Below are 144,179 nucleotides of genomic sequence, written 5' to 3' on the forward strand. Positions count from 1 at the left end.
ACACCATGCGGAATGAAGACAATTAAATAATTAATCCAACACAATCGGAAGAAAACTTAAATAATTTTAAAAATGACACCGAATACACTTGGGAACAAACTACGAGTGTTAAAATTAAGCCCTCATTACAAATTATAATGATCAGAAAACTGCAAAATGTCTTCCAAAAAACAAAGACATTATTGAATGCTTGATTACTCCTTGGATTGGTTTAGACACGTGTAATTATTTAGTTATATGGTATCAATCGTCAAATACGAACCAGTTTAGGAACGCAGTTTTCATTGGTTTAAACAATAAGACAAACGACTGTTTATTAACGCTTATGTAATGATTTCATACGCGTATATTTACACAAATAACGCGTATATTAACGCGTATATGATAAATATATTGGATTAAAGTATAAACGTGTTTATTTAACAGTATCCGCGTATTAAACCACAATATACGCGTATATGACAGCCATAGTATAGTGTTCAAAAGCACAATATATAGCTTTGTCTATATGCCTTTTGGTGTTACTTCGAAAACTTGTTTTTTGTTGCTTGTCTTTCATTTTTGCTAAGCGCTTTGTTTTTATCCCTTTTTATGTTTCTTTGTTACATATATGACGTGGGTCTGTACTTATACATCCCGTCATTGTGTTATTGTACTATGGTAAATTTGTGTAATTATGTCTTTAATTTTTGATAATATGCTTGATCTATATGCTATTTCGTGCATCTTTGTTACATATTTGTATGTTGTTTTTTATGATAAAGATTATAACACAATGTTGACTGGTGTAATTTTTACATCTTTACCTATTATGTCTGTTTATTCACGCATTGTTGGCAATTTAATATAATTTGATGCGACTGTCATACAAGTGAGAGGTTTAGCTAGCTATAAAACCAGGTTCAATGAACCATTTTCTACATAAGAAACTGTAATAACATGATGCAGAATTGCTAAAGTACATTTGACTAAATTTCAATTGCCATTTATAAATTGTTCCATGATTGGGTCTTCTCCAATAACTAAAATAAAGTAATAAGAGTCTGACTGTTCACCTATAACAACATACTTAACCTAAACTATTAGTATTCGAAATCGCTAGTGGCCTTGAATGTGCATAATTTCAAATAGTTTTCATTGAGGAATGAGGATGAACCTATATTAGAATCATATAAAACATTTATAAGAATCTCGTATACATGTATCTATACATGTCATCTTCGCTAGCCAAATGACGATCCCGTAATCCTTGACTAGCGAAGACGGTATACACGGTCTGATTTCGTCCAATTTTATTACATACGTTTATTAACTATCAAGGTCAAAACAAAGATAAAAGTTTAATAATACAAGTTTAATACGAGTCTATTAATACACTCAGGCACACATTGTGTGCAACAAGAGCAACATAATGACAGTAACTGCTGTGCGACTCCATTGTCGCAATTTGCGATTTTTTAATTCATCTGGCGACAAAATACGGCTGCTGACGATATTTCTGGCGCCAACATTTTCTTATGTAAAAATTTTCATTTCTTGACAATATCGATCTTCATTTTAATTTGTAAAAGTTAAAAAAAAAATGTACACAATTTTACCTGGTTTAAGACCCCAAGCTAATTAACAGTTACGACAGATGTCATAATCTGTTGTTACAGGTAATCCATTTATCGGATGGGTCATTTATGATCATCCACATTAATTGATTCAAATGGAAATGGTCAGTCGCATTTTGTCTATTTCATTTGTTTAAATTGTTTTTTAATGACAAATACTATATCCCTGAAAAATAAAAAGTAAACCTTTTGCAGTATAAATTTTACCTTTTGAAATCGTGTAGTATACAATATAATAAATTGGTCAATAAATATTACAAACTAAAAAATAACGCAACCCTTTTATCACTACGGGTAAAAAAGAGGTTTTCAGTATTGATAGTGACTTGACTTAATCATGACAAGTACTAGCGTAGAATCAAATTTTCAAGATAATTTATTAATATAGTTTGTGCACTTCTCATTGATTTTATATTGGTCAGGCCAGAGACATATCTCTGGTCAGGCTTTACGAATCAGATTCGTCAGAATTATTTCTGTTCCGCTTCAGAATTTTCCATAGTTTTGGTATCGGACGATTCCATGGGTTAATGAATAGACTGTTATCATATAGACGATCTGCTTCTGGGTGTTTCTGTTCCGCGTTTCTTTGTTATCCGTATGTTTTGGTTCTCTGTCATCACTTGGTTCGTATAATTTTCCTTCTATGAAAAGTTTATCTCTTAACAGTACAGCTTTCTTTCGGTCTTTCTTTGCCTGCTTTAACACAGGATATAGTTTTTTCCTCTTCTTTTAAATTTTTACCGAAAATTGTGCATGCTCTGACAGAAATATTTGTCCCTTTTAATTTGTGACAGTTCCTCTTAACTAACTGTTTATCTTCAAAGATACAAATTAAGTCATAATTCTTTGAATATTTTGTCTTTGCTTTCCAAAACGATGTACAGAAACGAAACTGATATATTTACCGATTCCAAGATTTTTGTGGATAAAATCCCTTGCAGTGTTCTCCGTATCCTCATTTGGCTCTTGTTTTATTCCGGATATAATGATATATTGCTAGTCATTGATCTCCATTGTAACTTTTCGACATCGCTCTCAATATTTGCCAATCGCTCATTGACGCATTTAGTATTGAATATGTTTTCTTTATCATTTTTTGCTTCTTCTAACAATGAGATTTTAGACATATTTTCTCTGCAGCAATCTATAATTTTATGCACAACCGTACCCATTTGTTCACCGTTTTCTTCGATCATTTTATTTCGGTTAAAAACAATTTCGCACAATATGTTCTACGTTTTCAATTCCTGTAACCACTGAATCTAATTTCCCCTCAAGTTGCAATATCCTAACAACTTTGCGCTCAAGCTTTCCGCATTGCCACGACAGCAAGTACAGAGTTCAATATAGATATAGTTTTGGTATCGAATTCTTTGTAGTCCGACATTAATGATTATCATTCAAAATACATGTAATAAAATTATAGTTTTTGCCACTGAACACTGAAAGAACAATATACTCCTTTTTGTAGGCTGCACAGTTTTCTTAAAAAGTACCGATTTACAACAAAGTCTAACAAGTGGTGTCACATGTGCTGCATGATTTGCCATGATCTACATACCGTTATACGTACCCTGCCGGGGAACCTAATATAAGATCACCCCCGTGTTGCTCGATCAGGCTTTATAGAATGATGTTGTGTTTTGTGTACTCATGATTGTTTAATTGTCTGTTGGACCTTTTCAAGTTTTTAACAATGTTTAAAGCAATTGCGTTTTCAGTTTTTCTCGACAATATATATATATATGAGTTTAAAGCAGTTATAACTATACAAATCCTTGCTTATATTAAAAAATTAAATTTCAAATATTAAGAAAATCATTTTCAAAAAAATTTAAAAAATCATTTTCAAATATTAAAAAAAATAATTTTCAAATATGAAAAATCATTTTCTTATAGAAAAAAAACAGAACTTTCAGTTACAAATTTTAATCTCCACCACTTAAGAGTTTTGACAAATCACTCGTTTGTTTTCTTTTCTTATATAACTGAAAAAAATCATTTTCTAATATTGATCCTACTGTATACTGGTAGTGATTTAGAAATCAATTTTTAATATTAATTAAGAAATCAATTTTTAATATTAAGAAATGATTTTGGTATATTGATAACTGATTTTGTAATAATAAGAATTCATTTTCTAATATTAAAAATAGCCTTTTCCATCATCATAGATTGGTACGTTTGGGTACAGGGGCACTTTTATTTTGTAAGCATGCGTCACCGGAAGTGAACTGTTTTGTTTACCGAAAGTACTTTGAACCGTTGTTTCAATGTGTTTATAACCAGCTTTAACGTTAATCTGATAAAGACAGTTATAACTAGTGGCACACAGATATAAAATATGGAAAGTTTAACGCCAACACAGCTGAAAAAGTTGAAAGAGCACAAGTATAGTGCCACTGGAACGTCCTTAGTGGAACCGTACATGCAGATCTTCTGGCGATGGCTCGTAGAACGAATTCCAACAACCTGGGCACCAAACACGTTGACAGTTGTTGGATTGATACTAAATATTGCCACATCTACGCTGTTGTTCATGTACAGTCCAGATGGGAAATCGGAGGTAAGTAAAATCGAAGTAATTGCCGAAATTAAAAAGGGGCGGTTTCAAAATACTCAAACAGATGTATTCATAAAATCATATGAGTAGCGCAATAGAAATTAAAAATATTTGTTTGTGTCAACTGTTATTCCTTGGCTTTTCGATTTCACATTCATAATATGTCATATAACAGGAGTTGTAAATATTGCTATAACATTGATTGTCCATCTTTAAGAAGCCTTTGAGAACTGCCCCAAGTCATGTTGTCATCTGATATATGACTTCCGGTTTCACTTTCCTTTAGCAATATTTGTTGATATCTTAATTATTAATATTTGTAACATTAGTAAATGACTTATTATTATTTTTCATAAAAACACAAAACATGAATCTAGATCTAGTTTAAAGTTAGTCTAAATAATTATGATGTCTTGAAAGGCTATTAAATTTCTTTTTTTTGAAGTGTTACATGGATTGGAGGTCTTACATGTACATGATTGATGGTCGCATTCCTGTCAAAGCAAAAGATTAAAACAGCCTTTCAAGAAGTCATAATTATTTGGACTAGTTTATGATATACCCAAATCTCTGATTTTTTTTTTATGAATGAGTTGATTATACCGACTGACCCAAGGTCAATAGACGCATTTACAATTGTATTCAAATTTGTCAGCCATTACTTTAAAACTCACAGGTTCCTGATATCACAATTCAAAACATTTGACGTCACTATTAAGAATTGATTGTTGCTTGACATCAGAAGGTTATTCAGAGGTGATCTAAAGTTGATCAGAGGCAAAACACTGGCGGATCTAGAAATTTTCATAAGTGGGGGCCCAGTGATTCCCTATATAAGCAACCAAATTTTTTCCCAAAAGTGGCAAATATTCCATCCACATTCAGGATGAGCAATCTGTTCTTACTGTTCCCTTCAAAAACAAGCTTGTGAAATTTTGTTCGTGACATAGGAAATTAATGGGAAAGTGATCTTATGCAAAAAACAAATGTTGTGTATATATACAACTTCACATGAAAAGGTCCATTACTGACTCAAAGATATACATGTATATATATTTCCCATTTTCCTGGTTTGAATGATCAACCCATTGGACATACACCTTATCACTTTTTTTGCACCATTGTTGGACATCACACATGTTCCCGTTAAATTTTGACATCACAAGAGAAAATGTTTTGGCACCAGTAGGAAAAACGATTGTTGTCTGACGTGAATAGTTTAAGCGTTGCAAATTTGTTCAGTTGCATGCACTAGTGTCACAGATTCCAAAATTGTGATATACATGTAAGGTTTATTTGGGAAAAACTTGTGACATGCAGAGATTTCGAATTTCCAACTAAATGCAATAGGAAGATTTTGTATTGACTTTTTTGTACAGATCATAATTGATAATTCATTAACTGCCAAAATAATGAAAAATTAACAGCCATGACAGAATCTCAACTAAAGGAGCAACCTCTTCCAATCCTTTTGGAGTACCTGGTGACAGGTCTTTTTATCATGACATTGTAAGTCTGTTTTTGATTGATGAGGTTGAATATCACTTTTGTAAATCAGACATGCATGTACAGTTGTACATGTATCTTGTGCCTCTCTTTTTTCAAGGTGTCAAAATATATATACATTGTACTACAAAAAAAAAAATTTATAGTGGAAGGGTGTACAATTTCCTTTGTCATATTGTCGTTGACAGCAACAACAAAAGAATAAAAAAAGATGTTGTATGATTGCCAATTGACAACTCTCCACAAACAAAGCCAATCAAAAGCTCGTGAAAGATTTCAAAGGCAAGACATATTACAGTGAGTATTGACAGATTTCAACTGAAAAGTCTTGTGTTTACATGTAGTTCAACAAAATATTTTACACAATCTTTTGTTTTTTTACAGGCTCCAAGGTTTGTTTACTTGCTTTGTGCAATAGGTTTATTTTTATACCAGTCCTTAGATGCTATCGATGGAAAGCAAGCAAGGAGAACTAACACAAGCTCACCTCTGGGTGAACTCTTTGATCATGGTTGTGACTCAGTTTCTACAGGTAAAATATTATGACAATAGACCACTCTGAATTATTTTCTTCACTTGGAAAGTTCATCAATTTATAAATTATGAAGGACTTTGTGATATCATTTATCAGATAGCAAAAATTGTCTATATTCCTGCACTTAGTATTTAAGTTGAAATCAAGCCTTTTTGTGATTGTCATTTTGCAGAATAAACTAGCAATTCTCTAATGATAGTAGTTCTGATTATCAATTATAAGAATTTAATTTGCCTAATACTTCTTGCAAAGTTTACATACTAGCTTAGAAATATAAAATATAAAATTTGTTAAGCTCTCAGTTTTCACGAATTCCAGAAAAACTAGAACTCCATTATGTCCATGAATAATAGTGAATCCTCAGCATACATGTATATTATGTTTATACAATAATAACAAAAGAAATGCTCTAGTCATATTTCTGTCTCCGCAATTACGATTAAATCCTCATAGATACCAGGATTGACATTTTGTATGCCAGATGCTTATTTCATCTACAAACATGACAAAAGACTCATTAGTGATGCTTGAATCTAAAAAGTCTTAAATGTAAAACAAAAAATGAAGTTGAAAATATTCCTAAAAGTTTTGCAAAATACAGCTAAGGTAATCTTCTTCTGTTGTAAAAAAATTAAGGTAATTAATCTATATATTCCTGTGGTAAGAAAATTCTTAGTATTTCAAAAATTCAAAGTTTTGTAAACAGAAGTGCTGACTTCCAGACAAATTATTTCGTACTGTTCTCTCTGATGCCATAAGTGTTGTTCCTAACAATGATAGCTCCAAGGAAGAAGAAAAAGAAGACAAAAATCAGCTTTTTTAAAGGTCAATGCTCAAATGATATTTACAAGTCCATTTTATGTAAACAAATCAATATAAATATGATAGCTGTGTAACAGATGCTGACCTTAAATTGAAATTTGTACAAAATTGCTGAGTGATGTTATCAGGTCTGAAAAGTCATTTACATCATGATTGTCATCAGTAACTACATAAACTAATGGATAAAACTTGAAAGGCCACAGGAAGGGAAGGGATATGTTCTTAGGTAACTGGTTCAACATTTGGAAATCTTCATAAACATGATAAAAGGGTGTATGTTCCTCTGTGGGTCCCAGTGCAAAATTCTTGTTTACTTGTTATTTTCAATGTTAATATACTGAAAATTTCAAGTAAGATTTAAAAAAAGATTTTATTGTTCTAATGAAAAAAGATCAAATAAAGTGCAAAAGTTGATTTATTAAAATGATTACTATGAAAAGAACGGAAATTATATCATGTATATTATGTAATTTGATAACTTAAAATGCAGATAAGTAGATAATCAACTTTATTGCATATACCTGTATATAAAAATATTTGTTAAGACCAGACAAATTACTTATATTAAAAGAATGATGGCTTTTGATTTTGAAACTGACTTCGTCAGCTTGAATATATACCTGTATATAAAAATATTTGTTAAAACCAGACAAATTACTTATAAAAAGAATGATGGCTTTTGTTTTTGAAACTGACTTTGTTAGCTTGAATGCCTGCTTGCCTTTGTGGAATTGCTATACATGTATTCTTGCTGATATCAGATAAGTCAGTATCAAAAACAACTATGCATTTATCTTATATATATTCCCTGCCCTACCCAGGGTAATGTGTTGTTATTCCACATGAATATGATGCTCTCTGAAATGATTTGGTTATAGATTCATTGCATGTATATTAGATGTGATACTATAACTACTAGAAATGAGATGGTATCTTAAAATTTCCTGTTTACTAGCTATATAGGATGCCATATACCATATATAAAAGGCTTTACATTTTTTAATCTGATGATAAAGAATGTAGTGTTTTAACAACATCAATTAAAGCTAAATCTAGTTTTAAATTTAAATAAGACTCAATTACTTAAATGATAAACAAATTCAACAAATTTAATTGACCCTTAAAATCAAAAAGTGGATTTAACACTTAAATTAATGTATATATATGCAATCTGATACACCTGTTGAACCCTTCAATACATGTATAATATATATAGTAAAAAGGGCCAGATTTAAGTTTATTGCTTGTAATAATATATGTTAGGTTAAGAAGTACATATTAAATGTAATTTTTTTGTCCTTTGGTGTACATAGTTTCAAGTGGACACGAGGATGTACGTAAGACAGGAAGGGACTTAATTATTATCTATGTGTAATTGTCATAAGACTTAATGTTTACAAAATAAATATGTAAGAGCCTTAGGCTATGATAAAAATATTCCTGGTTTCACTTCCAAAATTTGTACAGATGTTTTGGGATGTCAATGTTCTATGTAATCTATAAAATGATCTTGAAATGAGCTATTTTCAGTTCTTCTCTAAATTACAAATATTAGAATTAAACATGGAGAGCTTTGGTGTGTTGATTATTAACTCAAACACATATTAAGAATAAAAAAGTGTTTGTTAGTTCTTAGTTGCTATGTTCATGATATTGATATTACTGTGTATTGCATGTTTTGACAATTTGATTTTTAACCGGATTTTTGTGACAAAAATGTCGGTTATTGATTTGGGGATGTACAGCGGGCGGGCGGTCGGTCGGGCGGTCGGGCGGGCGGTCGGTCGGGCGGGCGGGCGGGCGTTAATCAAATGTTGTCCGTGCATTAACTCATGAACCGTTCAACCAAAGCTTTTAAAATTTTAATATGTTGTTACTGACAACTAAATGAAGGTCAAGTTCAATAATGGCGATTTTGACTTTTACCGTTCAGGAGTTATGGTTCTTGAAAGATTGAAAAATGGAGTTTCCAGTCGTGTCCCTGCATTTACGCATGAACTGTTCTACCTAAGCTTTCCAAATTTTAATATGTTGTTACTGATGACAAAATGGAGATCAAGTCCAATAATGGCGATTTTGACTTTTACCGTTCAGGAGTTATGGTTCTTGAAAGATTGAAAAATGGAGTTTCCAGTCGTGTCCGTGCATTTACGCATGAACTGTTCTACCTAAGCTTCCCAAATTTTAATATGTTGTTACTGATGACAAAATGGAGGTCAAGTTCAATAATGACGATTTTGACTTTTACCGTTCAGGAGTTATGGTTCTTGAAAGATTGAAAAATGGTGTTTCCAGTCGTGTCCGTGCATTTTCTCATGAACCATTCAACCAAAGCTTTTGAAATTTTTATATGTTGTTACTGATGGCAAATTAGAGGTCAAGTTCAATAATGACGATTTTGACTTTTACCGTTCAGGAGTTATGGTTCTTGAAAGATTGTGAAATGGCGTTTCCATTCACGTTGCATTTACTCATGAACCATTCAATCTAAGCTTTTCAAATTTTAAGATGTTGATACTGATGACAAAATGGAGGTCAAATTTGATATTGACGATTTTCACTTTCACCATTCATCAGTAATGGTTCTTGTGATATTGCCAGGACACAAATAAATATTAATAAATCCGGTTTGCTGTCGTTGTGACAGCCTCTTGTCTAAACATCAGATAATATGTTTTTTAAAAATCTCCCCCCTTTTTTCCAGACTACTATTAAAGATTTATTTTGCACAGGCTGCGTGAAGCTTAGCAAAAAGTAAAAAAGCAATCAATATAATTAAAATTAAATCATTTAATTGCTCCTGTTCTGTGTCCTTTTGTCACCTAACAACTGTAAATAAGAAGATGTAATAACATTTAAGAATTGAATGCTCTTTTTTGTAAATTTATTTGGGTGTAAAAGCGTTGACCTAAGTACATGTTGTTTCCGCGCTTCATACTAAAAATGTGCGCACGGTCAACGCTTTTACAACCCTATAAAGTTACAAAAAAAAGCATTCAATACTTATAACTACATTTTTAACTATAGGATCATGAAAACACGCCTTTTATGAAGTTTTTATTTCATTTACCTGTGCACTTTATTGTGGGACCTCGTGTCATCATGAATGAAAAGTTTCATTGTGTAATGCAATTGATTAAGGAATATCACGAGATTGCTAGTTAGCCAATCAGAATAACGTATTATAATGAAACAAACATCTAATGTAATTATTACAACATAAAAAGACACTCTATAAAATATGAATTGAAAAAGATCAAAGATCAAATAGACATTTAATGAAAAACAAGTAAACACACACTGAACGAATAAGTTTGATCTATGACACAATATTAACATTGATAAATACAATATTAATAAAAAAAGATGTTGGAAATAAACTCATCATAGATACCAGGACTAAATTTAGTATACGCCAGACGCGCATTTCGTCTACAAAAGACTCATCAGTGACGCTCGAATCCAAAAAAGTTTCAAAGGCCAAATAAAGTACGAAGTTGAAGAGCATTGAGGACCAAAATTCCTAAAAGTTTTGCCAAATACAGCTAAGGTAATCTATGTCTGAGGTAGAAAAGCCTTAGTATTTCAAAAAATTCCAAAATAACAGTGTCAATAAGCATGATAACACAACTCACACCTGCAAGTCTGTAACCATGAAATAATATATATATTTTGTAATCTGCATGAAGCTACAAATCATGATTGTAATGGTGTCACTGGTTTTCTTACTGTAGTTTTTTTTTGTCTTTTTCAGTCTTTGTAGGCTTGGCAACTGTAGTGGCATTAAACATGGGAAAAGATTTAGACTGGATGATGTATGAATTATTTGCAGCTATATTTTTATTTTATATGGCCCACTGGCAGACATATGTAACAGGAACACTAAGATTTGGACAGTAAGTATGGGTATTCTGTTCTGTTATAATCCCAGGTAAAAAGTATTTTACAAATATAAAGTTTCAAATGCTCAACCATCTAAAGGGGGGGGGGGGGGGGGGGGGGGGGGGGGATATGACCTTTATTTGGACTCCGGGATTTAGTGTTTTTAAGCTCAGGATTTCGGGATTGACTCTTTCAGGATCCTGGGATTTTTTTTCTTCGAATTTCTGATGTCGATATTTAAGTTATTTAAATTCAGGACCTCAGGATTTCGTGTTTTTAAGCCCGGGATTTCGGGATCAGGACCCCTCCTATCCCCCCTCATCAAACAATAAGATAAACATGGCATTTTAAGATAAAGGTGATAGATACCAAAGGAACTTTCAAACTCATAAGTTGAAAATAAAATAACAACGCCATGGCAAAAAACAAAAAAGACTTGAAGACGACAAACATATACAAAACACAATATGGAAAACTGAAGACTGTTATACAAACAAATTGGTTTACCTGGGTTTATTTGAGGAAATTCATTTCCATTGTCAACAACATTACCAGATTTTATATCTGAGTTGGTATGTTTTAAACAGATATATCATGTTAAGGAGGGATATTTGCGAAAAATACCAGTCGAGAGAATGCTCAATTTTGTGAGCCGTAAGGTTTAATTACACCGAATTTTAACTTTCAAAAATGCATTGATGATTGTGACGTTACAAGCGTCCAGTGGATAGAGTATTTTTTGACAAATACAATGACAGAGAGGGTAAAAAAGGCATATCCTTTTTGCATATACCCCGGCAGCTTTAAAAAATGAACGATATTCATTTGATAACAGTAAATTGGTGAAAAATACACTTACTATCAACCAATCAAAACCCAGGATTCTTTCATAAGGTGTAATTATTAAAAAAATCCTTTTTTTCTAAATTTTCTTACAACTTTGAACTTCAGCATTTTTGGTTTAATTAATGATCTTTTTTCTTTGAGTGAAAATTCTAAAATAGTTGAGTTAAGCAAGATTTCAATTCAACAGATTTTATCTCATTGCAAATACATGGAACAAAGCAGATTTTAAAAATACTTATAGACTTAAACATGTTTTTGAAAGCTTGAGGTTTGACTGTTTATATTACATAGAGTTAGAACCCTGCTTATAGCAAGGTGTTTGGACTTTGAGATTTTTATAAGCAAATATTGCTTAGGTCTCCTGCTGAAGGTTGGTGGTTCTAACCAGGAAATGTTAAGTGTGAATATTTCTTGATGATGCTTTTATAGGATAATAACCGTCACTTGTTGCTGTCTTCTAGAACCTTAAATTCTATTTTGTGGAAAGTTGTTTTTATATCAGATCCTTTCTATCCAGTCTGCACCAAGTGTTTTCCAACTAATCGCACAAACACTAATATTTTAACATTTTTTTATGTGTTGTTACAAAGTTTGGCAAATATTGTCTAGTCGGAATAAAATTTCACTATAGCTAGTTTGTAGCATAGGACTAATGGCTAACTATGCCTACGGTGTAGACTGCTAAAAAAAAATTTGTTTAGCATGTTTAACTCATTTTTAGCTCACCTGGCCCGAAGGGCCAAGTGAGCTTTTCTCATCACTTGGCGTCCGTCGTCCGTCGTCCGTCGTCGTCGTCGTCCGTCGTTAACTTTTACAAAAATCTTCTCCTCTGAAACTACTGGGCTAATTTCAACCAAACTTGGTTACAATCATCATTGGGGTATCTAGTTTAAAAATTGTGTTCGGTGACCCCGCCAACCAACCAAGATGGCCGCCATGGCTAAAAATAGAACATGGGGGTAAAATGCAGTTTTTGGCTTATAACTCAAAAACCAAAGCATTTAGAGCAAATCTGACAGGGGTAAAATTGTTTATCAGGTCAAGATCTAACTGCCCTGAAATTTTCAGATGAATCGGACAACCCGTTGTTAGGTTGCTGCCCCTGAATTGGTAATTTTAAGAAAATTTTTGCTGTTTTTGGTTATTATCTTGAATATTATTATAGATAGAGATAAACTGTAAATAGAAAAAATGTTAAACAAAGTAAGATCTACAAATAAGTCAACAGGTCCAAAATGGTCAGTTGACCCCTTTAGGAGTTATTGCCCTTTATAGTCAATTTTTAACCATTTTTCGTAAATCTTAGTTATCTTTTACAAAAATCTTCTCCTCTGAAACTACTGGGCCAAATTTAACCAAATATGGCCAAAATCATAATTAGGGTATTTAGTTTAAAAATTGTGTCCGGTGACCCGCACAATAAACCAAGATGGCCGCCATGGCTAAAAATAGAACATAGGGGTAAAATGCAGTTTTTGGCTTATAACTCAAAAACAAAGCAATTAGAGCAAATCTGACAGGATGAAAGTTGTTTATTAGGTCAAGATCTAACTGTCCTGAAATTTTCAGATGAATCGGACAACCCTTTGTTAGGTTGCTGCCCCTGAATTGGTAATTTTAAGGAAATTTTTGCTATTTTTGGTTATTTTCTTGAATATTATTATAGATAGAGATAAACTTTAAATAGAAAAAATGTTTAGCAAAGTAAGATTTACAAATAAGTCAACATATCCAAAATGGTCAGTTGACCCCTTTAGGAGTTATTGTCCTTTATAGTCAATTTTTAACCATTTTTTTCGTAAATCTTAGTTATATTTTACAAAAATCTTCTCCTCTGAAACTACTGGGCCAAATAAAAGCAAACTTGGCCACAATCATCATTGGGGTATTTAGTTTAAAAAGTGTGTCCAGTGACCCAGCCAACCAACAAAGATGGCCGCCATGGCTAAAAATAGAACATAGGGGTAAAATGCAGTTTTGGGCTTATAACTTAAAAACCAAAGCATTTAGAGCAAATCTGACAGTGGAAAAAATTGTTTATCAAGTCCAGATCTATCTGCTCTAAAATTTTCAGATGAATTGGACAACTGGTTGTTAGGTTGCTGCCCCTGAATTGGTAATTTTAAGGAAATTTTGCGGTTTTAATTTTTGTTATTATCTTGAATACTATTATAGATAGAGATAATCTGTAAACAGCAATTATGTTCAGAAAAGTAAGATTTACAAATAAGTCAACGTGACTGAAATGGTCAATTGACCCCCTAAGGAGTTATTGTCCTTTATAGTCAATTTTTTAAAATTTTCATAAAATTTGTAAATTTTTACTAACATTTTCCACTGAAACTACTTGGCCAAGTTCATTATAGATAAAGATAATTGTAAGCAGCAAGAATGTTCAGTAAAGTAAGATGTACAAACACTTCACCATCACAATTTTTCATGAATCTATCTGCGTCCTTTGTTTAATATTCACATATACCAAGGTGAGCGACACAGGCTCTTTAGAGCCTCTAGTTATTGGAAAGTTTCATTCATTTTCAGTATTAAATTTATGAAATGTTTTTTTTTTCTTATTTTCAGATTTGATGTTACTGAATCCCAGTTAATGATAATAGCTGTTTATTTAATAAATTTTATATTTGGGTCGACATTGTGGGATCTAACGGTAAGGTTGCAAATATATAGGTTAATGATAGTTGTTGTAAACAGCAAGTAATTTGTAATGTATTTGTGAATAATTGTCAGTGTGTTTACATCAGTAGAAAACAAAAGCAATGGAAAAAAAAAAATAAAAAAATATCAAATACACAAATAAGATTTTTAAACATAATGTAAAAAATCCTAATGTAAATGTTTTCAAAATATTTGTTTTTTCAAATTTGTTAATTTGTTTTTATTTGATGTATATAAAAAATAGGTGACATTACTTGTGTTAATTTACTGTTGCTGTAATAACATTTTGACAACAAAATGTAGCCGAAATATACACAAATTATAAGGGAAACCAAAATAGACATAGATCTGCAAGTTCATCTTCAAAAGTGAAGCAGAAGACACTCAATGGAAATTCAAACTCTCAGTGGCGGATCCAGAACTTTTCATAAGGGGGGGTCCGCTGACTGACCTGAGAGGGGCCCACTCCAGTCATGATTCAGTGATTCCCTATCTAATCAACCAAATTTTTCCCACGAAAGGGGGGGGGGGCCTGGACCCCCAGGGCCCCCCTGGATCCACCTATGTCTTTAGTCAGAGATAGACTGACAAACACAGGAGAAAAAAACCAAAGGCAAACAATAGTCTTTAAAACATAACCATATAACATAGAAAATTCAAAACTTAGAAAAACAAACCCAACAAAAAATCCCAGGTGATCCTGCTCCACATTTGGTACCCTTTGTGTTGTTCCTGTAAGTTTATGTTCATTTGTAAGTCTAAATCAGGAATCTGATAATCAACAAAATGTGGATTAGACATTTGACACATTTCTTTTATCATCTGTGAACAGGCTTTATTATTATTTTTTTGGCTGATGTTTGCTTAAACAAATTCTACTTGCACCAGATAATGAAAACTGTCAGGTTAAATGCTATTTCCATGTTTTTCAGATTCCCATTATAGGAATGACATTAAGAAAAGCGGTAATTTTATTTAGTATATTGCCACAGATTGTACAGTTCGGATCAAATTTTTCCGTCATTATGCAGGGAGGAAGTGGTAAAAATAAATCTACAATAGCTGTAAGTCAAAGTTTAAATCTTTTCCATGGTAACACTTGTTGCACACCGGAAAGGTGCTCTGAAAATGATGAAACCACCTACTATGGATTTATGACTATTCATGGGATACCAATTTTTGTGGTTTTCATTGGTACAGGTGAACCACAAATTTAAATGTCAACGAATCACGAAATCAAATATCCACAGAAATGCAAGATTTCCTCAATCCAGGAAAATTGATATCAACCAAAAATAAATGAATCCACAGTATATAATAAGTTTGAGAATTTCACTTACAATTTTTTTATACCAACAAATATTTTTAAAACACCCTGTATTCCATGTATGTTTTAAGAGTTATTTATTGACATTTATATATTTTTTAGCTCACCTGGCCCGAAGGGCCAAGTGAGCTTTTCTCATCACTTGATGTCCGTCGTCGTCCGTCGTCGTCGTTAACTTTTTACATTTTGAACTTCTTCTAGAGAACCACTAAATGGAATGAAACCAAACATGGCATGAATGTTCCTTATGAGGTGCTGACCAAGTGTTGTTACTTTGTAGCTGATCCATCATCTAAGATGGCCGCCAGCGGGGGACTTAGTTTAACATAGGACCCTATGGGAAATGCATACAAATGACTTCTTTTAGAGAACCACTGAATGGAATGAAACCAAACATGGCATGAATGTTCCTTATGAGGTGCTGACCAAGTGTTGTTACTTTGTAGCTGATCCATCATCCAAGATGGCCGCCAGCGGGGGACTTAGTTTAACATAGGATCCTATGGGAAATGTATACAAATGACTTCTTTTAGAGAACCACTGAATGGAATAAAACCAAACATGGCATGAATGTTCCTTATGAGGTGCTGACCAAGTGTTGTTACTTTGTAGTCGATCCATTATCCAAGATGGCCGCCAGCAGGGGACTTAGTTTAACATAGGACCCTATGGGAAATGCATGCAAATGACTTCTTTTAGAGAACCACTGAATGGAATGAAACCAAACATGGCATGAATGTTCCTTATGAGGTGTTGACCAAGTGTTGTTACTTTGTAGCCGATCCATCATCCAAGATGGCCGCCAGCAGGGGACTTAGTTTCACATAGGACCCTATGGGAAATGCATACAAATGACTTCTTTTAGAGAACCACTGAATGGAATGAAACCAAACATGGCATGAATGTTCCTTATGAGGTGCTGACCAAGTGTTGTTACTTTGTAGCCGATCCATCATCCAAGATGGCCGTCAGCGGGGGACTTAGTTTAACATAGGACCCTATGGGAAATATATACAAATGTCTTCTTTTAGAGAACCACTGAATGGAATGAAACCAAACATGGCATGAATGTTCCTTATGAGGTGCTGACCAAGTGTTGTTACTTTGTAGGCGATCCAACATCCAAGATGGCTGCCAGCAGGGGGACTTAGTTTAACATAGGACCCTATGGGAAATGCATACAAATGAATTCTTTTAGAGAACCACTGAATGGAATAAAACAAAACTTAGCATGAATGTTCCCTTTGAGGTGCTGACCAAATGTTGTTACTTTGTAGCTGATCCATCATCCAAGATAGCCGCCAGCGGGGGACTTAGTTTAACATAGGACCCTACAGGAAATACATACAAATGTCTTCTTTTAGTGAACCACTGAATGGAATGAAACCAAACATAGCATGAATGTTCCTAATGAGATACTGACTAAGTGTTGTTACTTTGTCGCCATTCCAACGTCCAAGATGGCCGCCAGTGGGGGACTTAGTTTAACATAGGACCCTATGGGAAATACATACAAGTTTCTTCTTATAGAGAACCATTGGATGGAATGAAACCAAACAAAGCATACATGTTCCTTATGAGATGCTGACCAAGTGTTGTTACTTTGTAGCCGATCCATCATCCAAGATGGCCACCAATGGGGGACTTAGTTTAACATAGGACCCTATGGGAAATACATACAAATGTCTTCTTTTAGTGAACCACTGAATGGAATGAAACCAAACATAGCATGAATGTTCCTTATGAGATGCTGACCAAGTGTTGTTACTTTGTTGTCATTGCAACATCCAAAATGGCAGCCAGTGGAGGGACTCGGTTTAACATAGAACCCTATGGGAAATGCATACAAAAGTCTTCTTCTAAAGAACCATTGATTTGAATGAAATCAAACATAGCATTAATGTTCCTTTCCTTATGAGGTGCTGGCCAAGTGTTGTTACTTTTAGCCAAATTTTATATTTTTTTATATGATTTCAAAAACCCAAGTAGAATCAGGTGAGCGATACAGGCTCTTGAGAGCCTCTAGTTTAGAAAACATTATGAATCAAAGAAGATGTGGAGTCTACATCAATGAAACTGCAATCCAATGACTTAAAATACAAAATACAATTTAATATAAAAAAAGGAGATGTGGTATGGTTGCCAATGATACAAGATACCAAATGACACAGAAATTAAAAACTGTATGTCATCAAAGGTCTTCATCAATGAGCAAAGCCCATATCGCATAGTCAACACCATTTCAAGCCTACATGTTACAATCAGATGATTTGCTATAATGTCATGATTTACTGAACATTTGTATGATTCCTTCTTAATTATAGTCTTTGCAAATTTTCACGGATAACATTCCATTTATTAAAAAATAATTATACAAATCATTTTACTTTTCAGGGTACAAGCACTATATTTCCAGTACTACCTATTGTGTTAGTTCTAGCACTAGGTGTAATAATATCACAAAAGTCAGAAACACAAATATATGAAAATCATCCATGTTTCTTTCTTCTTTGTTTTGGATTAGTGGCTGCTAAAATAACAAACAAGTTAGTGGTAGGTATACACATTTATCACTATTTTATGAAATATTTCTTTGATCTTACTGTCAGACTAATATTTCCTTTTTCAGCACAGTAGAGGGATATGAAAAATTATCGCTAGAAACTATTAAAGGGAGCATGTGCCATTGTCAATAAAATAAACATCTAAGTTAAGCTAAAATAGCGATAAGCAGATTAACATTGGTTATCTCAACTCGATTGCTTTTTCTCTTTGAGAGTTTGTCATACTTTTTTTTGGTTGTCTTGGGTCAGTTGATCTGTAATTTTTCTAATCACATTTTTGAAACTTGCAAAATAGGATGTTTTTAAAGATTGTTATACAGTATAAAAATAACAAAATTTAAAAAGGCAGAAAAAATGAAAGATTTCTGTCATTAATTTTGAGAATAAAAAATAGTAAAATCACAAAAATACTGAACTCAGAGGAAAATTCAAAATGGAAAGTCCCTAATCAAATGGCAAAATCAAAAGATAAAACTCATCAAACAAATGGACAACAACTGTCATATTCCTGACTTGATACAACCAAGATGGCCACCATGGCCAAAAATAGAACATAGGGGTAAAATGCAGTTTTTGGCTTATAACTCAAAAACCAAAGCATTTAGAGCAAATCTGACAAGGAGTAAAATTGTTTATCAGGTCAAGAGTTTATCAGGTCAAGATCTATCTGCCCTGAATTTTTCAGATGAATCGGACAACCAGTTGTTGGATTGCTGCCCCTAAATTGGTAATTTAAAGGAAATTTTACTGTTTTTGGTTATTATCTTGAATATTATTATAGATAGAGATAAACTGTAAACAGCAATAATGTTCAGCAAAGTAAGATTTACAAATAAGTCAACATGACCGAAATGGTCAGTTGACCCCTTTAGGAGTTATTGCCCTTTATGGTCAATTTTTAACCATTTTTCGTAAATCTTAGTGATCTTTTACAAAAATCTTCTCCTCTGAAACTACTGGGACAAATTAATCCAAACTTGGCCACAATCATCTTTGGGGTATCTAGTTTAAAAAATGTGTCCGGTGACCCGGCCATCCAACCAAGATGGCCGCCATGGCTAAAAATAGAACATAGGGGTAAAATGCAGTTTTTGGCTTATAACTCAAAAACTGAAGCATTTAGAGCAAATCTGACAGGGTTAAATTGTTTATCAGGTCAAGATCTATCTGACCTGAAATTTTCAGATGAATGGGACAACCCGTTGTTGGGTTGCTGCCCCAAAATTGGTAATTTAAAGGAAATTTTACTGTTTTTGGTTATTATCTTGAATTTTATTATAGATAGAGATAAACTGTAAACAGCAATAATGTTCAGCAAAGTAAGATTTACAAATAAGTCAAACCGACCGAAATGGTCAGTTGACCCCTTTAGGAGTTATTGCTCTTTATAGTCAATTTTTAACCATTTTTCGTAAATCTTAGTAATCTTTTACAAAAATCCTCTCCTCTGAAACTACTGAGCCAAATTAATCCAAACTTGGCCACAATCATCTTTGGGGTATCTAGTTTAAAAAATGTGTCCGGTGACCCGGCCATCCAACCAAGATGGCCACCATGGCTAAAAATAGAACATAGGGGTAAAATGCAGTTTTTGGTTTATAACTCAAAAACCAAAGCATTAAGAGCAAATCTGACAGGGTAATATTGTTTATCAGGTCAAGATCTATCTGCCCTGAAATTTTCAGATGAATCGGACAACCCATTGTTGGGTTGCTGCCCCTAAATTGGTAATTTTAAGGAAACTTTACTGTTTTGGGTTATAATCTTGAATATTATTATAGATAGAGATAAACTGTAAACAGCAATAATGTACAGCAAAGTAAGATTTACAAATAAGTCAACTAGACTGAAATGGTCAACTGACCCCCTAAGGAGTTATTGTCCTTTATAGTCAATTTTTAACAATTTTCATAAAATTTGTAAATTTTTACTAACATTTTCCACTGAAACTACTGGGCCAAGTTCATTATAGATAGAGATAATTGTAAGCAGCAAGAATGTTCAGTAAAGTAAGATGTACACACACATCACCATCACCAAAACACAATTTTGTCATGAATCCATCTGCTTCCTTTGTTTAATATTCACATAGACCAAGGTGAGCGACACAGGCTCTTTAGAGCCTCTAGTTTTAAATTCGGCGGGAAATTATTCTTTTGAGATTTTTCATAAATTTTTAGCATTGGCACCTTTTTCTTTCAAATACTATGAAAAGTATCAGCACTTATCAGGCTTTCTTTTGAAAGTATCTCTAAGCTTAAAAAATGTCAATTTTAAGGTGGGGGGGAATGCATTTTAAAAATATGTAAAACATATTATCATGTTTTATGTCTAATTTTATTGTAAAAAACCTGCCACTTTACTCTACACTATGCAATTGTGTTATTGAAGTACAAAATAATTTTTAGACTTGAAGACTAAGTAATTTTTGAACTTATTTTGTAGGTAGCACAGATGACAAAAAGTGAAATGAATTTATTTGACACAGCATTATTAGGCCCAGGAATGTTGTTTCTTAATCAATATTTCAACTGCATATTAAATGAATATTTGGTTTTATGGCTTATGTTTGTGAGTATTTTTATTTTGCTATGTGAATATAAATAAGAAGATGTTGAATGAGTGCCAATGAGACAACTCCCCATCCAAGTTAAATGTATTAAAAGTTAACACTTATTGGTCAAAGTGTTTCTTTCAACACAAAGCATGGGCTCAAACAGAACAGCAAGCTATAAAAGACCCCAAAATGACTAGTGTAAAAACAATTCAAACAAGAAAAACAACATTCTGATCTCTATGAAAAAAAGAGAAAAGAGAAACACCTATGAACCCCACTGGTTCAAGCATTTTATTTTATAAAAAATGTTTATTCAAGATTTAAATCAAACTTTTTATTTCAAATACATATTACATTAAACGAAATTGATTGTTTTGAATGTAATTTTACAATTTATCAAACAAATGACATAATCTCACAAAACTTTCAGAGCAAGGGCGTTATATATATATATATAACTAGAACTTTTCTGCCCCTTCAATGGGTATTATGTTTTTCAGTCTGTGCATCCATTTGTTCATTCATTTGTTTGTGCTTTCTTCTGTTCCTCCGTCTGTCCACTTAAGTTTAAAGTTTTTGGTCAAGGTAGTATTTGATGTTGAATCAACTTTAAACTTAGTACACATGTTCCATTTCATATAATCTTCCTAATTTTTATGCCCCATTTATGGCCATTATGTTTTCTGGTCTGTGCGTCCGTCTGATTGTTGGTTCATTTGTCCTTCCGTCTGTTTGTCGGTCAAGCTTCAGGTTAAAGTTTTTGGTCGAGGTAGTTTTTGATGAAGTTGAAGTCCAATCAACTTGAACCTTAGTACACATGTTCCGTGTGATATGATCTTTCTAATTTTAATGCCAAATTTTCCCCCATTTTTACGGTCCACTGAACATAGAAAATGATAGTGCAGATGGGGCATGTGTGTACTGGGGACACATTCTTGTTATGCCAAATCAGAATTTTAACCCCAAATTCACAGTCCACTGAACATAGAAAATGATAGTGCAATTGGGGCATACATGTACTATTGACACATTCTTGTTTTTTTTCTGTTATTATTTAGATATTATATAGATAATAATACATGTGAAATGAAAACATCAATACTCTTTAACCAAAAAAAAATCTTTTTTTTTTATTTAAACTATAAACAAGATTAGGCACAAACACATCTGTAGCCTCATGTATGCACGAAGAGGATTAAAACAAAAAAAAACATCTGTAAAAATAAAATGTGGTGTTAGAATAAGAAGAATGATACTAATCATAATTATTTTCTGTTTTCAGATATATGTAACACAAGATTTAATAAGATACTCCTCTTCAGTGTGCCAACAGATATGTCAATTCTTGGGAATTTATTGTTTTGATATCACATCATCACCAAAGAATGGAAAAGCATCATGAATTGCACCCGCTGCTTATTGCTCAACATTTTGTCTATCATATATTATTTATTTTAAAAGATGTTTTATGGTATGAATGCTTAATCCACATTGTTTAGGAAATCAGCAATATTTTACATTCTTTCAAATTTTATTTTTTTAGTGTTATTTGGTTAAACCAGTACATTAATTAAACAGTCCACAAAAATTAATAACTTTTTGTGAAATTTGACAAAGCATATAATTGTTGTCTCTCCAGCAACAAAAAGTTGTAGAATGTGAGATATAGGAATGCTAGTTCAGCTGCAATGGTATTGATAGTTTATATGTCAGTTGAAAGTCATATAATCTATATTAAATTCAATGCATATAGATCTATGCTTAAAGTTAAGTTTGCTATAGGTATTTTTTCTGAAAGAACCACTGTATATTGGTAACAGGTCTTATTGTCAGTCTGACATGGATCATCTAACCTTTACCTCTTTTTCGTGGTTCATAAGTCATTTATTTTGTAATACGGTCTTTTTCTTAGATACTATGAGTACAAGGTCAACCATATTTGGTGTATAAAATGATTGTAAGATGTTATTTTGTCAGACAGTGTTCATCTTACCTTGACATTGTTCAGATACTATTATGGTAATAGGTCAATAATACTAGTTGTATGACATGATTGTAAGGTGTACATGTCAATCAGACTGTTCATCTTTCCTTGACCTCATTTTCATGGATCATTGGTCAATTTTAAGTTTTCGAGATGAGGTCTGGTTTTAGAGCACTATAAGGAATCGGTAAAATTTACTGTGTATGTTTGTAAGATGTACATGTATGTTTGACATGGTTGACCTTGACCTCAAGTTCATGGTTGATTGGTCTGAGTTAGTTTTCTAGATAATAGAAGTTATAGGTCAACTATATTTGTTGTATATAATGATTGTAAGATGAACATTTCTTTTGGATAGGGTTTCTATGATATTGACCTATTTTTCATGGATCCTTGATAATGTTTATAGGATTTTTGAACACCTGTAGTAAACCTTGAAGACTTTCCGCATAAAATGTAATTATTAAAGCAGGTGACAGTCTGTTACAGCTGCATACCCTTATTTTTAGAATGAAGATAAGGAGATGTTGTATGATTGCCAATGAGACAACTATCTTTCAGAAATGAAAAACACTAAAAGTCGGTTTTACATCAATTTTTGCAAGCGCTTGCAAAACAATATTTAAGAGTCCTACTCAAACACAAACAATCATATCCTTTCACCATGTGTTTGTGCTGAGCATATCTGTAGAAATATTTAAACACATGGGTAAAAGTCTATGTGATCATGACATTATTCATAAATAAAAAGCTGTGTTTTTTTAAGGAATTCATTGCCCAAAACATGTAATAATTACATCAGAGCAATTTAGTTGCAGAGATATTTTTATAAATATTTAATATAAACCAGATATTGCTTCTCTACATATGAAAAATTGTAAATTATGCTAATTTTTGTTTCTTTCCTGGATATAAATATGAATTCATATGAAAATCCACTTTGCTTCATTATTTTGTAGATTGTTTTAATATCAAAGACCTAGGCTATTTTACTTATCGTTACAAAAGTTTCTGAAATATTTTCATGTAATTAAGTCTATTTTAAGTTTTCTCTTTATGTAAACAACAGGTTTTACTATTTTATGGTTATTGTTTTAAAGCAAAGGTATTTTAATCCAAATTTGTAAACTTACTGTCAGTTAAAAATTTAGATCTTGCAAAAACCATGATGGTCACAGTATAAAATAGTTCTTTAAAATTTTCATGTGTTCTAAATTGCAGGATATTAGCTTTTAGACTTGTTTATGTTACAAGATGAAGTAAAATTTTATGTGAAAATTAGTAGATATTTAACAACAACATAATTTTGAAACAACAATTTCACAGATATCTTTCTTTTTGACACAATCAAAAGATGTTACTCAGCAAACATTAATTTTGTTTTCATTTTAAAATTTGCTAAGCTTGAGCCAGGCTTGTTTTGCTTTAATATATTGATACACATTTTGATTAGTCTGCCATAAACTTATGCTTTTACTTTTTCATTCCAAATTGCTTAGCTTCAGCCACGTTTTTTTATGCTTTAATTTATTGCTACATGCTCTAATTAGTTTGCATTTTTTTTTCATGCTAAAGTGCTTTACAGTTGTATATTATAATCATTTGCCATTTTTTATGCAGTCTATAATATTTTAGAATAATAATGTGCCATAATTTTGATGTTTGTGTGGTTACGTTACAATTTTTTAAATTGGTATTGTGTTATTGTTTTAAATTTCAATTCATTCAACCAATGTAAGACACTATCTGGAATTTTTATATTTAACTCTTTGACACTTAAAGCCTACCATCATAAAACTTCATCAGTACTCCCAAGTGCTTGGAACACCAAATCCAGTATTTTGATTGGTTGGAATCTGTAGAATTAGGTAGAATAATCGTACCAACACATTTTATAACCCAATGCCTGGTCATAACAACCAGTAAAACTGACTTGTTAAAGTGTAAACATAGTTTATTGAACTATCATTTTCACAAACAAAAATATATTTGACTCATTAACATGTGACCTGTTAATTTTATCAGGAATAATAGCAGATTTTCTGTTAGTTGATTTCCATGATGATCACGACCCATTCAGGAAATTTATATTGATTTAAAAGCTTATTATGTTTTGAGAAAATTGATCCCTCCCAATACATGCAATACAAAACCGAAAAACCCAACTTTTGGCCATCATACTTACTAAATAAAATTTTGATTTGAAGCAACAAGGGATAATTTTCAGTAGTGTTGAGCAAACAGTAAGAACAGAAATATTGCTTAAAGACTAGATTAAGGGTTAGGTGAGGAATAAGTTTATATACCAGTAATAGATGTAAGCGGATACAATTTACTTTAAAGTGTGTGAAAAAGTGTATGAAGTTATAAAATTTTAAAAGATTTTGTCAGATATGTATTTGAGATGCATCATTAAAAATATATTGGGAGATGCGAATGTTGCTGGGCAATTTTTATAAATGATTACATAGAGAATGGGTAGAGGGTATAGTCTTGTGATTTGAATATTTTACATGCATCTGTGTGTTTTCTATAATATATGGAGCATAAGCATTGTACACATGCAGCAAAGGATTGCACATAAACCATTGCTAGGGCTTGTGTTGACTTTTGGTAAGGTGTTAGCTTTTGTTCTGTGTTGAACGTCATGCTGTGACTAGGAAAAACAATACATGCATGTAGTTTGTGTTATGAATAATAAACAATATTTCGTCTTTTCTGTGACATTTTTCTTTGCAAATATTATGTTAAAGAACTGTAAAAGGGGGAGGGTGCATTCAAAACAATGACATCAAATTGGTAAAATCACAAATTTTATTTTTGGGGAAAATTTTAGATTTTACAGTACGCTGTACTTTGATTTGGTACATGGTCTCTTAAAAAATATTGATTAAGTTAAAATCAAAATTTGAATATGTCTCATTAAAAATGTATGCATATATATATATTGACAGCATTTTATTGTTTTTATCTAAGAGTATATATTTTGTTACCAGTCATCGTTGTTAATTTTGATGTTTTCTGTTTTTCTGTTAAATTTTGTTTCTTTTGTGATATATTCTACGATATGTAATTGAAAATTTTGTAAAACTGATGATACATGTATTTTATATCTTGATAACATCAAAATAAACTTATCCATCATGTATTCCTATTGAAAAAGAACATATAACAGGCTATTATTTGAAATTGGAATTATTTTTAATTATGGAATTTGCATAATTTCTTGTGTTTAAAATTTTGATAAATTTTATGTTTATTTGGTATCATAATGTTTTGAGCAGTTCATAACACTTTCCCTTCAATGTATTTTGGTTAGATAGTGTTGTGCGCGGCACAGTACATTCTATTGAAAATGTACTATCTTCTTTGCAATAGAAAGTGTTGTGTGCAGCACAGAACATTAAAGTACAGAACAAACATGGAATTTATTAAAAATTTCAAGCACAAGAAATTATGCAAATTCCATAATTAAAAATAATTCCAAGTTCAAATAATAGCCTGTCATATATTTAATCAGGATTTCAGTTATTCTTGCTCATCGCTATTTTCTCAAATTTTCTTTCTGTATGATAATTTTCCATGAAAGCAAGTGATATGGGGTTTTCTTACATCAATTTTCAGCATTCTAATTTACCATGTGTGGAATATAGTTATCTTTTTGTATAAAAATAAGCTCAGGTTTATACAAGCTGATCAATGCAACACATTAGGTTTTTTTCATATAATCATCATGAGTTTTAAATAATATTTGATGATATTGTCAAATGCACAATTGTGGCTTTGTCTAAAAGCTTCATTCATAATGTCTTAAGTTTTTATTTGTCACCTGGATATTTAATTATATTAGGATTACTTTGTGTCAAAGATGAAAATGCCATGCAGTGTTAAAAACAAAAAATATATAAACATATATTTGCATTTTATCCACTGATTGAAAACAAATCATTTAATTTTGGATGAAACACATCTTCTGATTGGCTGAAAGCTTATTGTCTATCAGCTCATAGATATTTTTGTCATGTGACTGTAACGTCATTAATGGGTTTTTCACAATTTACTCCTTAAAAAATTATAAATAAATGGAATTCAAAGTTAAAACTATCATTTTTTTGCAACTGTGAAATTTAATATCCTGTTTGTTCATTTTGTTATGGTAAATGGGCATCATTATGAAATGTGACAAAAAACTATACCTCACATCTCTTTTCATGTTTGTATGATAAGACTTTGGCTTTTTTTAATTGGATGGCCAGTTTGTTACACTAGGTGTTTGTTTCAAAGCTACTTAATACTCCATTTTCTTTATGACACAGTTTCCTATTTAAATATAATTGAGGAAACTATGTGAATTGTTTTTATTTGCATTAACTTAGTAAAATATTCATTGCTTAAATATGTCATTGAGTGAGATGGTGTAAATTCATTGGGAAGCAGGTCCTTTTCCTCAATTCATCTTACCTCGTATTGATCATTGACAGGAAAGTTTCAGCTAAAAATCTACTTCAGGTTTGTTTTAACAAGATATATCTTTTTGGTATATAATGTTTTCAGGTACGAAAACGAGACCAAGGAAGATCTTCTCACTAAGCTTCATACAAATACTTATTGATCTTCTTAGAAGGAAGCTGTTTCAGTGAAAAGAATGATCTCATTTTGAATATCGTTCATGAAGTTCAAATAGCAAATTCATTGTCCATTGTTTTAACAAAAATCTGACCAAAATTGTCCTTTTTTTCCCATTTAATTTGAAGTTGGAATGGAAATTGATATTTTGTTGTTAATTTTTTCCCAGTATTTTGTGATGTGTTCAGAGTTGTTTGAAATTTGACCAAAAATCACCATTCAAATTCATCCAATTATACGTTTGGAATGAAATATATTGTTATTCTCATATTTTGAGAAGTTTATAGTAATATGATAATATAACATTGTTGCTAGGGTTTAGATTCTAAATTACACACAATGATAGGATATTCTCTTCAAAACATGGCTCCAAAATGGTTGAATTGTCCAAAACAATTCTTGGAAATTATAGTCTCAACCAGTTTTACCTTCCCTCAACCTGATATCAAACAAAATTTGCTATTTTAAAATACTTTATGAAAAAGAATAAATTTTTACATGACAAAAAGAGAATAATGCAAGATTTTTCTCCTTCTGTTAGAACAGGATTTTTGTTTAAGGAAAACATACTTTACACAAATATGATATTTAAAAAGCTGCATCAGTCCATGTCTGTTTTCTTAATTGCGTTAGTTTATTTCAATGTTTGTGATTGTCATAAGTTTTCTGCAAAGATGCAAATACATACCTGCCAACTTTTCAAAATGCCCATGTGGTTTTTACTTGCAAGATGGCTCCTTCCTAGTCCTAAAAAACCTTCAAGGGGGCCTTCAAATGCTCCTTAATGTTGTATTTTAGCTTGTTCATACCATTTAAAGCCTATAGCCATTGTAAAATTAACTGTTTTGTTTAAAATTGTGGACAAAATTGCTCTTCCAAAGTTCCATTTAAGAGCTTTCATGGGGGAAATCCCCCCACACAAATAATGAGTTGGCAGGTATGCAAATAATGTTTCTTCTCATTAAGATTATAACAAGCATCTGATACCATACAATATAGGTGATGCAGTATGGAGTCTAAAACTTAGAAGAAATATGTAACTCTAAGTAAAGAAGTAGTCTAAAACTTAGAAGAAATATGTAACTCTAAGTAAAGAAGTAGTCTAAAACTTAGAAGAAATATGTGACTTAAAGTTGTTTAGAATGAATTCTAATATTTTTTCCCGATACATGTAAGTTTATTGTCAATGGCCTTTGTGAAAAATTGCATTGATTTATATGTTTAATCTGTAGTTCATATGGTATACTTACAGTATTAATCTTGTTAGACCCAGCTAGGGTGTTATAGTGTTTAGACAGATGATGTGTATATCTTATGCTAGGCAGGGTACTAATATTTGCTTTCATTTCTGTGCTTTTTTTTTCGTCTAGTGGATAATTGGTGTAATATTGTTTTATTTATTGTGATATTCCTTTTAAATTATGTCTTGATTTTAAAATGAAGAAGTCATGAAATATAAATGAATGATTATGTGTAACTGTGATTTAATATAAAAGTCATATTTATTGGTAGTTGATTTTATAATTTTTGCCATTTATATAGAAATAAGGAGATGTGGTATGATCGCCAATGAGGCAATAATCCTCAGTGTTCAAATGATGTAGATATAGGCAATTATAGTTCACCACACAGCCTTCCAAAATGAGAAAAACCATGGGTATAAAACAATTGTTGACCACCTTTACACATGATTCCGATTCTTTTTATTTTGTTAATTTTGCATAGCTATTAGTTCCAAAGACCTTTTTTTTATATAGACAATGTACTAGTTTAGGATGAATTATAAAAAAAAGAAGATGTGGTTTGGTTGCCAATGAGACAACTCTCCACAAGAGACCAAAATGACACAGAAATTAACAAGTATAGGTCACTGTACAGCCTTCAACAATGAGCAAAGCCCATACCTCATTGTCAGCTATAAAAGGCCCTGAAATGACAATGTAAAACAATTCATACATTATTTAGAAAAATTCGTAAGGGTTCCGTGGAACCCAGTGTCTCGCCTACTTTTGCTGTAAATCGCAGGCTCAACAAAAATGAGGAAAAAAATCAATAAAAATTTCCTCTTGATAATTTCTTTTTATTGTAAGAAGCTTCTGTCCAAGTTTGGTAAAAATCCAGGATAGTTTATTAATCTAATAAATGTTTTTAAAACTTTTAACTGCAGACTGTATGTAATGTTAACTGGAAGAAAAACTAAGTTCATTTATAAGTAAAATATATACAGATACACAGGTACAAAATATTAACAAAATTTCTTTCTGGATACTATCTAATGACCATTTTAAACAAGCTTCTGTCCAAGTTTGGTACAATTAAAAATAGTATAAGAAAGTTATTAAAATTTTAACCACAGAGTGACAGTGTTGTTTCCTGGCAGAAAATCTAAGTCCATTTAAAAGTAAAATACGGAAAAAATGGATTTGTTTTTTTACAAAATTTACTTCTGGATACTATCTTATGATCATAAACAAGCTTCTGTCCAAATTTGGTACAAACCCAGGATAGTTTAAGAAAGTTATTAAAATTTAAAAAACTTTAACCACAGAGTGAATGTAATGTTTCCCGGCAGAAAAACTAAGTCCATTTATAAGTAAAATACAGAAAAAATGGAATTTTATTTTTGCAAACTTTACTTCTAGATACTATCTTATGATCATAAACAAGCTTCTGTCCAAGTTTGGTAGAAATCCAGTATATTTTAAGAAAGTTATTTAAATTTTGAAAAACTTTAACCAAAGAGTGAATGTGTTGTTTCCCCGCAGAAAAACTAAGTCCATTTATAAATAAAATAAAGAAGAAACAGAATTTTATTTTACAAAATTTACTTCTGGATACTATCTTATGATCATAAACAAGCTTCTGTCCAGTTTGGTAGAAATCCAGTATAGTTTAAGAAAGTTATTAAAATTTCAAAAACTTTAACCACAGAGTGAATATTTGTGGACGTGTCGCCGCTGCCGACACCGACGACAGAATGTATGATCACTTAGTCTCGCTTTTTTCGACTAAAGTCGAAGGCTCGACAAAAACTGCTCTGGACATATTTCTTACATGAGACCTAAAATATTTTCCTCAAAAATTCTAAACTCAGAGGTAAAGCCTCTAATCAAATGTCAAATCAAAAGCTCAAACACATTATACTAATGGACAACAACTGCCATATACCTGACTTGGTACAGGCATTTTCTTGTGTAGAAAATGGTGGATTAAAAACCTGGTTTATAGCTAGCTAAACCTCTCACTTGTATGACAGTTTCACAAAATTCCATTATATTGACAACGATGTGTGAATAAATCAAACCAACATAATAGGTATAAATGTCCAAAAAAGGGGTATGGCTGATAACATTGTGTTCACTATAAAAACAAAAAAATATCTAATAAAGAAGCACAAAAAGGCATCATACATGTCAAGTGACATGATATTCGTGTGTAATACACACTTTTTCAACGGTTTACACGTGAGGATTTTGTCACATGGCGTGTACACGCTTTTCACCACTTTACCGCAATTACACGCTTTTTCGTTCTTTTCATTTTTTTATTCGTTAGTGATATCGCTATTCTCGGGTTTTTTCCTTATTCGGCAATAAATACCAAAAAGCATGTAGACAAAACTAAAAAATTAAATATCAATGAAAACATTTGTCCTGTTATCCACGGAAATTGGTACTAAGAAAATAAATGACGTAACACCAGAAACACTACTAGTGTAGAAATATTTTATTTTTTTCAAAAATTATATAAATATCATATTTGTTCATAAGGACATTTGTGTTGAAAACCCAACCATTGCTGTTTATATAAATAAAATAAAATCTAGCACTTTGCTGTATTGTACAGTCAATAAAATTGTCAAAAAGTATGGCACTGCATAAATACAATTATAGTAACTGTTCTGTTTAGCTGAAACAGGTCACCACAAAGTTCATGACAATTTTGCTAACTCTTTGATATATGCTCCCAACACTTTTGCCTACAAAAGAAAAGATTTTTTTTAAACATTTGATTGAAGATGTACTGCTTTGCCATGTATTTTAATTGTGTTATAAAGTTGTGCAGTCTTTGAATGCACTTGTTATAAACCAATCAGAATGTTAGTTGAAATGAAAACTTTTTCAAATTTGTCCAAAGGGGGCTGACACTAGTTTTTGTCATAAATCTTCCTTTCTTGTTTAATAACTACAAATATTTCATTTTGGGTGTTTAATTTAAATAAAATTTTAACAAAATTTTTACTTTGTCCTTTTAAGAAAAATATGAAAATTTCAAAAAAAAATGAATCTCACACTTTATCAGAAATATTTATTGGATAAATATCAGATTGATGAACACTAATTTTGATTAATATTTCTTTAACAATAAAGCTTTATTAAAATGTTCAGCTGATCTTTACAGAGTTATCTCCCTGTTGTGTTATGCCTCACCTTAAACATACATTTCTATGAAATTATTGAAATCAAATTCTTCCTTTAGGCATTATTTAAAACAATGCTAAAGACAAAATTTGAGAGCTTTCAAATTTCAACCCTTTTCTTACTTACCCCATTTATATAATTCTTTCTGTCAATTTTCTCGTTTTGTGAATGAGCACCATCGTCTGAGGCACCAATAGGTAACAACATCACATTTTTGCCAGTTGCTTCTTGGAAGGTCAAGGTCACAGGTATGCTTCCTCCTTCTCTTGTTAAATCAGGTTCAACTCCAAAAACTGAAACACATTCAGATATCATAAAAGTCATACGATACTTTAAATTTAAAAAAAAAGTTGAATATGTTTTATTTACTTGAATGATAAGTTTAAAAATAAAACAAGTTAACACAGATTTTTTGTAAAAGAAAATACTTCATCTCATCAAAATCTTCAAAAATGTATTGCTTTTGAAAATTAAAATTGAGAATGGAAATGGGGAATGTGTCAAAGAGACAACAATCTGACAATAGAAAAGACAACAGCCGAAAGGCCACCAATGGGTCTTCAACTCCAACACTCCTTCAGCTAGCCCCTAAACAAATATGTTACTAGTTCAGTGATAATGGACGTCATACTAAACTCCAAATTATATTTGTCTTCCTGTACTCTGTAATCCATGTATATATTTCCGTTTGCCATAGCATGTATATATATGCTTCTTGCAAATAATGTATTTAGTCATTCATTCATTCATTGAATCCACCATTCTTTTTCTGTATGCAGGGACCTTAACTACAAGAACTCTTGTTTAAATTGGAAAATGATTATGCTTAAATTAAGGCCTTCTTACATGATTTTTATAACTGAACAAAAACCCCAAAAATATATTTTAAAAACTTCAATAAGAAAAATGATTTTTTTTAGAAATCAACTTTTTATTGATTTTACTCTTCATTCTAGTGCAAACAAGCTTCCCTCTTAGTTTCATTGGGTTGTTGGTATCATTACCATTTTCTCAACATATCCACATTTTCATAATAAAAAAATTACGTAACATATGGTTTACCTGTTTTCATTGCATTTCTACCAGCTACATAGTTAGGATCATTAAAGTCACTAACCCATGGTTTTCCTCCATGGCCCATAGACAGACTGAAAAGAAAATGGTCATCTGATTATCATACAAGAAAGGATATTGGTGAAATTTTAATAAGATTAATATCCAATGAGGACTCTAAAATAAAAAAAATATAATCTGAACTATTGCTGTCTCATTGATGTATAGCAAGCATTTTGTAAATATACATGTATATGTGAAGACTATTTTCACCATTTAATTCCAATTAAATGATATCCCATGAAATAAATCACTTCTCTAATTTTTGTGCTATTTTAACATTTCCTGAATAGTGTGAGCAGTGTCAGAAAAATATTTCTCATCACTAGCAAAATATCTGTTCTCAACAAATGAAATTTAATTATGACATTTAGTTTTCTTGATTTCTTCTGAATTTCTTATTGTGACCTCATGAAAAAAGGTGACCATGCCTGATGAGGTCACATATAAAGAACGCAACTTTCTGCCAATGTTTGAAAAGGAAGGATAGAAATCATAACAGAAACAGATTCCACCACTATCATCATGTATTACAATATTTCTCCACTCTCAGTAGTGAAATTTTCAATTATTTAAAATGTTTAGCAAGCCTCACGCTTTAACCCATTAACCCCTAATGACGCCTGTAGGCGTCATGGCAACAACCATTCTTTGATGGCCCGTATGACCCTCCATACATTTTTTGAACTGCCCCACCTGAACTGTCATGATAGCTGGGACTTCAACCAAGCAGTTCATGGTCCATAAACTCCTCTCAGACGTCTGTTTATGAAAATATGGCACGTTGAAAGCCGTTTAAGAGTTCAAAATCGGAAAAACATGAAAAGTAGCCAAAATGAGGTGGGGTTGGGCATCTTTTGATGGCCACTACTTAACTGGTAGTCATTGTAGGTATAAACTATTATCGTAAATGCATGCATAGGTGGTATAGGAACACAAAGAGGTATAATATGGCCAATAGGAATCTAGTCTGTAAAATCTAGGTCACCGTTTTGTCAAAAATCTGTAAAAACGGACATTTAGGCAGACCTGAATTGACGATAATAATTCGCCAGCAAGACACTTAAAGGGAAATTCCACGATTTTTTACTTATCATCTAATTATGTTCATCTTAACATAAACCAGATGCTCCGCAGGGCGTAGCTTTATACGACCGCAGAGGTTGAACCCTGAACGGTTGGGGCAAGTATGGACACAACATTCAAGCTGGATTCAGCTCTAAATTTGGATTGTGATTAAATAGTTGACACAGCATAGGTTTCTGACACAGAATGAATGTGTTCTAATGAACTTAAAATTTTTGTTTTCTCTTAGAGCAATTCACTATGCTGTTGAATATTAATCCTCTCAAAACAAGAATGTGTCCTCAGTACACGAATGCCCCACTCGCACTATCATTTTCCATGTTCAGTGGACCGTAAAATTGGGGTAAAAACTCTAATTTGGCATTAAAATTAGAAAGATCATATCATAGGGGACATGTGTACTAAGTTTGAAGTCGATTGGACTTAAACTTCATCAAAAACTACCTTGACCAAAAACTTTAACCTGAAGCGGGACAGACGGACGGACGAACGGACGGACGAACGAACGGACAGACGGACGGACGGATGCACAGACCAGAAAACCTAATGCCCCTCTACTATCGTAGGTGGGGCATAAAAATGTTTGAAGAAATTTTCTTTTTTATTTATGAAATTTCAAATGAGAAAAATTGAACCCAATTTTTTTAATCACATCCCCCTTTCCCTTATTCCAAAACTAATCTCAATTAAAATTTCTAATGGAGTTTGCAACAATAACTACTCATTTAAATACATCATAAAATATTAAGATGTAAAAAAAACTGCTTGTTATCACTGAATGTTATTTATTATAATTTATCAGTTGGTAGTAAAAAGTGAATATACATTGTATATTGTATATAACAAAGATTTAAGTTGATTCTGGACAAAGAAAGATAACTCCAATTAAAAAAAAATCTTGCTATTGCACAATATTTTGCAATTAGATATTTCTTGCTTACTATTCTGGACAAAGAAAGATAACTCTAATTAAAAAAAAATTTGCTATTTCACAATATTGTGCAATTAGATATTTCTTGCCATTGCGCAATACTGTGCAATTGAAAAGACTTGCTATTGCACAACACTTAATATAATAATTTTAGATCCTGATTTGGACCAACTTGAAAACTGGGCCCATAATAAAAAATCTAAGTACATTTTTGGATTCAGCATATCAAAGAACCCCAAGATTTCAATTTTTGTTGAAATCAGACTAAGTTTAATTTTGGACCCTTTGGACTTTAGTGTAGACCAATTTGAAAACAGGACCAAAAATGAAGAATCTACATACACAGTTAGATTTGGTATATCAAAGAACCCCATTTATTCAATTTTTGATGAAATCAAACAAAGTTTAATTTTGGACCCCGATTTGGACCAACTTGAAAACTGGGCCAATAATCAAGAATCTAAGTACATTTTTAGATTCAGCATATCAAAGAACCTAACTGATTCATTTTTTGTCAAAATCAAACTAAGTTTAATTTTGGACCCTTTGGACCTTAATGTAGACCAATTTGAAAACGGGACCAAAAGTTAAGAATCTACATACACAGTCATGACAGTTAGATTCGACATATCAAAAAACCCCAATTATTCAATTTTGATGAAATCAAACAAAGTTTAATTTTGGACCCTTTGGGCCCCTTATTCTGTTGGGACCAAAACTCCCAAAATCAATACCAACCTTCCTTTTATGGTCATAAACCTTGTGTTTAAATTTCATAGATTTCTATTTACTTATACTAACGTTATGGTGCGAAAACCTAGAAAAATGCTTATTTGGGTCCCTTTTTGGCCCCTAATTCCTAAACTGTTGGGACCTAAACTCCCAAAATCAATACCAACCTTCCTTTTGTAGTCATTAACATTGTGTTTAAATTTCATTGATTTCTATTTACTTAAACTAAAGTTATTGTGCGAAAACCAAGAATAATGCTTATTTGGGCCCTTTTTTGGCTCCTAATTCCTAAACTGTTGAAACCTAAACTCCCAAAATCAATCCCAACCGTTCTTTTGTGGTCATAAACCTTGTGTCAAAATTTCATAGATTTCTATTAACTTAAACTAAAGTTATAGTGCGAAAACCAAGAAAATGCTTATTTGGGCCCTTTTTGGCCCCTAATTCCTAAAATGTTGGGACCAAAACTCCCAAAATCAATACCAACCTTCCTTTTGTGGTCATAAACCTTGTGTTAAAATTTCATAGATTTCCATTCACTTTTACTAAAGTTAGAGTGCGAAAACTAAAAGTATTCGGACGCCGGACGACGACGACGACGCAGACGCCAACGTGATAGCAATATACGACGAAAATTTTTTCAAATTTTGCGGTCGTATAAAAACACATTTGCAAAGTTTTAAATTTATATTCCTTCTAATAACGGAGAAAATCAAGTATTTGTAACTTTTTTGGTTGAATTCTCGAGTGGGTCGTGACGTATAAGCCCGATTTATTGAATTCTGGGAAAAAATAAAATCTGTTTAACTCTTATAGCTTATCGACAATATACGTAATTAAAAGCGCACAGCTGACGAATGGTCGAAGTTATGAACCACAATATAAGAATGAACGAAAATGAATATGCATATACCGTTTTTTATTTATTGAATTAAACTCCTATAAAATTATCTCTAGTAAATGTTTTTGAATAAATTTAATTAATTATTGTTGAGATTTTTTTCATAAAATATTTATTGAACATTTTTACTGATATTGAACTGAAAATATTTCAGTTCTATTTACCGTTATTGTTTTGATAATCATTTCAATGCAACTAATGTGTGAGCAGAGTGTGTATATTATTTTGTAAAGGTCACTGTATATTTCTCGGCTTGAGGTCAATTCGTTTACCTTGTAGCTATTTAGCCGCAGGTGTGAGTTCAAGCGTACACAGGTATAAATGTTGTTATTTGGAAAGGATAAACAGAAAGGATTAGAAAGAGTATGCTGTCACGATGTTAATACACTAAGATTTAATACACGATGAGAATAAAGATACAATAATTAAATTGTGTAAATTAATTGAAAATAAAATTCAGATTCGTAATTCCGAAAGTGTATAAAAATAAAAGGAAACAATTTTTGATTACTTTCTTAGCGGCAATTGGCGTAAAGATTCAAATATGAAGCAAAAAATAGTAGTTTTAATCTTTTATAAAAACTAAATGCAATATTACCCAATTTGATATACCATTGTACATCTGTTTGATATCATTGACTTTACCGGAATTTCTTAACTTGTATTCAAATCTGGCTGTGTTTAAATGCTAATAAAACTATTGCAATTTTAAAGTTTTTAATTGACAAAAAAATACAACATACAACATGCATGATTTTTTTTTAGTTTCTTTTTAACATTTTATTCTTACATAATTAAATTCATTTGACAATCATTTACACGAACATTTTGTGAAAAGAATATCAATTATCTAAGCTAAGGCATTATTTCTTTTGAGGATTTTTGAGGATTTTTTAAAAAAATTCTATGATAATATTTGTGCAATGTTGAACATGATAGCCGTCATTAATCCAAATAAGTAATACAGTAGTTGTAATAAAAGTTATATTTTAGTCATGCATAACTGATATTGACGAATTTATAATAGTTCGTCCATACATCGTTGTTCTTGAAACAATCATTATTAGTATACATGTAAGTTTCCTGACGTATAAGAGCCATTGAGGATGAGCTCCAGAGAAATCAGACTAGTGGCGTTTCGTTCGTTTGTTTGTTGGGAAAGGAGAGGAAATGCAACCGCTTGTACAGATAAACGACAGAATTACCATACAAGCATTTATAGTCAACACAATCAGAAAGAGTTCCCATCGTTAGACGGAGAATATGAAGGCTTCCAAGAATGAACAAGTGACATGTCTAACTCTGAACAGTTAGAAAACAGACTATCGACATCGACCGCTTGTTCTTAATATTTGAAACTGTATGCATATATATACGTATACGTTTATGATATATATAGTGATGAGTTCTTGCGTCTGACAAAAACTAAATTCCTTCATGGTTATATCTTGCCATACGTTTATATTGGTTTGTAAGGTGATTACTCACAATCGTTATTTGAAAATCCTGTTTGTGAGATGTAGATTCATTTCAATACAGAAATTTCGTCTATATATTTCACAAGTGTATAACACGGAGAAGCTCTGAAGGTCCATTACTCCCATTTTGTTTGGGTGTGAACCATCGATGTTTACAGCAATATCACAGAATAAGATGATGATGGTAGAAAGAACTATGGGCGTCATGTGGCAAATATTACATGCATATCGGACAATGAGTTGTCAATCTGTATGAAAAGATTTCCAATACAACCATATTATTGAGAAGGAATGTTTACATGCTATACTCTCGTACTAGTATTACAGGGTTCTTGTGGCGTTCACCTTAGACACACATATTTTTTAAACGATGTTTAAAAAAAAGACAGAACCAATTTAATGTCATATTTCCCTATTTTTTAAATATAACTAAAAGTCTTTTATCTGACAAGAATACCCCTATTTAGCGAACAAGTAATTTATTCTTTTTTCTGTTATAGAATACCAAGAAAGAAAATAAATCCCGAAATTAATTTGAAACTTTGATACTCAAAAGTTTCCGAGCAAAATATTCACATTCCCTGGGGATAATTATAGTGTTCGTCCAGTGGCATATATAACAATTGTGATGACGAATTACTTCCTTTGTTCGAGAACAATCTTATTGAAATATAAATCTGTGATTTTACTAGGTCCACAGCTTCAATGAACCAATGCAAAAGTTATACATCGACCTGTATTTAAATCAAATTGGTTCTCTTCTTCTTCTGGTATACAATAGTCTATCGACATTCGATGATTACATACTGTTGGCATACGTGGACTAGTCTATTTACAACACTTTTACCCCTATTTATTCAAAATATATGTTTTTTTCTTATGTTCAATGTATACATGTATATATTTTAAATTGCGCTATAGTTCCGTAACTTTCTATCCAGTCGTATAAACGAATCGTCGGCAAGTGCGTACATTTTTTTAAATCAATATTTCTGGTCTGTTCCAATCTGTCCTTCACTATTGACAATGACTATATATTACATTTTCCCAAATTCACCCTTGGAAAAAATATTTAAATAGATTTTAATTTCATCAAATCTTATTTTTTGGGTATTATTTATATGTTTATGAATTATATTCTTTACACCAGAAATGTTATTTATAAACAAGCGTATGAGTTTAGTAATGACAAGTAAGACAGAGTTGTATATTATTCATCTGATAGTTCAAAATGGAAAGTTATAAGTTATAAGTTATCAGCCATGTACACTGATCAATACCTGCAGAAGTGAAACGATGCATGAACTTGCAAGCCCGACAGGAAATCGCTTGAATACCTGGACGTGTCACCTCACACCCCTCACAATACCTTTGGAAGTAATACCTTTAGCCATGCTGGTGATCAGATGAGGGAAGATCAAAATATATTTGTTTATTACTTTAAAGAATTATGAACAAATTAGATTTTCGAAAACAATTTTCACGGAACACTTATTTATGATTTCAACTCTGACTTTTCACCTAATTCCAATATCAACAGTTTAAAAACAACAGACCATGGTAATTTAAAAAAAGTAAGAATATTTTTCGTATCAAGTTAGTTAGTCGGATAAAACAACCGTACGATTGACAAGATATTGACACGCAATTATGACTACATCGGTTACTGTAGTTTTGTTTCTTTGTGGTTTATAGACATATCGTTTTTATTAATCGGGAAAGAAGACAAAATGGCGGATCGCAGAGAATTGATACTCTAAATTTAAAATCGATGGTGATCGCTTATCTAGCGGAATAAAACTTTAATATCTATGAATTTGAGCATTTTTATACAGACTGAACATAATATCAATTTTTGATTTTTTTGCGAAGTTTCCCTTTAAGTCCCATATACTCCCAGTTAGCATGCATGGACTGCTGTAACTATAGGGTAATACTTGAATGACAAAGAAACACAGTCTGGTTAATGTTCACCTCTAAAAAGGTCGTTTTAAAATCGGAAAATAGACGGAAAATGACCATTTTTCAGTGGGGGTGGGTTCAAACCCACGAGAAAATCTTCCACCTCCCACCCCACCCCCCACCCATGCCATCTGCCCCCAAATTTCAATACATAGTTTAATAGATGAGCAGCAGTTACAGCATCAAGAGTCTGCTAATTTGCATATAATTTGCATATGATTGCAAATTTTCGAAAATGCCTAATTTTTCAGAAATCTCTTAGGGGCGAATGAGTTAAATGTTAAAAAAAAATCAATTGTCTCACGTGGAAAAATATTGTAACACACTTGTTGCAGTTATGAAATCTATATGTATATTTTCAACAAACCTGACTTTGTTGGGACTTCCTTGTTTTTTGACAACATTATCAATATGTGCTTTAACTTTCTTCTCTACTTCCTCTGGTAACTGATCTGGTACTAGTCTAATAGAGAACTTTCCGATTACTTTACGTGGGATCACAGTCTTAGCTCCTGCTCCAGAAAAAGCTCCCTCAACACCTAGAATTATAATGGATATTTGTAAACTGATAAAAATTATTTGAAAATAGGGTAAAGGAGCATTGCTGGTTTTTACAGTTTTATTTATTTTTCTCTTATTTCAATTATTCTATTTTAGCATGCACATTCATTAATTTTCACAATTTTTCCTTTTGTAAGTAATTTGCAATAAAAAAAATGTCACACGTGTAAGGGATTTGCAGCAATACATATTCAGTCAAAAATGAATACAATAATAAATGCATACCGTATATTAATTTGGAAATACTATATCAATACATACAAAGGCATTGTCAACATTTGTTTATTTCTCCCTCTCTTGGTTTTTTAAGTCTTTTTTTCTGAACCCGACTTTTGAGCACAGGCACTTGTTTCTATCCATTGGAAGACCCACTATCAAAGTATATTTACGAGAAGGTACCCAACTACTTTTTTCACCTCTCCGCTTAAAACCCTTATTTCTCTGTCAATTCAGTCTCAAATTTTTTTGTTTCATACACCATTCAATTCATGAAAAGTTTATCTTTCAGATGAAATGCATTGTATTTACCCTTAGAGTACCCCTTACCCCAGTACACAAGATTTGTCAATGAATTTTCATGTGATCGTGCTTTTGAGCCCAGTTCCCCACTGTGTATACTGTGGATTCTTGTATTTACATTTGGGGCTTATTTTTCGAGACCTAGGAAAATTGTACTTTGTTATAATTTTTTATAATTTTGATTTTTTTTTTTTCCAAAGTTTGAATATTAGCCTATAGAAAACTTGTACTTAACTGAGCAATGAAATTTGTAATTCATTGAGGGTGGTAAAGGGGGTTACTGAACACGGAAACACGTGAAATAAAAATCGCAAAAACGTAGCACGAAAAATAAAAATCGGGAAAAACGAAGCACGATAAATAAGATCGTAATTATGAAGGAAACAAGTACCAGAAGTTATATCCAGTCGTTCTTGTAGATCATGCAGCCATTAGTAATGAACATTGAAGACCTTGCGGTCACCTTTTAGCGTCCGCTACTTGCATCTTACTTGATAAAAAATTGAATTCATATAGTTGATAATGGACAAATGAATAATGCGGCGGTGGAACAAAACATTTGTGAGCTCTCATTGTACTTCAAACTGCTGGATTGAGACAGACACATTAGAACTGTGGTGGTCTTAAACAAAGTTTCTGAGGTCCAAACTGTAAAACTCGATTGGACGTAGAGGCTTTACTATCAATCTACAATGCAATGACTGTAAAAGTTTTTAGGTGATTCAGTGAAATTACCAAAAGTAGAATGGTAACAATATATACATCAATTTCTATAAGTTTACACAAGACGTGAAGTTTCAGAAGGTATTATAACCTGAGACTACTATAACATATGTGTTATAGTAGTCTCAGTTATAACACACTGACTTTTTAATCAAATTCGGGACCTGCACGAGAAATTAAGAGCACTGACACGAAACACGGAAAATAAATAAGGGGAAACACGAAGCACGCAAATCGAGCCAAACACGAGAACACGAGAAATAACACGTTAAAACACGAAAATACGTGAAATAAAAAGGCTGAAAACGTTGCACGAAAATAACCCTTTACCACCCTCTTCATTTATACCTACAAAATTATATAAAACTGGCATCCAATAAATAATAATGAATGGCCAGTGATTAATCTAAATTTACTGCATACCGTGAATAGACAATGAAGGGAATCTCCATCTGTGCATCAATGCGTCTGGTTTGTTGTCATGGATTAATTTAGTCACACCAACATCTTTTCTGTATTCTTCCTAAAGACAAAAGTAAATCCATTAGGTATGATAAAGAGATCAATAAGTAAACAGAGTTATATATATATATTGAATATTTGTTTTAGTTTGTTAGTCCTTGTGTCTATGGTTATTTTGGTTTAAGAAACCATTTTTCACTTTCATAAAAAAAAACAAAAAAATCAAAAACTTAAAAGTAAATAAAGGGAATACCTTTAATTAGGTAAATTCTAGAATAGTCAAAGTAAACTAGTTTGAATTGTTTTACATTAGTCATTTCATGGTCTTTTATAGCTGACTATGCAGTATGGGCTTTGCTCATTGTTGACGACCATACTGTGGCTTATAGTTTTTTTTTTATTTCTGTGTCAATTGGTCTCTTGTGGAGAGTTGTCTTATTGGCAATCATACCACATCTTCTTTTTTTTATATAGACCTTTATTTCATGATCAATGATAAATATTGTGTTCAATCTTTTATTTTAAAATAATATCTAATTTTAAAGATTAGTAAAGTGAGCTTGATCAATAAATGTCAAAAGTATTTCAAATCAAACTTGACCTTTAATTCATGATTAATGACATTGGGTTCAAATTTCAACAAATTGGGTCAAGTAGTACTAGACATATCATCTAGAAACTGAACTTGTGACAATAAAGGGATGGCAGAATGAAGGTGCATAATAATATATTGCCCTTCTCCGATACAGGGTTGAAAATTTACTGTAATTACAAGATACTTACCAAATCAAAATCTATTGGACCATATGACTTTCGTTCATCGTCTGTGACAGGTGCTACTGTATCATAGATACCTGGAATCAGTATTTTCCCATTTACATCCACTAATGATCCTAATATTGCTGTTAAATCTGTCATTGCCTCATGTCTATTTATAGAAAAAATATACAATTTGTTTCTTTTTCCTTTGGTTATCTTTTCAAATAATCAGCAATGCACACATGTGCATATGCATTTAATAAATGAATCAAAATTCTGTTAAATTAATACAGCAAAAAATTTCACCATATTAACCATATTCTGCTGTTTCTTTTTTTTGGAAAGAACAACACTGCCAGGAAAATATGAGCACACAATTCTTATTGTCATGCAAAATAAACATATTTTCTTTCATTTTTTTTTTATATAAATAAGGCCGTTAGTTTTCTCATTTGAATTGTTTTACATTGTCATTTCGAGGCCTTTTATAGCTGACTATGCAGTATGGGCTTTGCTCATTGTTGAAGGCCTTACGGTGACCTATAGTTATTAATTTCTGTGTCATTTTGGTCTCTTATGGAGAGTTTTCTCATTGGCAATCATACCACATCTTCTTTGTTATATATAGCTATTAATTTTTTTCTATATAGCTGTTAATTTTTTTCTATATAGCTGTTAATTTTTTTCTGGAAAAAATCATCAGCTCAATGCAAGTATCTTATTGTCCTGTAAAAAATCTTGTGGTGACATCAACACTTACAGTGTGAAATATGACTATTTAATTGATCTCTGTATAAAAATAAAAAATAAAACTTACACTGTTCCTCCAAATACACCGGAATGTAAATCCTTCGTAGAACACTCCACTTCCAGAAAAAAGTAACAAATTCCTCTGAAATCCAATAAGAAAACAATATTATTCTATATACCAAGGAAGCACAGAGTAAACAGTATTAAATCGCCAAATTTAAAATTTCAATGTTAAATTCTGATGACATACTGGTATGCAACAGATTAGAAGTTTTTGTTTAATGACAGACATGGATCTAGTATATGAGGTTAATGGAGCGGAACTCTTACCAATTATGGAGAGTGTAGTTGGGTAAATGTTATACAATTTTTTTTTTATCTCAATTTGAACTATTGTACCCTGCCTGAAACCATCCCTGTAAAATACATTTAATTTAGTTTTTAAATAAACGTTCTTGATAGGGCAAGTTGAAAACGGACATGTGCAAATTAAACAACTATCTACCGAAGGACAATGATATAAACAACTATAGTTGAATTCTACCTCGCCCTGCTTGTCCTAATTTAAAGTATTTTATCTCTAAATTTAATAGGCCATAAACAAAACAAACACAAAAATAGGATAAGTTGCTTGCAGTTACATATTATTTTCTCTAGTGATGCAATATTTTTTTTCACTTTCTTGTACAGATTTCTTAGATTCAAACAACATATAAATACATGTTATAAACATAGCAGCAACTGTATATATACTAATGTGACAAACTTTGATTCAACGTAACTGCAAGTTCCTTTCGATACTACATGTAATACATTTAAAAAAATGCTGAACTTTGTATAGTACCATAAAACCCCTACCGTAGAAACAGCAAAACTTTTCTCATGCTTTATACACCTAACATCAAACTTTATAAATAGTACCTACTGTTGCAGAACTAACATCAGAACTAGTTATAAATACTAGTTTCCATCTATCGTCTATATATAAATGCTACAAATAGCAATTGGAAAAACTCAATTTTATACGAAATGAAATATATGTCACTGTAGCTCTTTGAATAGAAATATTACAACAAAAGTTTTCTACCGAAATAAAGCTAGAGGTTGCACTTTTCACAAGCCATGCCTCTTTAAGGGAGATATATAATATTCATAGATATTTTAATTTGTGTACATAATGGTTCCCAGATTTGATTTCTATGTTTCATCTAATTATGATCATTTTGCTAATAGAGAAATAGCTTGGGAATGTTACCAGTATAAAAACACAAGGTACCGGTGAAAAATGAATACTGAGGCAGACCAAAATTAAATGTAGGTGTAGTACAGAACTTTTGTATTATAAGTTTAAACTGCTAGAACTTTGGGGCATATAAATGTTGAAAATATGCCACACAGCCCTATGTTTTATCCTTTGAATTAAAAAGTAGTGCATATCATCTTTCTGTTCTAGGAAATATTTTTTTTACCAAACTTCCAAAAAAATGTTGCACAGCTTTAGCCGCAAAGGGAGTTCCTATTGGAAATTGCATTGTCTATAAATACAGAAGTGCAACACAGGAGAACTTACCTCAATCCATATGTAATACAAGGTTTTGTCTTCCCAAGCCAGTAATTATCAGAGATACAGACATAATCCACATCCTAAAATGTTTATAACAAAAAGATCAAATTTGGTTTTAGATTAAGATCTCCTTAATTACTGAAACATTTCCAATGTCATACGTTGCAATGAAATTACCGTAACATTCATAAATTTGTGTATCTAACAAATAACACTAATTCTGACATTTAGGATTTATTTTACAGGTGTTAGTAAAATTATTATGGCATTAAATTTATCAAGATGAAATCTTCAGCAAAATAAAAACAAATCCAATATACTTAAAAACATTTACAAATTTAAAATTTATAAAAAAGTTAATTAGACAATTTACCTTAACTTTTACAATATTATAACATAAGTAGATACATAAACATTTGATCACATATACACAAAACAAATTGTTGATGTCTTAGCCAGAAACAGCAAATGTACAGAAATATAGTGTTGGCCCCTTAATCTAAGTACATGTGTATATATATATATATCTATTCTTATTGATCCATATATGCTAAGATCAAATTAAGAAATAATTCTATCCTGCCATGCTCTATGCTCATTTTAACATGGGTAGGCATTATATTTGTTAATATCTAAATACCAAGCGTTAGCGAGGTATTAAATGTTTACAAATATAATGCCTACCCATGTTAAAATGAGCATAGAGCATGGCAGGATAGAATTATTTCGATTCTAATAGGAATACTTGAACTTTTTCACTTCGAAGCGGACCAATAGTAGACGCTCGGAATGTCGCCATTTTGATTTCATGAACCAAAAACGTTATAGAAAATCAGCAGTTTATCAATAAACAAGAATGTGTCCTCAGTACACGAATGCCCCACTCGCACTATTATTTTCTATGTTCAGTGGACCGTGAAATTGGGGTAAAATCTCTAATTTGGCATTAAAATTAGAAAGATCATATCATAGGGAACATGTGTACCAAGTTTGAAGTTGATTGGACTTCAACTTCATCAAAAACTACCTCGACCAAAAACTTTAACCTGAAGCGGGACAGACGGACGGACGGACGGACGAACGAACTGACGCACAGACCAGAAAACATAATGCCCCTCTACTATCGTAGGTGGGGCATAAAAAAGAACAGAAACATTTTAACTTACTTTTAGAATGTTTTTATTTAATTTCCTAGCGAGCAGCACCAACAAAAATGTCAATTTTGATCTCTGGCATTGTTCAAAATTCACCTGACGTTGCAATTTCAATTGTGACATCAATCACGTGCAGCCCATGTTCTATTTGAATTAGAACATGGCTTTGTATCCAAAGCTTAAAAAGAACGTCATATTAGAATGAACAATGATGAATAAAAAATCAAATATAATTTATGTAGAAAAAGAAGCTTCTGTAATATATGTTACAGTAAATTATTTCCTTGGTCAGTTCAATATAATATATATTTACCTTTAAGAATGTTTCTTTCTTGGAAAAGACTAAATCATCTAGACCTTCTGATCCTGATTCTTCCATACCTTCTAGCATAAACTAAAATAAACCATCATTAAATTATAAATTTGAATAAAGTATTGGTGAAAGAATCCCAGATAATCATGTTAAAACTAGATTGATTTTTGTTTTTTGGTGTTTTAATGCTACTTTTAAGCATCACATCTAGGCTATTTCATGGCAGCCATTTTTAGTTGGTTGAGGAAGCCAGAGTGCCTGGAGAAAACCACTGACCTTTGATAGGAAAACTGACAATCCTAGTCAAATAAGATTTGAGTTGAGTGCACCCACACGAGTGGGGTTTGAACTCACAAACTCAGTGTTGACTGGCAAGTGATTACAGTAGTAACTTCTTAGATCACTCAGCCACCGAGGCCTCTGTTAAACTAGAAATTTGATGTATTGAGATTAGGATACCATAAAGTTAAAGTATCTTAAAAGCACAAGTTTAATTTTCCATAGTTTTAAGGACACATATCGTAGAAAGGCTTGTATAGTTCGCACTGGTACATAGTCCGCACCCATTCTCACCACGAAATTTTAGGTAAAAAAACTTTTTGTAACTGTTAGAAAAGGTCTAATGAAACTCCGGTAATTTCAAATCCTGTGTGATCGTTTGCCGTATTTTCTTGGGAAAACCTGTTTTCCATCATCAAACAGAAGCTGTAACTGCTTGTAAATGATTCTAGAACGCTTCATGATTGTTAAAATAAGTTTAATTCACTTAAAAAACAATTTAGAAACTTGTGTATGTTTAAACAGGAAGTTTAAAAAGCATGTGTAAGAGAAGAAATTAACCGGTGAGAGTCGAAATCCGTACCCGACAGATATCACTATAATATGACTTTGAAAGTAAAACAGTTCCATCCTTTTGTAAAACAGTCTTTAATATACCTATCACATTAATGTTTGAAGGAAACCATATTAGTCAGTATGAAACAACAAAACGGAATGAACATTAATCAATTACGTTTTGTAGTTTACAAATTCTAAGCTGGTTTACGGTTGTCTTTTTTACTATGTTTGTATCGTTTCAATTAATCAGATACCAGTTTATTTCAACCAATGCATTGAAAAGAAACGAGAAATTTGTAATGAAAGATTTAGTTTTTATATTTATCAGTATTAATTTGATATTGAATAGAAATAACATTAATATGGATGAGTTAAAATTATAAGTTTGAAAAATGATGAGAGCGCCCTCTACAATATCAATAACAAGGATGGCGGAACGTAAACAAACTACCTCGGCCGCAAAATTGAACTTGTTCTCTTATTTCTTGCTTATTGTACTCTATAGTCCGCACCCCTTCTAAAAGGTCCAATTTTGGAGAGAAAAAACTGCGAACTATACAAGCCTTTCTACGGTAATTTATTTTAAAATGTTGTTAAAAACTAAAATAATTTTTATTTGAATGTCAGCAGTAAACATCCTTTAATACTACCTTGATGTTGATAGGAATGTCCTGCTTAAGTTCTTGCATAGCTTCCAGTGTGTTTATCCAGTCTAATACAGGACCCTGAAAAAAGTATCAGATTCAAAATATACTATAACCCTGCCACATTCTCTATGTATGTGCCTGTCCCAAGTCAGGAGCCTGTTATTCAGTGGTTGTCGTTTGTTTATGTGTTACATAATTATTTTTTCCTTCATCTTTTGTACATAAATTAGGCCGTTAGTTTTCTTTTATGAATTGATTTACATTGTCAGTTCAGGTCTTTTATAGCTGACTATGCGGTATGGGCTTTGCTCATTGTTGAAGGCCATACGGTGACCTATAATTGTTAATTTCTGTGTCATTTTGGTCTCTTGTGGAGAGTATCATTTAATTCTGATAATCTTGTCTTGCAAGGAAATGAATAAAAGGAGATTAGATCAGTTTAATACAGATATATGTTAACCTGAATTTTTATACAATATTTGTAATTTAAACAGAAAAATTCGTAAGGGTTCCACGGAACCCGGTGTCTCGCCTACTTTTTCTGTTAATCGCAGACTCAACAAAAATGAGGAAAAACATCAATAAAAATTTCCCTCACAATACTGTCTTTTGATTGAAAGAAGCTTCCAAGTTTGGTAAAAAAATCCAGGACAGGTTATGAATCTAATAAATGTTTTATAAACTTTAACTGCAGACTGTATGTAATGTTAACTGGAAGAAAAACTAAGTCCATTTATAAGTAAAATACGGAAAAAGTGAATTTTTTTTTACAAAATTTACTTCTGAATAATATCTTATGATCAGAAATAAGCTTTTGTCGAAGTTTGGTAGAAATCCAGGATACGTTTAAGAACATTATAAAAATTTTAAAAACTTAAACCACAGAGTGAATGTTTTGTTTCTGGCAAAAAAACTAAGTCCATTTATAAGTAAAATACGGAAAAGTGGAAATTTATTTTTACAAAATTTTCTTCTTGATACTCTCTTATGATCATAAACAAGCTTCTGTCCAAGTTTGGTACAAATCAAGGATAGTTTATGAAAGTTATTAAATTTTAAAAACTTTAACCACAGAGTGAATGTAATGTTTCCTCGCAGAAAAACTAAGTCCATTTATAAGTAAAATACGGAAAAAATGGAATTTTATTTTTACAAAATTTACTTCTGGATACTTTCTTATGATCATAAACAAGCTTCTGTCCAAGTTTGGTAGAAATTCAGTATAGTTTAAGAAAGTTATTAAAATTTCAAAAGCTTTAACCACAGAGTGAATATTTGTGGACGCCGCCGCCGCCGCCGACGGAATGTAGGATCGCTTAGTCTCGCTATTTCGACTAAAGTCGAAGGCTCGACAAAAATAGGGAGGTCTTTTTTTTTGTTGAGTATTTAAACTTGTGGTTACTTGCTGAAAACAATGAAAAAATGGAAATTGATATTCCATGGATGAAAATAAATTCATAGACCGAGCCATATGCCTTGAAGTTTTTCCAAAACCAGTGACATAAGCAGTCTTCATCATGTTTGAATCTACAGGCCCAAGGCTGATTTTTACGAAATTTCAGTTATCTATTGGCCTGTACAGCTGATGTTTACAGACCTGACAGCATATTTACAATCAATGGCTGGTGTGCCTGTGGTTTAGCACATAGACTGCATAAGTTTTTCTTGATTTTTTTAGTCAGGTCATACATGGAGACACAATTAAAACATTTATCCTCAGTATACCTTATCATCTGTGGAACCACGGCCATATAATTTCCCATCTACTTCTGTCAGTACAAATGGTTCTGTATCCCAGCCATCATCCTGAAAATTTAATAAAACTTATATAGTCATGACACTGTAAAAAAAAGTCATTCCAATTGATATTTTATGGTGTGTCTTTCTATGTTGTGATGTTATACTATTGCTTCAGAAAAGGGAGAAGGCTTGGTACCAATAAAACATTTAATCCTGCCCTTTATAGCTTGCTGTTTGGTGTGAGCCAAAGCTAGGTGGTGAAGGCTGTACCTTGACCTATAATGGTTTACTTTTATAAATTGTTACTTGGATGGAGAGTTGTCTCATTGGCACTCATACCACATCTTCCTATATCTATATATTATACAAGTTTATATTTCCGTAAAATTGTTTTTATATAAATTTCCATGGGCGTTAGTTTTCTCAATTGAATCCTTTTATATTTTTCCTGTTGTATCCTTTTATAACAGACTATATGGTACGGGTTTTCTCATGGTTGAAGGCTGTACGGTTGCCTACTATAATTGCTTACATCCACTTCATTTGAACTTTGGTGGCCTTCAGCTGTTGTCTGTTCTATGGTTGGGTTGTTGTCTCTATGACACATTTCCCATTTCCTGTCTCAATTTTACTATACAATATAAGCCTTCGCTCATTGTTGAAGGCTGTACAGTTACCTATAGTTGCTAACATCCATGTCTGTGAGTCGTTGTAGCATTGGCAGTCATATATCACATTCCCTTACTTTTATCATGTTTATATCAAGTATAAAAATACAGCTTTTAAATCTATATGAAAATCATTTTTTATCCATGTAACAATGAATATATTTATCACAAACTAGAAGCCTGTTGTTAATGTAAACAATGTTGTTCAATGTTTTTTTCGTTTGTTTGGGTGGTTCATAAGTGCTTCTTGTTTCCTGGTTTTTGTATAGATTAGACTGTTGGTTTTCCTGTTAGAATTGTTTTACACTAGTCATTTTTGGGGCACTTATAGCTTGCTGTTCTGTGTGAGCAAAGACTCTGTATGGTAGGCCCTACTTTGACCTATAAGTGGTCTACTTATTTATCATGTGTATATTTAAAATAACTACAAGCTGTCATTTAAAATTGCAATAGAACAGTGTTGCCACATGAAAGAAAACATGGTCAATTACATCTTACTGATTTAACCAATAAACAAGCTACAGGTTGTGACAAAATGACACATTTTTATGGATTATACAGGGAAAAAAGTATTATGTGATTCAAAGCTAAACTAAATGATAGAATTGTAAAATAAAATACAAAAAGATAGCTTTTTTGAAAATGCTTTTAAAATATCAAAAGAAAGGATAGGGTCTACATGTATTTTTTCTGGCTAATATACAGAATAGGAAAATTCCATGTAGAATCCTTCAGAAAATGCACTGGTTCACAGTTACCTCCCCTTATTAAAATGCCAATTTATAAACATTAAAAACCAAGCAAAAATAATGTACACTTGTTAAACATATTAAAATTTATAATTTATAATCTTATAAATTTGTTCTTTTAAATAAAAATTCACATTAGTTAACTTATTTGTCTTCCTGCATCAAATTTTGCTAACTGGATTGAAAATCTGGAACTAAGGTTCTCTGTTTTTTTTAAATCCAAGATGGCAAAAGACACCCATACCACCTTAAGTACTTTGAGGGCTAAAAAGCCAGTCAAGGTCGTTAAACACTTCCATCATCACCACCTTAAGTACACCAGTGGTTTTAATGTATTTCTAAATTTCAAAAAGTAAAATGTCCCACTGGCTTTATCATGTTTATAAATCTTTCTTCAAAACCCTGCAAGATGTTTTTCTAAACTATAGATACATGAAAAATAAATGTAGACCTTGTGTGCTGGTTGCACATCTAAATGTCCATACACCAATAATGTCTTCTTTTTTGGATCTGTACCAAGTGTGGCAAGTAATACAGGAGGCAAGGGTAACTTTGATCCATCAGGCATGACCTGGTCGCCTAATTCTTCTAACTGGGTGGTGGCTCCTAATGTTTCTAATTCCTGCAAGAAGAGAAATTGAAAACTACAAAGAATTATAATTATCACAGATTGTTTCATGTTTTCTGCCTGCAAAATTTTTATCAAAAATGTATGGGTAGGGATTTGCGCAAATCCCTACACATACTTTTTTTTGTAAGAAAAGCATAACCCACCCACCAATATATTTCCCAGCTTGATATACAATCTTTATGATACCTTAGTTATTATTAACCAGACAAGATCATTCATATTAATTATTATAAATAAAGAATTCAGTTTACAGTTTTAACAGTAGATGAACATATATGACCTAAAACAAATCATTTTCTACCCATTGTTACAAAATCTCTGTGAAATTACACTCAATCATATTTGACATTTGATTGTATGGTATTGGTACATTTTACAATGGGGAAAAATTAAACATAAAATTGAGAATGGAAATGGGGAATGTGTCAAAGAGACAACCACCCGCCCAAATAAAAAACAACAGCAGAGGGTCACCAACAGGTCTTCAATGTAGCGAGAAATTCCCGCACCCGGAGGCGTCCTTCAGCTGGCCCCTAAACAAATATATACTAGTCCAGTGATAATGAACGCCATACTAATTTCCAAATTGTACACAAGAAACTAAAATTAAAATAATACAAGACTAACAAAGGCCAGAGGCTCCTGACTTGGGACAGGCGCAAAAATGCGGCGGGGTTAAACATGTTTGTGAGATCTCAACCCTTTTCAAATTCTCGCATATGAATTCTTTCAGCAGACTATTTTAGTTAAGATTGCAACATCTTCTGTAGCAGGTAGCTGTACACTAGCTTCGAAGTTCTAGAAAACATAAACTCTTAAATTATACTTATAGATAAAAGATAAATCTGTTAAAACAGTGATGTCAGATATGAGGGGCCTGATGGGGGGGGGGGGGGGGGGTCTCATCACAATTTACGAGTTGATTTTTTTGTCAATCACAATTCACAGAAAATAAATTTCCATGATCACAGATCAGGAAAATATCAAAAAAACAAAAAAACTGTAGAAAAACGGATCACGATAGCGAAAATGCGCGATCACGAAGAACGAAAATAACCCCTCAGATATCTTCAAAAATAAATTTTACCTTTTGAGTCCACTTGACCATTTTTACAATTTCAGGTCTTGTTTCTGGCCATGCTGATACACTTTTGATAGCAACTGTGTCTGCCAGTCTTTTGATATACTTTTCTTGTTTTGCATCTATTTGCCTGTGTACGAAAAAATTCCTTTGATTACATTATGTACATTCAAAGTTCTTTCCATAATTATAATTAACCCTTAATGTTAAAATAAGAGTTTATACATGTTATAGGTAATTGTTGTTTATTATATAATTATGATATACTGTAAATTCAGAAATTAGGCCACACTTGTCACTTAAAAATATTTTGGTTTGCCCTTACCCTACCAAACATCAAGACAGTGGATAGGTGGGTCGGCAATTTCTTTTTTTGGGGGGAGAAAGAGAAATTTAAGTATCAGATGTTTATTAGTCTTCATGCCTATCGGAATAAAAAAAATATTTTCATATCAGGACAATAAAAGATTTGAGTAGGCAGCTATTTTCTGGTTAGGTAGGGTTAGGGCAAACCAACCTATTCTTTTGTATGGCCTTATTGTGCGCATTTATTATTGCAATTTTGTCATTTTAGACTATTTTATTTTTTGTGATATGGAGAAAAATCCTGTTTAATTCATATATAAAAAAATTCAAAATGTGAGTTTAAATTATTGCGATTTTTACCCTATCACATTTTTTGCACTAATAAAAACATCACAATAATTTCTGAATTTACCTGCAGTATATGGTGTTATAGTAGACTCAGACCAGTCCAAATATAGCAGGCTGTTTGACATCAGAGATATCTTGAACTAATCTCCCAGTAATATATATGATTGATTTATTGTTTGTTGCTTAACAACTAGTGATCCAGTATATTAATTCATGTTCCAGCATTTTGTCCAGAGGACAGTAATATTTTGATACATGCTGGCTTCTCAAGTTTAAATAAGGTCATGCAAAATTGATAGTTTGTTTCTCCTAAACCTATTTGGTTTGTTTTTACCCTCTGGTCAATTCTTTTCTTTTCTTTGTTCATGTTGTTTGTGCAGATGAAAGATATTGCTCTGTTATTTTTGGGTTGGTTTTTTTTGACTAATTTTTAATTATGCTTTTTAAATTGCATTTGTCCCTGGCATTTTAACAACTGTGCCAATATCAATTTTCAGGTCTTTGGTTTGATCCAGCCAGAGATCCAACCTGCTACCTTCCACACCCAGGGATTTTCCAACCCACATTTTGGGTCCGAATTTATAGGCCCAATCTCAAACCTGATGTGAACATGCTATCACCAGAGAAACAAAGGAGTACTGCTATTCAAAAGATGAATATTTGACTTTATTCCATATACATGATATAATAGGCTATTTGCCAAATTATGCCTTTCACCAGAAAAGATCACCAATGTTGCATGCCTTGATGATGTCATTTACCAGAGAGGTGTGCTGGTGAATCCCTGCACTATTGAAGTTTCAAACACTATCAGAATTGTCATTCTGCAGGGTAGTCTTAGGTCTAGAAACAATTTTATATTTTATAAGTATACTAATCTGAATCCCTCAAGGACTGACATGACTGAAAGGTGGGGGATCAACTTATCAGATTACAGTTTCAAAAATATTTTGTGATAATATGCATGATATCTTTCAATCAGTTTAATTGAAGTCTGGAGCTGGCATGTCAGTTAACTGCTAGTAGTCTGTTAACTGTTATTTATGTATTATTGTCATTTTATTTATTTTCTTAAAATCTTTTGTTACATCTTCTGACATCGGACAGAATGACGATTATGAAAGTGCTAGAAACTTTTAATAGAGCAGGGATACAGGCGTGCCTTCTGTCTGGTAAATGACGTCATACGTCATAAAGGCGTTTGAAATTGAAGATCTTCTCCAGTGATAGTCCGAGATTACTCTGACGTCCAACGGCTGTTTTAACAGACAAGCTGGGGCCGTGGGACTTCAGAGCTGGTCCCATATCGAAAAGTGGATATTTGCCCATCCAAATTAGATGTGCTGCTTTTCACTTCTGATGCCGACTGACGGCCTTGGAATTATATAAATCGGGCATCAATCTGTTCATTTTTCATTTATCTCTTCATTTATGTAAGTTTCACATACCTGCGAACCTTTATTTTTCCATATTTTAACAGTTTTCACAGTGACCCATCGATTTCGGCATTTTGACTTTCACTTTCAAATGGACGCAAGTTACGAGAGAGTTCGTGGTCTCGAGACTCAAAATATGCAAATATTTATATTTTTTCACCTCCTTTATGGGAGATCGATGTTTAACATTTAGTAGCCAACCACGATTGTTCACCTCCTTTTCAGGAGATCGGTATGAAGAATTTAGTTCCGACCACGTTACAATCGGAAGCTCTCGGACATTTAGATAACTTGCATCGTAAATGAACGAGGTGTTACATTATGGTCATTTGCATAAATCATCACTGTTTTCTCGTGGTCACGTGATTATCTTTGAAAATGAAAGGCAAAATGCCGAAATTGATGGGTCACTGTGAAAACTGTTAAAATATGGAAAAATAAAGGTTGGCAGATAGGTGAAACTTACATAAATGAAAAATGAACAGATTGATGCCCGATTTATATAATTCGAAGGCCGTCAGTCGGCATCAGAAGCGACGAAGCAGCGAATCTATTTTGGGTGGGCAAATATCCACTTTTCGATATGGGACCAGCTCTGACGTCCCACGGCCCCAGCTTGTCTGGCAAAACAGCCGTTGGACGTCAGAGTAATCTCGGACTACTCCAGTGAAAGACATGATTCCAGAAACAGTTTTCACAGCATAAAAGCATAAAAAGATTTATTTATATGTATAACCGACTTTAAATAAATCTTTTTATGCTTTTATGCTTTTATAGAAATGACCTATAACTGTAGTCAAAATAAATATATATATATGACGTCTTAAAAGGCTATTTTATATTTTTTCTTTTATGTCTCACACTATACACTGTAAAGCGTCAAAGCAAAAATACAGTAGCCTTTCAACTTTCAAGAAGTCATAATTATTTTGACTATTGAAAAGTTCTGGGGATTAAAAACGAAAGTGAAAATAGACTGCAAATATGTTGAATGACAATTTTGTTAACATGTATCTGGATGCAACTTATTGAAGAACAGTAAAATTAAAAATAACCTTACTCAAAAAGTTTCTTTGTGTCTGTATCCATGATGACAGAAGGTTTTGATACTGGGTGGGAAAGTGTTCTCACTATCTGCAGATTGACCACGTGATTTTTTTGTACGGATCTGACTAATGACCAAAGTACAATTTTTTTTACTTTTGTCCGAGTACATCCATATAAGTGATTTAAGATCATAACAATCTCTTCAGTAAAACAAATTTATTGGAGGGAATTTTAAACTACATAATCACGAAAAGAAAGAATTCTAGTTTCTTGCAGTTGTAGCTTTGCGCCGAAAACGTCATTTCCGCTCCCACATACGGGCACCTTGTAAAAGATGGTGGCCAACTTGTCGCAGCAAAGTTTGCGGCTTTGATAACAAAATTTTCCAAAATCTAGATTAGGTACACATGAATATAATGTTATAAAACAATATTGTCAATATCTACGCACAGCTATCAAAAGAGTTTTATCAAACATTACTTTATAAACAATTTTCGGTTGATTTCCCTGCACATTTTTTTAGTGCTGCATGCATACAATTGTGTGTGTATATTCTCGTTAAAAGTGTGTGTAAATGCATTCAGATGATGTATTCATATTAAGTGGTGAAAGTTGAATATTATATGATCCTTGAAACTATATGATCCTCTAAAATCAATATGAGCATTATGCATTCGTTGTAATGCAGAGTGTAAATTAAATTCTTGTCATGATCATTTGATGTAAGTGCCTTATCTATGCAGATAGACCAACAATCCTACCTTACTGGTAATCCAAATGGTTCAATTGGGTAGTAATGCTCTGTACCGTGTCAAACTGTCATTTCTGCTACCGTAAGCGTAAAATTTTACTGTAATTGATCAAAATATCCTTATCGTGAATTGTCAGAGGTTTCAAACAGTTATATATAGTAACCGTAACCATAATTTTTGGATAAGATTTAATGTGATTTGTAAGAAGCAGTTTTTTTTTTCTATCGTCTAAAAGAAAGCATAAATCCGATTATCTTACACCAAAAATTACAGTTAACGTCATTTGGCAAGATATTTTACCGTTTGTCTCATAAGAGTACCCCAATTACGATCCTCATCGATTAATCATGTTAATACAAGCAAACAAAAATAGCTTTGAGCAAATGTGCGTTGATAGCCAAAACAATATATTTTTCGCCACTATATTATTTTATTCGCCAAGTAACATGAATATGTTGTTTGTTTGAAATTTTCCTTCAAAAATATATTGTTTGTTTGAAGTTATCCTTTTTTCGAAACCCCCCCCCCCCCCCCCAAAAAAAAAGGATGAAATTGCCTCCATTGCTGTCTATGATTATTCTCTTAAATTTATCTTTTATTATACACTGTCATGTATACTAAACATTTACTACATTTACTTTAAAAAAATAAAACTTTGCTTTTTATTAACTTTAAAAGGGGGGGGGGGGGGGGTCATTACATTTGGAACAACTTTCTCAAAAGAGGATTTGACTTGTTTAGAACTAACATAAAATTCTTGGGCATGTTTTGACCATACAATACCAGATAGATGTATAGTTCTTTGGGTTTTATATTACATCCAACTATTACTTGCTTTATAATATGTAGAGACAAAAACATCTGGGTTACCGCAAGGTGATAGTTTTATTGAGTCGACATGTTTCGCCGCTAATGCGGCATCATCAGGACAATATTACAGAGTTTACATGTTCATAAAGTGTATATAATGCGGTTGTATTAATTATGACGTAAAAGAATAAAAGTGAAAGTGAAAATGTAAAATAGTGTTCATAATGTAGCAAGAATAAAAGTTAAAAATAGAAATAAAAACAAATGTTTATCTTGACTGGTATGTTCCGTAGTCACTGTGATTGAGGTTCATATATAAATAGAAAGTGAAAGTGAAATTAAAATAAGAATCTAGTATAGTTAAAAGTGAAAGTTACTTGCTTTGTTCATTTTTAGGGACAACTCGAGGGATATTGACCCATTTGTATAATATTTCTTGTGAACTGTTACCAAATTAAATCGTCTTCAACTTACAAGATGACTTATGCTACAGTAAATTTATGCGAGTTAACGCTAGATAATGTTACAATAGTTCATTTGATCAATGCCTAAATAGAGAATGAATTGTGTGTCCTGACACATCTGGTCAATATCTGTTTGTCATGATTGTTATGGAAAGTTTTCCAAATGTAAAATTTAATACCATTTGTTTCACTAGTTGAAATGGTGACAATATAAAAAAAAAAAGATGTGGTATGATTGCCAATGAGAGAATTCTAAATCAAAGACCAAATTATGTAGAAGTTTAGCAGCTGTAGGTCACTGAATGACCTTCAAAAATGAGCAAAGCCTTTACCACATTGCAAGCATTAACATGCCATGAAAAGACAATTGAAAATTTATTCAAACATGAAAAAATGGTTTGATTTACATAAAGCCTAACCATAAAGGAGGACTGTAATAACACAATTTCTTTCTGAAATTGTTACAAGAGTTTATAGTGTTCTTATAAAGCACCACGGACCCAGTGTCTGATTATTTTGATTAAATAACAGGACAATCAAACTATTGTCAAATTGGTGAATAAAGAGAGATAACTCTGATTGTTATATATGTTACAGTAAATAGGTGAAATTAGGAATTACATGTAATTACTAAAATTAAGGAATTACTTGTAATCCCCAATTCACTTAGTAAATACAAGTAATTCCTGAAATGGCCCAGTTATTACCAGTAATTACTAATTTTAAAATGATTTTTTACACCTATTTACTAACTGTTAAAATAATGTTGTAATATGGTCAGCTGATCAAAAGTTATGGTAATACTAACTATAGAAGATCAGTTAGTACCCTTCAACAGTGATCAGCCTAAAATGTTTCTTTTTGTTAGAGGAGAATATATTTAGCTATGAGATATAACAAAAAAAAATATGATTTTTTTTATTAAAACATTAATGAAAATGATATAGTGAAATTATAATCCACTTTTAGCAGTCAATGATCTGGTTCTATTTTACTAAAAAAAAGCTGAGAAAACCTGGTTGATGAGTTGTGCACTTGCAAGTGAATAATTGGACCTCATTGAATACGTATTCATGTATCCTTCAATTCAACCTCTAGCTGGAGATAGGTTACCAATGTATTCAGATTTAAAATAGTAAGGGTTTCGCGGAACCTTATTTCGCCTACTTTTGCTGTTAGTCACAGGCTCAACAAAAATTGGAAAAAATATTAATATTTTCCTCCAGATACTATCTTTTTCGGAAGCTTCTGTCCAAATTTGGTTAAAATCCCAGATGGTTCATGAAATCTAATAAATGTTTTAAAAAACTTTAACCGCAGAGGGTATGTAATGTTACCTGGGAAAATAACGAAGTCCATTTATAAGGAATATACGAAAAAGGATTTTTTTACAAACTTTACTTCTGGATATTATCTTATGATCATTAACAAGCTTCTGTCCAAGTTTGGTAGAAATCGAGGATATTTTGAGAAAGTTATTAAAACTTTAAAAACTTTAACCACAATGTTAATGTAATGTTAACTGGCATAAAAACTAAGTCCATTTATAAGTAAAATACGGCAAAACTTTATTTTATTTTAACAAAATTTACTTCTTGAAAATTATATCTTATTTCTATTCAAGTTTGTTAGAAATCCAGGATAATTTTAGAAAGTCATCATAATTTAAAGAACTTTAACTACATATTGAATATGTGTGGACGCTGCTGACGACAAAATGGTTTGCTATGTCTCGCTTTTGCGACAAAAGTCGCAGGTTCGACAAAAAAAACCCACCCAGAATGACACAACTAAAAGTAAAAAAAAATAGGGATGGACCATTTAATTGACTTATTAAATCCAGAAAAAGATGATTCTTATACAAGTAAAAACTATGATAAAATTTTGTTGCAGGTATTAGAGCTTAATATTGGAGGTCTTGAACAACTCATTTAAAAGAGAAAAACAGAAATATTAAATGTGACTCATAACACCAACAAATTATATAAATTTGTTTGTGAAGAATGTTGGCTTCATCACAACATTCTGACAAAAGGAGTCTTTTGTAAAAGGAATTTAACTTATGGATTTGGGCAAGTTTATATGCAAAGTATGCCTGATGGGATTTTAATTTACAGAAATAATGAGATTTTAAGAATTATCAAAGATTTTTCAACCACATTTGGCATTATCGAATTTCTATAATCACAAAGATGTTGCGAAGTTGTCTTTAAACTTCTCACAGATGTTTTTCTCAATTTTGGATTGATATCATTGTCTTGCATGCTGAAAATGATTTTTTGGGAGCTTCAAAATTTAAATACAACCATTTTCCAGTTTCAATTCACAAACACCAAAGAGTATACCCTTTTAATGTGCCTTATATTCTGTAATCATTACTTAAGTAAGTACTAAAATACCCACCCTTTTACTTTCTTATTTGGTATCTTGAATTATATCTTTAATTTTAAAACAAAAATATCATGTTAGTAAATAGCTGTAAAAATGACAAAAAAAATCAGTGAATACCAGTAATCACTGAAACAACTAGTAAATACATGTAATTACTAAATTGGCTAGTAATTACAGGTATTTACTGAAATGTTTAGTAATTACGTGTAATTCCTAATTTCAACTATTTACTGTAACATATACATTTGTAATTAAGGTGTAACACCACTAATTCACGCCCGGCTAAAAAGCACATACCAGAAAGTAGTACATATTTAACACAAAATAGTTCCTACGCATGAGTGTAACTTTCAAAATATGTAAAATATTTAGATATTTTTGGTATCAAATGAAAGCTGAAGGACTGGTGATCATTGTAGAACACTTTTGGACTTTTGATTTTGAATATTAAAAAAAATGCAACAAATTTTAAAAAAGAGGGTACATTTTGTCTGTTTGTCAGATCTGAAGTACCTGTTTTGGTACATCCAAAGTTCCGGGAACCAGTTCTTTCTTATATGCATTTAAAGGTATGTTGATTTTTTTCAGTACAAGACACCATAAAGTGTTGCTTTGAAATGCAATGATTGCCACTTTATTTGAACTTAATACAAAAGAGGTGTGCCTACCTGAAACGGAGGAATTTAACATAGAAAGCAATGGGACCATGAATTAGTGGTGTACTTCCTTAATATGTTCTGTTACTGTAATAAGCATTGCTAAGTAAATAATCATTAATGATTTTAATCCAGTACAATTGCGCTTTATCCTATCAGCAAAATTAAGCTATGAAATTTGCGCAGTAAAGATAAAAATATGTTTTCTCCAGTTATCGGTATCAATATATATTTAAACAAGTAATTTGTATTCTGGCATTTTACCTTCGGGAACTGGTTAATAACAACATGAGATAATAAAGTTTTTCTTTTGTGATTATATTAAGGACATCGAAATAAAAAAGGTACTTCCCCCACTTCTTGGTTTAATCTTAGAACTGGCAAGGCCTTTCACAATTTGGTAATAGTTCTAATTTTCAAATAGAGGTGGATTTTTTTCTGTTGCAACCTTTACAAAATGATAACTTATTCTGAATTTCCAATTACAATTTTTTTTATAATCTTACATAAAAGTCTTTAAACATGTTTTACAAAACATATTGTATGGAAATATTAAACGACTGAAAATGTTATTCCCAGAGATTATAAAAAAAAATCCCTGGTGGTCCTTGAAGAAAAATTGCTGGTCCTAGCTATCATCTCTATTGAAATAGACCAAATTTAGTCCTTGCAAAATTGTTGGTGCTCAAAACTATTGGTCTCACTATTTCAGAACTCTGTTATCTATTATGTCATGATTGTGATTGTTCTTTGTGCTCTCTCAAAGCATGTCATACATGTACATGTATGTAAGTCAATTTTGAGAAATAGCAGGGCCTTTTCGACAAACTGAAAATAAAGATATGGAGTTGATATGACTATTCCTTTAAAAATTTATATATTCTTATATATAGATTGAAGGTACCATGGATGCTTTCAAAGATCTGAGAGAATTCTCCCCTCCTGCAGAGGATCTAGACAAGGTGGCTGAAGAGGAGGCAGAGGAGGACGATGAAGATAATTCTGAAGAGGAAAGTGAAGATGAAGACGAAGAAGATGACGAAGAAGAGGAAGGTGATGAAGAAGGAGATGATGAGGAAGAGGAATTAGGCGAAGATGAAGGTATGGTGAAAGATTCAGTGTTTTGATTGTTGATAACATTTGTCCTTGGCTGTATGGTCTGGGTAAAAGATAAAACTGCAAGAATATAAAATATTATAATAAGGTGTGAACTGTGGTATGTGTTCCAATGAGACAACTCTCTATCCAAGTCACAGTTTGTAAAAGTGAACTATTATAGGTCAAAGTACAGTCTTCGTCACAGATCCTTGGCTCACTTAAAATAGATAGCAAGCTATAAAGGCCCCCCAAAAAAGAACTTTTGCAGACTACACGAAATACGTCGGACCGTCGGACAAATCCGGTGAATAATGGATCGGTCTGGTAAAATTTTGTTGAATTCCGGTCCGAATGTCCGGTGTTTTTTTTCATGGAACATTCTAGCAAAATTGCCAAACGATCTCAAATTCATTTATTATTATTTTGTTCAACCGCTAGCTTTATGCCGAACATCGACAACCAGTAAAGTGTAAATCTGGGTAAAAACATATCTGACTGTCAATAACAACAATGGATGCCATCATTGGCACAACCGGAAATGTAAATAAAACCGGATCAGATTCTGGGAACGGATAAGGATAATTCCGGGTTTGCCGATTTAAATACAATAAATGAATAAAAATCCAAGCAGATCACAAAATTTGGCTATGAAATATAACCACAAGAATTGAAAACCAAAAGATATATGAAAAAGAAAGAAGAAACAGGAAATAATATTTTATACAGAAACTCTAAATTATGTTTAGTTCACAAACATTTTCAAAATCCAATAAAATGGGACATTACTCTTCACTGAAATGCATTCAAGCAAATGTGCACAACTTTCATAACAATATCCCCTCTTGTTACATCATTTTGTTTTAATTTGTGCATTTTGTGGAGGAGTAGGGCACAACAAAGTCATATGTTTGTTGTTTTTTGTCGGATAATATACAATTAGATGTAAAAAAAAAATTGGTCTGGTAAAATTTCATTCGGTCTGGTAAAGCTAGGATGCTTACCAGACCGAATGTCCTGTAAAAATAAAATTCATTCGCGTAGTCTGCTTTTGCAGACAAAGAATATCAAAAGCTTTCACTAAATCTTTGTACTTATAAAAAAACAGTCTGTAGTTCCTATTTTAGTTTTCGATCAAAATAAGTTCCCCTTTTCAAAATAAAACATATTCAATAGCTGCTAAAACATCTTGTAATCAATTTAGATTTTCTTATAAGATAGATATAGGAAGATGTGGTGTGAGTGCAAATGAGACAACTCTCCATCCAAATAACAATCTAAAAGTAAAGGTTCACATATATTGACCATGTTGACCTTTTTTCAGAATGGGAGACTGATGAAGAAGAAAATGAAGACAGTCAGGATGTTACCTTGGTTACCAGTGATGATGATGGTGAAGGAGAGAACTGTCCAATTTGTCTGAACAAGTTCCGTGACCAGGATATTGGCACACCTGAATCATGTGACCATTGTTTTTGCTTAGAGTGTATTCAGGAATGGGCTAATGTAAGTTAAATCTGGAGAAAAGTACTTGTATATAAATAAAGAGAAGTGGTATGATTGCCAATAAGACAATCATCCGCCAAGGGTACAAATGAATGATTGTTAGCATTAAAAGGCAACCGTACTGACTTTAACAATGAGAAAATCACATACCATATAGTCAGCTACTAAAGGTACTGACATGAACTATTTTAAACAGCTCAAATGAGAAAATAATTAGCCTAATTTATAAAAAAAAAAACAATATGACAGACAGACATAAATGAACAACAACCACTTAAATACACTTTCACTGACTTAGGACAGGCAACAACCTGTATTTACAAATATGCAAAAATGAAATGTAAGAGAATTTTAATAAATACAATGCAAATATTCATAGATCAAACTAGATCTCAAAAGGTCATCAGATGTTTTAAAATTTTATGAAATAAGTCCTTAAAATTTGTTGAGTCGAAACAGCTTTAAATATTTAATTTTTCATGAAGAAATTTATTTGTAACAGATTATGATTCAATCAAAATATGGTAGTTTTCATCCAACATTAATTTTGCAAATAAGTTAAACACGGTAATAGTTGGAGATAATTTTTTATTGTAGAATGTTAATACATGTCCAGTGGATAGACAGGTTTTCCATTTGATTTTAGCCAAACATGCCTATGGAGACAAAGTCTATGAGAAGGTAAGTTGGTTTTGATGTATAGATAATTATTTATATAGCTAGAAATACTATTTCATCTTCATGAAGCAGGAAGATTTGAGGATTCAGATTTTCCTCTTGCATACTACACCTGAACTTGTACTCATGAAACTTGACATGTGTATTCATCACCCCTTTCCATTTACATATTTGACCATACAACATGTTGTTCCAAAATTGGTTTCTGTTCTCTAAATTTAGTTTGCCCCAACCAAAGGGGGAAGCTTATACACAATACTTATTACAACAAAACAAAGTTGAAGTTGGGTGGCTTTACTTTCTAACTTTTCTAGAGCTATGTTTATTTTCAAACAGAAAAAATCTGGTCCTGTTACAGCTAATACATTAATGCTAGCAAGACAAATCTTTGTTTGGCTTGCTTGCTTTGCTTGTATCAATGTTTGCTCAAGCATGGCAATTAAGATAGGCGGGACTTCAGCTTGTATACGTCATACTTAAATTTTATTGGACGGTTATGTTTGAAGTTAAGGACACTAAATTTTAAACATCACAGGATGACAAATATAAAGCGCAATCGTAGAAATGGAAGCCAAAAAATGTATTTGTTTTTTCTCGAAGATATGCATTTTCATCATCCAACTGAAAAGACTGTCGTCAAGTAATTTTAGAAAAGCAAAATAACTATTCGAACACACCTACTCTGATTTAGTGATTCATTACATAGGTATTTCATTTGACCCATATATTTCATCTTTTTGTACTGTGATTTTTTTTTATGTTATAAAGTCAACATGTAGCTTTGTTATATAAAAATGATAGAATCTGAAGCGAGATGATGTATCAAATATTCTTCCTTTGTGCGTTTTTTAGACAAATTATTCATCTCAAACACACCCTAACATAAGGAGGTTCGCTCGATTTTCTCTTTTTGATACAATTGTTTCCAATTTTTTTCTTTTTTTTCTTGAGTCACGTAAAGGAAGGACAGACACGGAAATAAGTAAACTTATAGATTGATATGTTCTCCGTCTGTATTAATTAAAAAAAAAGGGAAGAATTTTCTTCATCCAACTTGATAGATAACCATGTCGTCGACATGATATCTAACTGTTCTACTTAACTATGTAATGGATAAATTAAAAACTTATGCAAATGGTTGTTTTTAACAATAAAACACTCGTATTTGAGAAGAAAATTGTTATTTTATTTGTTTCTATTCACTTTTAAAAAATTTCTTACTAAAGTAAACATAACAGAAAGCACTTATCGCCTTCTCTATAAACAAAGAATAATCAGTTTGAAGGTTTACAAGCAAAAATTAATCCAAAGTGCGCAATATTCAATAACAATAGACATAATAAATAAAATAATTAAGTCATCCCCCCTAATTAATTTATCCCTTTTATTAGAAAATCAAGTGCACCTTCTTATGTTAGGGTGTGTTTGAGATGAATATTTTGTGTTGAAAACGTACAAAGAAAGAATATTTGATACATCATCTCGCTTCAGATTCTATCATTTTTATATAGCAAAGCTACAGGTTGACGTTATAACATAAAAAAATTCCCGTACTAAAAGATGAAATGAATGGGTCAAATGAAATACCTATGTAATGAATCACTCGAAATCAGAGTAGGTGTGTTCGAATAGCTTTTTTGTTTTAATAAAAGTACTTGACGACAGTCTTTTCAGTTGGAGAAAAAAGCAAATACAATTGTTTGGCTTCCATTTCTACGATTGCGCTTTATATTTTTCATCTTGTGATGTTTTAAAATTTAGTGTGACTGTCCTTAACTTCAAACATAATGTCCAATAAAATTTAAGTATGATGTATACAAGCTGAAGCCCCGCCTATCTTAATTGCCATGCTTGAGCAAACATTGATACAAGCAAAGCAAGCAAGTCAAACAAAGATTTGTCTTGCTAGCATTAATGTAAAAGCTGTAAATGGTATGCATTACTGGAGCAAATGACCAATAAAATATTTTGTTTTTGTCCCAATTTTTATATGACCGCAAAAATTGAAATTTTTTTTCTTTATATAAAAGAAGATGTGGCATGATAACTAAAGAGACAACTCTCTACAGGAGCCTAAATGACACAGATTCTAACAAATATAGGTCACCATTACACCATACAGCTTTCAGTAATAGGAAAATCCCATACTGCATAGTCAGCTATAAAAGATCTGAAATGACTAATGTTTAACAATTCAAACATGAAAACTTCATATATTAGAAATATTGTTAACCAAACACTGCCAATAGAAAGGATCTTGTTTAACAATGGTAAAGTGTACTATACAGAATGGGTTTTGCTCATCTTAAAGACCTGAAACAGTGGAGCCTAAAATAAAATATTGTTTGTTTCCCCAATCCCTACTGACCCTGTAAAAATGGTGCTACTCATAAAATTTTATAGTCAAATCTAAGTCGAATATTATTTTATTCATTTCTGATTTTCAGGCTTGCTGGATCATCCGATAATGTTCAAGCTTTTTGGAAAAATTAAATTTTTTCCCCACCTAACCACACCTGGCTTGGCAGGATCGGGTTTGGGGAAACATAATATATTAATGTAGGCCTGTCCTATAGTTTTTCACATCCTCCTCATTTAGTCTATGGTGGATAATGGTTTCACTAGCAATCCTACATTATATTCTATGATCTTTTATTTTCAGATTCCCGTAAAAGATAAGAAGATTGATGATGAGGAAGATGAAGACCCTACATATTGTGAGATTTGTGGTCGCTGTGACAGAGAAGACCGTCTGCTACTGTGTGATGGTTGTGATCAAGGGTAGATAAATATTTTAAAGGAAAAATATTGTAAAAAAATACAAAATATTTGATGGTCTTATTATGCCCCACCTACGATAGTAGAAGGGCATTATGTTTTCTGGTCTGTGCCTCCGTTCGTCCTTCCGTTCGTTCGTTCGTCCGACTTCAGGTTAAAGTTTTTGGTCAAGGTAGTTTTTGATGAAGTTGAAGTCCAATCCACTTGAAACTTAGTACACATGTTCCCCATGATATGATCTTTCTAATTTTAATGCCAAATTATAGTTTTGACCCCAATTTCATGGTCAACTGAACATAGAAAATGAAAGTACAAAGTTCAGGTTAAAGTTTTTGGTCAAGGTAGTTTTTGATGAAGTTAGAGTCACAACTACTTGAAACTTAGTACACATGTTCCCTATGATATGATCTTTCTAATTTTAATTTCAAATTAAAGTTTTGACCCCAATTTCACGGTCCACTGAACATGGAAAATTATAATGCGAGTGGGGCATCCGTGTACTATGGACACATTCTTGTTTTTTAGTAAAAATTTGGTTTGCTTGCTTTTGCTTTGTTTGTATAAACTTTTACTCAAGCTTTGTAATTAAGATTGACATCTTCAAACAATATATATAGGCATTAATAAACCAGTATATATTAAATTTAAACTTGATTCAAAGTTATCAAAATTGCAATTGTCAATATACAAACAAAGCAAGCTAGCTAACCAACGTCTTGCCCTGCATGCATAAGAAGTTAGCTGTAAAAGAGCTTTGTGGTGTACATCAATGATAAAGCCAAACAGTTAGACCAAAAATCAATAAAATATCTTAGATTTCTTAGATTACTTTGCTTGTAGGGCATTACTTGAAATAAAACAAAAATAGAGAGTCCAACAATTTGTATCATTCTTTCAGTCTTAACATTTGATGAGATCAAAGATAAAATGCTACATTCACAGCTCCATTAATTTAAATGCAAGGATAACTGGTTTTACCTTTTATAATGATTGACTCAAATATATTCATGTAATTTTATATTTAGAAACTAATGATATGGCTGTATGTTGTAGGTACCATTGTGAATGTCTAAACCCTCCACTTCAAGAAATACCAGTAGAGGAATGGTTTTGTCCAGATTGTGCTCAAACTGAAACAGGTATGAAACATAATAACATGTGTGTTGTTTTTCATTTTGGGACTGCCCTTTTTAAAGGGAGGGTGGAGGATGGGTGTGTATACCAAAAAATATCTTCAGAAATTAAATTTTATTTTGAGAGAATGTGAGGATAAATGCTACATCAAACCTTCCTATAGTTCTTTGTCAATAGACCTTTTTCACATTTGTGCAGAGCTCCAGATAAGCTGCGTATTTGCGTGATCACGCAATACAAATAATAAAAAACCCAATGCAATTGCCCATTTCAGGGTTCAATAACCAAATTAATTCAAAGGAAACCCCAATTATATTCCAAAACCATGAGTTCTCAACCCTTTTATTGGCTACCATTTGCGTTATTTACCCTTATCTGTTTACAGTCGTCGCGTAAACTATTTTTATAATATTTATAATTGGAAATTTCCTTTCGTTCTAAAAATAGATCCCTGCATCAAGTAGCTGAAATGGGTCCCTGTTAGAGTTTTCCGTTGCTCAATAGGTACACGTGTTTTTGAAAACATTTCGATCTTCTCTGCGTTTATCCAATTAGCGTGTGTCATGAAGTCATATTTTTTTCGCATTGCTCGGGATTTATCATAACATACATTGAATTAAATTAAAAGTGAATGTCCGGTAAAAATATTGAATAGAAGCATGTTTTCTGCTTCTTTTGAAAAGCTTAGGGAAAGTTATGATGATAACAAGGCTCAGCGAGTGTTTTAAGGAAGCGTCCATCGAACACACGGGCGTGTGTGCGTACCTTAACGAGAACATTGCTAATAAACGCAGGGTTTCCTCAAAAACGAAATCAGTTGGAAAAAGTGAAATTCCAAATCATTTATGACATGATAAAGCATCAGAAACCAAAAGTTCTAATAAAAGACAACTAAACCCAGATTTATGAAAATTGGAATAAAACAAAAAACATTCAAGTATAATTAGAGTTTATATACTATATTTTCCATTTTACGGTTAATTTTTAAAATGCGGAATACACACACAGGCACTGGTCTCAGAATTTATTATATAAAGGTATAAGACGAGTGCCTGTGAATACACATATCCGTTTTTTTACAGTTTATATGAGAAAACACAAAACTGGCAGAAGGTTTGAAACGGAACACAAATTAAACCTACAATTGCTTCTCAGTTAATAAACCAAATAAAACAGCTAGCAAATAACCCTAACCCTAAAATTAAACCAAATAAAACAGCTAAACAAAGAAAGAAAAATATTTAAGATGGAAAAAAAATCCGGGTTGATATTGCCTAAATATTCAATATTGTGTTGATGAAAAAACCCAATACATTAAGGAGGTTGGTGGTGAAAAACCTAATTTGATATTAACATGAGGGGTGAATTGGAATTGATAATGCAATCAAAAAACTTTATCACCCAATTATATAAGAAAATTGTGGTTAAAAAACCCAATCTGTGAATTCTTATCTGGAGCTCTGTTTGTGCACTATCTCAAACATTTCCCATCTCACAATGCCTTTATTATTACGTCAAGTAAGAACTGATTATTCAATGACAACATTTACACCAATTGACCTCCAGTCATTCATTAAAAATAATCACCCAGATTTGTGTAAGTTAGACTTCTGTAGAACACCTATTTTGGGTTTTTGTGTATTTCTTTGCAATTTGAGATGGCGGCATTGTGGAGGAAAAGGGTTAATAGAACATTTTTAGATCTGTCAGACACCTGTAATTTTTTTAATAATTCGAACTTTTGAAAAGAAATGTCAAACATTTTTCCATAGAGCTGAATGACTTAATATTTGGTAAGGGCTGTTCCAGAAAATACTATGTCCCCCCCAGGGAAGGCAATTTTTTTAAATATTATGTGGGTGGTTGTATTTGAAATACCAAAATGCAAAGGGAGTGCTGTTCTAATTAAATTTTATTTCTGTGGGTGGTGGGGGTTAAAAAAAAGTGCCGTCCCTGGGGGGGACATAGTATTTTCTGGAACAGCCCTAAGCAGCTTAGCAGTGAAGTGTAGGAAAGTTTAAGCTCCATTCTGATCTGTCTAACACATACTCACTGACTGCAAATACTTTGAATAATGAGTGGGGTATGTAAAGCACAGTGCATTCTTCTTTAATTAGGGTAAATATACAAGTCAGCCAGGTTTGGTTTAATTTTTACTAAAAAACTTCCTACATTTTGATGTAAAAAAAACGTATTTGGTGTCGAAAGTAGTGTGTGACTAGGGGCTTAGAAGCCAGTATGGCAGACATGGTTTTCCACGTACCAATAATTTTAAAAACACGCCATTGCCGTATTAGTCATTTTTATGATACTCTTCTGGAACCGGCACTTCACCATACCAATATTGAACTGTATGCTATACCACTGGTAAAAATTATTTAGATATAGTTTGCTATTATATTTGATTATAAATCTTTACCTCTGACATGTAAATACCTTTTAAGTGTACAAAAGAGTAGATCCCAAAGAATTTATTATGTTTGGTAAGTTTTGATTTGGTTTTAGTTTCTTGATTTTTGCATGCAATTTTACTTCCTTAAATTATTTATATATATAATCAGTGTTCTCCCCAGGCCCTTAAAGGACCACGGGCCCGTGATGTATATTTTTCTACCGCGGTGGTATCGTTCTTGCCCCGATGTATAATTTTTCTCTGTGGTGCTGAAGTTTTTGGTAAAAAAATCGTAAATCAGTAAAGATTGAGACGACTTGTTCAACTTTCCGTGAGGTTTAAAATTTTACATGAAAATTGACCAGTTCTAACCAGTTTAATCCAGATCTGACAGGTAGATTGTTTACACCAGGTGATCGATTTACCTTTTGAGGTTAACCTTGATGATTGGATTTAATCGATGTACATGATTCTTTTGTGTCTTAATTAATTAAGAGATCATAATTTTAATAACAGACTTGTGAGGGACAAGCAGACATTTGTTAATGAACTCTATTACGCCAGTCTTGAGTCAAAATAATTTGCCTGTTGGAAATTAATTGTGGAGTTACTTCCCCTGATTTTGCTTATCACAAATAAATGCTCCTCAAATATAATTTCTCATTGAAAATAAAAATAAATTACAAATTGAATGCAAAATTATATTAGAATGTTACATTAAGGATAAAAACTTTCTTAGAACATACCAACAAAAATGTTTTGAAAATTATTTTTGAGAATCATACTTTTATTGATGCACAGACATATTATATTAAATTAGTAGATTTTTCAATTTTTATACGCCCGTCAAAATTTTGACGGGACGTATTATGGTATACAAATGTCTGGTGTCTGTCCGTCCGTCCGTCCCTCCGTCTGTCCGTCTGTCCGGCGTAAACATGTCGCACCGTAACTTGAGAATGACTTATCCAAATTTCATGAAACTTAATATAGTTGTTTCTTATGATGGTCAAATGATCTGTATACTTTTTGGTGAAAATAAGATTTAAACTTTTTGAGTTACGGCACTTTGTAACTAAAACAGGGGTGTGTTTTTTTTCACATGTCGCACCGTATCTCAAAAACGTTTCTTGATTATTGCTTAAAACTTTACACACTTCTTAGTTATATTAATCTTAATATCTGTATACTTTTTGGTGATGATTCAAAATTTCATTTTTGAGTTTTTGAGTATTTTATAAAAAAGGGGGAGGTTTTTTTTACATGTCGCGCCGTATCTCAAAAACGATTTATGATTATTGCTTAAAACTTTACACACTTCTTTGTTATATTAATCTAAAGATCTGTATACTTTCTGGTGATGATTCAAAATTTCATTTTTGAGTTATTGAGTATTTTGTAAAAAAGGGGGAGGGTTTTTTTACATGTTGTGCTGTATCTCAAAAACGATTTATGATTATTGCTTAAAACTTTACACACTTCTTTGTTATATTAATCTAAAGATCTGTATACTTTTTGGTGATGACTCAAAATTTTATTTTTGAGTTATTGAGTATTTTGTAAAAAAGGGGAGGTTTTTTTTTTACATGTCGCGCCGTATCTCAAAAACAATTTATGATTATTGCTTGAAACTGTACACACTTCTTTGTTATACTAATTTAAAGATCTGTATACTTTTTGGTTTGATTCAAAATTTTATTTTAGTGATATTTGTAAAAATAAAACAGGGTGGTGGGGGGGGGGTCGGGGTTCACATGTCCCGCCATGTCTCAAAAACAATAAATGGTTATTGCTTAAAACTTCCTCAGAAACTATTTATGATGATTGCATAAAACTTCCACACAAGACGTCGGGCGTATCATGCGCTCATGGCGCAGCTGTTTATTGAAATATATAACTGTGCCAAGGCTGACAAGCCTACTGCCAAAATTATATTATATTATAGTATATTATATTATAATGTAATATAATCCAAATCAGGACTATAGCTTAATTAGAACTAGTGGATAGAAATATTTATATAAGTACTCTACATGTCTGGATCAAAGTATTAACTATAAAAATAATTTGTTGTTGTTTAAAAGAATCAGGTCTAAAACTATGGAAAATAGTTTTTAATCTACTGAAGGTTCTGTATCAAAATTTAATCTTGTTCAAAGTTAATTGTTATGGTGAAATCTAACATGGGGAATGTGTAGTGTAACTACAAGTATCAGGACAAAATGGCTTGATCAAAATATAAGAAGTGACTTTAGTTTAAAGACTAATTGTGCTTTCTTTTATTTATTCTTCAAAGATATTAAAGTATACAAACTGTTTATTGATTTACTTTTTCTACCAATAATTTTCTGACCCAAAGTCCATACAACACAGTACCACAGTTAACAAAACAAAGGCAAAAAGGTAATGACAAAAACTAACAAGAAAAAAATAAGCGACGCAACATGACGCAAAATATTGTAAAATTCATTTCGTCACGCGTTACCCTGGTGCTATCAAAAAATCCTGGGGAGAACACTGTATAATAATAATAATGTTTTAATTTGAATTTTTGATAATCTTACTTTTAGTTTAAAACTTTAAGAATTAGAAATGTTTTTCATGACCCAAATTTGCGGACATGTATATAGATTATGCAAATGGTTTGTATATCCTTGCCTAATACATGTACTTGTATATTAGATTTGTTCAGTAAACAATGGTGTGGTCTTGTTTGTTATTATTTCCTTTGCTCATTTTCCTGCATTTAAAAAATAAAGCATTTCCTGGTCATCCGATTTCAAATTTTTTCATTGAAATGTGCTTTCAACATGTTCAATATAACAAAAACATCAAATAAAGTAAATGTGATATGAAGGACTTTTTATTTAATTTTTTGAATACTTTACTCCCAAAACTTGATACCCACAATTGCTTTGGTGTGGACCTTAAAACATGGCTTACTGTCTGGAGTCGGTCGTTAAAATTTTACTCTGCTTTTCTTCTACATTGGTAGTTTATTATCTGATGTTGAATTTTGGTTGATGTGGACTTCAAATAGAAGGGCATAATACCAAGTTGTATTTTTTATATATATACAGTAAATCATACAAAATATTAATTTTTATACGACCGCAAAATTTGAAAAATTTTTCGTCGTATATTGCTATCACGTTGGCGTCTGCGTCGTCGTCGTCGTCGTGGTCGTCGTCGTCGTTGTCGTCGTCGTCGTCGTCGTCGTCCTGCGTCCGAATACTTTTAGTTTTCGCACTCTAACTTTAGTAAAAGTGAATGGAAATCTATGTAATTTTAACACAAGGTTTATGACCACAAAAGGAAGGTTGGTATTGATTTTGGGAGTTTTGGTCCCAACATTTTAGGAATTAGGGGCCAAAAAGGGCCCAAATAAGCATTTTCTTGGTTTTCGCACTATAACTTTAGTTTAAGTTAATAGAAATCTATGAAATTTTGACACAAGGTTTATGACCACAAAAGAACGGTTGGGATTGATTTTGGGAGTTTTGGTTTCAACAGTTTAGGAATTAGGGGCCAAAAAAGGGCCCAAATAAGCATTATTCTTGGTTTTCGCACAATAACTTTAGTTTAAGTAAATAGAAATCAATGAAATTTAAACACAATGTTAATGACTACAAAAGGAAGGTTGGTATTGATTTTGGGAGTTTAGGTCCCAACAATTTAGGAATTAGGGGCCAAAAAGGGACCCAAATAAGCATTTTTCTTGGTTTTCGCACCATAACGTTAGTATAAGTAAATAGAAATCTATGAAATTTAAACACAAGGTTTATGACCATAAAAGGAAGGTTGGTATTGATTTTGGGAGTTTTGGTCCCAACAGAATAAGGGGCCCAAAGGGTCCAAAATTAAACTTTGTTTGATTTCATCAAAATTGAATAATTGGGGTTCTTTGATATGCCGAATCTAGCTGTCATGACTGTGTATGTAGATTCTTAACCTTTGGTCCCCTTTTCAAATTGGTCTACATTAAGGTCCAAAGGGTCCAAAATTAAACTTAGTTTGATTTTGACAAAAATGAATCAGTTAGGTTCTTTGATATGCTGAATCTAAAAATGTACTTAGATTCTTGATTATTGGCCCAGTTTTCAAGTTGGTCCAAATCGGGGTCCAAAATTAAACTTTGTTTGATTTCATCAAAAATTGAATAAATGGGGTTCTTTGATATACCAAATCTAACTGTGTATGTAGATTCTTCATTTTTGGTCCTGTTTTCAAATTGGTCTACACTAAAGTCCAAAGGGTCCAAAATTAAACTTAGTCTGATTTTAACAAAAATTGAAATCTTGGGGTTCTTTGATATGCTGAATCCAAAAATGTACTTAGATTTTTTATTATGGGCCCAGTTTTCAAGTTGGTCCAAATCAGGATCCAAAATTATTATATTAAGTATTGTGCAATAGCAAGTCTTTTCAATTGCACAGTATTGCGCAATGGCAAGAAATATCTAATTGCACAATATTGTGAAATAGCTAATTTTTTTTCAATTAGAGTTATCTTTCTTTGTCCAGAATAGTAAGCAAGAAATATCTAATTGCAAAATATTGTGCAATAGCAAGATTTTTTTTAATTGGAGTTATCTTTCTTTGTCCAGAATCAACTTAAATCTTTGTTATATACAATATACAATGTATATTCACTTTTTACTACCAACTGATAAATTAAAATAATCTTTACCATTCAGTGATAACAAGCAGTTTTTTTACATCTTAATATTTTATAATGTATTTAAATGAGTAGTTATTGTTGCAAACTCCATTAGAAATTTTAATTGAGATTAGTTTTGGAATAAGGGAAAGGGGAATGTGATTAAAAAAATTGGGTTCAATTTTTCTCATTTGAAATTTCATAAATAAAAAAGAAAATTTCAAACATTTTTTTGAGAGGATTAATATTCAACAACATAGTGAATTGCTCTAAGAGAAAACAAAAATTTTAAGTTCATTAGAACACATTCATTCTGTGTCAGAAACCTATGCTGTGTCAACTATTTAATCACAATCCAAATTTAGAGCTGAATCCAGCTTGAATGTTGTGTCCATACTTGCCCCAACTGTTCAGGGTTCAACCTCTGCGGTCGTATAAAGCTACGCCCTGCGGAGCATCTGGTTAGAAACTTGTATGAAGTTGCCAGATATTTTGAAACATAATTTGGATTTTTTGATCTAGAGGTTACTAATTTGAATGAATTAAATGGAAAGTTATTCTTTCTTGTATACTTAATTTCATGGTTTTAAGGGGGCACTCTGCATATAACAGGTATAAACCTAAAAGAAATTTATATTTTATTGAAAACACAAAAACAAGATCCTGTCATCATGAAACCTCAATAAAAAGCTGCATTGATGGTGTGTGGGAAGTGTGCTAGGAGGATTAAACCAAATACTTTTAAATTGTTAAATGCAAACAATATAAGTAGGCTGAGTTAAACCTGTGTATAGGTAAACTTGGTTATTTGATAATGTCCAATCAATTTAATTTAATGTATGCAAGTTTAAAACCGCCTTAAGAGCCCTGGTGTAGTGGTTAGAGCATCGGACTACTAACATTATAGTTCATGGTTTGATCCCCTTTCCAGCGAGAAAACTACAGGGACTTAATTTTCAGCTCTCCCTTGACACTATTTCCGAGTATGGTCTCAAGAAATGAAGATAGTCTGTCAGAAGGGGATGATAAATGGCTGGCCCATTTTTAGAGAGAGCAATATCTTTTGCACGCAAAAGACACCCTTCTAGATTTCGAAAAGGAGCAGGTTAATGCCACTACAAGGCAGCACTCGCACCCACAAAATGGAAAGGGATTGATATAAGTTGTAAGAAATTGTTTCCCAATTGACTTTAAAAAAAAATATGTTTAAACTAAATCCTCCTTTTTATATTGTTTTCAAATGTCAATCTTTATTACAATGCTTGAGCAAACATTTATACAAACAAAGCAAGCAAGTCACCCAGACCTTTGTCTTGCTAGCATTATGAAAAGACGTGTTGCTAGCATTATGAAAAGACCTGTAAAGTTCAATTTTCATGGCCTGCAACGAAGTTGTCGGTGCCATATAGTTTTACACTTGTTTTAATTTTATTAATCTAGTTGAAATGGGCGAAAGTTTATACATAAAACTCTTCGCTAAAAATCCTTTCCATAATATTTTGTTTTACTTGATTAGAATTTGTGAGAAATCTTGATGAATAAGATAAGCACCGATATAAAACCTATTGTCTTAAAATATTTCTGAGAAATTTAACTAACAGTAAAACATAACTGATATATTTTTAGAAGCAATTACTGTAAACGATGATGAAGAGATAGCCGAGCTGATTTCTGAAAATACTGATGATCTTCCGCCTCTGCGACCACAAAGAAGACAGATTGCTAGAACTAGAGCCTCAGAAAGAGTACGGGAGCAGATTATTGAAATAAGATTACAGAGAGCTGATCGTACTGCAAGATCAACAAGACAGAGGGCTATTATATCGTCAGATGAAGAGGAAGTTAATGACAGAATGGAAGAGACTAGCCAGGTATAGTGAAGAGTTCCAGTTCCAGAGGGTATTTCTTAACAGCAGCTTACTGTGTTTTCTTTATTACTGAATCATGTATACATTGAGTGGGTCTTAATAAACCAGGAATTCCAATGTTAAACAAAATACAATTCTAATGCAACATTCCATGTAACATTCATTTTGATTGGATAAACATCACCAATTTTGATGCCATCAATTCACAATTGATGCTATGAAAATGTACGAGCAAACGCATACAAGGTTTTGCAGATGATGAATACATGATTTGATGTTGTTTTCTGTCAGTTTACAAAGTTTTGCAGATGATAAATATATGATTTGATGTTGTTTTCTGTCAGTTTTATTAGAATGGATATATTCAACAATTTTGTATTTTAAGCTCTGAAGGCATCAATTTGTGATTTTATGAGGTCAGAGCTTAAAATACAATACAGTAATCTTATGTTATGGTGAATTTGTCAACCTTTATTTGGTATTCCTGAAATACAACTTCTCCTCAATCGATGGAATTGGTACTACTAAAATATATAAAATCAACAACATTTCAGAACTGACCAAATAGGAGTAGTTAGGAGTAGCTTAAATGCAAAAAAATGTAGTTTGAAAGTTTTTTGATTGGCGGCATTAGAAGATATTTGAGCAAAGTGTTCTAACTGTTTCTTATAAACTTTGGCATCTCTGAAATGTTAAAAGGTTTGTGATGTCAGACTCCAAATTTTTAATCAGACAACAGGGATCTCCATTGCCTGTTTAACGATGGCGCCCCGCCATCGTTCAAATGTCTTGCGCCATCGTCAAATGACTTGCTCCATCGTTAAATTGTCTTGCACCATCGTTAAATTGTCTCCGCCATCTTCAAAACTTCGATCATCGTATTTTGTAGCTTGTACAGGTAGATCAACAAACCAGACAGGAGAATACTATCTGAGGATAGACAATCCATTTGTCGAATTAATCAAATAAGTTTCAGCAAGTGATTATGATGATTTAGATTAAATAAATAAATTAATAATCCAGTTACAAAGAAAACAGTTTAACAAGTCGAACACGTGCTTGATTTTGACTTACGCAATCAGCATCCCCCTTTTTTAAGAAGTACAAAAAAAGACGCAAAACAGTAAATATTATTTCATCGCAAATAACTTGAGTACTGCTGTAATGATAATTTAGAATTACTTTAAAAGTTTAAAAGTAAAAACTTTAAAAATATTTCCTGTAAAGAAATATCGTATCGTAATTCCGAATTCATTTCGTATATTACAATCAAATTGATACATCCGCGTTTCCGGTTTCTTTTCAGACTCGAAAGATGCATGTTGCACAGCATCAATTTGCCAGATAAAGTCATTAAAAACCTTTTCATTTGTCAACATTTGCTTTGTAAATCTCTTTAACCTTTTACATAACCCGTACGAATCGTTTTGTTGTTGCTGTAAATCAGCCATACCGGTAATGGGTTCTGAATTTGACAGTGTCCATGAAAAATAAGCTCCACATCATATGATTTTTAACCCCCATAACAATTACCAAAAATACAAAAAATCTACATGAGGACCTTCATGACAGCTTTTAGTCATTCTCAACTAAGGGGGGACCATGAAGGCTTGGCATTTGAATGATTAAAAACGGCAATAGATGAAAATATTGATACTTCTAATTCTATAATGAAAATTCAAATAAATATAATTTAAATAAGCAATGAATTAGCATGTTCACCATTCCTTGTAATGAAGGATAAAATACTTCCGATCGCGCTACACTGTACTGCGTAGACACGGTTTGTAATGGTTAAAGTTCCTCCATCGTTCAATTTTCATCCATGGAGATCCCTGGACAAAATGATAGACATATATGTATTATAAAAAGTCCATTTCAGGCCAATTTTTAATCAGACACAATGATAAGCATTTATGGTTTTAAAATTGTCTATTTCAGGCAAACTTTTAATCTGACACAACGATAAACATATATCTATTATTAAATTCAATTTCAGGCTACCACAAGTGCAGCTGTGCCTAGAAAAACACCAGTCAAAAGGAAGACCACAAAGAGGAAGAAAAAAGTAGTCAGAAAAAAGGCTAAATCAACCACAGGGAAGAAAAAGACGACAAAAAGAAAAGGAAAGAAGAGACGAAAAAGAAGAAAAACTACTAGAAAGACAAGTAAAAGGAAACAGATTATTAAGAAACTAGTGGTAATATTGATATTTGAATGTTATGAAGTTCTTGGTGTGAAGATGGGTACTTACACAGGTGTTTCAGGATTTTTACACTTCCGTTAACTAATTAATTTTATTTGGTTTTATGACTGATTTATATTTGATACTTGAGACTTGTGCAATTTTCGATAAAAATAAAAGAAATTATAATTGGCAATTTGAGGCGCTTGCTCCTTAATGCTGTTTGTCTACTAGAGAAGCAGCAGATACCAATTTTAAAGGCTTTGATTTGTCTCAACCATAGTTTTAAATCCACAACCCCTACCAATTTCTGCCAAAAAATGTCTTTAGGGAACTTGTGTACTGAATCAAACATGTACAAAGACTGATCTTTGATAAAAAAACAACCTCTGCATGTGCATGTTTCTTTTCAACTATATTTCAAGTACCTATTGTTACATTGTCATTATGGGGCCTTTTATAGCTGACTATGCAGTATAGGCTTTGCTCATTGTTGAAGGCTGTATGGTGACATATTGTTGTTAATTGCTGTGTCATTTTGGTCTCTTGTGGAGAATTGTCTCATTGGCAATCATACCACATCTTCTTTTTTAGCTCACCTGGCCCACAGGGCCAAGAGAGCTTTTCCCATCACTAGGCGTCCGTCGTCGTTAACTTTTACAAAAATCTTCTCCTCTGAAACTACTGGGCCAAATTTAACCAAACTTGGCCACACTTATCACTAGGGTATCTAGTTTAAATAATGTGTCCGTTGACCTGGCCAACCATGGCTAAAAATAGAACATAGGGCTAAACTGTAGATTTTGGCTTATAACTCTGAAACCAAAGAATTTAGAGCAAATCTGACAAGGGGTTAAATTGTTTATCAAGTCAATATCTATCTGCCCTGAAATTTTCAGATGAATTGGACTACTGGTTGTTGGGTTGCTGTCCTTTGTTTAATATGCACATAGACCAAGGTGAACGACACAGGCTCTGTAGAGCCTCTAGTTTATATCTATATCAACTTATTTACTGTAGATGTATAATTTTAACATTTTCTTTCAGGGTAAAATGGTGAATAGGGAAGTCAGGAAGGAAGCTATACCTACTACATCATTCAAGTCGAGAATTGCTAAAAATTTAGGGCTTTCAAAACCACCAACTGGTACTACAATTCCATTACAGAAGGCACCAGGAGAAAGGACTGTTGATTTGATGAAGAGCAATGTTGGCATTTCATCGTTATCTGTCCTGGGTGATCGAAATGAATTAATTGGATTCACTGAGTAAGAATTAATATTTTTGCAAAAAAGAGACTTATACTCACTTTTTGACAGTAAATTAAATTTAATTTTCTTGAAAGTTATGTAAAGTGCAGTTTTCCTTTATACACAAATAAGCTAGTTGTCTGCTAGTTGTTTGAGTTGTTGTCTCTTTGACATATTCCACGTTTCCATTCTCAATTTTAGATTTGTATACACTCTGCATACAAAGAATCATCTTTTTTGCAATTTTTTGCCCCTTTTTATAAACTAGAATTTATATGTTGCTTGTGCTGATTCTCTCTCATATCTCGTTTTTTACCTCTGACAGTTTTAATATAATATATGAAATTAAGACGGAACCAAATACCTCAACTTAAATTGATTTGATTCATTTAATTTTCATTTTTTTGGACAAAATATTTACTTCGACCCTTGACAAAAATGTATAAATTTTAAAAAACTTGAACCACACACTTTATCAGAAAAAAATCATTGAATTTCTAACACTCTAACAAACAATAATATTGATCATTAAGAAGCTTTAAACATATTTCCTTAACAGTAGAACCGGATTAAAATATTCAGCTGAATTCTACAGAGTTATCTCCCTGTAGTGTAATGTACGGCTTTATACCAAATTTTTAAGATGGATCACTCAAGCAAACAAACATATTAGAATCTTATCATTGAAATGAATACCCTTTCCTGTTAATGTAATTCACATGGGGATTTTTTTTTTACATAATACTTGCAAATACCATCTTTTAACAAAGAAGAAAATAAGAATTTGTATTCAACGTTTTTACCATTTAAGACAGAAACATCTAGTGGACAATGGTGGAAAATGCAAAATTTACATGAGTTGTGGTATAAATATGTGATGTAGGTGGACCAATATTATAAAAATAATCTTTGCTTCTTTTTTCAGTGAACCTGACGAGCATCCTAGTACATCTGCAGCAAAACCTACAAAAAAGTCCAGATATTCTACTTTATCATTATTTTCACACAGACCAGTAGGAAAACCAGTCATAAAGTAAGGGTTGTTCCATTAAAATGTATGTGGGAGGGTAGGAAGTAGGAAGGGAAGTTTTAATTATTGAATGTGGTTCATTGTTTTATTTTCATTATGCGTCTATTACCATTATGCAAAATTATCTAAAAAATGGTTCTCGGTTGAAGGGATATATTTAAAGTCCGTTCCTACCCTCCCACATACATTTTAATCCCTAAGCTATTTATATTTAGTTATATAGGGATCACCCTGTCTCTGTATCCATAGGCATTGTAAATACACCACCTCCTTACTTGGTGAATGGATATCAATGAAACTTTACACAGTTCTAGCACACTACGTGAGGATGTGAAGAAAGCAATATAATCTAAGTCCTTAGCGGTTTTATGCGCTCTTCAACATTTCTATTTGGTTTTGGGTTTTCAGAGCATGACTGAAGAGACATTAAATTCAACTGTACATTAGTTTCCAACTAAATGCAGGAGTTTATCCATATGGGTACTTAAAAGTTGTTAACCACAGATATTGGAAATAAAATCATTTTAAAATTTATGTATCTTGTGTTTATAGGGTCGCATGTCTCAATGACTAATACCTCCATTTTTTTCAAATATAACATACATCTTTACTTATTACAGAATAGACCAGACACCCAGTTCTAGCTCAGGAGCTGCAGGCTTTGACCTTTTAGGCGGTATCATGGATAACCAAGCCATGTTGAGGAAAGATAGCAAAGATGTTACTATAAATAGGGATGGTAAGGTTACATACAGTAAAAAAAAATTCAAGGTGAAAATCAAATAAGTTTAATTCAGGGCTGTTCCATTATGAAGAGAAGGAGAAGTAGGATGAGGCTACTAAAATTCTCCCACAACTGAACGACTACTAAAATTCTCCCACAACTGAAGGACAAACTTTCTTTGAAGAATTTTGCACACACCAAGTGGTATTGTTTAAATGAACATACAATCTGCTCAACCTATTTTTTAATTTTCTATTAAAAGGCCTTTGGTCAATTTTCACATTCAAAACATTCACTGCACATCAATTCTAAATACAGAAATAATAAAAAAAAAAAATACTCAAATTAACTCAATTGACACTTAAGTCACCAAAGCTGGAAGATAAAAAAACTGGATTATACTTGGACAGCATCAAGTTAGCCTTATGATAAATGAATTTTAAAGTATCCTATGATACTGAAAAAACAGTTGCAACCTGACAATGCAAAAATGCTTTTTGTTGTACAGAAATTGATAAATTGACAGATGGGAGGGAAACAACATACCAACCAGCTATAGATCACAGCTTAATTATGATTTTTGTAAAAAATACTCTAGATTCATTAGTATTTTGTTGGATAATAATTTTCATTGATTCAACCACCCATTGACCAATTAAATGTTCAACAAAGTTCTAATTTTCTATAGATTTGTGTACAAAACTCACGAAATAAAAAACTATGAAAATATGATTTTTTTTCTCAATCCTCTGAATTTGGTATTTAACAACAGAAATGAATCAACATTACCGAAAAAATTGATTAAAGATTTATAGATACTGCCTTGCATGCATAATAAACTTTGCTTGACTTAAAATTGCTTGGCTCAATATTTGCTAAATGGCTTTTGGAGTGTTATATGAAAAGAAAAATGGGTGTTATAAGGAAAAATATTTTACCTTGTATCATAGGAGTCTGAACATTACGACTAAAAATTCCTAAACCTGACTTAAGTACTCCTTAATAAAAATTTATACAATTAAACAGGAAACGTATAATTTCCCAACTTATTCGGTATTCAAGAGCTTGCAGCTCCTGCTCAGACTTTGTAAAACGTCGCCAATGTCTGAGCAGAAAGTTGATGAACCAGGGGTATGTCAAAGAACGTCTCGTCCTTTTTCTAAAAAAGTTCATCGGAAGGTACCCAGAACTGATTGATAAATATTCCGTATCAACTTCACAAATAATACACGATGGTCTTGAAGTATAGATTTTGCGTGCTGACTGTGTTTATCATCCTAATAACGTGTTATATTATTCTTTTATTTGTCTTTATTAATATTATACCCCCGCTTTAAAAAAGGGGGGGTATACTGTTTTACCTCTGTCTGTCCGTCCATCAGTCTGTCCGTCCGTCAGTCTGTCGGTCCGTCCGTCCATCCGTCCGTCAGTCAGTCCGTCCCATGAAACTTTCGTCACATTTTTCTCAGGAACTACACATCCACCCTTTCTGTAATTTGGTATCAACATTTATATATGTCAGCCACACCGTGTGATGCGTTTTCAGACTTGTCTGATTTACACATGATAGCCAAGTTGAAAATTTTCGTCACATTTTTCTCAGGAACTACAATACAAGGATTTCTGAAATTTGGTTTCAGGATTTATATAAGTCAGCTATACCGTGTGATGCGTTTTCAGATTCATCACTCGACAACTTCCTGTTTACCGAACACTTGTATGATTTTACACATGATAGCCAAGTTGAAAATTTTCGTCACATTTTTCTCAGGAACTACAATACAAGGATTTCTAAAATTTGGTTTCAGGATTTATATAAGTCAGCTATACCGTGTGATGCGTTTTCAGATTCATCACTCGACAACTTCCTGTTTACCGAACACTTGTATGATTTTACACATGATAACCAAGTTAAAAATTTTCGTCACATTTTTCTCAGGAACTACAATACAAGGATTTCTGAAATTTGGTTTCAGGATTTTTATAAGTCAGCTATACCGTGTGATGCGTTTTCAGATTCATCACTCGACAACTTCCTGTTTACCGAACACTTGCATATTTTTACACTATTAATATTATCCACTTGCGGCAGGGGTATCATCAGTGAGCAGTAGCTCGCAGTTTCACTTGTTACTTTTACTGTTAAGTCTATTTTTGAGATATCCTTTTTGACGTAACTCTGTGCTTATGTATCCCATCATACTTTGAACGACAAAATTATTTTATGATGTGACTCTGTACCTATGTATCTTGTCATATTTTGAATGACAAAATTATTTTATTTATTAATAATACTTTTACTGTTAACCTACTTTTTTTGTGATATACATTTGACGTGACTCTGTACTTATGTATCCCGTCATACTTTGAACCACCCTATTATTTTATATTATTATTACTTATTATTACTTTATACTGTTTAGTCAGTTTTTGTTATATCTATTTTGCGTGATTGTATTTATGCATCCCGTCATACCTGTGCGAATTTCAAACGCGCAATTTTACACCAGTACTCAAAACCTTCCTTCCTTGATGGGTGCATTTTACATAGATAAATTAAATCGTATAATATAATCTAAATGAGGATGTTAATTTGATGTATGCCTTTTTGTGCTTCTTCGTTACATTTGTTGTTTTTACAGTGATTAAGATGATAACACAATGTTGACTGCAGTACCCCTATTTTTGACATTTTTAACTATTGTGTCTGTTTGTTTTGTTCACGCATCGATGACAATATAATGGAATGTGATACGACTGTCATACAAGTGAGCGGTTTAGCTAGCTATAAAACCAGGTTCAATCCACCATTTTCTACATTTGAAAATGCCTGTACCAAGTCAGGAATATGACAGTTCTTGCCCATTCGTTTTTGATGCGTTTTGTTATTTGATTTTGCCATGTGATTATGGACTTTACGAATTGATTTTCCTCTGAGTTCAGTATTTTTGTGATTTTACTTTTTATAATAATAAAGTAACATTTCTTTGTAGGATCATTAACCAAAAAGAAAGAAGTGGAAAAGAAACCAGTGAGGAGACCATCAGGTCCTCTGTTGTCGCCAAAATCTAAAATAGCGTTATATGACGATTTACCTCCCCTGGAAGATTCAGGTACATTTGATGATGTCATGTTTTCTGAAATCAATCAGAATACAAGTTTACCGTTAGACTCTTCATCCACTGTATTAGATACAACTTCAACGCTCGATTCATCTGTAACTAGTCAGGGCACCGTTGTTATTGATGTGAAAGTTTTAGACAATACAACTTCAACCCTCGATTCATCTGTAACTAGTCAGGGCAATGTTGTTATTGATGTGAAAGTTTTAGACAGTACAACTGACAGTGAGAGAAAAATGAAGGGAGATAAAAATGTCAGGGAATTATGTCTCCTTGATGATAGCTTTGGTGAAACTCTGATGGGTAAGAAAGGGGTCGGGCAGAAAACTGCTACATCATGCAGAATTGGATATTTGAATCAGATAACCCTTATTTAGAAAGTGGTTGCTAGAAATGCTTACCTGGTATTCAGTAGATATAAGAAGATGTGGTATGATTGCCAATGAGACAACTTTCCATCCAAGTCACAATATGTAAAAGTGATTAGTGTAAAACCATTCAAACAGGAAAATCAAAAGACTGGGTTACTAAAAATGTGTCTCTGTAATAAAGGAGTTTATTGCTAGAAATTATTATCTGGTATTGTAAGACTTGGTAGCTTAAAATGTATTTCTTGTATCATGGTTTTGGTTGCTCTAATGGGATTTATTACTAATTAGAATTAACAACCAAGTCTAGAAGATTATTTAGTCAAAGTTTCAGGAATAAAATTTATGATTAACAGATTTTCATTTTATAATGCCAATCTAGGGAACAAAACCATACACTAAAATTACCAGATTTACAGTTAAATAACTAAGATTTCTAATTTTAAACAGAATATCATCAATTTTACCTGCTGATACATACTGTTTCTGAAAGGCCACAAAGAATTTGTAGATTTTTACTCATCTATTACTAAAACAATGGGATGGTTTGGATGAAAAATATTGTTTTTTATTGGACAGTTCTGCCTATTTTTTTGCAAGCCATATGATTTAAACCTTGTTAGTAGGAGTATTTTTGAATTCTATTGGAATAAGCATTTTAATGGGGTTTGTTAATGGCTTTATTTTCTATCTCTTTGATATTATTTTTTGTTGATTTGGCCACTGATCAACTTTGAAAAACTCTTAAACTAAAACTGATTCAATTCCAATTAAACTGTTACACTTTTAAAAACTCTTTCATTCTGCTCACAATGCAACTGATTATTAACGACTAGTTCATAGTTTTCACTCTTTGTCAAATTCAAAACAACATAAAAACTAGTGGGAATACCGAAATAGATACTAAACAAATAGATAAAACATGCCTGAGCTGACATGTTTTAAATATGGAGCAGGCCTGTTTCTAGACCTAAAAAAAACAAAAACAGGGAAATAGGTCTTTTGACTTTTAACAAAAACTACAAAATTAATTGATGTGTTCTTATTTAAAAGGAGTTGAGACAATCAGAAACTATTTAATCAGGTTGATATTTCTTTGACACAATCCCAAATTTTATAATTACTGTACATGTGGGTTCATTATTGTTTGTGGGATAACATTTTTTGTTGGTTTTTAGTGAAAGGTGAACCATGATTTTAATGTCTAACAAACTGAGCATTTTCAAAAAACAATTATGCAGATGTTTGCATAAAAAGAGGAAGAAATCATATATCTACAAAAACACAATTTACTTCAAGTTCAATCCATGAATACTTGTACCTACCAAAAGTAATACATCCACAGTAGCATACAACACAACATTTTGCTACTTTTCATGGAAGTTCGCTGCTCAGTTTCAAAATAAATAGCTTTCAATAACACTAGTAAATATTGATAGTGTATTAATTGAGGAATCAAAAAAGCAAAAAGAATATAGTGCTTGCTTTCAAGAATTTTTATAGCTTTGTCATTGACCAGTTGGTGTTCTCAAAAACTATTAAAAAATAAATAAGATTTTATAAGACTTTTACAAATGACTTATAATTATACATATTTAAAAAAAAAATTGGGGCAAATTTTTTTAAGGCATTCAAATGGATAAAACCAGAGGATTTTGAAAATCTGACAAAAATTCCAAAACATGACAAGCAAACATCCTTAACATTCAACTTGTCTCAATTTATTTCAGCTCCACAAGATACTGACCAGCTGGTTTCTCCTGATAAAGGTACACAGACTGGGAGTAGCCTCATCAGTGACGAATCTTTAACTCAGCTGAAATATTTAGATAGAAAAATTGATACTAATGTGATAAAGGAAAAGTTATTTGAGGACCTACCGAAAAGTATTTATAGTGATTCACAGTTAAAGAAAGGAAATAGTGAAAAAACAAAAGTTGATCAGATTAATGAAAGTGAGAAAAGCGATGCAAATAATGAAATTAAGAAAATTAATACAATGGACGGAAATTCAGAAGATAGTACTAAATTGCAAAAGGAAAATAGTGATTCAAATAAAAGTGGAAATAGTGATAAAACTTCTAGAAATAAGGAAATAATTAGTAAGAAAGAAAAAAGCAAAGAGGAAAAAATTAGCAACAAAGAAAAAAGCAAAGAGGAAATAATTAGCAACAAAGAAAAAAGCAAAGAGAAAGTGAAAGTGAAACGACTTAGTATTGAGGAAAAAAATAAAGTAAAAAAATCTGTGGTTAATAAGGATAATAATGACAAAGTTCCTGAAAGTGCATCGTCTAAAAAAAGTAGTGAAAATATTTCGCAGTTGGATGATATTTCTGATGAAAGTAATGGGTTTCATGAGGATCTCGAGGAGAAAGAACTTGAGGAAAAGTTGCAAATAGCACAGGCTAAATTGAAAAAGTTAGAAAGTAAAGGCAAGAAAACAAGTAAGAAAGATTCTCATAAAGACAATAGGAAAGAAATACTGAAGGAAAGTACAAAAGAAAAAAATAAGCCTACTGCATTTTCTTCTGGCTCCTTGCTTAACGAAGGAAATTTGGAGTCGAAAAATGTGGGAAAATCAGAAAAGGATTCACATAAACATGATAAGGAGAGAAAGGATAAGAAGACAACAGAAATTGTTGAAAAAAGTGAAAAGAAAGTGAAAAAACACAAAGAAAGTGCTAGTGAGAAACAAAAAGTCAAAAAATCTAAAACGCCAAAAGAACAAACTGAGGAAGATGTCATTATTGCCACTCCACCTCATCAGGAAGTTGAAATAATTGAAATTCCTGATGATGACGATGAAACTGAATATGTTCAAAACTTAGATAAAAAGATAATAAAGTCCTATTCTGGATCTGACTATCAGAAACCTAGATCGAGACAAACATTAGATCTCAAAAGTGTTGTAAAGAGGGAAAAATCAGATCGAGAGACAAGTGAAAAAGAAAATCGTAAAAGACGGGAAAGTGATAAAGAACATGAACGTGACCGAAGTAAAGAAAGAAAAAAGAGAAAATATAAATCACGTAGTAGATCACGTGAGCGTAGGCATAGATCAAGATCTCACGAAAGATCACGTAGATCTCGTTCAAGGGACAAATATAGAAAAAGCCATAAGAGTAGGTCAAGATCAAGAGAAAAAAGCCGTAGATCCAAAGATCGTTGGTCTAGAGACAGATCAAGGGAAAGGGATCGATCCAGGGACAGGGATCGTTCAAGAGATCGAGATAGATCAAGAGAAAGAGATCGATCTAGAGAAAAGTCTAGAAAGCATAAACGGAGAGACAGGAGTAGAGATAGAAGTTCAAGTAGAGAGAGGACAAAAATCAAAAGCAGAGAAAAAAGTAGAGATGGCAGTCGAGATAGAGATTATAATAGATGGCGTGAAGTCAGTCCAGAAGTGCCGTTAAATATTTCGACTATTGACTCTGGTAGGTTAGATACAGGAAGGCTTATTGATTTGTTTGATGATAAGTGGAAGAAACGTGAAGACTTAAAGCAGGCTAAAAAGAAAAAGAAAAGTCGTGAATCTCCTGTCAAAAATTTACATCAATCACCAGCAAAACGACCTCTTGAGGATAAAGAGGAAGACAAAATAGACATGCTAATGAAAAAAGCAAAACCTCCAATTGAAAAAAGAGAAACAGAGGTTATAGAAGCAAGTCAACCTATTTCAAAAATCATTGACATTTTTACAGAAAAGAATGAGTTTGATATGTTTGCAGATGATAATTCTGATATGGACACGGAAATTCCTGAGCCTGCACAAGAATCTGTGATTGTTATAAATACTGTTGACAGTTTTCATAAACATCGTTCAAATCTTGTTTCATTACCTTCCGTACAAGATGATGACAAAACAAATATTCATGATACAAATATTGAAAAAGAGAAAAAATCTGACAATGACGATTCAAACAATTCTATACCTGTGATGAACAATACAGTTGAAAAGACTATTAATAGTCCTGAATACGATCCAGCATTTCCGACTGATGATATGGAAGAGTCGCCGTCGCCTTTGCAAGATGAAAAAAGTCCACCAGGAACTCCAGTGGAATATACTGATGTTAATAATCAATCAATGCAAGGAAATCCTCAGATCATCATTGGTGAACCACCACCATGTTCAGTGACGATTGACGAAAACTTCCCAGGGCTGAGCTTGTCACCTCTTCCTCAGCTTCCACCTCAGCTAGGCAAAGGAATTCTTGGGGAAGGAGGACAATTTATTCTTCAGAGAGGTGAGGCACCAATTGTGCAGCCTGATGTTCCAGTTGGAATCAGAATTTTACAAGGATTACGACCTGGAATGTCACCCCAGCGAGCTATGCTAATGAATCCATTAATAATGAACAGACCACCTCATATGCAACCTCGATTTGCTCGTTTGCCTCCTGGACATATGCCTCCTTTTGGCCTCCAAGTAACAACTCAGGATGGTGTGACATTACCAGTACAAGGACATTTTCAACCTAGAATGGCACATTGTTCTCTTCCACCTCAGCCTGGTATGATAAATGGTAATTTTGAAGGCATTCATACAGACACTTCACAACCACCTCCTCCATTTCAGCTGCTGCAGGGATCACCTCGTTTATCCGGAGATCCTCGTTTACAGCTGCCACCACATGTGCTTGCTCAGGGTCCTCCACCTGGTCATGCTGGTTCCCCATTGCAGATTCATCCTGGAATGGAACCAAGAGTGTCTGTACCAAGTCCACTTGTATCAATTTCTGGTCCACTTGATGGACCTCATATGACATTATCAGGACCACCAATCTCATTAAGTGGACCACTGCCTCATTTGGCTTTATCCAGTCATCCGATGTCTGTTCCTAATTCTCAGATTGGAATACCTAGTCCGGAGTTAGCATTAGGAAATCCATTGACTAAATTACCAGCACTGTTAACGAGAATGCAGGTACCTCTGTCTAATCCACAGGATACAATGGCTAGTCCAGTCAGTGATCCAGAACCTGTTTATACTCCGCCAACACCAACCAATGATGACACACCCTTCATGAACTTAGCAGTAGAAGCGTCAACACTTGCTAAAATATCTCGATCTCAGTCACCACAGTTATCTTCAAGTGCAGCTTTCTCGCGAAATAAACCTTTAATTTCTATAGCAAATCTAAAAACTTCACTTAATAATAAAATTATTCAAAATCTAAATCCATTAACTTCAACCAAAAGTTCAAAATCACCTATGGATGAATATCCATCGCCTGATGAAAACGAAGGGGATGACATTATTAAAAATAGTGATGAAGATTCGGAGAAAACACAACCAAATGCTGCGGACCATTTGAATCAGCTAACAAAGCTTCTCAATGCACAAGCTCAACTGGCACAGTTAGTGAATAAAAACAAGCAGACTTCTGTGAAATCGTCACACGAGAGTGCTAAAGGTAGATCAAAAGATCATCCATTCAAAGTTCCTCTGCCTCCACGAATTAAAACTAGCAATGGAAAAATTGTGAAAGAGGCAGAATCTACTGATGTGGTCGATATGGACGTTGCGTCTCCTCTGGATGAAAGTAGTATCGAAATTCCTGATTCTCCTGATGACTTCGATAAGGTTGTTTTCGGTTCAAAACAGAAAGAAAATAAAAAACGAAGAGATAGGCATGACAAGAAAGAAAAACGTAAAGACAAAAAGGTGAGAGATTCGTCATCGAGTGTGAAATTTAATGATGCTAGAAAAAAACCTGTAATGACAGTTAATGATGAAAATTTAAAAGATGTGATTAGGGAACTTGAATTGGAAGATGAGCCTTCATCAGCTGTGGAGCTGACTAATAAAGCGAAGGTAATTTCCAGCAAAGGGAGGCAACTTCTTAGATAATATTTGAATAAAATTTTAAAATGTGAACCCTTTTCAATTTGTTAGGTTAAATTTAGGAAATAGAACCTTTACAAGATTTGATGTTTTCTGGTCATTTTCTTTCAAATGTTTTCAGTAAAAAAAAAAATACATTTTAATTTAATTTAATATATATATAATATAAAAAAATAATATTGTTTTTATTTTAAAATAGATATAAGGCATAAGATGCTTTTACATATATTTCAAAAAAATATAAGTTTGTTGCATAGTTTTCTTAATAATAATATTTTATAGTCTTATCATTTCTGATCATGGCTTGTTTCTTGCTGATCTCAAGTTTAAAATGTTCATTCAAAACTGCATTTATATCTTTAAGTATTCCCCCCCTGTCATGGAGTGTACGTGTAAAACTGTAAAATTCAGATTTTTTTTGCATACAATGAATATTATGTTTATAACATTTATTTAACAAGGACAAATATATATGAGATGTATTATTACTTTCAACAAATGCTACATACAAAAAAAATGAATATTGCAAAATTGGCAATAGAGAGTTTACACCACTTACTAGTAAACCATGCATAAAAAGAACAATTATGTTTGCACTAGCAATAAATAAAACAACATAATAAAAAGAAGCATTAAGAAATTAGAAGTCTTTTTATATATACTTTTTATGTATACTATAAATATTTTGTAAACGAAAATTATATAATTATCAGATAGTAATAACATTATTGAAGTTTTAGCATGAATGCAGCACAGACGGTGGATGAGATCAATAAACAAAATAAAAGAACAGTTCATTACTATAGTGAGCAAAATACTTTCAATGCTACCACATCTGAGGCTTATCTTCCTTATTAAATATCTGTATTATATGTATTGTGAATTCTTTTTCAGTTCCTGAAGAAACTGCATTTACAAGAACGAGTTGTGGATGAAGTCAAACTTGCATTAAAACCATTTTATAGTCATGGAAGAATTGATAAAGATCAGTATAAAGAAATAATGAGAAAGGCTGTTCCTAAGGTAATACATTTATATTATTTATTATATACTTATAAAAAAGAAGATGTGGTATGATTGACAATTTGACAATGAGACAACTTTCCACAAAAGACCAAAATGACACAGAAATTAACAAATATAGGTCACTGTAAGGCCTTCAACAATGAACAAAGCCCAAACCGCATAGACAGCCATAAAAGGCCCCGAAATGACAATGTTAAACAATTCAAACGAGAAAACTAACAGCCTTATTTATATAAAAAAATGACCCAAACAAATATGTTTAGTAGTAAAACAAATAATTTGTATGTGTAATTCCATCAACAGCAATCATGCTGTAACAGTTATCCAGGATGATATTTATATCAGTGACAGTTGCAACATATTTATCACACCTTTAATCTGTATGATGAAACGCCATTGATGTGGGTCACTGTTGCTCTATCAAACCCTGTATCATTCTATACGATGTCATGTCACATAAACAGCATCTACGTGAGGTATATAATAAAGTTTATATGATGTGGCTTTTTCGATATCACACACTGTATTAACCCCTCCACCAATACAACCCCTTGAACAGAGGTCTTAGGATTATATTGATCTCTTGGGTTAATACAATTGTGATATTGAAAAAGCCATATGATATTTATTATATATTAAACTACCTAAGAAGTGGTGATTATTTAATATCCTTTTGGATTAATTATTGTGTGAACAATGTACAAAATTACTAAATCAATTATTTTGATTTCAGGAAATGGTGCATACATACAAACAATTCTTAAAAAATCTACGTGACAATTCTTAAAAAATCTATCCCAATGTAATTTTCACCAAAAAAAATCATTGCAGTAAGACAATAATGAGGCCCCTCATGGGGGGGTCCAAGTAATCACATAATCACCATTTTTTTGCCAATATAATCACATAATCATTAAATATTTGCTTATCTTTAGTAATCAAATAATCATAAACTAAAAATACAGTCCTAGGTAATCAAATAATCATGAAATATTTGGCTTAATAATCAAATAATCATTAAAAAAACGGCCAAGTAATCACATAATCAAAAACCCCATGAGGGCTCTCAATAATATGTAACATTATATGATATTTTAAATTTTTTTAAGATTATTTGTATTCTCTTTCAGGTTTGCCATAGCAAAAGTGGTGATATTAATCCTCAAAAGATAGCAGCTCTCGTTGAAGCTTATGTAAATAAATATGGAAAGAAAAAGAAGCATCCGGACTCATCTTGATAACTATCTTGTTATAGCCATTTGTGTTCTTTATTTAACTATTGCATAAACCATTCATTTGTTAACCAATTAGTATTTGAATTTCAATTACTGTGGATTTCTTTATTTTCGTACATACCAAATTGTATTGATATAGGTAAAATTGGAATTAGGAGGATATTTGATTGGGTTGGTGTTCTAACGTCTGGATACTAGGCTATTGAAACTATACAAAGATCAACTTTTAGACTCTTTTTAACCTATGTGTAGGAAATCAACAAAAATGTCATATGAAATATTAAATAAACAGTCCGTTTTCATTAAAAATATTGAATTAACAGTCTGATTTTATTAAAAATATTGAATTAACAGTACGATTTCATTAAAAATATTGAATTAACAGTCCGATTTTATTAAAAATATTTCATAAACTGTCCGATTTCGTTGAAAATAGTTTAAAAAATGTTAGGTTGTTAGGTTTAGAAATCAATAGAACTCTATTGAATCCATCTATATGAATCAAGTAACACTATTTTCGATTTATCCAACTTTTATTATAGCATTTTTGGTGTCAGTTTGTGATATTATTTTGGTAAGGGCTATTCCAGAAAAAAATGTATGAGGGGGTTGGAAGGCAGTTTTTGTCAGCACCCGCCACCCAGACAATTGTAATTAAAAATTATAGTGCATTATAGTGTGAAAAGTTGCTCTGATACCCATCACCCATGTAATATTAATGCAATGTGCCTTCCAACCCCCCCATACATTTTTTTCTGGAATAGCCCTTAATAGCTCATGAGGAAAACAAATTTCTTTATCACCCTAGGCTTAAATTAAAATATTGTTTGTTTGCCCTTTTCCGACCGACCCTATAAATTTGTTCCGCCTGAAAATCTTTTATTTGTATTTACCAGCAAGATTTTATTTTATTTTATTTTTTCGTTCCTTCTAAAAATCTTATATTTATATATCCCGCTCAAAACTTTTTTTATCAGAATCCTCGAGTTTTATCCTTCCCGTATAATGTCTAGTCCGTTTGATATCACGTGAGCGTTTGTTTGAAATCGATGTTGAAAGCTTTGAAATCATGATATGATGAACGCTCTGTGTCTTTATACTCGAAGGGTAGGGTTCATTAAAAAAAAAGTTCGTCCAATACAAAATTATCAACGTGTGTACAAAATATTTTGTAAACGGACGTTGTATCATATTTAGCGATGGCCGTAGGTGATCCGTAGATCAGGATCAGGATTCCTTCGACCACCATTGATATATTATTTGTACCTGACATGAACCAAAGGTCTGTAAAGGGGAGAATATTTGGCAGTAAAATCGCCAAGTTTTCCCATACAGATAATTTATAAATGCGATGTAAAATACGTGACAGTTGAGTTTCAAGTCTTGTAGCACTTTTATTGGAAACACAGGCACAAACGAAAATTTAAACTCTAGGGACTTTTTCTACTAGTAATGTATGTTTTCCCGGACATATTTTACCAGGACAAAGTTATCTCTTACAGAAGACCCTTAGGTCGAGGTTAGCGTACAAGGTACGTAGTACAGAATATAAGTGCAAGTTAAAGACAATGAAAAAAGTTCCAGGCAAATTAACTGTGAAAATAAGCCGCACAGCCCTATATTTTTATATTCGAAAACAAAATAGTAGTGCATTTGAATTAACTTCACATTCTACATGATCTTCAATCTTCAACCTTTAAATTTGTCGTGATGACAGGGTAATCTCTGATATAAATTATCCTCTCTTGTTAAATTATAATCACTAATGTAGTTTCCTAATGATGATTTAAATTTTTCTGGATGTTCCTCCTCTTCCCAAATTTCAAATTTTCTTTAATTGGGACATTATTACTGTAATATGAATTATTTTTTCCCAAACTCTCTGATGACTATTTCTCTCTTCTTAAATCCATTGGTAATGTTCCACTGAGTACTTCAATAAATGCCTCAAGAGATGAGTTAATCCGAATAATTATGACGTCTGGCAAGGCTATTTTATTTTTTTTCTGGGACGCCTTCCTACGTCAAAAAAAATCGTTAAAACAGCCTTGCCAGACGTCATAATTATTTGGCCTAGAGATAAATGAGATGGTATTTTTTTTCTTCAAAACTTCCTGGGACTATTATATTTATAGTCCCAAAAACTTATTAGCAAAAGCATACTTAAGCAAAAGCAATACAAACAAAATGACATCATGCAGATTTTGTATCTATATAAAATAAAATATTAAACCTACCTGCCTACCCATTACAAAAAATTTACCGAGCCAAGTTCTTTTTTTGGAAAGAAAAATAAAATATTTTACCTACCTACCTAACCTGTTTCAAAACATAGGGTCGGAAAAGGGCAAACAAACAATATTTTAATTTAGGCCCTACAAGAAAATTAGATATTACATGCATGGCTTATGCTTTAATTGTGATTTTATAAATCCTACTGCATTTTTGGTGCAGTTGCTGTCATGACTGCTGTTTATAAGTTTTATCAGAAAAAAAATTGTCTAAAGAAAATTGTTATTTGAAATTCTATTTAAGAAATATCTGGCAAAAATGAATGAGTTTTAATAGGGGCCTCTTTACCAAGAAATTTGTGGTTAACTAGTCAAGGTCTCTCCCTAAGCCAGGAAAATTTGTTTCCTACATGTTAAAGTTATCCTTGTAAGTGGTAAAAAAAAAGTGCATGGATTCTCTATATATCTGTACAAATAAATCACTTACAATCAGGATACTTCAAAATTTGTTCGCCAAAATTGGGATCACTCAATAATTTCTCAAAATCATTGAACACAATTCTATGAATATATATTCGAGTTTTTTAGTTAATACATCTATGGTAAAAATAACATAAAGAGGAAAAATTGGTTCTTGGATGGTGATGATTTTCATTTTTAGAAATATTTGAAATAGAGTATTTATTAAAATTAGCCAAAATTTTACAGACTATTTTATTTCTCTTATTTGTGTTTTATGATTATTCACCATCACATTCTAAATGTAAAGTTAATTCTGCTGTTATAAACCATTTTTTTGACATGAAATATTTGTCCTCAGTTGTTATGGATGTAATTAAACTTTTTGGAGTAAAAATAAATATAAAGAATAGTATTTCCAATACTAAGTATTATAAGCCAAAAACATTAATATTTGTACCCCTCATTTTATTTCATAGTACCCCCTATTTTCAGTTATATGGTGATCATGAATGAAATGAATTTAGCTGAATTTAATTAAGAAATGTCGACTTTTAAAGTAATTTTTTGTGATTAAAATAGTGCATATGTTATATATGTGTCTCATATGTCTGAAACCTAGATCAAAGAAAAATGAATTATTAGCCATTTTGCATATTGTATTTACATATCAAATTGAGATATCTGTCTCCCAGTTGTACCAGTCTTATTATAAAGTTTTGAAACTATTATTGTCTGGCAATATTTTGTCAGGGATATTGTATTTAAGGAAAGTGGTTTTTTAAATAATTTCTTAACATATTTATGATAAATTAGAGAAATAAAACTAGGAAATTTATTTTCAGAGCAAAAACTATTTAAGAAAAAAATTGTGAATATAAATGAATTTATTATTAAAGAAGCTTGTATATTCTTTGTTTTGTTAAATATTTTCATAATTTTTTTTTTAATAACTGAAAAATATCCAAATTTATAACAGTGCAAATATCTTGTTTCTGGCCATTAAGTATTCAATAGGAAATTCTTGCAAATACACTTTCTTTGCATGTATTTTTAATAGTTATCAATTTAACAAAATTAATCACAAGCACTTTGCTTATTTATTTCTAATGTACTATAATATTTATTTTCTTTGTATTAGAAAACTGTGGATTTATTTACTTTTCATGGGTAATTTTCATTGATCAAGTTTTTATGCCCCACCTACAATAGTAGAGGGGCATTATGATTTTTGGTCTGTGCGTCCGTTTGTTTGTCCGTCTGTCCCGCTTCAGGTTAAAGTTTTTGGTCAAGGTAGTTTTTGATGAAGTTGAAGTCCAATCAACTTGAAACTTAGTACACATGTTCCCTTTGATGTGATCTTTCTAATTTTAATGCCAAATTAGAGTTTTTATCCCAATTTCACGGTCCACTGGACATAGAAAATGATAGTGCGAGTGGGGCATCCGTGTACTGGGGACACATTCTTGTTTTTTTTATTTTATAAAAGGATATTCAATTTCATAGTTTTGACAAAAGTCTGTTGAACATTTAAATTAAAGATATACCTTTGCCTACGAAATCTGCAAAATTAAGTATCCCTCATATAGTGATGAATCCACAGTAACACAAACTATTCTCTCTTTTTAATGTGTATGAAAAAAGTGCTGATCTTGTGATCATTATGTATTTATTTTAATCTCAAGTTGTTTTGTTTTGTTTATGATTGTGCTAAGAGTTGAAAAAGAGGGAAAGTTATAGACAATTTCTAATTCCCCACCCTCCCTGGTGTTAGGGGTATTAAGTGTTATCCATGTTAGTCCTGTCTTTTTGTCTGTCCCAAACGTCCCGAAAATTGGTTTCCATTCTCTAATTTTAGTTTGCCTCAACCAAATGTTATGAATCTTATACACACTGCTTATTATCACAAAACAGTCCTAACTGCATGAATTCTGCATCTGTATGTGGAAGTTGACTCATGCATATTTACAAAAAGGAGGGGGTGAGGTATCTGAGACATTCTCCATTTATTTTGTGTTGGTAATTCCAAGTTTTACAATACAAGATCTAAATATAAAAAAATCTATTGAGTAGTGTTTTTTTTCAAAGATAATTTTTGTAATGACCTCCCTCTTGTTTTTATGCTACGAAAACATATGTATCATTTGTTAGGATTGTGTTAAAGAATAGGAGAGAAAAGTTTGCCTTTAACTTTAGAATTACAAATTAATATCATCAGTGAAAATACATGTCTAATAAATCTTGACCAATTATTCACAATATCATAAGGGTTTGAATGATTTGTTTAATGATTTGAGAATTAGTTTAGGAATTTAAGGATTCTTTGGATTTAGTAGTTTCTACACATGATAACCCCATAACCTTTGTTTTCCTATTAGATACAATTTATATAATTTACAACTTTAAAGCTGTTGCATTCAGAGTGGTTTATGTATCATTCAATTAATATCAGAATTTAAAATATTTTTATTTTTATATTTTTTATGATTTTGTTCTAGTTTGTTGAACATTTTTGTTCTGTTTTAATTTTAAAAATTAAAGGGAGAAGTCCTTGATAAAGTTAAAAGCAATACTAGATTGAAATGATTTATAAATACTTATGTTGCATTTGCTGAACATTGATACCATTTTTGATGAAATTGGTAATTTTATTACAATCTTCCATATAAATGTAAAATAAGAAATCTTGTAAAAAAAAATTAATTTGAAAATAACTGTTCCATATTTTCTGTTAAAAGAACACTTTATGTATACAGCAATATTTTTGGGTATGGGTTTACTTTTAACTATGATATACATTGACTTTTGTTATCTTAGATTTTTTAATACTAAATTTCTTTAGTTTTCATATTTTGGATGATATACAAGAAGATGGTATTGCTGTGGAAAGCTTAGACATGAGGTTAGAATCTAGACCAATAAAAAGGCAGCTTTTACCATAATATAATGTAAAATGGCAATCACTGTTTTATAAAAATAAATAAAATGTGAATTCATACTATATTTGCAATCATGAAGCATTTTTTAAATCCACAGTCATGGACAATTTTTCGTTTTTTTGTTTTGATACTAGCTTTAATAGAATCGTAAAATCTAGATAACAATACTGTAACTGTTGTACATTTACATATGTAAATTTTTAAGGTCATTTCAGTGTGACCTTAAGGTTGTCACTGTCTATTGTGTACATACCAGTTGTGTATTTTGTGGAATGTTATTTTGTATAAATGTACAGGTTGATACCAGTATGTACAATGCATTTTGTAAATAAACCAAGGAGGTTATTTACTCCTAAAATTGTAATATCTTGTTTCCTTTTCAAAATCATCCATCCCAAAAAGTTGAAAATTGATACTGTGGATTCATTATTATTTGTTGAATACCAATTTTCTTCAGTGTCATGGGTACAGGTGAACCTTGAATTCAAATATTCAACAAATTAAGAATTTTTGTATGCAAAGATTGGAAAAACCACCAATAAAATATCAACATAAATGCAAGTATTCCTCAACTCAAGAAAATTGATACCAACGAAAATAAAGGAATCCACAGTATTAAGAGTTGAATGTCAAATTCGTTTGACTAACCTCTGTTAATACTTCCACAGGCAAAAGTTGACATGACAAACAAAAGTAGGTCGCTTTTATCATATTGCAGATTGTTGAAATTCTTTTGAAATGTTGTTTTCTGTTGCCCTCTATTCTTGCAGATTTATATTTAGAGAAAAGGTATGATTCAAATAAGGTCACTGCAGCATCTGTTTAAAAAATACTGATTACATCACTATTGAATTAAGGCTGGGCCACAATTAAACACCTTTGAAAATGGCATAGTGAGGCACTTGAAAACCCTAAAAGTTTTGTGTTTGGTCTTTTTTGTAATACTCTAAAAGTTTAACCATATTTGTTGTATGGAAATGTTTTACAGTATACATGAAAATCTGGAAGTTTTATTTGACCTTGACCTAAATTTCATGGTTTATTGTCGAGTCTGCAACTTTTGTTGCAGAAAGCTCGACATAGGGATAGTGATCTGGCGGCATCGTTATCTTATTTCTTAAAAGGTTTATATTTTAGAAGGGGAAAAGGGGAAAGACCTGGATGTTTCATACTTTGTATATAGATGCCTCATGTTACGAAGTTTCCGTCAGTTACATGTCCAATGTGCTTGACCTCATTTCATGGATCAGTGAACAAGGTTAAGTTTTGGTGGTCAAGTCCATATCTCAGATACTATAAGCAATAGGGCTGGGATATTTGGTGTATGGAAGGACTTGATGTGTACATGTCCAACCGGCAGGTGACATCTGACCTTGATCTCATTTTCATGGTTCAGTGGTTATAGTTAAGTTTTGTGTTTTGGTCTGTTTTTCTCATACTTTATGCAATAGGTCTACTATATTTGTTGTATGGAATGATTGTAAGGTGTACATGTCTAGCTGGCAGATGTCATCTGACCTTTACCTGATTTTCATGGTTCAGTGGTCAAAGTTAAGTTTTTAAGTTTTGGTCTTTTTATCTAATATTATGTGCCAAAGGTCAACTATATTTGGTGTATGGAAATATATTATGATCTACATGTCAGTCCTGCAGGTTTTATTTAACCATGACCTCAATTTCACGGTTCATTGCACAGTGTTTAGTTTTTGTGTTTTTGTCTATTTTTCTTAAACTATAAGTAATAGGTCAACTATATTTGTTGTATTGAAGCATTGTTAGCTGTACATGTCTACCTGGCATGGTTCATCTGACTTTGACCACATTTTCATGGTTCATTGGTCTTTGTTTATCTATCTTGGTTAATGTTTAGTTTATGTGACAATTGGAATAAAGCTTTATACTTAGGACTATCAATATTATACCAATGATTAGTAAAGAAGGCGAGACATTTCAGTGTGGGCACTCTTTGTGCTCAATGTTTAGTTTTAGTGTTTTTGTCTTTTTCCTAAACTATAAGCAGTTGGTCAACAATATATGTATATGGAATGATTGTAAGGTGTATATGTCTGTATGGTAGATATCATCTGACTGTGACATAATTTTCATGTTTCACTTGTCATGTCAAGTTTTCCTGGTTAAGTTTATTTCTTAGATACTTTAAGCAATAGGTCAACTATATGGTGTATAGAAAGATTTTAAGGTGTACATGTCTGTCTGGCAGGATCATTGGCGAATATAAAGTTTTCATGATTTGGTCTATTTCTTGTATATCATTAGCAATAAGTCAACTATATTCAACGTAAGGAATGATTGTAAGGTTTTACATGTATTTCTAGCTAGATTTGTCAGACCTTGACCTCACTTTCTTGGATCTTGTTAAGTTATTTAGTTTATTTCACTAATCACTTGTCATAGAGAATAATAGATTGTAAGGCATATCATGTTATTTATTTTTGAAAAGGTATGGATTCAAATTCAAATATTGACCGGAACGACTTAGGCAGGATTAACTATGGGCTCGAACGACATGAAATGATATAATTGAAAGTCTTTGTAAAATCACACACAAGACTACGTATATGTGACCAATGTGACTTTTAAAGGATTGTTTTGTTCTTTTCTGATCAGTTGGTTGCTTTTTATTAGAGATTCATGGAAAGTCTCGAATCCGACTGTTGACACCGACTCTGACAAGTAAAATGAAGGGGGTCATCTCAAAATAAAAAAAGTACTAAATAATTATTTTTTCAATAACACTTTAACAAGATTTGACACAAAGATTGAATTATTCAAATAAGTTGTGTCTTCTGTTAACAAATCCGACACAAGTCTCCACAATCAGTCTGAGTTTTTGTCTTGGGTGCCTCCACAAAGTACCCATCACTTTATAATTTTTAAGGTCACCAATGGCATGTTCAACAAGAATTCTATATTCTGCAATGAATTTGTTAAATTTTCTACTCTTGCGTTTCTAGTGATCTGGTTTTCTAGTAATTTGTTGTCGCGGAAATGGCGTAATTACGGGATGCCGATTAGGATAGATTTTATCTCCTAACAACACACATTCTTCTGGAAAATTTAGCGGTGCATTGGCTTAAATTTGGTGGCCTAAAAATCGTTTTCAACATAGCAAAATCTTTAACTACAACAAATGCTGATTGCATCCGGGAAACCGTGGATGCATGACCTGTCAGATTCAGCGGAAGAGTAAGAAGAAGCCCGAGTTGAAGCAGAAATAGAAGTGCCAAATGCGGTCGCCACAGTTGACAAAAAACATCTCTTGAAAATGAAGCTGGATCTTCACAAACACCAAAGAAACACAAGCGAAAGGCCAAAAAGCGACCGTTGATGAAAATCAGATGGCATATAACCAATTTATTACCAAAAAAAAAAGAAAAAAAAGAAAGGTATCGGAGTAAGTTCTTCTGAAAACGATTCCGATTGATTGTAGATTAAGAAAAAAATAAAATTATTTCCTCAATTTTTTAAATTATATATTATATAGTTTGAACATTCACAAATCTTAATCACTGTTTCTTTGTTCAAAGGTATTTGTGAGTTATAGTCTGATCACTTGGCATCTGTAGTTTTTTCCGTCATCTTTTGCGACTGGAAAACATAACGATTTTTTACTTTACATTTCAAAAGGTCCGCTGTGCAGTAAAACTTAATTTATGATGGTAAGTATTTATTTAATAAAATCTCATTTTACATTAAAATGTATAATTTTATGTCAATAAATACGTTACCATCATAAATTATGAGTGAAATATAGAATCTAGCACAAAGCTGAATCCCCTGAACCAGAAGATGCAGGAGGAAAACAACTCTTTGTGCGGAAACTAAAGATCCTAAGGAGTACAAACTCTGACATGTCTGAGCTTGAGTAGCTAAAGACTGCAGATAATGAGAAATGAAAAAATTTTCAGTTCTCCAGAAACCTGCAGATATGACTTCCTCTAAAGAAGCATTTTTAAACAGGGCCCAGGAGGTAGAAATAGCTCTAACATCATGGCCTTTAACATGTATACTATTCAGAAGTTCTTCATTAGAAAAACTGTAAGCTAATTGAATAGTTTTACAGATCCAAGTTGAAATGGTTTTAACAGACAAATCTTGTTTTCCTTTGTTAATAGGAATAAATAACCTGGAATTTGAGGAGGTGCGGAGACTTCGAGTTCTCTGAAGATATAAAAGTAAGACTCGGATAGGACAGAGTACCTTAGAACTTGAATCATCAGGAAGGGCTGGAATCACTATCGGTTCTGAACCTCTACCCGGAATTTGATTTTTGGCTCAAAAAGCTGGATCCGTTAATAGGGTAACAGATGACTTATCCCTATTAAAACGAAGGCAGTAATCAGCAGTGGAAAAAGCATGAATTTCACTTCTTCTTCTACCAGAGGCCAAGGCAAGAAGGAAACAACACTTATACGACAAAAACTTGATTTCAACCTTTTCCGCAGGTTCAAAAGGACGGGTTTTTAAAACAGTTACTGATAAAACAAGACTCAAATTCCAAGACTGGATTAAAACTATCTGTCTAGGGCGTTCAAGAGTGAAATTCTTAACTAAAAGAGAAATGAATTCATTATACCAAAGTCTGGACCTCCAGACAGTTGAATCGTCCTAGAAATAGCTGATCTATAGCTTTTAATAGTAGAGGGAGATAATCCTTTTTCTTCAAAAAGGTGGATCAGAAAGTCTGCTAGCTGTTGTACAGAAATTTGGAAAGGATCTATTTCCTTCGCACTACACCAACTACTGAAGATGATCCACTTAGCATTATAGACGATGTTAGTGGAATTTCTGACTGCTCTGGAGAGATGTCTGGCTGCGCATTCAGAAAAACCTCTCTCCTTGAAGCTATCACTGAGAGAAGCCACGCGAACAGATGTAGCTTCTCTGGATTGGGATGAAGTATCTTGCCCTTGAACTGGGACAGAAGATTGTGTCGTACTGGTAGGACCAGTGGACGAGCACAAGATAGATGAAGAAGATCTGGAAACCAGGCTTGTTTGGGCCAAGCTGGAGCAATAAGAATGATCAACCCTTGCTCTGCTGAGATCTTCCGAAGAACTTGTGATAGAAATCTGAACGGTGGGAAAGCGTTAGCGAACATCCCATCCCAAGGAACACTCATGCAGTCTACTGCGTAAGCTTTCAGATCTGGTCCAGGAGACATGAACACTTGAACTTTGTAATTGAGGCTTGTTGCAAACAGGTCTACATGAGGAGACCCCCACTGAAGTGTTATTGCCTGAAATACTGATTGTAGAAGTTCCCACTCTGTATTGACTGGGGTAAGTGTTCTTGACAGAGCACCTGCTAACACATTGAGTTTCCCTGGGACATGACGAACTACAATCTGTAGATGAAGATGATTGCAAAGAAGAAGGATTTCTCTTGCTAAAAGATACAGCTCGTAACAATGAGTCCCCCCTTGGTTTCGCAAATAAGCCACCACAGTGGTGTTGTCCGTTGCTAGAACCAGAGATTTGTTCTGCAGTAGTGACTGAAATCGAGACAGGGCAAGGAGCACTGCCTTTATTTCTAGTATGTTGAGGTGTTCCTTCAACAGATCTGGAGTCCACACTCCTGACACTGAAAAGCTCCACAACCGAGGTTGGAGGCATCTGTGAACAGAGTCTGATTTGAAACTGGAGAGGACAGAAGCCTCTCAAAACGTTTGCTTGAGAAGTCCACCAAACCAAATGAGGAAACAATTCCTGATGAATGATTGGAACTGGAAACTCCCAATTCTGCGTAGCTGGCAGCCAATGTTGGTGTAGATAAAATTGAACAGGTCGAATGTGAAGGCGACCAAGTGGAACAACATCGACTAGACAATTAAAGAGACCTAGCAGTTGTGAAAACTGGCGAGCAGTGACTGGTTTTTTTAGATAGAAACATATGAATTTTTGAACAGAGATTCTGAAACTTTTCCTGAGGAGGTCGAACTATAAGTTTGGTAAAAGCTAGTGGTGCAGTTGACAGACCAAAAGGGAGAGCCCTGAATTGGTAAACCCTTTTGTTCCAAATAAACCGAAGGAATTTGCGATATGAATGGCAAACTGGAACATGAAAATAAGCGTCCGTCAGGTCCAGGGATGTTGTCCACATACCTGGAAGAATAGAAGCTCTTATTGAACGATTGGTCTCCATTTTGAAATGGGGAATAATCATGTAAGAGTTGAGGATAGACAAATCGATGACTGGTCTCATTCCTCCGGTCTTCTTCGATACAAGGAAGAGACGAGAATAGAAAACTGGATGTATTGAAGAAACAGGGACTTCCTCCACTGCCCTCTTTGTCAAAAGAGTCTCTACTTCTGTTGACAGAAGAAGAAACTTCTGTGGATCGTGAGTATTGGACAGTGGGATAGGAACAGGTGAAAGAGGTAGTTGTTCTTTGAATAGAAGAGTCAATCACCCTCGAATTACTGACAGACCTCAACAACCTGAGGTAATACTTATCCATTTTTTTAGAAAATGAGTTAACCTCCCCCTACTGGCAATTGAGAAAGAGGAGTTTTTTAGTACATCTCTGGATTGGGTTCTGACAGTAACGAACGAGGGTTGGCCCTCTTACCACCTCTCTTAAAACTGTTAGGTTTAGACCTACGGATTGAAGATTTCTTAGGTTTGTTACCTCCATCATTAGTGAGTTTCCCCCTTCTCTCCGGAGAATTATAAGATGAGCCTCCAGCGGAGGAATAACAACCTCATTTTGAATTATTTCCCGAAAGAGATACATTTACCTTCACTGGGGCTGGAGTTTGATTGAGATGCTTCTGTACCTCATCAAGTGGTAAACCAAATATCTTCTTATCCAAAGGAGACTTGATTAAAGCATCCTTAAGATTATCTGACACCTTTGTCTTCTCCAAAATTTCAGATCTTTTGGATAAGGTGCAGTTGGCGATGGAACCCATAATCAGCAATTGGGAGGCACCCAAAGCCTTGTCTACCTGTAATAGGAAAGGTTTGACCTCTGGTGGAAGAGAAGAGTCTTTAAGAACAGGGGCAACTGCTGATAAGAAGTGTTCAGTAGTGCCTAGAACATGAGAAGCGTTTCTAAGAAGATTCTCTGTTTTATACCAAACAGACTGAGTAAGACGCAGTACATCGGCGGGTTTAGAAGAAATGGTAGATGAAAACTCCTTGTCACATTTGGGTACTAATTTACCCAAAGTAGAGTAAAAAATTTCATAATCCTTTGAGCGGAATTGCTCAGTGAATGAGGCAAGACTGAAACCACTAACCTGGGAAAATTGGGACTCATTAGCCACAATCCCACCATTAATGATCTGCAAAGAGTTGGACATATGATTAGACTGTGGAAAACTACTATGAGATTTACTAGTATTATCATCTACAGACAGACCACATGAAGCCTCGAAAGTGGAAGTTAGTTTCTTGGGTCTGGGAGGTGACTGAAATGGCACCTTGTTGACATCTCTCATGATTGTATAGACAGAATCTCTGAGATCCTTCAAGGAGGAAGGAGCATCTTCAGTCTCTGGTTCATTACCAGAGTTGGTAGAAGACTGACCAATTACAGATGAAGATCAAGACACAGGAACAGAAGGTTGCGAAACAATCTGAGAAACCTGAACTAAATTGTCATCTTCATCAGAAGTAAACCCTTCTTCTTGGCTGCCTGGGGCGACTGAAAAACGTTCCTCCTTGTCACTGTCTTTCAGGTCACTTCCAATATCATGATCTGGACGGAGTGAAATAACTGGAGAAATTGACTTATTGGCAATGTTCTCTAGTGAACACAGGCGATTGGAGAAAGAAGTCAAGTCCGAAAAAATAGACTGACGCAAATCGTCCAAAATACTTGCGCAGATGGATGCACTCAGAATTTATGATGGTAATGTATTTATTGACATAAAACTGGACATATACATAAAGAGTTCAGTACGGAAGTACTTGCTTTGTGCTTGTGATACCATCGGGAACTAAGATTCCTACAGTAGAGGTATTAACCTAGTGGATATTAATGGTACCAAGTGTTCTAATTTGTTTACAATTGCAACCTTCATATTGTGGTAGTCGATTATTTATTAATGTTAATACATGGAACAAACGCATCGTCAAATACGTAATGAAAACACAACTTATAATCAATCAATTCTACACGAATTAAATTTTATTTATTCATAACACGTTAAAAATAAATCACCTAAAATCATCAAAGCCTATCAAAATTTGCATATATGTTAAACAAGTAAAATTTAATACTAATTATTCATCATTTGGAATGCACTTTCCGAAAAATAATTTGCCATGCAGTCACGAAAAACATGAAATACATAATAGTAAATATTTATAGTTATGATTTATATATTTATATACATAATACATATCACTACATTCTTAATTAGTTGGAAATTTTTATGTCATCGTTTAAAAAAATTAGGCACCCTAATAAGCAATGTAGAATAACTTTTTCTTCATTTGAAATATATCACGTAGGCACTCAAAACATAGAAACTATTTACAATAATAATATACGGATGCATTAAATCTCCTTGCCAATGGATTAAAAATAATACGATGCTCCATCCTCATCTGGGTGTCTGTGGATGGTATCATTAATGTTGTTTGTAATCATTAGTGTCATTGTTTGATTGGTGTTCGCTTGTCAGTTTTATAAACTGAAAATATGTTTTAGGGGAGGGGCTAGTCTGTGCTTCAGCTACCAAACATCGGCGTTAATACCATACAATAGTTTCCATTTTTTGCAATTACAAGATATGAACTTTTATCTTTACTTTAAAAGTGTCGCCCATTGAAAAAGACAGATGACGCACAAATATGAAATTTCATATGAAAAATTCTGTCAGTTCTATCTCCGTCTTAAACAACAGTCACCTGCAAAAACCAAAATATAATCAATTGAAAAAGAATTCTTGTATGCATGTTTGAAAACATTTTTTAATTTCTGTTTGTACCTTAATAGAGGTGAAACAAAGAGGAATAATTAAACTAATAAGTCGGAAACAACCTGATACCTCTATGACAACGAAAAACAAACAAAAAACAAACAACAGTTAAGAAAACCAAAATATCAAAATCGATACTGAGCAACATAAACCCAACAATAACAAAAAACGGGGGTAATCTGAGGAGATTTTGATGTTTAAGCAGATCCAGCACCATATGTGACCACCTCAATTTGTTTTTTACCCTTTTCATTTTTTTAGATTTCCCTTATTTTCAGTCTTCCTTATTCGGTTTCTTACAAGAATTGGGGTAATTTAAAAAAGCTTCAACTGGTGCTTGTTAATAAGGTAGATGCATAGTATACCGGCATTTTTGATGGAATAATTTCAGTACGCAATAGATCCAGTTTTTTGCCCACAAATTTGTAGCAGGTTTTTTTTTTTAATTTTCTTAAAACATGTTATAAAACCTATCTTCCCATATTTTATTTTGAAATTCAATCTCCTAGAATTCTTTTTATGCATAAAATATGTTGTTACATGAAACATCTATGCAAATTTTGGCAATTCGGCAAACTAGTAGCTTAAAAAATAGGAAGCTGTTCCATACTTTTTTTTTATTATTTTCTTGAAAAAAGCATGGTAAACTCTTCATTTTGACAAAGTATAAGAAAATTCCAAATGAGGGAATGTATACCGATAATCCACCTTAAATTCCATTGAGTCCTCGACTTTGGTTTTTGTTACTTGTAACGGGAGGTCTGAGTTGTGGGAGACTGAGTGTTCTCTATGAAGGACTTGTATAGGGTAGTTCATTGCTAGCCTTTCAAAGTATACAATCGATATACTTGGAGCGTCTGACTCTTGTTAAACTACCTATTTGATTATGTTTTTAATGGTGGGAAAAATTATTCAAAAAATTTAATCTTATGATATGATATCTTGGATGTGAAATCAAAATAATTACACTAATACTTACACAATTCTATATTCATATTCTTGCAATGGTAGAAAGTATATAAAATAACAACATTACAAACTTAACAAAAAAATTATATTCTATTTTAAGAAATGTATCTATGACGTAACTTTTTGTTGCGTTGATACATTCGTGTGCCGAACAGTTCATAAATCTATTGTGGTGTACTGTATGAGAAAGTTGTCCGTTGTTATTGTGTGGTTAACATGTTGAAATGTACTATTATTTTATATATTTATGCATTTCTCTGTCCTTAGTGTTGTCATAAAAGCGGGAGGTTTGATTAGCCATAAAACCAGGTTCAATCCATCATTATTTTCTTAAAATGTCCTGTGTCAAGTCAGGAACATGTCAGTTGTTATCAATAAGTTAGTTTATATGTGTTATTGCGTTTGTTTTTGTAGCAGTTCAGTGTATCTGTCATTCTGGTTTTTTTCCTCTTATAGTTGATATGTTTCCCTTGGTTTTGGTTTGTGACCCGGATTTGATATCACTTAAAAGATTTATGACTATTGAACAGTCTTATACTACCGTTGCCTTTATTTGATATTTAACAAATAATTAAGAAGACACAAAGCCAATAAAACATTATTGAAGCCATTAAAGGACCCTTCAAAGGAGCTAGAAGACAATAACAATCAATAACTTACAAAACCAAAGGACATTTACTTCAACAATTATAAGTAATAATAAGAAACAACACGAACTCCACTAAAAACCGGGAGTGAAATCAGGTGTTCCGCAAGGGTATGCATTTCCTGCACCGCATACGGCACCCGTCGTGTTATTTTTTCGTTCAAAGTGATCTTGTTTTACGCAAATATATCAAATGATGGTCATTTTGTTTTCTCTGTCTGTTTTGAGGTGAGAAAATGGCAGCTACTTAATTGTCGTAGTTTACAGATTGTCAGCTTATAGTTAACAATCAACAAAAAAGCATGGATATTGAGCACGTGTTCAACATTTACAATCAGATAATTTTTTATTTTAATGACAGATCCATGCGTATTGCGATCACCGGATTTTTACGAGGAGGGTCACGCTAAGGTCACTTTGCATACGGAAAATATGTCGACGAGTTGCTTCCTGGAAGCAATCAGATAAAAAAAATTAAACTTCTTTTAAATGTAGACGAATTAAAGTATTTTCTTCAGAAAAAAGTATATGTACATAAGTCTTACATGTTTTATTATAAAAACTATCCATTTGGTTATAAAAAAACCATTTGCATCATTTTTTTTTTAATTTGAGGTTTCATATGAATTTAACAATATGGAAATAAGGATATGTGATATGACATTTTACATTTAGTTAACTACACATTCACAAATGTTCAAAGTTCATCCGGTTCCACATGTGATCTATCGTTCAAAGATGCAGATTTATACACGAATTTAAGTGTCCAAATATTGTCAAAATCAATACATGGAAATATCCCCATAACTGTAGTTCGGCTACATGGATACGGGTAATGATCAAGCAAATACATTTTAAATGGTAGAGCACATGTAAAACAGAATCCCCAGAGCATCTCATATCACCCCAGTTTTTGGTCAGGTTTGTGTTGCTCATTCTTTAGTTTTTTAAATTTCGATACTATTGTTTGCTTGTTTGTCTTTTTTCATTTATAGTCATGGCGTTGTCAGTTTATTTTCGACTTATGAGTTTGGATGTCCCTTTGGTAATTTTGCATCTCCTTCACTCCTGATAGGGTCCGATAAAACAAGAAATATTATCCTAAACCTTCAGAGCAAATATTTGACTGACTATGTTCACACATTGTCATGAAAAGGCGACATGATTCAACACGTTTCACTACGGTATTTCAAGTCTATAATATATACTACTGGGAATATGATGATGGATCTTGTACCCCAATAAGATTTCGGATAAAACAGTCACGAAATACATTTCCTTTATTGGCACATATAACATAAAAAGCATTTATGAACAGTAACATATTTAAAGATGTAAGGGTAAAACTAAAATATCTAATAAGATTATCAGGAATATAAATCCATTTGAATTATTACATTAATGAACAATTATACAATTCTTTTAAAGATCCAAAATATAGACCATTTTATGTTTTTTAGATGTTCATAGAATATTGAACTTTTCTTTTTTTTAAATCAAAAGCTTTTTTCTGATATGATTTTTTTTATCAAAAAAATAATATTTCTAATAAAATGACATTTATCTTTACCACTTTTTTCCTAGTTGTTGTAAAGTAGCTTAAATAAAATTATATAACAAAAAAGACCAAGTCACTTGACTTAAATTTTGATTTAATATTTTGCAGTACTATTCAAAAATTCGATCGTTCCGGAGGTAGGGTAAAACTAGTAATGTTCTTTAGACGCACAACATACGGTGACATATATATAAAAATATCAACACATTTGTAGGTTAACATACAATGAAGTGTTATATACATTTTTAAAAAATGAAATAAAAATGTAAAACAATGTAGGTTACGGAAGCATTAATATAATAGTATTAGTAATTTATCAATAACATTACGCAATATAAGAGAAAAATGACCATTTAAATGGTACCCTTCAATAATTATTATTCGACTTCTCCAATATTCTAGTCATCAAACGTAGCAAGCTAAATCACCTTACACGTTAAACATTGAATTGTCAACTTCCTTTTTTCAGGTTAAAACTATTTATATTCATATGTATACATAATGTCGAAAAAAAAATATCCGTATACAGCTTTAAAATCATTAAATATTTGGAACTTTATTTAAACAAAATGTAACATCCGGTTAGAAATGATACATTGAAATTTAAAGTGTATGTTTATTTTGCACGTTTACTCAAATAAAATGTTTGTACAAAAGCTATATAAAGAAAAACGGTAAACGGGGAGATAACTCCCAAATAGAAACATATCCTGTTGAAATTGGTGAGTTTCAAAAGCGCAACAATTTCCTTTGCCTAATAACTTTACGGCATATTGAAAAAATTCCGAAGCAAAAGTGGCGGGGAAAAAAATAATCAGAACAAAAGCAATCGGTCTTTTCAAGGAAAACATAAATGTAAATGTACAAAAAATTTACAACAATAGACGACACACGACAATGTTTGCCTACTCACATCGAAAGTGAAAATACTAATAGTAATAGGGTTATTTCAAAGTAAAATTCGAATAGGAAACACTATGAAAACACACATTAAAAACTGCAGTTCACACTATTTATAAAACTGTGATAAAATGACTGAATCAATACTCATATAATACCACAGGTCGTATTACTCTTAACGAGTAGGTCTCAAATAATTTATTTTCTGTAAGAAGTAAAGAAAAAAGGAGGACGGTTATGTGGTCATAGCATATGGAACATACACACAGTCATTTGTGAAACCGGTGTTCTATAACATTCAACCAATTTCAATTTTAATCATAGAGATCAATTTAGCTATATCATTATTCAAGTTTGGAAATATATCATGATCTTGGAAATTTGCATGTAATATGCTGAAATAATGCATCTTACATCATAAACTGTATAGCGCAGTTTAAAATCATTTATGCTTGTAGTCTAGATCTACCATCATACTATGAAAACACAAATCTTCGAAGAGAAGAGTATTTATGACTTTTATCAGGTTTATATAAATGTCTACAGATGTACAGAAAACCATCTTTCCAAAAGAAAATGTATTTCCGTAAAAAGAGAAAAGTAATGTAAATAAGATTTTTGTTTTTGTTTAGAATTGACACCAAATATGTAAAAAAATCTTTAAAGCTTTTCTTTTAATAATATGGTATGTACTATGATTAGCAGTATAAACTTATTTGAATTCATACATTAATGAAAAATTATACAATATTTTAAAAATTCAAAATATAAAAAGACTATTTTATTTTCAATGCTCATAACAAAAGATTTTGTTTGTAAAGTATACGATATTGGTTGAAACTTGAAATTTTCTTTACAATCAAAAGATGTTTCCCTCATATGATATTTTTGATTTAAAAATAAAATCAATTATAACATGACATTAATTTCCACATCATTTTTCCTAGATGTTTGTGATGTAGCTCAAATACAATGTCAAACTAAATAAGACCAAGTCACTTGACTTACATTTTTATGTACTATAAAAATCGATCGTTCTGGATGTTGGTAAACCATTAATGTGTTTTGGACGCACAAACATACACTGACATATATAAAGAAATATTTACATGTGTAGGTTAAAATATAATAAAGTGTTATATATATCTTAAAAATGAAACACAATGTAAAACATTTCAGGTTACGGAAGCAGCAATATAAAAGTATCAGAATTAAACTTATCATTAACAGGACACAATGCAAGAGAAAAATGACGATTTCAATGGGACCCTTCATTAAATAGTATTCGACTTATGCAATATTCTATACATCAAACGAAGCAAGCTAAATAGCCCTTCCGCCTTACTTACTGAAAAAAGTATATTTTTGCATATCTTATAAAAGCCCGAAGTCGAATTTAGTTATTTGTCCTCGGTGGGCCAACATTGATTTTAAAAAAAATTAAAATTCAAATACTTTTATCGAGGCACCAAATCTAACTTCTACTAAACCTATCAATTGAAAACACTAAATAAAATATGTGATGATAAAATCATTACATATCATATACTAAATGTTGCCTTGGTTTCTGCTCTCGACTGATATCAGCCCTCTGGATTGATAAATATATATTGAAAAAACCAAATTTACATTAAAGATATTCTAGTCACAGTTTTGCTATTTTGGTTGAAATTGAAAATAACAAGTTTTAATTTTACAACACAGATATAACTAACAATATCTTATATAAATCCAACTATATAATTATGTGTCACATACAAAAGCAATTTCTACCTCAAACAAACAAACAACAAACAAAAATCTACAAGTAGAGAAACAAAATGAAAAATAAAAAAAGGAAAGCAATCGATCCAAAGACAGTGTTCAAGTTCATTCTATAGTAAAAATTATGTTTCATCATCATATTGAATAATTAAGTTTGGTAATTCTCCTTTGGATGATTCATCAATGATCGATTTTTAAAATACTGTTTAATTATGAACTAGCAAAGCTAATGATAACGTGACTAAATCATATATATTAATCATATTAGATGCAACTCGTCTAAACATCAACCCAACAATGTTAGATCTGTAAATTTGCTTTCGCAAATTTTTGGTTCTTCCCTCGCCGGGATTCGAACCCATGCTACTGTGATATCGTGACACCAAATCGCCTGCACTGCAGCCGTCCCGCTAGACCACACGACCACCTGGGCTCTCAAAAAAGAGCTTTCGCTGGCCATGTGTTACCTTTCCACGTCAGTTTTAATCTAGCGGCGTACTACAGTACATGATGTATAAGGCATGAAGATGTTATTATTACAGATCAGCTAAATTATCTATAGTAAAGGATCCAGTAGCATGGGTTCGAATCCCAGCGAGGGAAGAACCAAAAATTTGCGAAAGCAAATTTACAGATCTAACATTGTTGGGTTGATGTTTAGACGAGTTGTATATACATTATGTACACAGCCATGTATCACCATCATTGATGGCGATCCGTTGGATACATCTGTTGTAGGGTTGTCACTGACTCAGACGTACTTAATCATATTAGATATATATACAATTTTTTCTTGATACATTTTGTAACCATATAACAGCAATTGAATCTACGCATTTAACATTTTACTTATTTGAAAGAAAAAAAAACAAAAATACAAATCTTTGGTTATTGATATTATTTAACATGTAAAATTTCAAAACAGATCCTACAGGATACACCGATAGCCGAAACCAATACTTTCTTCGACGGTTTAATTAAAAACATATTTGTTTTGTTTGGTTGATTGATATCTAACCTATAAACTTTATCAAAAAGGGTACGTAGAGTTCACTCTTACTGGTCGGTTTAATTTTGTAGTTATATAAAGTAGAATTAATATATAATAATAAAAAACGAAAGGATGAAAACAATACCTATGCTCAAGTTCTTTAAACATAATTTGAAAATATATTGATCATTTTGTGTCATTCAAAATCCTACATAACAGTCTGTTATAGCATCTCATCTATCCAAGTAAAGTTAAGGATATACTTAGACTAGAATGTTTTGATTTATTTTATATTGACAGAAGAACAACTTCAAAATCAGATAAAACAAAACAGCGCGACGATTTCACGTTACCCACAGCTAACTTCCTTTTCTCCTGCAGAAAAAATGTACTTCTTCGAGAGATACTGACTTATCTCAATTGAAATAATTTACAAGTAAAATATTCACATTATTTTGGATTCATTGAAAGGGTTATGCCCTTGATGTAAAATCTTTTGCAGCAAGGATTTGAGGAAAATAAGTACCTGGAGTCGTTTATCCTGTCTACCCATTCGATCTCAATTTGTGAAGTTGCATGTAAAATTAATTTTATTGTTTTTTTTTTTAAATAAATTCACTTTATTCTATAATCGCTAATTTATATCTGTCTTTAAATTCCCAACAATAAAACACTAAGTTAATGAAAAGAGTTTATTACTTTTATTTCAAATGATATCTTTATCAAGGACTCTTTTCTTTGAATTAGTCATCTAGAAATAACACCCAAGACAGGCAGTTTTCCCGTTGTAACATTTACTATAAAATCTCCACCCCGCTTCAATGTGATGTGGTATGTCTGTCACAACGTCTGATCCAAACCAGAGAAGTTCACATCTAAAATGTATACAATGGACTGCTGTTTTAAAAAAAATATTTGCAATTTGATTTTGATAAAATTGAGCTCTAAAGGAAATTTCAAACTAATGGAAAACAACTATCATATTCCTGACTAAGGTAATTACTTATGTATCACATAGTAGATTAAATCTGCTTTTAAAACTTTCACTTGTAATAATCATGCCAACAAAGAACACAAAATTATACGCATGCAGTCACCTTATTGAATACCAAAAAAAAAGGTGCTTCAAATACACAGAAAACTATATATGAGCCTTGTTAACAATATTTTCTGTAACATGTAGTGTATAGTAAGGATGTACTTAAGTGAGGTTTTTGAATTTGTGTCAAATATTCAGACTCCTCGGTTTTTTCTCCTACAATACTGGGTAAAATATTTTGTGTAATAACACCCACTTATCTTTTCATATAAGACTTAAATAAATGGCTCATATAAGGTCATTATCAAGAATTAAAGCTGATTCTTGATATACTTTCTTTTGATTTGAGATCCAAACTTTACCAATGCAAATATAAGGTAAAAGTCCGAGTCAGCCATTTCCTGTCATATTTTAAAAATTAAAACAAATCCTTGAAAAGGAGCGCCATGTCTTATCAATATTTATAGTTTATATTTTTTCTTTAACAAATGGTCTTTCGACTTATAGTAACAATTTAAATTCTTGATTAAAAAACATCCTTAAAAGATACATTACTAAAATTGAGAATGGAAATGGGAAATGTGTCAAAAAGACAACAACCCGACCACACAAGAGACAACAGCAGAAGGTCACCAACAGGTCTTCAATTACTGTATGCTTTTTCTGTATAATATTCATCTTTAATTGTCACCATTGTATACCAATATGATACTATAAAAAGTGAGACATCGATTTAACATTAACTTGTTCGTGTTTCCTTAAGTGTGTCCGTTATTTTCTATTTTCAAAACCAAAAGAGCGGGTTTCTTGCTTCAAATATCGGAAGTCCAGTTTTTAAAAAAGTGAAGCAAACGACTAGTATGAAATTAGTATGTTTTTCATACATTCCGAATTCACGACTTATAAACACATACATGACCTTTAAAAACATAATATATGTAACCGAACTAAACAAATAAATGTCTTTAAAAAAAGGGGGGTGTAAGCGTAAAGAACACAAACCTATTCATGGCGCTGTTGAAATTATAACCCATACAAGTCTTTGACATTCCACAACTAGTAGTACATCTCATTTCTGAACATTTAATGTCATCAATAACAACCATGTCAGACTTGGTATTATCCATACTACAACTGTCAAAATATCCAGTAAAGTTGTCGACAACTGTAAAAAAAAATTGTTCTATCTATTTATTCGAAAGCATTATTCAAAATCCAATAGCATATGATGAAGTTTTCTTCTCAAACATGTCGAAGGTAACTGATTATCAATTCTCAAAACAAACATAAATTTTACACACTACAAGGTCGTGTGTAGTTTCATTTTTGTGTACAAAATTTTTAACTGCATATGTTATAAGCCTAGTGATCGAGCTATTTTGTCAGGAAATCAAAGCTTTACAAATTACTGTTATGTCTTTTATAAGCTTTATTGTTTGCATTTATCCAAGACATGGAATACTGTAGTTATATGGCATTTCTTTAAATTATTTTGCTTCAAATCTGTTAGGTTCTATCAACAGAAGTGTATACAAACTTGTACGGTATGTTTATGTACTTATTAAAAATATGAAATGATCAAGTGAAGGTTTTTAAATTCTATTTTCGTATGCGTTGATGGGGTATATAAGTATAAAGGCCAAGCAAATTCGATAGAAAAAAAACAATAATGGAAATGGTTTATTCTTAGGTATGCATGAAACTATTTATACTATACTGTTTAAAACATTGACGTTCCCGTTGCTATAACAAACATAAGTCAGGAATCTGATGTACAGTAGTTGTCGTTTGTTTATGTAATTTATACGTGTTTCTCGTTTCTCGTATTTTATATAAATAAGACCGTTGGTTTTCACGTTTGAATGGGTTTACACTAGTAATGTTGGAGCGCTTTATAGCTTTTTGTTCGGTGTGGGCCAAGGCTCCGTGTTGAAGGCCGTACATTGACCTATAATGGTTTACTTTTTTACAATTTGGATGGAGAGTTGTCGTCTCATTGGCACTCACACAACATCTTCTAATAACTATAATAAAATATCGCAAAACTGATAAATGCATTGACTTTCGTGATTTAAACCATATATACTCCGCACGCGACATGGGCCGGTTTTATATGTATATCTGGTGATGGTTACCTATGAAATACTTTGATTATACTGTCAAATAATGATTTATCTTGACAAATCTTGTCATGAGATTCAACTTCTTTACATCCACCATCACACCGTTCTGTTCGTTCACTTTGCGATCTCATATCACTATTTGTTTAAATTAATACCCTATCAATGTTGATAAATTTAGTATTTATTATGTTTGTCCCTCACTTTCCATTAACATTGTCTATATTTATGATAGAATATATAGAATTGTCCTAGGTTTATTTGTTTAAAAAAAATTTCGGGCAAGAAGGACCAAGTAAAGACAGCTCAATAACGTTTCTTTATTCAAGAATAACGAAATCTGTTTGTTTTTCTTTACGCAACTAACCAAAAGACGTAAGAATAAACTCATCATAGATACCAGGATCAAAAGAAACGTTCCTTTTGATTGGATGATTTGACGTTTTCTTTTACGTCTTCGTTAGTACAATAATACATGGATAGCAGTCTGCAGAATACCATGGCAGTCTGAATCAATTCTTTTGAACTGTCAACTAAATTTTATATTGACCACCCGTTGCATTGTTTTATCTGTTGAATGCTGAATGTGCATTTGTTGTCATTAAAATAAATAGCCAAAAAACTGCTGAAATGAAAAACTCGCTTATAAAAAAATCGCACTGCCATTGAGTTAAACGATTATTTCTCTCCTCCTGATTGAGTTAAAGAGTGGTATATCAACCTTTCCAAGTTCTTCATTTCTGAATACCCAAAATGAAATTAAGTTTAGAGGAAATTAACCCAGACATACTGTAGTGAGTCTGTAGTCAGTACGCGATTTGTGAAAAATTTCTAAAAATGCCATTGAAGTCGGTATTTCTTAAACAACAAATAAACAAATCAATCTCTTGTAACCAGAATTAAGATTGATCTGCCAAATAGGTACAACCTCTCTAAATATAACTCCGTGTGATAGGACACAACGATTTTTTTAATAAATATTTTTTTCAAATTCCACAATAATCATGATAATGTCAAGATTGAAAATAATAGGAATGCTGGATTTAGTAAACATGTTTGTGAACACTTACTTTGATATTATGTGTCAATGTTCCGAACGACAAAATTGAAATAAAACAAATAAAAGGGCAGCTTTCGTTCGCAGTTGCATCGTAGTTTTAGAATTGTATGACAATTGCTAAAAACGAGCAAAAGTTATCATTCGATGTATCGACGGTCGAACGAAAGGAGAGATGAACTAGTAACGGACGAACGGTCTGGCACTAGTTTATCATATTTGTCGAGTGTGTGTTTTACCTTTAAAATATAATATAATAAGGATTTACAGGGTGTTGCAAATGAATTACAATGTCCCTTACCAGAAGTAAGCAACATTTTTATGAGCTTTTACTGATATGGGCAAACATTTATTGGTTACTAGTGTAGCTCAATGATAAACCGATAAATCAAGTAAAATGGTGTTTCATTTCGTAATCCCCACAATGAAGTTTGGGGGAAATCATTTCAGATATTTTGGAGTCAGTGCGCGATAAGGGAAAAATTGTCTAAAATATTACAGTTAAAATCTGTAACTCTGAAACAACTTATAAAAAAAAGTTAATAAAAAATCAATTCCCATAACCAAAATTTTGATTAAATTGTCAAATAGATATAAACCCTCTATATATAACTCCATATGATAGGAAGCAATTGTTTTTTTTAATATAATCAGTCATCAGTCTTTTTACAGAATTATATAAATAAATGCGGTGACATTTTTAGAAGCAACGTTTATTTCAAAGAAACAACTTTTTTAGAAAATAGAAACAAATCAAATTAAATTCTCATTTCTCAAATTTTATGATACTTCCAAATACCTTATGTCATTGAAAAGATTTAAGTATTGTTATAAAATTTTGCGATAAAAACATAGACACTCAAACAGTTTTCTTCATACATGGGCAACATTCTGTCACGGAAATCGCTCGAGCAGAACTTAATTTTAACTGAATCATATATTTGAAAAAGTAAAAACACAAAAAAACTAAACTCCGAGGAAAATTCAAAAGAGAAAATCAAAATTCAAAAGGCAAAATCAAAAGTCCAAACACATCAAAGGAATGGATAAAAACTGTCAAATTCCTGACTTGGTACAGGCATTTTCTAATGTAGAAAATGGTGGATTGAACCTGGTTTTATAGCTAACTAAACCTCTCACTTTTATGACATATGAAATGACCGGTCACCATAATCTTTATCGTATATTCAATCAAATGATGTTGAAATATAGAATATATCAGTAATATATCGAAGACAGCAAAAGAGTATAAACGAAAGAACAAATATATCGCTGGTTAAAATTCATTTGCTTTATTTTACAAAAAGTATGGCCCAATGATTAAAGCTCATTATTTGCTTCATTATTTATAACAGGACAATTTACATGTATCTTCTGATTTAAAACAAATTATGTGCTATAACTATTTCCATACCTTTGGAACACCATATATTTGAATTTAGATAAGCCGTACACATGGAAACAGGTTGTCATTCAGAAGGTGAAATACTAACGCAATTATTGGCAAATAATTGTAATATATAGTTAAATATATTTCTACTAGTCATATATTTCAATATCTATCATACAATTTTTCTTCTCGACTGATTGCTATTATTGCGTTACAGTGGTGTTGAATACAGTCACAATTTCGTCTCCGGTGTTAGTTTAACAAAATGAAGCCTTATTTATGGAGTTCAATGACCTCTAGACAAAATTATCGCAACTCATATTTTGAAATTTTAAGAACGTAAATATGTATAGAGACTTTATTTTTATGCATCTTTTACGATTAATCTCTTTCTATTATCCCTGTAGATATTCATGATTAAATCTCGGAATATAACTAGCATCAATTACAAAATAGTGTATTGTTCATTTATCCAAGGTGTTATCAGTGTATTATTGAAAATAAACATCTATATATATTATAGTCAGATATTGGACTTGGCGTTTCATTGATTAATTTATCAGAAAAGTATGAAGAGATCCGATTCTTATTACTATTTTTTAAAATTTCAACGAAAAATGATACAATTGCAATTTTAACATACCAAAGTAAGTACAAAATGGGTGTACTGAGGGACAATCTTACAAAGTCAATATAATCAAACAAAACGAAATGATTCCCTGCCCCTCAAATATTCTTTCAATTAAAAAAAATAAGTTAAGACAATCACAAATGTTCGGAGCAACACTTTTTCGCGTATTCGATCGTAAAAAAAAGTGAAGAATAAAGCAGAACACTAATTATCCATGTAGTCAATTGAAATATAATCAAATTTTAAACAATGCACAGAAATGCTATATTTTTATATATTTTTTGCTTGAATGTTTTGGTGAGCACATACATATTACCTTTTGCCGCCATCGATGCAAAAAAAGAAAACCGTTTGATAACAATGTTTCAGAAAATAAAATAGAAGTTATGAAAAAGAAATCAGTTAATCAAAAGCAAACATAAAAACAAATATTAAAAACATCTCATTAAATTTATCCTACGAGTTTGATAATATAAAAAAGAAGATGTGGTATGATTGCCAATGAGACAACTATCCACAAAAGACCAAAATGACACAAACATTAACAACTATAGTTCACCGTACGGCCTTCAACAATGAGCAAAGCCCATACCGCATAGTCAGCTATAAAAGGCCCCGATAAGACAATGTAAAACAATTCAAACGAGAAAAATAACGGCCTTATTTATGTAAAAGAATGAACGAAAAACAAATACGTAACACATAAACAAACGACAACCACTGAATTACAGGCTCCTGACTTGGAACAGGCACATACATAAATAATGTGGCGGGGTTAAACATGTTAGCGGGATCCCAACCCTCCCCCTAACCTAGGACAAGTAAGTTCTTTTATTCTGATATATAACTTATTTGTGAATATAAACCATAAAACGAACTTAGTCGAATGTACCTTACATTGATATAGACGTGAAAGTTTTGCTCCTGCTGAGTATAGTGAAATGAGAAATTAGACATGTAAATTTAGACACCGAGAAATCGGACTTTGAAAACGCAATGTATTGCGTAAATAGATTTAACGACGCCAGAAAATGGGACACTTGTGACATTGATTGTTACTTTCGTGATATTCAAAGGATGGAAAGAAATGCAGAGAAATGTAGACTGTGTTTATAATGTTTCGATGAATAAACAGTTCAGATTGAAAACAATATATGCTTATACGCGAAAAATATTTTAAATAATTTTTGTGATGAACCAAAACTCTGGTCTCCAAACCAAACGTTTTTTTTTTATGTATAAAATGGAACATGAATCAAAATAGAGAACATTTGCGTATGTAAACATTTAGTATAAAAAGAAGATGTGGTATGATTGCCAATGAGACAACTATCCACAAAAGACCAAAATTACACAAACATTAACAACTATAGGTCACCGTACGGCCTTCAACAATGAGCAAAGCCCATACCGCATAGTCAGTTATAAAAGGCCCCGATAAGACAATGTAAAACAATTCGAACGAGAATAGTAACGGCCTTATTTATTTAAAAAAAAATGAATTAAAAACAAATATGTTACACATAAATAAACGACAACCACTGAATTACAGGCTCCTGACTTTGGACAGGCACATTCATAAATAATGTGGCGGGGTAAAACATGTTGAACATTTAGGTTTTTTTTTCTTAAATTGTTTCAAGTGTTTATTTTTTTTTTTTTTTATATAAAAAAGAGAAAAAAACTTTTTTAAAATTAATACGATACATGTATACACAAGTTTTTAAACTGATAGTAATTTTAGTGAAAAGTATTCAACGCAATACTGTTTTATGTAAAATTTTGAATGTTATCATTTCAGAGGCAAGACAATAACTTATATGAATGTTTTCATTTATATGTGTATTTCAAACTGTGATATGTATATATGAAGTCTGATCATAATAAAGAAAAAAAAAACATAAAAAGAATGTGCATGTTTATATAAAACTTATATAAGTTTCGAAAATCAATATCATTTATTTATTTTAATTGAACAAAAGATATTCATCTCACATTTTATTTGTATTTTGTAACAAAATTATTTTTTTGTCTATTTTCATAACACCTCGACTGAAATAAAATTGAGAATCGAAATGGGGAATGTATCAAAGAGACAAAGAGACAACAACCCGACTTTGATGTAACGAGAAATTCCCGCACCCTGAGGCGTCCTTTAGCTGGCCCCTAAATAAATATATACTAGTTCAGTGATAATGAACGCCATACTAATTTCCAAATTGTACACAAGAAACTAAAATTAAAATAATACAAGACTAACAAAGACCAGAGGCTCCTGACTTGGGACAGGCCCAAAAATGGTGCGGGGTTAAACATGTTTGTGAGATCTCAACCCTCCCCCTATACCTCTAGCCAATGTAGAAAAGTAAACGCATAACAATACGTACATTAAAAAATTCAATTCAAGAGAAGTCCGAGTCTGATGTCAGAAGATGTAACCAAAGAAAATAAACAAAATGACAATAATACATAAATAATATCAGACTACTATCAGTTAGACTTCGGCTTCAAACACGATCTTTAATTACCTGCCATATTTTCACAACAACACTGACCGATTGAACGATTAAACGAAATTTACGCGAAAAAAATGATAAAATCGTGCACAGATGTAAGTTTATGATGTTTGTATATGTTCCGGACCATATGAGTATTTGGACCATACGCGTATGGTTATGACCATATGGGTATATACCCATTTTGTCCGACCATACGCGTATGGTCCGACCGTACGCGCATGGTCGGGGTAATTAACACTCTGTTACAGTTTACCTTTAATAATTCTTAACTCTTCATATGGTATGACTGTTCATAAAAAAGACGCTATCATATATAGGTAATTTTATTATCATATTATAATAAAAAGATTAGCTAAATAAAAATTTGAAGTTTCACATATTAGTTAATTTTACGTACTTGTCAAAACTATAATACACACATTATATACCGATGGTCATGATTACCGATGGTCATCACCGATTTGTTATTACGAGTGCATGGCAATATGTCGGCTTAAAAAAATCAATAATTTCTTATATTATCTTAATGAACTATTACACAAGATGTCATTGGAAAGGAACATAGTTAATTTAAGTTGTCTTGTAAATATGGTGTATTGCAATCAAGTAACGATATTTGAGAGCTTCTTGAAAACATCGTATACATATCGGAATTACCTTTATTGCTATACGCAGCTACAAAAAGGCTAGCTTTTCACTCGCAAACCAAAGATGTAAATGAAAAGGATCGTGCACAACCGACTTGCAAATGCAAAAAAAGCTAAGATACCATGTGGAAGTAAATGTCACCCGCAAAGCCTACATGCAAGAATATAATTAGCGATGAAAACTAACTATGGCATCAATATTTATTTTTTACGTAATAAAACATGTGTCATGTAACAATCACTTTTTTAGATAAAGTTTTGTATTATTGAAACTTTTACTGGTACTTTTGATAACTATTATAATGTATTTTTTTTTTAAAAGTACCTTCATGCTCCAAATATTCATATGGTCTGGCCCGTTAATAACCAATCGAGTATTATACTCATATGGTCCGATCATACGCGTATGGTCCAAATACTCGTATGGTCCGGACCATATACATTGGTTCAAAAATTGGAATAACAATAATTTTCACCGGTCACTCGTTTCATATGATTGGTTTTCCATTTTTTTATTCGAAAAAAATAAATTATTCGAATGAGACATTTAAAAAGTGTTCATTTCTCAAAGATGTAAATGGAAATGTAGTACATTAACGTTTCCACATTCAGATACAATGTAAAGATACGTAAAGTAAATTGATGTAGTTTAAAATGGACAAGAACAAAACATGAAATCAAATTTGGACAGAACATATTTAAATGGAAAAGGAAAACAGTTGCAAACGTTTCTATCATCAATGACATCTTTTTATATTATAAAGCACATATGCATTTTATGAATTTAGAAAAAAATACAAATATAGCAAATGAAGTACAAAGTTTGAAATTACCTTCAATTTGTATTATCCAATTTCCTAATCTGCTTCCTTCGGTAAATATCCCAATACTTCTCACGTCAAAATTATCTGTATTTGTGAAATTTCCCAACACATTTGCACTAACGTCAATCCCAGTTCCTACTCTAATGTCTCCACCTGCCCAACTTATCCAGAATGGTAGATACATAGTGCAGTTCATTTTAATCTGGTGGACAAAAGGTTCCATATTGCATTTTCTAGAATCGAGCGAACCATATGAACAGTAGATAATGTACAAACGGTACACATCATTGAAATTAATAAATACAATCTCATACAATGGTTCAGACGAGTTTCTGACACTAGAACTTGACAGAAGGACATGTGACCACGTGCATGCCTTTATTTCAAACACTAAGGCCGTTATTCCACTAAGGTCTAGATTATATCTATTTCCGTCAAAAGTGTAGTTCATGATATCAGCTGTATTCGTTGCATAAACACCAGCAACATCAACATCAACGTTTGCTGATACATTTTTTGTTATCTGAACACCTTTAATATATAAACATACATTATATCATTATTATTGTAAATACATCGTATATGTATCATAAAGGTAATATAGGTATAGAAACATGCATCAGGTGCATATGCAATCATCTTTTACTATCTACAATCCTGGTGCTACTTTGTGTAAAACCCACTGGCACAAAGACCGAAAAACCTTTTTTTTTTTATTTCGATAGATACACACTAGTCATATCAATAAATAATTTAGTGATAGGACTCGCTTGACATATGATATATGATGTATTCAATTGATACCAAATTTTATATCTTTTTAGGGGTCCGATTGCAAGCTTTTCTTTTGTTGTCATCTATCTAAGCTGTCCTTTGATTTATATCTTTTCAATGTTCCCTTTGTATATATTTAGATTTTGGATGTAAAATGTCTTATGATTTCAGTGTTCCAGCTAGGATTTACTAAAGGTCAGGGTGCCAATCCTGAAAAGGTCATTTAACGCGTGATATGATTATATGAAAGGGCATGTTTTATTACAGATATTTATCAAACATTGTTTCATTCATTTAATCATTAGTTTTATATATAAAAGTACGATTAGCCCAGAATAAACTCTATCGTCTACATTTTATGCTAAAAAAACTTGTCCCTGTGTTTAGATAATTTAGAGTATCTCAAGTAGGTAACTGAATGCTAAGAAAAAAGAAAACGAGTTATCTTTCTATATGCGGGTTAGCTCTTCCTTTGGAGATGAATACACAGTACATAGAAAAAGTACAAACGATCAGAAATGGCAGACGGTTTTTTTTTCGTATCAAAAGTTAGGGCAGGCAAAGACGAATACTATAAAAGACAGTACACAACGAAAAATATTGAAATAAAGGCTACGGATTAGAGACTATTACATAATAATGTAGCCGGGTTCAACATTTTCATCGGCGCTAAACCCTCCACTTAATAGAGAATAGTTGTGTATCAGTACAACATGAAAACAAACTCCCATACTCAGTAGGTAAGCTTTTAAGCACATATTTGTGTTTCAATATCAAAAATGACTTTAGGATTGTAACAGTTTATTGAGCTGGTACACAATCGTTCACACATATTTAACCCTGCAATATTGTCCATATGTGCTTGTCATCAGCAAGGATCCTGTATTCATTATGTGGCGATGGTTGCTATTGTTTTGTTGTGGTTTGGTTATTGTTTAGAACATACCCGGTCGACTGTTTAAAACTGTTGACTTGCTTTAAATTTGACGAATTTTTTTATATTATGGAAAAGGGTGTGAAATGACCACTTGTTGTTCCTATCTTATCCAGTCATCCTCTGAAGAAAGTTTCTCATAGAGGCTATCATACCTTACCTCCTAATATTTTATTATTGAACTAGCTGAGTAGATTTCCGAAGGGTGCTGAAGCAACACTAAATGACTGAAAATTTACGAAAAAAGCAGATACGCCTTCTGTAACAACAAATGTTCTTGAAAACAAAGGAAAAGACAACAATAAAAAACAAGTGTATTACATTCAATTTATGATCATATCTAGAATTTGCACTTCGGCTAATTTTTTCTATTCTTTTTCAAAGCTTTACTTTACTATCGTCAATAATTAAAACCAGTTATTTAAAGAATTGTTTCAAGATCAAAATTATTTTGTGTCATTTCATTTAGAAAACTGAAATGTGTGGAGTAAAATAAATATCTAAATCAAAACTCAACTTACCACCAGTTTTAGAAGATAGTAAACATAAAACTAGAATTGCAAAGCACTGATCCATCTTGAAAACCATATTCACAATGTTCATACGTTCCAGTAAACTTTTGAACATTTATGGAAACTTCAAATCAAGGATGTCCCCTTTTATAATCACTGGTCATCTATTATTAAACATTTTCGACCGATATTGAGATCTGTTAGACCTAATTTAAAGCTTACTCATTTAAATAATTACGTGTAACATTTTTAACAATAAAGACTTGATACAGTATATTTGATGAGCTTTTATGGCCTTTTGGGATTAAAAGTTTTAATGATTATAAAACAACATATTTACAATGCATATAAATAGTATTCCTGTGTATATTGGGCAAATATAGAAAATACAAAATTGAATAAAACGAAAAATACAACAGAAAATTATTTCATCGCTAGGAATATTTGGTATGTTCGGAAATAAAGACCAGCAGTTTAAAAACTACAATAAAACCCCAATCTGATTAACTTTTGAAATGTAACGAATCATACAATACTGAACGACTTTAAAAACGCAACACTTTTGTTGGTTTTTTTACCAAATCTCTTACAATTACTATTCATGCTTATCATACTTCTTTCTCTTTACAAAAAATCAAAATCTGACTTACCTGTGGTTACTGAACATACCGAATTTTTGAAGTCGCACGAATTCCGTAAAGCGAAATTTTGGACCCATGAAAGATTGTTTCAGTTTGTTTTGCTTTGTAAAACAGTTCTGTCAATCCTTTGCCTCACTTAAACCAGTTAAAAAATATTGCATCTCCATATTTCCAAGACTGAGAAATAAAAAAACGGAATTAGCCCTTACGAATACTGCAAACATGAAAACATAGACGTGCTGCAACCATACTTTATGACTTCAGATACTCGTCTTACTGTCCTTCCAACAACGATACAGGTAGACAAGATTTATCGCTGGCCATCAATGGACAGATCAACGTGTAGTGACAATGAAACGTCAACATGTTTACGGCAGCAACGTCAACTGATAATCAAATTGCCGTGTGCCATTGCGTACAGATTCATGCCATAAATGTTTCCAATCAACTGAATTGCCAAAGTATCGACTTAAAGAAAACCTTTAAGCTCCAACCGCATAATTGCCAAAACCAATTAATGTGTTGAACAAATGCAAAATCAGAAGGTGTAAAACAGAACCTAAAACATGTCAGACAGAATTTGTTGACCTTTCTGACAATCATTTTGGCGTTTGTAACAGGCAGTTATTGCTTTTGACGGTGACACATTCATTCAAAAATAACAAGATAAAATATATTGATGCATTTCTAAAGTCGGTCAGTATATAACTTTGGAATGCACACATTATTGTTTCAGACATTTGAAACCAGTGACTTCATTTATAAAAGATTTTCTGTTTTGATAACCGACGGTATATTGACAAAACCGCTTGTGAATGTGTCATAAAAGTATACCAAATGAGGTTCTTGCTTAAATAAAGCTAGAAATATTAAAAAAATTTAAAACGTTCATTTAACTTAATTATTAAATATGATTATAGATGTTCATCGCTGTATAAAACGAACCTAAAATCTTTTAATCACTTTGATATGTAATTTTGCGAAAGGAAAAGGAATAGGTCCAGTAAGACCCCTTTTTGGCCCCAAAATATAGCAGTTTTACAAAATTGTTAAAAAGTAAACTTTTAGTTATTCATTGTATAGTAGAATGCTTCTGCTACATAAATATGGGCTGTTTTTGACAATACAATGGACAGATATCAGGTACTAGCACCATTAAGTCATGCTAAATTACTGAAATCTTCACATATCTAGCATTTTAGTTAACTTTTAGACGGTTTTCGTGTGAAACAAAAGTGGCCGCATTCATGTTCATCCTTAATATTAAAATGTAAGTTGTATTTTATGATAATACGTAACATATATAAAGATTGAGGATGAACACGGATGCGACCAATTTCATTTTTGACGAAAACCATCTGAAAAGTGACATGTTTGGTACATTTTTCATATTTGAGCTTGAATCGGGTCGTTTTTAATGACAAAATCAGTTAAAATCTTTCACATAAACTAATTTTTTCAAATGAAATAGACATTTAAGTGTTTAAAAAGTGGTCAAAATCTTTCGGCAGATGAACCTGAAATTTGAGGCCAAAATTGGTCCTTACCGGACCTACTCCTTTCGTACACAGACGTTTGTTTAAATGTGAATTGTTAACATGGTTTAGATGATATAGATATAAATATGAATCGCTGGATACGTTTTGCTGTTTAAATCTTTAAGAATGAGTTTAAAAAAAAAAGGAAGAACAAAAATGATAGTTTAGACTTGTCACAGTTTTGACGTTTTACTTATTTAGGTGTATTTTTCGTGGATTTAGGAAAACTTGCATTTTCGTGTATATTTTATTTCGTGATTTTGACAAATTCAGCATAAACACTATTGGAAAATTTGCAAATCGTTGAATATTTAAATTAGTGGTTCCCTTATACCCACGAAACCCTCGAAAATTGGTATTCTACGAATATTAATGAATCCACAGTATTTAATAAAAAAGAATCCGGTAACCTCCTAATATTTTTGTTAAAACGGAAATGTCCATGTCAATATTACATTATTTGTTACAATATTCTGCTGCCGAAATTTTGAGAAATTGACCTAATCGGGTTTGTATTGTACATGTTGAAGGGTAAATTGATTGTCACATATTTCATATTAAACTCGAATGTAACATTTGTTAAAAACAAGTAATATAAACCTTCAAATAAAGATATAACTCGACTGTTCCTAAATGTAGCATTTATTGAGAAATGTTCAAAAATATAATAAGTGATATATGTAGGTCACAGTGAACTTTTTCTCAGGTTTGGAGAGAATGACTTATTTAAAATTGTTCCTTTTAAAATTTGTACACGATGATGACTGCTGTACCCATATTTTGACTATTTTATTTATGAGACTGTCAAAAAAGTGAGAGGTTTAGCGCTATAAAATTAGGTTTAATCCACCATTTTGTACTTTTAAAAATGCTTATACCAAGTCAGGAATATGACAGTTCTTGGCCATTCGTTTTTGATGTGTTTTGTTATTTGATTTTGCCATGTGATTATGAACTTTCCGATTAGATTTTCCTCTGAGTTCAGTATTTTTGTGATTTTCCTTTTTTTGTATGGAATAAACAGGTATACCATCATAATGTGAATAGGAGCTAAAAGAATTGTAAAATATAATGCGAGAAGATAGATTGTAGAAAATAATTTCAGAATATCAAAAGAAAGAAAACAGGATCACAATACGTTTTTGTTTCCCGCTAAAACATTAGATAGCAAAAGTTCACGTAGAATCCTTTAGCAAATGTCCCATTTCAGAGGTACCCCCTTAATACACCAATTTAAAAAGCATTGAAAACGAAGCAAAAATAATCTCTCTCTATATATATATAGGAAGATTTAGTATGAGTGCCAATGAGACAACTCTCTATCCAAATAACAATTTATAAAGGTACGGCCTTCAACACGGAGCCTTGGTTTGTAAAACAATATAGCAATTATGAGTTCAATGCAAATTCACAGTTGTAAGTTGCATTACAATAAGTTTCTGTGACTTGATTGAACATTACATTAAATTAAGCTGACTTGATTGAACATTATAGTAAATTTAGCTGACTTGATTAAACATTACATTAAATTAAGCTGACTTGATTGAACATTACAGTAAATTTAGCTGACTTGATTAAACATTACATTAAATTAAGCTGACTTGATTGAACATTACAGTAAATTTAGCTGACTTGATTAACCATTACAGTAAATTTAGCTGACTTGATTGAACATTACAGTAAATTAAGCTGACTTAATTGAACATTACAGTATATTAAGCTGACTCGATTGAACTTTGAAGTCAATTTAGATGACTTGATTGAAAAGACTTATGTTCTGAGCTATTTTTCTATTCATGATGGCGAAATAAACAAATACTGCCCAGGAACCGAGTTGCAAAACATATAACCATAAATTGATCTTTAATCGAATTATAACTTTCAACGACATATTGAAACGCGGGGTATATTTAACAATTACATTGATAACAGTTTAAATCAATAAGATCCACTGCAATTATAGTATTTTTCTTTTCTAATATATTTAATGTGACTGCTAGAGATTTAAAAAAAAAAATCTGTAATAATCATGATAATATCGATTCATGAATATGTAATTGAATGCATACTGTTTATATGATGGTTGATTGGAATGGGTAGCTTTGTAAAATTGGGACGAAATTACTAGAGGGACAGTCAAACTCATAAATCGAAAATAAACTGACAACGCCATAGCTAAAAATGAAAAGGACAAACAGACAAAAAATTGTACACATTACACAACATAGAAAACTAAAGAATAAACAACAGGAACCCCACCAAAAATTAGGGGTGATCGCAGGTGCTCCAGAAGGGTAAGCAGATCCTGCTCCACATGTGGCACCCGTCGTGTTGCTTATGAGATAACAAATCCGGTAAATAGTCTAATTCGGTAGGTTACATTTATGAAAGGGGGGGGGGATTGAAGTTACGACGTAAGGAGTATATCCGATATCGTCTGTGAAACGGTTATTCCATAACGGTCAACCAACTCGTGATGGCGTCCCTAAAATTTACGAAGAGATGATTTCAACTTCACCATTTGGAACTCTTGATTTCAAAGCTTCCGTGTGAGCATCAAGAAAATCATGATAGGAAATGCAAGCACGGGAATATCGTATCAATTGGGAGATATATACACCGTATGCAGGTGCTGCTGGAATGTTGCTACTTAGAAATTGAAAGTTCACAATTGGAAAACTGAAATCATCTCTTTTGTCGTAAAGTTTTGTTTTCAATCGACTCCCATTGTCAATTTCTAGATGGAAGTCAAGATATGAGGCCGACTTAACTCTATCTGTTGTAAGGGACGACATCAAAAGTTCAATGTAGGATACAAATATTAATTCACATTGTTTTTTCACTGCCCCCCTTCTCTTAACTGAATTTGGGAAAAATTGATTGACCAATATGGATATATGTAAAATCGATTTTGGATAAAAAAAAAAAAATGCAGCAATTCTAACCCCCTCCCCCCAGACAAAAGAAAAAAACTATTGAAGAAGCAGAAATTTTCGAGAAGGAATAATTTCGTTTATTTCGTGGAAAGAAAGTATCCACGAAAATTTAACCTTTCTATGTATTTGATTTAAGTTTTTTCTTTAACTACTTTTTATGTCAGCTCTAAGTGTGGAACATTTACATTTGTCCGTACGTATTTGGCTAGTCCTTACCTTCGAAATCCAGGAAAATTCAACAACTCTTTCATAGATCTATTTTTGTGCTAAATTGTATATATAGGAACTATATTAACACGATGCGGAATATTTGTAAATAAGGCAGTTTAATAAGGTTAGCGAGACGTTGACAAATGAAGGTTAACATACGGTCTTCTACAACACGAAAATGTCTTTACAGTTATAAGAGTGCATTATGTATAATACTGTACCTTTATTAATAAAAGCAAAACTGGTCTGTTACAGACTAACAGAGTCAGTTTTAAAAAATGCCATTATAAATAAAAAGGGCCAGTATAAAATTAAACAGGGACTCTAATAATATCAGGGCTATCACGGATTTTCAGTTGTAAATAAACTTGAAATTTTTATGTTGTGGCCAAACCGGTTTTGGGGGTGAACACTAAATTTTTCAATAAATCCAGAGGCCTGTGAGATGACTTAATTTGTTTAAAATTGGTATGAACGAATACTGTTACATGTAATGCAGTACAAGCTAATGTTTATTTTTAAGAAAATGTATTGATTTACTAGTTTCAGTTAATTTCATGGATCTAAGTGAACGAATATCGAAGGTACAATACCGAAATTGGACAAAAATGTCATTTAAACATATTTCTGTGACAAATTGAGAAATACATGCAAAGTTTTGATGTTTCTGTAGTGTCCTATATTATAGACGAATACTGTTACATGTAATGCAGTACAAGCTAGTGTTTATTTGTCAAATACAATTTTCACAGTGTGTATATGTTTTAAAAGTATGTTTAAATGAACATATGTTCCCATAGTTTAGGACTTCATTCATTATAGGTTAAACAATACAGGAAAAGTTTAGATGTTTATGAAGTGTTCTATATTTTGACTTTAGGGGAACCTTAAACTATATTTGGCACAAAGTCTCGATTCCCTGAGCGAAGTTTCCCCTGTATATATGCACAATGAAGCAAATCTCTATTATATCTTTGCTGTTTTGATTTTATTGCACTTCGTAAATTTCTTCATACACATGGCTACAGAAGGACTCATAAATCTTAAGGATTATGTACCCTTGTGTTGATTCAATGCTAAACATATGGAAATTTTATGAAAAATCCACAGCCTTTATCCTTGTACTCTCATATTTGGCAATTTGGTGACTGATAACATTTTTGTGATACATTGTTTAAGATTTTACTTGCTATGTTTCATCAAATTGTTGTAATTGAACTTTTTTCTCTTTTCTGTAGAACCTAAATATTTGATAAATAGATTATAACATGTCTTTTCTATATTAGTCCTGGTATCATCACTCGGCCGATATGGGAATCTCGGGATGATGCCAGGGCCAATATGGAAAAGGAAATGTTATGACCTATACTTAATGTTGAGTTTTAAGACCGAGAATTAAATTTTGTATTTTGTATGCCAGGGATTTTTATTCCGGATTTTTGTTGGGTTTTTGTAACTCGCTTTCCAGTTTTATGTGTACTTATTGGTAATGTTGTTTGGTTACCATCGTTGTTCTAGATTATATTGGTGCTTTGAACTTCTAAATATTAAGGAAGATTATGCTTTCTGAACACTTTATATTTAAGAATACAATTGTTGAATACACAAGAGTGTAACAAAGAACATTTAGAAAGCTAAACGATATGTGCATACCAAAACAAGTTGAAAAGAATCTTTTTTTAAAAGCGCTTATCTTCAGAATACATTAATACCTACAAATAATTGGCTCTGTTGTTTCCCATTGATCGGGTTGCACTGTATTGTTATTTGTTCTACTGGATTTTTATTTGTCCAACAGGATTTCTTTCATGTCATTTAACATATACATGTATCGCTGCTGTGAGTAAATTGATAGAGTCAGACAAAATAAAGACATTTTATTAGACGGTAATATCGGTTGATTCAGGTTCGATTCGTAAGAATTTACAACTAAGTCATCTATGTAAGGCCAATAAATAACAGAAAACAATCAATCACAGGTTGATAAATCCAAAAGTTCCTATTTACATTTGAACAGTATATTTATAATATCGTATCCTCCGATTAACACCACAGAATTATATTTAAAACAAGAAAAAAAAAATGGAGTGAACAGTTTGGACTCGTATGATAATTACCAGAATGAAGAAAAATCATCTTTTGAATTACCTTTAATTCATACTTTAAGAAATGTTGATTATGCAAATAATCGGTTTTTTAATGTTGCTTTGCACAATTTAATGTTCTTTGCTAAACTCTACACAAAGAGACATAACTAAAAAAAACGGATAATGCAATTTTTACATGTTGCATAAATAAATATCGCTATGTATGTACAGTCAGTGGACTCGCGATCGTATATCATATATCATATATCATATCGATCCTTTTCAATATTTGTTTTGAAACAAGTTGTCATGAAACTAGTAGCTAATAAACGGGTGACGCCCTGTCTATAACGCTCTTTAAACCCGGTTAGTTTGTTCACATGGCATTATTGAAATTTGTACACGAGAGTTGTTTTTAAAAAGACATATATGTATCTTCTAGCCTTAGAAATCATTCAATGTAATTTAAGTCTGTTTGTCAATTGAAAATTGTGTTTGCTGGGTTGAGAGAGGGAAATAACAGACACAAAATATGTGAAAACGACTTCTCATACTCGCGAACACAAACAAACGATATGCATTAAAACATAGTGTATCAGATTTTCTTAAAATTGTTAAAATAGAGTGTAAAATAGTCTTGCAAGTAACAGATTGAAGAGGGTTAAAGCGCCTATCTAGCGTTCAAACATGTCAGTGATAATTAAGGTGTCGATCCCTATATAGCTGTGGAGGAATGGACAAATTTATAATAATGATCATTATATTGATAATTCATGTCAATACAGAAGTGCTGACTAGTAAGCTGGTGATACACTCGCAAAAGAAACCTCCATCAGAATAGCATCGACCCATTTATTTTATTTTATTGAACTTGAAATTAAGATTACAACAGATATCGTTAGAAGTCTGCCGAAAATCTCGATTAACATTTAGAAAATAACAAGTGTTGTCGGTTGAAAAAAAAAATTACGATATATCATATCGATCCTTTTCAATATTTGTTTTGAAACAAGTTGTCATGAAACTAGTAGCTAATAAACGGGTGACGCCCTGTCTATAACGCTCTTTAAACCCGGTTAGTTTGTTCACATGGCATTATTGAAATTTGTACACAAGAGTTATTTTTAAAAAGACATATATGTATCTTCTAGCCTTAGAAATCATTCAATGTAATTTAAGTCTGTTTGTCAATTGAAAATTGTGTTTGCTGGGTTGAGAGAGGGAAATAACAGACACAAAATATGTGAAAACGACTTCTCATACTCGCGAACACAAACAAACGATATGCATTAAAACATAGTGTATCAGATTTTCTTAAAATTGTTAAAATAGAGTGTAAAATAGTCTTGCAAGTAACAGATTGAAGAGGGTTAAAGCGCCTATCTAGCGTTCAAACATGTCAGTGATAATTAAGGTGTCGATCCCTATATAGCTGTGGAGGAATGGACAAATTTATAATAATGATCATTATATTGATAATTCATGTCAATACAGAAGTGCTGACTAGTAAGCTGGTGATACACTCGCAAAAGAAACCTCCATCAGAATAGCATCGACCCATTTATTTTATTTTATTGAACTTGAAATTAAGATTACAACAGATATCGTTAGAAGTCTGCCGAAAATCTCGATTAACATTTAGAAAATAACAAGTGTTGTCGGTTGAAAAAAAAAATTACGATATATCATATCGATCCTTTTCAATATTTGTTTTGAAACAAGTTGTCATGAAACTAGTAGCTAATAAACGGGTGACGCCCTGTCTATAACGCTCTTTAAACCCGGTTAGTTTGTTCACATGGCATTATTGAAATTTGTACACAAGAGTTGTTTTTAAAAGACATATATGTATCTTCTAGCCTTAGAAATCATTCAATGTAATTTAAGTCTGTTTGTCAATTGAAAATTGTGTTTGCTGGGTTGAGAGAGGGAAAGAACAGACTCAAAATATGTGAAAACGACTTCTCATACTCGCGAACACAAACAAACGATATGCCATAAAACATAGTGTATCAGATTTTCTTAAAATTGTTAAAATAGAGTGTAAAATAGTCCTGCAAGTAACAGATTGAAGAGGGTTAAAAAGCCTATTTAGCGTTCAAAAATGTCAGTGATAATTAAGGTGTCGATCCCTATATAGCTGTGGAGGAATGGACAAATTTATAATAATGATCATTATATTGATAATTCATGTCAATACAGAAGTGCTGACTAGTAAGCTGGTGATACACTCGCAAAAGAAACCTCCATCAGAATAGCATCGACCCATTTATTTTATTTTATTGAACTTGAAATTAAGATTACAACAGATATCGTTAGAAGTCTGCCGAAAATCTCGATTAACATTTAGAAAATAACAAGTGTTGTCGGTTGAAAAAAAAAATTACGATAAAAGAGTTCAATCTTTTTAACGTTAATAATCTTAACCATTTGGGATCATGTGAAAAACTCAAGCAGAGGACCATACAATAAAGGTGTGAAAACTATAGTTTAGTTAAATGTTTGAGTTTCTGTGTGTCAAAAAAATGGGATTTCTAAATCGAGTTGATTATGAAATGGCAAATTACATGTTTTTAAAAAGTTACTGGCGAGCATTTATTGTTTCATTTTCGTATCATTCCTTATTATTTATATGATAACAATGATGCTTACAACAGTTTAAAGTGGTTATAATGTGGAAAAAGTCGATAACTACCGCCTACCTGAAATGAAATGCTCACATTTATTCAACTGCAATCCCGTTCTTGAATGCGATCTGATAAATAAATTTGCAGATTTGAACAAAATGTGTACCACATGTAAAGCAGGAACTATCTTTCCAATCCTTTGGGTTTCCTGCGATCAACCTCCGTTTTTTTGTTAGGTATTTGATGTTAAGTCTTTAATTGTCTATGTTAAATAAGCAAGTAATTAAAAAAAATATTTTCAACAACGAATATTTTGATGTTTAAAACGGTGCAAAAAACTACGTGTTTCCATCTACAATATCGACGGATGTTGATCAAATGTTAATAGAAAATACTATCTTAAAACAAATTTAATCAAATCAAATAGTATCCTTTCTTCAGACCAGACCGAATCATAAATCTTTTAAATTTTGATTTAACATGTTTAAAGATATCTGAATTGTCTATACTATCAGTTTCATTCAGGTGATACTTTCTGGTACATCTAGCTATTTATAGAAATGCAAACAGATATATATAAATTCATGCAGTATACTGGAATAAGGAAGGGAATATATAAATTATTTAACGCCGAGAAGTAAGTCTTTATATAATAAGAGAAAATGGATTCACAGTCTGTCATAGAATTTGTTCATGTGTTACAATATCAAGGATAACATAAAAGATATTTTAAGCTCATTGAGAAATATGAGGTGCAAGCATTAATCCGCATGCTGGTAATAACATCCAGTAGAAATTATCAAAATGCTGGACTTCTCGATCGACAACTTAGGATAAAAAAGAAAATGTGAACAACGAATTTAACTGTAACAAAAATCACTTACATCAACTTAATTGAGATTTTTGTCATGAATTGGAAAATACTCATGATCACATACGGAGTTATCTTTCTTGGACCATTGACCACATATATTTGTCTTTGTAATAACATTTTAAATGGAATCAATCTGCAAAATCGCCAGTATAAAAGTTTACTATCTGTCTTAAAAAATGTTTGTTTTAATGTGGAATCAATAAATCAATGAAGATTTACATCTTCTGAAGGCAAGGATTGTTCTTTCCACCGGAGATGGTTGATTATTTTTTTGTGTATATTTTTGTAGAAACCTTTATACCCGTGTTACAGGTTTTTTTGGAGTGAAGTAATAATCTATTAGATATTAACGTGAAATGCAAAACAATCGATGTAGATATTGCATAGAATTGTAGCTCTTCAGTTAGACAATTCAATTACTTGGTTTTCTGTGCATGTGTATGTATATGTCGTGTACATGTTATTATTTTGTACATGTTAGTACTTGTACAATCATTTGATACACGTAATTTCTTGTATAACGCCTTCATACAAGTAATTACTTGTAAAAATACGATTGTACAATTAATTATTAGTACACATTTTACTGAGAAAAAAATAATAACTAGAAAAAATCATTATTCTACCTTCGCCTATTTGATGTTCCCACCAAATCGTTCCCTTTTAACAAATAATGTATTACTTAGCCTAAATTCAACTTTCAACATGTGCGTACTTTTTATATAAAAAAATATATGAGCAAAACTGTTGAGTTTAGTAGTAAAAACTAAAGTGTAAAGATGGAGAAAAATGTAAGTATATATAAAAATTTAACAACCTCATTCATTGCTTTTTTTATACGATTTTATGTATCTATGTTAAATCAACCCATAAACATGATAAAGGATTGAAATATTTTAATTACTGGGACCGAATCCTTAACTTGACAGACACATGGTAAAGTTAACATTACCTCTGACGTAAGATCGCCCGTTTGACGTACTTTATGAAAATATAAAAAAAAAATGTCGTTCAAGGTATGAACAGAATATGGTATAATAGTTATTTTAGGCATATCCTCTTCAGAATCTAAATTAGAAGTTTCCTTTGTCCTTCTTGCCGCTTGTGTATATACTTATTGTGATTTTTTTTTCTTCTGAAAAACGGTTTTAAGGAAACACACAAGGGCATATAGACAAGGCATTATCAAATATGAAAGACAAGAATACGGAAATGATCATAGAACAATAACACAATGGCAGGATGTATAAGTACAGACACACGTCATATGTATCAAAGCAACCCAAAACGGCATACGGACAAAGCACATAAGAGAAATTATATAAGATAAGAATACAAAACAAATTACGAGATGCATTAGTACAGAGTCACGGCAAATGGATATCATTATATAAACTATTTTTCACAGTAAGGTAATGAAACTGACCTCTGTCGGTTTTCATATTGCTGTTGGATTAATCAATCTATTACTCCTGTAGATATTGCGTTACATTTTATTGATCTATTTTTATGCCCCATTTATGGGCATTATATTTTCTGGTCTGTGTGTTCGTTCGTCCGTCCGTCCGTTCGTTCGTCCGTCTGTCCCGTTTCAGGGTAAAGTTTTAGTAAAGTTTTTGATCGAGGTAGTTTTTGATGAAGTTGAAGTCCGATCAACTTCAAACTTAGTAAACATGTTCCCTATGATATGATCTTTCTAATTTTAGAGATTTTATCCAATTTTCACGGTCCACTGAACATAGAAAATGATAGTGCGGATGGGGCATCCGTGTACTTAGGACACGTTCTTGTTATTCATGTTTAAAAACTCATGCCGCTAATAAAGATAATTTAAATGACAAGATTATCCACAAGTAAAACCTAAAATAATATAATCAGCAGTCGTGGTGTTGTGTAGAACATCTGTTGTGTAATAAATAGTATTTGGAAACATATAAAATTTTGTAAACAGATATTCTATAATTATGACCATATCAATGATAATTAATTAACTTCTCAATGATGCAAAGACTAATTATATTCTACACCAAACTCAAGATGCGTATGCATAAAAATCATCAGTAGCCTTTTAGTTAAATATGTTAAAGGCTAGATAAAATACGATGTTGAAGATATATAAAAAATAATATGTGGTATGATTGCCAGTGAGACATCTCTTCATAAGAGACCAAAATTAACAACTATATGTCACCGTACGTCATTCAAAAATGAGCAAAGCCATACCGCATTGTCAGCTATAAAAGGCCCCCAAATGACAAATGTAAAACTACTCCAACGAGACTGCTCACGGCCTAATTTATGAACAAAATAATGAACGAAAAACAAATATGTAACACAGCAACAAAAGACACTGAACTACAGACTCCTGACTTTGGACAGGCACATACAGAATATGGCGAGGTTAAACATGTTAGCGAGCGCCCAACCCTGGGACAATGGTGTAACAGGACAACATACGAGGTTTTTTTATAACCCTACAGTGTTTTGTTGGAATTTTAGAACACATGTTTTGATGCTCTGCAACGCTTTATTTTTTTGGTTATAAACTGTTTTCATCAAACGAATTCGGTAAATTCTATAATTTTGAATACAAGCCATTTGTACTTTCCTTTTGGATATCAATACAATGGGTTCACAACACTTGTACTTTGAAAGGTAATATAGATCAATAATGCAGCGTTGGCAGAATATAGCTTCTGATATTGTTTAACTGAATACTTAGTTTGCAATGTTAGAAACGATGCATTAGAAAAAACGTCCACAAATAATGCATAAATTCAGAGATATGTATATACAAAGCAACCTTAACAACATTTACGTCAGCATTGTAAAATTCATTACACATAGTTAATATATAAGCTACTTTAAATTTTGTTTGTTATTGTAATTTTCATAAAACTATCGGATTGCTTATCAATATTTTACAACTATTATATAATAGTATTTTACACCATCTTGCATGTCCTTGAAAACACAATTGTTTATTCTCTCACCATATTTCATCAGTTAAGTACCACACGTCGACTTAATTGTGTTTTAAAATAGGATACAAGTATTGTTTATGCAGTTTTGGATTTTCCATGAATTAGTATCTATGCAAGTAAAATATCAGTCAACGCTGTCTAGGAACCCTAAATGAATTAATAAATAGCAAACAGAAATACGTCAATGCTGCCTGGAAATCGATCATTTAGTGGTCTCATTTCTGACATTTTCTGTGAAAAATGTTAATGCTGTCTACATAAATTACTCATTCAATAGACAGAAGTGGTGCAACCTCTCAGGCGAATATTAAGGAATGCACTGGGATATATAAGAGAATAGCAGACGAGAGGAGACCTTTTAAGTAATTGATTGCGTTTACATTTTAAGGACTAGAGCAAGTAGATTAATACGTCTCATTGCTGAAGTCTGTGAAGGACTTGACCAGGAATTATCCCATAAAGCGTTTAACATTCCTTTTTATTACAAAATATTATGTCATTTCTGTTTCTTTATTTATCAAAATACAGTGGGGATAAAAATCTTAACAATTCTAACATTACTTTTTGATAACAACTGTTCAAAATATACCGATGCATTTTCTTTTGCAGGGGAGTGTATATTTAATTTTGTTTTGTCCGTCATCCTGTGGATAATATTACAATACATCTTTAGGCACTGGACAAATAAAAAGACAGACGAAAGACTGAAAAAAACCCACATATCACTAAAATGATTCGAGAAACTTGAATGAACACGAGATATCACTGACAGAATTTCATGACATTTGACAGTTGCTAACTTTGTATTTCAAAGCCATTTCAATCAAAATACTGTAAAAGTATTGTTATAATGAATTCATGTTTTATTTACTCACCTTAACACCTTAGGTAATGTTTTATTTCCATATATTTGTGGATATCAACTGTTTTTTTTACACGTGAAACATTTTGTTAACTCTTATATATTTTAAAATACCTCGGTGAAGGTAAATAAATGTGTGTTGCTTTTATGTACTGAAATGTACAAGCTTGCGTATTGCTTTAAGCTTTGTGTTGATATTCATAATATGATAATACTATCTTTTGATATATTTACAATACGTACATGTACCTATGTTAAATTTTAAACCATAAAAAATAAGTGGATAAAGTATGATTGCCATTGACACAACTTACCAATAAAGTTCAAGTGAAATGGATGTGACTTCAACAATGAGAAAAATCAATACCGTATAGTCGGCTAATAAGGACTTTGATATGATCAATTTGATCTAATTCAAAAGAGAAAACAACCAGCGTTATTTCTTCTTCTTCTTCTTCTTCTTTTTCTTCTTCGACTTCGATAACAACTATAATATTCCTGACCGAATAAAGTACGAGGAGCAGGATCTGTTTAACCTTCCGGAGCACCTGAGATCACTTTCAGTTTTTGGTTAGGTTCGTGTTGCTCAGTTTTAAGTTTTTATGTTGTACCTTGTGTATTATTATTTGTCTGTTTGTCTTTTTGGTCAATTTTAAATTTCAACTGAGAGTTTGTAGTTTGAAACATGTGAAAGAAAATGAAACAATTTCTGAATTTGGTCAGCGTTTTAAAATACTGGCTCATAAGGCTTATCCTGATAATTTTTCCGATTTGGATTCGTATTTTTCTGACTTATTTACATCATGTTTGAATATTGAGATGGCTAAATTTGTCACTTTTAAACACCCTCATAGTTTAGATGAGGCTTTATCACTGGCTGTGGAATATGAAGCTGTTCATTTTTCTGGTGATCCTGAGATTACTGATAATTTCGAAAGTTCAGTTTTTTGTAATAATGTTCACACGAGTTTTGAAATTTTAATTTATATATTGAGGAGGCGATTGAGATCACGAAGGAAACGTAAACCTAAGAGATGTTTTAAATGTCATCAGTTAGGTCATGTCAGGTCTAAGTGTCCAAATATGTCTTTAAGAGTTAATGCCAGAGATGAAAGTTCTGATGATAGTCAAGTAAAGCCCTCAGAAATAGGCGAGATGTTGAAGAACG

General features: G+C 32.1%; 3 protein-coding genes across 8 annotated transcripts; 2 read left to right on the forward strand and 1 right to left on the reverse strand.

Moving 5' to 3' along the window:
* Positions 1–3,813: 3,813 nt before the first annotated feature.
* LOC139481824 (choline/ethanolaminephosphotransferase 1-like) lies at positions 3,814–26,023 on the forward strand. Of its 2 annotated transcripts, XR_011654702.1 has the most exons (9): positions 3,843–4,185; positions 6,073–6,220; positions 10,800–10,941; positions 14,354–14,438; positions 15,379–15,510; positions 18,168–18,326; positions 20,783–20,908; positions 22,177–22,471; positions 22,573–24,063. XR_011654702.1 is itself a non-coding variant. In XM_071265334.1 (8 exons), exons 1-8 carry the CDS (start codon positions 3,964–3,966, stop codon positions 22,294–22,296), a joined length of 1,134 nt encoding a protein of 377 aa, XP_071121435.1. In that variant the 5' UTR covers positions 3,814–3,963; the 3' UTR covers positions 22,297–26,023. The 2 variants fall into 2 exon arrangements, 1 of the variants encoding a protein (XP_071121435.1); XM_071265334.1 differs by having other exon boundaries at positions 3,814–4,185; positions 22,177–26,023.
* A 5,193-nt stretch (positions 26,024–31,216) lies between these two features.
* Positions 31,217–56,659, reverse strand: LOC139481826 (cytosolic non-specific dipeptidase-like). The gene is made up of 14 exons (XM_071265341.1): positions 56,437–56,659; positions 53,293–53,416; positions 52,026–52,196; positions 50,143–50,223; positions 48,421–48,495; positions 46,934–47,014; positions 45,473–45,546; positions 43,970–44,044; positions 43,177–43,321; positions 42,355–42,454; positions 40,496–40,667; positions 32,988–33,073; positions 32,052–32,218; positions 31,217–31,483 (listed from the first exon to the last, which is right to left on the reverse strand). Exons 1-14 carry the CDS (start codon positions 56,613–56,615, stop codon positions 31,436–31,438), a joined length of 1,578 nt encoding a protein of 525 aa, XP_071121442.1. The 5' UTR covers positions 56,616–56,659; the 3' UTR covers positions 31,217–31,435.
* Positions 56,660–56,712: 53 nt separating this feature from the next.
* LOC139481825 (PHD and RING finger domain-containing protein 1-like) lies at positions 56,713–94,660 on the forward strand. Of its 5 annotated transcripts, none has more exons than XM_071265335.1 (16): positions 56,713–56,824; positions 62,390–62,597; positions 63,916–64,097; positions 64,695–64,778; positions 67,438–67,556; positions 68,607–68,692; positions 71,132–71,170; positions 77,365–77,609; positions 79,606–79,806; positions 80,839–81,059; positions 81,967–82,074; positions 82,692–82,810; positions 85,789–86,220; positions 88,016–92,103; positions 93,028–93,156; positions 94,290–94,660. In XM_071265335.1, the coding sequence occupies exons 2-16, from the start codon at positions 62,402–62,404 to the stop codon at positions 94,395–94,397; spliced, it is 6,357 nt and encodes a 2,118-aa protein (XP_071121436.1). In that variant the 5' UTR covers positions 56,713–56,824; positions 62,390–62,401; the 3' UTR covers positions 94,398–94,660. The 5 variants fall into 5 exon arrangements, with proteins under 5 accessions (XP_071121436.1, XP_071121439.1, XP_071121438.1 ...); XM_071265338.1 differs by having other exon boundaries at positions 85,789–85,908; XM_071265337.1 differs by having other exon boundaries at positions 88,016–91,953; positions 94,290–94,542.
* The last annotated feature ends 49,519 nt before the right edge of the window (positions 94,661–144,179 follow it).

Source organism: Mytilus edulis, chromosome 7, assembly GCF_963676685.1.
Source record: "Mytilus edulis chromosome 7, xbMytEdul2.2, whole genome shotgun sequence".
In the NCBI taxonomy this organism is placed as follows: domain Eukaryota; kingdom Metazoa; phylum Mollusca; class Bivalvia; order Mytilida; family Mytilidae; genus Mytilus; species Mytilus edulis.

Bases quoted from the DNA above. Each gene is read 5' to 3' on its own strand.
- LOC139481824 (XM_071265334.1), top strand. From the start codon at position 3,964: ATGGAAAGTTTAACGCCAACACAGCTGAAAAAGTTGAAAGAGCACAAG. The intron at 15,511-18,167 runs GTAAGTCAAAGT...TTTACTTTTCAG, and splicing joins AAAATAAATCTACAATAGCT to GGTACAAGCACTATATTTCC. The intron at 20,909-22,176 runs GTGAGTATTTTT...TTCTGTTTTCAG, and splicing joins TGGTTTTATGGCTTATGTTT to ATATATGTAACACAAGATTT.
- LOC139481826 (XM_071265341.1), bottom strand. From the start codon at position 56,615: ATGATCTTAAATCACTTATATGGATGTACTCGGACAAAAGTAAAAAAA. The intron at 43,322-43,969 runs GTAAGTTTTATT...TTCTATAAATAG, and splicing joins GGTGTATTTGGAGGAACAGT to ACATGAGGCAATGACAGATT. The intron at 33,074-40,495 runs GTTTGTTGAAAA...TTTTCTTTTCAG, and splicing joins GGAAGTCCCAACAAAGTCAG to TCTGTCTATGGGCCATGGAG.
- LOC139481825 (XM_071265335.1), top strand. From the start codon at position 62,402: ATGGATGCTTTCAAAGATCTGAGAGAATTCTCCCCTCCTGCAGAGGAT. The intron at 82,075-82,691 runs GTAAGGGTTGTT...TACTTATTACAG, and splicing joins GTAGGAAAACCAGTCATAAA to AATAGACCAGACACCCAGTT. The intron at 93,157-94,289 runs GTAATACATTTA...ATTCTCTTTCAG, and splicing joins TGAGAAAGGCTGTTCCTAAG to GTTTGCCATAGCAAAAGTGG.